We start from the raw sequence: 144,179 nt of genomic DNA, 5'->3' as shown, positions 1-144,179 counted from the left end.
GAAAAGACTCTGATGCTGGGAGGGATTGGGGGCAGGAGGAGAAGGGGACGACAGAGGATAAGATGGCTGGATGGCATCACTGACTTGATGGATGTGAGTCTGAGTGAACTCCGGGAGTTGGTGATGGACAGGGAAGCCTAGTGTGCTGTGATTCATGGGGTCGCAAAGAGTTGGACACGAATGAGCAACTGAACTGAACTGAACTGATTATTGTTTTCTTCAAATTCTAAATCAAGCCATAATATTTTAAATGGCCCAGTGTAAAGAACCTAATACTTATACAGATTTAGTCCTATTTTTTAACATGTTCGGTTTATCATCCCTGGAGGAAGAAATGACAACCTAATTCCAGTATACTTGCCAGGAAATTTTACACGGCCAGAGAATCCTGGCAGACTATAGTCACAAAGAATCAGACATGACTGAGCACACCTGAAGGTTTATTATAAAGCCCATTGCAAACCTATAAAACACAGAACATCGCATAAAGTATGGAATAATTTAGCAGTCCTCATACCTTTTATGCGGAGAAGGCACTGGTAACCCACTCCAGTACTCTTGCCTGGAAACTTCCATGGACGGAGGAGCCTGGTAGGCTGCAGTCCATGGGGTCGCTAAGAGTCGGACATGACTGAGCGACTTCCCTTTCACTTTCCTCTTTCATGCATTGGAGAAGGAAATGGTAACCCACTCCAGTGTTCTTGCCTAGAGAATCCCAGGGACGGGGGAGCCTGGTGGGCTGCTGTCTATGGGATCGCACAGAGTCGGACACGTCTGAAGTGACTTAGCAACAGCAGCAGCATACCTTTTATGAAGTCCCTATCTGAAGAGGGACACATGAAAAATCAAGGAGAAACATATGAGAATGCAGATACAACCCAAAATGAAATAGGCAAGTGAGAAAGTAAAATCACAGGCATGAATGAACACAACACTTCCATAATTAGAAAATGCAGAAATTCTCTAATGATTCATTCATCATTTATTGACATAGAGAAAATTCCAAAATCAAACCTCGTATCCTGTCAAAAAGACAGAAACAAAATATCAGAGATACATATTATCACAAGAAAAAAGCAGAAACATTCAGAGATGCCTGCCCAAGAGCAGACACCGGTGGACACATACCTCTATACTTGAAAGAGCCCAGAGCCCAGAAAGAAAGATAATACAATTCAGTAGATTTCCATTGATGTCTCTATTTTCCCAAAGTCATTCCATTTCATAAGGGCTCATTTTAGAGTGTTGTGTTTGAGGTTGTTTCTAGTGCTATGTGACAACTTCTTTATTCACTCTTTACATCAGTTCCTCTGAGAAAACCTGATAATTTGATCACTGTTTCAGAACTAGCGACTGAGTTCACTCCTTCTGCCTGGTTAAGACAAGAGAAATGTGGGTAGAAGAGAAATTAGAAGGCTTCAGGTCATTATGGATCTGGGGAAGGCATATTAAAACTGTCTGGAATAATAAGGTATTATAGGAATGATAATTTTTTTCTGTAATTATCTAATGGAAATAGAGAAGAGTACTGTTGTAATGCCTTCAAAATGATGGAGAAGCTATCAGGAGAAGCCCCATAAAATTAAATAATGAAACAAAAGAACTTTCTCTGGGACCTCAACTTGAGCCAGAGTGTTTCAAGATCAGGATAAAGTAGCAGACTCCTGTTTTCACCCATAGTATAACTCCATATTTCTATGGCAAATATAACATGTTGAGAAAATAAAATAAGTGTTGTAAACATTATGAATTTAGAGAGGGAGACAGTGTATTGTGACAAAGAGAGAGACAGAGACAGAGGGAGAAGGAAGGAAAAGCTGCATTTTGCAATGCTCCTGTATGTGTGTTTATTGAACAGTGAAATTCCCAGGTAATTGCCATTGACCACTGTCAGGGTGCTGGTCAAGAGCAAGCCCTCTAGATATTGTGATGCTTACTTTGGGTTCATCTCTGGAAATAAACTCTCAGTAATGAGCCACTGCTTACCTCAGACTTTCACTGGGCTTCATATGTGTGTTTCATTCAATCCCTATAACCTCTTGCAGAAGCAGAAATTCTACTCTATCAACCAAGTATATTACTGTTCTTGTAAGCAGATTTTTAAAGTCTTGGATCTTCTAATATTATTAAAGTTACCCAATCTCCATTTAGAATTTACAAGATCCTCATCCCCACCCCCGCCCCATCAAGCATATCATATCAAGATTGTAGTTCTCAGCCACCTTGGATCATACTTCCTTCGTTTGACTTCAGTACACACCCACATGAAGAGAAAATTCATCTGTGATGCTTCATTCTTCCACAGAAATAGAGACACAATAGATATCAAGGAGTAAAACTCTATGTCCATTTTTTATATAGTACAAAGACAGAAGTTTTATGTTATAGCTGCTTATACCTTTGGGGAAGATAAGATAATTCAGCTTACTCTTTTAATCATACCCTGGGATTAAATTCTCTAAGATTACTGACAAAACCATCAGACTATGATTTAGAAAATGAGAAGTCTGAGAGAATGTAAAATGGATAAGAATTTATATCAAGAAAATTATAAATACGGGGCAAAAACATGATATTATTATTTGAATGTGGCATACCGATAATGTTCATGTCCTTCATTTGGCAGTCAAATTCTGTGGATTTCTGTTTTCTAGATAAAATAGTACCTTATTTATATTCTAAATTCAAGCATAATAACCCAGCATAGAAGACCCCATTTTCAGCCCTAGCTCTCTCTGTCCTTCACTGACCAGGTGTTTTGGGTTCATTAAATGCTTAGCTTCAGGGATTCCAATCTGTGGGTCTTTGATCCCACTATCTTCTGTCCATGACTGCTTCCTTTTCACAATGATCCATATGTATATCACAAAGGCCATAGATAAGTGGTAAAAACAGTCAATCCTGGAACTGACCTGACTCACTTCAAATACTGGACTTCCCATGTACCAGCTATATCACCATGAGTGATTTATTAGTTATATCTTAGTTTTCTCAACTGTATAATTAGGGATGATAAAAAATACCAATTGCCTAGAGGTATTTTGAAGAGTAAATTAAATAGTAGATATCAAATATCAGGCATTTAGTATAATACCTAGCTTGTTTTTCTATTAATTAATTTATTTTTGGCTGCACTGGATCTTCCTTGCTGCACTGGCTTTCTCTAGTTGCAGCGAGCAGAGGCTGCTTTCCAACTGAAGCACATGAGCTCAGTACTTGTGGAGTCGAGGCTTTGTTGCCCCGCAGCATGTAGAATCCTCCTGCGTTGTAGTCCCTGCGTTGGCAGGCAGATTTCCAACCAATGAACCACCTGGGAAGTCTGATACCTGGCGTATTTTAAATGATTAATTAAAATAAGAGCTAGCTCACAACACCACCTTCATATATAAACTATATATAAACTTGTATATAAACTATACTGAGAAATTGCTCATGCCACAAAATCTGTTACATTTGATCTGACAGTTTGCATTTATTTTAAACATTTTTTCATTAGTTTTGAATTGAATGTACACATAGTTATTATTCTCACTGGAATATATTTATTTTGAGTGTTATATCTCTTTACATTTAAGGAGACATTTTTGATAATATTTAAGAAAAAACATCAGGCTTAAGATATAAAGCAGGTGATATAAAGGCTGCAAATATAAAGCATGCTGCTGCTGCTGCTGCTAAGTCACTTCAGTCGTGTTCGACTCTGTGTGACCCCATGGACTGCAGCCTACCAGGCTTCTCTGTCCATGGGATTCTCCAGGCAAGAACACTGGAGTGGGTTGCCATTTCCTTCTCCATATAAAGCATGGAATTAAATATTTCTTTTGATTCTTGTCTTCCCAGTTGTATCATTCAAACCTTAAAGTTGACTGTTATGAAATTTAAAATTTCACACATAATATTAAGTATAAATATATTCAGTCAGTTGTGTCCAACTCTTTGCAATCCCATGAACTGTAGCCCATCAAGCTCCTCTCTTCAAGGAATTCTCCAGGCAAGAATACTGGAGTGGGTTGTCATTTCCTTCTCCAGGGCATCTTCTTGACCCAGGGATCAAAACCAGGTCTCCTTCATTGCAAGCAGATTCTTTACCATCTGAGCCACCAGGGAAGTCTATATATGTATATGTGTATGTGTGTATCTATCTCTATAAATATATGTTCTAAAATAGTTTAGTATGTGAATATTCAAACATAGCATTTTCTTTGACATCATAGGCATGTAACTGATAAGTTCAGTCAGAATTACTTTTTGAACTTAAGCTGAGAAATATTAGGGAAGTTCGTATCCTTTTTTCTGCTAGTTTGGAATGAAGAAGCATCTATTTTGAGGAGTTGCTGGTTAGATGTTTTAGAATCATGACAAGAGCAACCTTAGACACAAGTGAGTCACAGAATGTCAGCTCTGAAATACTTTAAAAAATGTATTGCCTAGTTATCAAAAAATATCAGAACAACTTCTTCTTGGTGACAAGGAACTCAGACCAATATTTTTATTGTACTTTGTTTTAAGGTGAGAGAAAATCTCCCTTAATATTTAAGTTAAGTAAGATTGGTGCGGGTTTTTGTTTGTTTGATTTTTTTTTTACTTATAATTCAAAATTATGTAAAGATACATACTTAATTATTTTTTTCAGTACCAATAAGTTTTTATTCATATTATACGTTTCAATGCCATTCTCCCAAATCATCCCACCCTCTCCCTCTCCCACAGAGTCCAAAAGACTGTTCTATACTTCTGTGTCTCTTTTGCTATCTCACATACAGGTTTATCATTACCATGTATATGCATTAGTATACTGTATTGGTGTGTTTTTCTTTCTGGCTTACTCCACTCTGTATAATAGGCTCCAGTTTCATCCACCTCATTAGAACTGATTCAAATGTATTCTTTTTAATGGCTGAGTAATACTCCATTGTATATATGTACCACGGCTTTCTTATCCATTCATCTGCTGATGGACATCGAGGTTGCTTCCATGTCCTGGCTATTGTAAAGAGAACTGCAATGAACATTGGGGTACACAGGTTTCTTTCAATTCTGGTTTCCTTGGTGTGTATGCCCAGTAGTGGGATTGCTGCGTTGTATGGCAGTTCTATTTCCAGTTTTTTAAGGAATCTCCACACTGTTCTCCAAAGTGGCTGTACTAATTTGCATTCCCACCAACAGTGTAAGAGGGTTCCCTTTTCTCCACACCCTCTCCAACATTGATTGCTTGTAGACTTTTGGATCGCAGCCATTCTGACTGGCATGAAATGATACCTCATTGTGGTTTTGATTTGCATTTCTCTGATAATGAGTGATGTTGAGCATCTTTTCATGTGTTTGTTAGCCATCTATATGTCTTCTTTGGAGAAATGTCTGTTTAGGTCTTTGGCCCATTTTTTGACTGGGTCATTGATTTTTCTGGAATTGAGCTGCAGGAGTTGCTTATATATTTTTGAAATTAATTCTTTGTCAGTTGCTTCACTTGCTTTTATTTTCTCTCATTCTGGAGGCTGTCTTTTCACCTTGCTTATAGTTTCCTTTGTTATGCAGAAGCTTTTCATTTTAATTAGGTCCCATTTGTTTATTTTTGCTTTTATTTCCATATTCTGGGAGGTGGGTCATAGAGGATCCTGCTGTGACGTGTGTCAGAGAGTGTTTTGCCTATGTTCTCCTCTAGGAGTTTTATAGTTTCTGGTCTTACATTTAGATCTTAATCCATTTTGAGTTTATTTTTGTGTATGGTGTTAGAAAGTGTTCTAGTTTCCTTCTTTTACAAGCGGTAGACCAGATTTCCCAGCACCACTTGTTAAAGAAATTGTCTTTTTTTCCATTGTATATTCTTGTCTACTTTGTCAAAGATAAGGTGTCCATAGGTGCATGGATTTATCTCTGGGCTTTCTATTTTGTTCCATTGATCATACTTAAGTATTTTTTTTCCCCATGAGACCTTTCTATTTGAAGCCTTTATCACAGTGTTATAGTTAGGACTGATATTACTTAATGTGGTTTTAGGTAAGAGGTATTTTCAAAGTGTATTTTACTTTCTTAATGTCTTTAGTCTTTGAAACAGCCCTACAACATAGATACTATGTTTATTTCCATTATACATATGGAAAACTTGAGCTATAGAAAATTTTAGCAACAACAAAGAATTTGAACCCAAATGTCTTATTCCAAAATCTATATTATTATTCAATGTATTATACTGCCTTATTTCTCTGTATTTAGATCTTGAGCTTATTTCATGTTTCAACAAGCATGTTAAAGTTTACTGAAGTGTATTATAAGGTCCTCACTTATACCTTTGCATGTAACTACATATACAGATTTCCCTGGTGGCTCAGACAGTAAAGCATCTGTCTACAATGCAGGAGACCTGGGTTCAATCCCTGGGTTGGGAAGATCCCCTGGAGAAGGAATTGGCAATTCACTCCAGTACTAACACCTGAAAATACATATATGAGGGGTAGGAAGTGCTTCTTTGGAATGCCTACTAAGACCACACCTCATACCTACCTTTCATTTCAGTGTATGTGTCTCTCTAACCATAAGAATAGTATTGGTTTCTAATTTTCAGATATAGCTGCCAGGCCGAGGAGTTGATATCCACAAAATCAATTTGTTCGCATGGTTCTGCTTTAAGCTGCAATCTGACTCATGATATGTGGGTGTCTCTTTTTCATGTTCTCACTTATTGGATGCAGAAGACAATTCCAGGCTTACTCTGATACTACCTGAAGTCAAGCCACCTTGTTCTGTACTGCCACCACTTCTTATTTAGAATAGGAACTCTGGAACTTGTGGCAAAGTATTATGGAAAAATGAATGAGAATTACTTATATAGTGATAACTAAAGTTTCTCACTTGAAGAAATTGATGGAATGTCCATGTTAAGTGAAGTATTATTTTTTCAACCAGTCAAGCCTTCTGATTCTCACTCTGGCTTTACTACTGAGATCAAATGCTAGACTGAAGACAGTTCTGCTTCAAGGTCAGGAAAGGAGTTCCAAGGGAGTCCAATGCACTATGCTAACCTGCTGGAATGACAATTCCTAAAATCAAACCACAGGAAAAAATCAACGAAGCCTAAAATTTTTGTTTTGTTTAGAGTAGGGTGAATGTGAGAGATGGACTGTGAAGAAAGCTGAGCGCCGAAGAATTGATGCTTTTGAACTGTGGTGTTGGAGAAGACTCTTGAGAGTCCCTTGGACTGCAAGGAGATCCAACCAGTCCATTCTAAAGGAGATCGGTCCTGGGTGTTCTTTGGTAGGAATGATACTAAAGCTGAAACTCCAGTACTTTGGCCACCTCATGCAAAGGGCTGACTCTATGAAAAGACCCTGATGCTGGGAGGGATTGGGGGCAGGAGGAGAAGGGGACGACAGAGGATGAGATGGCTGGATGGCATCACTGACTCGATGGACGTGAGTCTGAGTGAACTCCGGGAGTTGGTGATGGACAGGGAGGCCTGGCCTGCTGCAGTTCATGGAGTCGCAAAGAGTTGGACACGACTGAGTGACTGAACTGAACTGAACTACAAACCAGTGTACTTAGAAAATGAACACTTAATTAACTAATCTTAGGAAAGTTAAATCAGAAAGCATAAAAATGTGAAGAAAAGAAAGTATTGAAAATGTGAAATTTTTAAAAAGTGATCAAAAGCAAAGATCAAGAAAGCAGAATTATGTTGTAATTGATTACAATCCTTTTACCCAGTAATTTTATATTAAATTGTACAGCCTGGATAAATGATCTAAAAATGTACCAAGAAGAAAATGAAAGCATAGGTAGTATATTTCTACTTAAAACTTAGTATCAGTATCTATTCATAGAGGAATATGTAAATAAAATCAATGCTATTAAAAAATACATAGTAAGGTTTCTAACTAAATTAACATGATCTAACTAAAATAGAAAATAGTGTGATTGGTTATAAAGTGAAAAATTGACATACTGTAATGTCAAAAAACATACGATAAAATTTGCCTGTGGAAAAATAGGAGAGATCTATTGGAACAGTGTTAAAGATGGTTTAAACTTTAATTTAACAAGCATTACCTTTGAGATTACTGCAGTGTTAAAATTCATTAATTCATGAGTTGTAGGAAGAAATATATTTATTACATTTTTACTTTAATTCTTTTAAAGTATGAAAAAGAAAATAATTTGTTAAAGATAGAAAATAATATGACAAGTTGGATGCTGCAAAACCCCATTGTATGGTCTAAAGAAATCTTATTGTAGAATCAGTTGAAAATCCTTGGTCATGCAGAAGTTGACTAATCATTGATTGATTGGATAACTTGAAAGTTAATCAGGAAGGCACTAGAAATAGATCATAGGTTTAGAATGAGAAGTCTTGGACTTGAGGATGGAGTATTTTATGATGAAGTGTAGACTGAGAGAACAGCCAGTTAAGTGATAAACAACAGCATGTATCACATAGATAGAAATGCTATATGTAATTTAACTACAATACCACCCTTATATTATGGGTCTGAGTATAGAGAGAAGTTCACTGAAATGACACTGATGGTATTAGTGAGAAAGAGTATTGAAATTTTACGTTTGTTTTGGCTACCAATTCTCTGAATCTTACATATTTGGCTGACCTTTCCACTTCAGCTACAAATTTAGTAATGATTTTATTTTGAACTGGACAGAGCATAGGCGATCAGCAGTCCTGGCCACGTGCAGTATGAGTCAGTCATCCCCTGGTGATCACCTCTCTCCTTCCTTAGTTCATAGGTTGCCAAAGCCCATGAACTTGGCTTTTTTTAAGGGCACAAGAGAATGCAAGCTCCATAAGAACAGACGTTCATTTTATTTTGGTTCATTTATCATCCTTAATGATAAGAATCATGGATTCAGTGGACATGAACTTGGGCAAACTCTGGGAGATGGTGAGGGACAAGGAGGCCTGGCATGCTGCAGTCTATAGGGTCACAAAGAGTCAGACACAACTTGGTGACTGAACAACAACAATGATAAGAATGGTTCAATACATACAATAAACATAAAATGAATGTAAATTAGGAGAATAAAAAAAATGAATGAGTGAGTGAATGGACACAGGCTACTGGGTCAAAGTCCCAGTTCCACATTTCTCTAATTAAAGAGCTAAAAACACACCATTTATACATTCTTTGCCTGGAAGAGAAATAGTTTCATGCTATCAAGAACAAAGTATGATGATATACAAATAGAGACCACAACAGCTTCCTTTCAAGTTAGCCTATTAACCTTTGAACTGAAGCTCCAATAAAGTTTCCACAAGTCCTAGAACCCATTAGTCAGCAGTTAGGAATAAATCAACTTGTGTTGCAATCTGGCAGCAATAGATCAGGACCAGGAGATATTTGTTAAAGCAAGAATACGCATATCTTCCTTGAGAGAACAAAATCCTTAATAAAACAATGTGGTAAGTGTCTTATTTTTTAATAAATGCACGGAGTACAGGCTCCCATATCTGTTTGGTCTTTATACCGTAAATGATGGGGTTGAGTGAGGGTGGGATAATCAAATAGAGGTTGGCAACAAGAATATGAATATAGCGAGGTATTTTGTGTCCAAATCTGTGGGTAAGGAAAGAGAAGACTGAGGGGATATAGAAAACACAGATGACCCCAATATGGGACCCACATGTGCTTAGGGCTTTTAGTCGTGCATCTTGGGATGGGAGACAGAAGACAGCCCAGAGAATATAAACATAGGAGATGCCAATAAGGACTAGGTTTAGGACAAAGAAGGAAACAACAAAAAGTCCATAGATACCATTAATTCGGATATTTCCACAGGACAGTTTTGCAATTCCCATGTGTTCACAGTAGGAATGAGGTATTATATAAGCCTGGCAAAATGGTAGGCGATAGATGAGATAGATCATGGGAAGCGTAAGCAGAACTGGACGAATTACAATGCACATGCTGATGCCCATGAGCACCCGGGATGTCAAAATGGTCATGTAGCGGAGTGGAGCACAGATCGCCACATAGCGGTCAAAGGCCATCGCCAGCAAGACTTCAGCTTCCATGCCAGTAAAAGCATGGATCAGGAACATCTGGGCCACACAAGCTCCAAAACTAATCTCGTGAGCATCAAACCAGAAGATACCCAGCATACGGGGTACTGAGGTTGTTGAAAGGGCCAAATCAATTGTTGAAAGGATGGCCAGGAAGTAGAACATGGGCTCCCGGAGGGTCTTCTCTGTCTTGATGACGAGCAGAATTGTGACATTTCCCAGTAAAGCCACAAGGTAAACTGAGCAGAAAGGCAGGGAGATCCAGGCATGGACCTCTTCCAGACCTGGGATTCCAATGAGGAAAAATGTGGTTGGGTGAAAAATGCTCCTATTGTGATAAAACATCCTTCCAAGTCACAGAGTAGAAGTCGTCGTCACTCCTAGAAGGAAGAAGAAAAAAAGAAATTTCAGTAAGAACTGGTTATGAAAATGATTAGCTTAGAGTTTCAATATATTGTGAAATGAAAAATTTTGCTTTGGAAGATCTATTAATTCTTTTTCATATTCTAAATCAAGCCATACTCATTTGAATGGTCCAGTCTCAAAATATGTAATCCTTATAAACCTTTAACCCTATTTTTTTATCATCTAAGGTTTATCATCAAACCCTGGGCAAAATAGAAAACATAAATCATAGCATGAAGTATGGAATAATTTAATATTCTCTATATCTTTTTTGAAATCCCTACTGAAAGGGGACACATGAAAAGCCAAGGATACACATATGAGAATGCAGACATAACCCCAAAAGAGAGAGGCAGATGAGAAAGTAGTCATAGGCATGAATGCACACAACACTTCCATAATTAGAAAAGGCAGAATTTCTCTAAAGATTTATTTATCATTTTGACATACAGAAAATTCCAAGATCAAACAGTTTTCTGTAAAATGACAGAAGCAAAATATCAGAGATATATATTATCATAAGAAAAAAAATACAGACATTCTGAGATTCCTGCCCAAGAGCAGACTCAAGTGGACACATACCTCTGTACTTGAAAGATCCCTGAAAGAAAGATAATAATAAAAAGATAATAAACTTCTGTAGATTTTCACTGATGTCTCTATTTTCTCAGTCATTTCATTTAATAGTGGTTCATTTTCGATTGTTATGAATATATTGGTTTCTAGTGGTATGTGACAAATTCTGCATTCACTGTTCACTCTACATCAGCTCCTCTGAGAAAACCTGATAATTTTATCACTGCTTCAGAACTGGCATGTACTCTATTCACTCCTTCTGCCTGACTAAAACATTGGAAGTGTGGGTAGAGTACACCCTAAAAGGCTTCAGGTTGTTATGGATCTGCAGAAGGTATTTTTGAGCATCACAAAAAATCTGAAACAACAAAATCTAACAGAAGAGAGACTTGCTTTTCATCATTGTCTGAAGGAAATAGAAGCAATTTTGCAATGCCTTCAAAATGATCAAGAAGCAATCAGGAGAAACCCCATAAACTCAAATAATAAAGATAAGACACTTTCTCTGGGTTCCCAACTTGAGGCAGAGTGCTTCAAGTTCATGATAAAGTAGCATTGCTGTTGCTACTGCTAAGTCGCTGCAATCATGTCCGACTGTGCGACCCCATAGATGGCAGCCCACCAGGCTCCCCCATCCCTGGAATTCTCCAGGCAAGAACACTGGAGTGGGTTGCCATTTCCTTCTCCAATGCACGAAAGTGAAAAGTGAAAGTGAAGTCGCTCAGTTGTGTCTGACTCTTAGCGACCCCATGGACTGCACCCTACCAGGCTCCTCCCTCCATGGGATTCTCCAGGCAAGAGTACTGGAGTGGTTTTAACCTTAGTATAACTCCATATTTCCATGGGAAATATATCAGGTTGAATGAATAAAATAAATGTTGTATACATTCTGAAGTTGGTGTGTGTGTTTGTGAGATAAAGAAAAAAAGAAAGATGGAGAGATAGAGAACAGCTGTATTTTGCAGTGCTCCTTTATGTGTGTGTACGTGTGTGTGTGTGTGTGTTTTAAATGGAAACTTCCAGGTAATTGCCAGTGGCCCCTGTCAGGGTGCAGGTGAAGAGCAAAACTAGAAGACATTGTGATGCCTACTTTGGGTTCATCTCTATAAATAAATGCTCAATAACACGCCACTGTTCACCTCAGACTTTCATCCTGCTTCATAAAGGCATTTCATTCAATCCCTGTAACTTATTCCAGAAGCAGAAATTTTACTTTATCAACCAACTAAATAACCATTCTTGTAAGTAGATTTTAAATGCCTTTGATCTTTTATATATTTTTAAAGATACCCATCTCTATTTAAAAGCTGCAAGATTTCCCACCTGAAACGGATTACTGCATCAAGCATATCATATCAAAGTAGTAGTTCTCAGCCACGTTGGATGGATCGTGCCTCTTTCATTTGAGTTCAGTACACACCTAAATAAAAAGAAAATTCATGTGTGATGCTTCATTTTTCCTTAGAAAGAGAGACACATGATAAATATCAAACAGTAAAACTCTATGTCTGTTTTTTCATACAGTCTGGAGAGAGAAGTTTTATATTAAGGTTGTAGCTGTTTATAGGTTTGGAAAAAAATGAGTTAATTCAGCTTTCTCTTATAAATCGTGCTCTGAGATTAACTCCTCTGAGATTGCTGACAAAACCCTCAGACTATGATTTAGAAAAAGAGAAACCCAAGAGAAAGTAACATGGTTAGGGATTTATAGAAAGTTATGAATGTGGGACAAAAACACAGATATTATCATTTGTATATGCCATAGAGAGAAGTATTCATGTTCCTCTAGGGAAGATTCTGTAGTCAAATTCTATGGGTTGCTGTTTCTAGACAAAATGGCACCTAATTCATATTCTAAGTTCAAACATAATAAGCTAGCATTGGAGACTCCATTTTCAGCCTTAGCTCTCCCTGTCTCCCTTCACTGACCAGGTATCTCAGTTCATTGAAAGCTTAGCTTTAGGGGTCTTTGGACCCACTATCCTCTGTCCATGATTGCTCCCCTTTTACAGTTGTTCATATATATGTCATAGAGGCCATAGAGACAAATGGTCAAAGTGGCCAACCCTGGGATTGATCTGACTCAGTTCAAATACTGGACTCCCATGTATGGCTATATCACCATGAGTGATTTACTAATTATCTCTATGTCTCAGTTTCCTCAACTGGAAAATTAGGGATGATAATTGGACCAAGAGCATAAGGCATTTTGAAGATAAATTAAGTACTATATATCAGGCACTCAGTATAATTCCTGGCATATTTTAAGTGGTTAATTAAAATAAGATTTAGCTCACAGCACCACCTTTGTAAACACTGGACCTATGTAAACTATACTGAGAATCTCTTATGCCACCAGTCTGTAACATTTGGTGAAAGTTCTAATTTATTGTAACACTTATCCTTTAGTGCTGAGTCAAATGTACACATAGTTCTTATTCTGACTGGAATGTATTTGAGTGCAAAAATTGAATCTCTTTAGGTTTAAGCAGATATCTTAGATAATACTTAAAACAGAGCATGATCAGGTTTAAGATATAAAGCATAGACTACAAAGAATGAAGTTAAATGTTTCTTTTGACTCTTGTCTTTCAGTTATATCACACAAATCTTAAAGTTAAATCTCTGGAAATATAAAACTTCATACATGATATGAAGTGCAAACATATATGTGTATCTGCATGTACATACTTAAGTATATATATGTATATATATGTCTCTCTATATATATTCTCAATCACTTTCATATACATATATTCAAATATGGCAATATCTTGGAAATCATGGGCATGTAACCAATAAGTTTAGTAAGAGTTAATTTCAGAACAAAAGCTGAGAAACATTAGGTAAGGTCATACACCTTTTCTCTGAGGTCTTTATCCCATTGTTCCAGTTAGGGTTACTTTTACTTAATGTGTTATTAAGAGATAGTAAGTAAAGATTTACTGAGCATGGCCCTGCCTATCAGAACAAGACCCAGTTTCCCCTACAGTCAGTCTCTCCTATCAGGAAGCTTCCATAAGCCTCTTATCCTTATCCTTCAGAGGGCAGATAGAATGAAAAACACAATCACAGAAAATGAATCAAACTGATCACATGGACCATAGCCTTACCTAACTCAATGAAACTATGATCCAAGATGCATAGGGCCACCCAAGACGAAAGGGCCATAGTGGAGAGTTCTGACACAATGTGATCCACTGGAGAAGGGAATGGCAAATCACTTCAGTATTCTTGCCTTCAGAACCCCATGAACAGTATGAAAAGGCAAAAAGATATGACACTGAAAGATGAACTCCCCAGGTTGGTGGTGCCCAAATGCTACTGGAGAAAAGTGTAGAAATAACTCCAGAAAAAATGAAGAGATGGAACCAAAACGAAAACGACACCCAGGTGTAAATGTGACTGATGGTGGGTGTAAAGTCCAGTGCTATAAATAACAATATTGTATAGTAACCTGGAATGTTAGGTCCATGGATCATGGTAAATAGAAAGTGGTCAAGCAGGAGATGGCAAGAGTGAACATTGACATTTTAGGAATCAGTGAACTAAAATGGATTGGAATGAGCAAACTTAATTCAGATGACCATTATATCTACTACTATGGGCAAGAATCCCTTAGAAGAAATGGAGTAGCCCTCATAATCAACAAAAGAGTATGAAATGCAGTACTTGGGTGCAATCTCAAAAAGGACAGAATGATCTCTGTTCACTTACAAGACAAATCATTAAATATCACAGTAATCCTAGTCTGTTTCCCAACAACTAATGCTTAAGAAACTGAAGTTGAACGTTTCTATGAAGACCTACAAGACCTTCTTGAACTAACACCAAAAGATGATGTCCTTTTCATCATAGGTGACTGGAATGTGAAAGTAGGAAGTCAAGAGATACCTGGATTGACAGGCAAGTTTGGCCTTGGAGTACAAAAAAGCAGGGCAAAGGCTAACAGAGATTTGCCAAGAGAACACACTGGTCATAGCAAACAACCACTTCCAACAACAAAAGAGAAAACTCTACGTATAGACATCACCAGATGGTCAATACCAAAATCAGATTGATTATATTCTTTACAGCAGAAGATGGAGAAGCACTATAAAGTCAACAAAAATAAGACTGGGAGGTGACTGTGCCACAGATCATGAATGCCTTATTCCCAAATTCAGACTTAAAGCAAATAGGGAAAACCACTAGACCATTCAGTTCAGTTCAGTTCAGTCACTCTGTCTTGTCTGACTCTTTGCGACCCCATGAACTACAGTATGCCAGGCCTCCCTGTCCATTACCAACTCCTGGAGTCCACCCAAACCCATGTCCATCGAGTAGATGATGCCATCCAACCATCTCATCCTCTGTCGTCCCCTTCTTCTCCTGCCCTCAATCTTTCCCAGCATGAGGGTCTTCTCCAATGAGTCAGCTATCCAAATCAGGTGGCCGAAGTATTGGAATTTCAGCCTCAACACAGTCCCTCCAATGAACACCCAGGACTGATCTCCTTTAGGATGTACTGGTTGGATCTCCTTGCAGTCCAAGGGACTCGCAAGAGTCTTCTCCAACACCACAGTTTAAAAGCATCAATCCTTCAGTGCTCAGACCATTCAGGTATGACCTAAATAAAAAATCCCTTATGATTATAGAGTGGAAGTGACAAATAGATTCAAGGGATTAGATCTGATAGACAGAGTTCCTGAAGAACTATGGACAAAGGTTTGTGACATTGTAGAGTAGGCAGTGATCAAGACATCAACAAGAGAAAGAAATGCAAAAAGGCAAAATGGTTGTCTGAGGAGGCCTTACAAATAGAAAAGAATGCAGAGATCCAAAGAATAGGAAGGAGAGATAAGAAAGCCTACCTCAATGATCAGTGCAAAGAAATAGAAGAGAACAATAGAACGGGAACAACTAGAGATCTCTTCAAGAAAATTAGAGATACCAAGGGGACATTTCATGCAAAGATGGGCTCAATAAAGGACAGAAATGGTAAGGACCTAACAAGCAGAAGATAATAAGAAGAGATGGCAAGAATACCAAGAAGAACTATACTAAAAAGATCTTCATGACCCAGATAACCACGATGGTGTGATCACCCACCTAAAGCCAGACATCCTTGAATGTGAAGTCAAGTGGACCTTAGGCAGCATCACTACGAACAAAGCTAGTGGAGGTGATGGAATTCCAGCTGAGTTATTACAAATTGTAAAAGACGATGCTGTGAAAGTGCTGCACTCAATATGCCAGCAAATTTGGAAAACTCAGCAGTGGCCACAGTACTGGAAAAGGTCCACTTTCATTCCAATCCCAAAGAAAGGCAATGCCATAGAATGTTCAAACTACCACACAATTGCACTCATCTCACACACTAGCAAAGTAATGCTTAAAATTCTCCAAGCCAGGCTTCAGCAATATGTGAACCATGAACCATGATGTTCAAGCTGGATTTAGAAAAGGCAGAGAAAGCAGAGACCAAATTGCGAACACCTGTTGGAACATGGAAAAAGCAAGAGAATTCCAGAAAAACCATCTACTTATGCTTTATTGACTACGCCAAAGCCTCTGACTGTGTGGATCACAACAAACTGTGGAAAATTCTGAAAGAGATGGGAATACCAGACCACCTGACTTGCCTCCTGAGAAATCTGTATGCAGGTCAAGAAGCAACAGTTAGAACCAGACATGGAACAACAGACTGGTTCCAAATCAGGAAAGGAGTATGTCAAGGCTGTAATTTGTCACCTGATTATTTAACTTATATGCAGAGTACATCATGTGAAATGCTGGGCTGGATGAAGCACAGGCTGAAATCAAGATTGCCAGGAAAATATCAATAACCTCAGATATGCAGATGACACCACCCTTATGGCAGAAAGGAAAGAAGAACTAAAGAGACTCTTGATGAAAGTGAAAGAGGAAAGTGAAAAAGTTGGCTTAAAACTCAGCATTCAGAAAACTAAGTTAATGGCATCCAGTTCCATCACTTCATGGCAGATAGATGGGGAAACAGTGGAAGCAGTGAGAGAGTTTTTTTTCGGGGGCTCCAAAATCACCGCAGATAGTGACAGCCACCATGAAATTAAAGGACACTTGCCCCTTGAAAGAAAAGTTATGACCAACCTACACAGCTTATTAAAAAGCAGAGACATTACTTTGCCAACAAACGTCCGTCTAGTCAAAGCTATGGTTTTTCCAGTATGATTTTTCCAGTCATGTATGGATGTGAGAGTTGAACTATAAAGAAAATTGAGAGCCAAAGAATTGATGTTTTTGAACTGTGGTGTTGGAGAAGACTCTTGAGAGTGCCTTGGACAGCAAGGAGATCCAACCAGTCCATTGTAAAGGAGATCAATACTGAGTATTCTTTGAAAGGACTGATGCCGAAGCTGAAACTCCAATACTTTGGCCACTTTATGTGAAGAACTGACTCATTTGAAAAGACCCTGATACTGGGAAAGATTGAAGGCAGAAAGAGACGGTGATGAAGAGGATGAGATGATTGGATGGTATTACTGCCTTAAGGGACATGAGTTTGTATAGGCTCTGGGAGTTGGTGATGAACAGGGAAGTTCGACATGCTGCAGTCCATGGGGTCGCAAAGAGCTGGACTTGACAGCGACTAAACTGAACTGAACTGGATATTTCCACAGGATAGTTTTGCAGTTCCCATGTGTTCACAGTAGGTTTGAGGTATTATTATTATTGAAACTGGCAAAAGCGTAAGCAATAGATGACACAGATCACGGGAAGTGTAAGCAGGTTTGGACACATTATAATGTACAAACTGATGCCCACAACACCTTGGATGTCAAGATGGTCATGTGCTGGAGTGGAGCACAAATTGTCATACAGCAGTTAAAGGCCATCGCCACCAGGACTTGAGCCTCTATGCCAGTGAAAGCATGGATCAAGAACATCTAGGCCACACAAGCTCCAAACTTGATCTCATGAGCATTAAACCATATGATACCCAGCATATGGGGTCCTGAGGTTGTCAAAAGGGCCAAATCAATTGTTGAAAGGATGACCAGAAAGTAGAACATGGGCTTCTGGATTGTCTGGTCCATCTTGATAACCAGCAGAATTGTGACATTGTTCAGTAAAGCCAAAAGGTATACAGAGCAGATAGGCAGGGAGATCCAGCCATGGACCTCTTCTAGACCTGGGATTTCAATGAGGAAAAATGTGGTTGGGTGAAAAATGCTCCTATTGTGATAAAACATTCTTCCAAATCACAGATTAGGAGAAGTTGCCACTCCTAGAAGCAGGGGGAAAAAAAAGATTTAATAAGAACTGGTAATAAAAATGATCAGCTAAGTGCTTCAGTGCTAAGTGCTTCAATACTAAGTGAAAATGGAAAGGTTTTCTATATGGAAGGACTTATCTGTTTGTTTCTTTTTTAAATTCTAGAGGAAGTCAATCTCATTTGAATGGACCAGGCTTAAAGAATGCACATAATCTTTATACAGATTTAATCCTATTTTTTAACACAAAGGTTTTAGCATCAAACCCATGGCAGAACTATAAAACATAACATGAAGTATGGAATAATGTAGTATTTCCCATACCCTTTATGAAGTCCTTGTCTGAAGAGGGACATGTGAATAATCAAGGATACACTTGTGAAAATGCAGGCATAACCCAAAAGGAGATAGGCAGGTGAGAAAATAAAGTCAAAGGCATGAATGGACACACCTTCCATAATTAGAAAATGTGAAAATTCTCTAAAGATTCATTCATCCTTACTGACACAGAGAAGATTCCAACATCATACCTACTATCCAGTCAAAAAGACAGAAAAAAATTTAAGAAAAATATATTATCACAAACAAAGACAGAGGCATTCTCGCCTGCCCAAGAGCAGATATAGTCTGGTCACACACCTCTGTACTCAAAGGAGCCCAAAAAGAAAGATAATATTAAACCTGCATAGATTTTCATTGATATCTCTGTTTTCCCAAGGCCATTCCATTTCTTAGTGGCTCATTCTAGATTGTTATGATTGGGGTTGTTTATGGTGGTATGTGTCAATTCCTCATTAACTTCTCATTCTACATCAGTTCCACAGAAGAAACCTCCTATCACTGCTTCAGAAATAACATGCACTAGGTTAACTCCTCCTGATTAAGACACTGAAAATATGGGTTGAGAACACCCTAGAAGGCTTCAGGGTGTTAAGAATCTGCTGAAGGCATTTTTGTGCATCACAATACTGTCTGGAATAACAAAATTTAATAGGAAAAAAAGTTGCTTTCTGTCATTGTCTATAGGAAATGGAGAAGGGTATTGTTGCAATGCCTTGGAAATAATGAAGAAGCCATCAAGAGAAGCCCCATAATATAAAATAATAAAACAGATTGAATTTTTTCAGAGTCATCAACTCGAGGCAGTGTTGTTCAAGATTGGGATAAAATAGCACCTACCTCTGTTTTTACCTTTAGTATAACTCCATACTTCCCTATCTCCCAATATTTCCAATATCAGGTTGAAAAAATATACGGAATGTTATATACATTCCCAAGTTGAGGTGTATATGTGTGTGTGTGTGTGTGTGTGAGAGAGAGAGAGAGAGAAAAAAAAAAAAGAAAAGAGAGCTGTATTTTGCACGGCTACTTAAACCACAATGAGGTACCATTTCAAGCCAGTCAGAATGGCTGCTATCCAAAAGTCTACAAGCAATAAATGCTGGAGAGGGTGTGGAGAAAAGGGAACCCTCTTACACTATTGGGAATTAAAACTAGTACAGCCAGTATAGAGAACAGTGGGGAGATTCCTTAAAAATCTGGAAATAGAACTGCCTTATGACCCAGCAATCACTGCTGGGCAAACACACCGAGGAAACCAGAAATGAAAGAGACACATGTACCCCATCACAGCACTGTTTATAATAACCAGGACATGGAAGCAACCTAGATGTCCATCAGCAGATGAATGGATAAGAAAGCTGTGGTACATATACAGAAGGGAGTATTCAGTTCAGTTCAGTCACTCAGTCATGTCCAACTCTTTGCGACCCCATGAATTGCAGCACGCCAGGCCTCCCTGTTCATCACCAACTCCCAGAGTTCACCCAGACTCACATCCATCAAGTCAGTGATGCCATTCAGCCATCTCATCCTCTGTCGTCCCCTTCTCCTCCTGCCCCCAATCCCTCCCAGCATCAGAGTCTTTTCCAATAAGTCAACTCTTTGCATGAGGTGGCCAAAGTACTGGAGTTTCAGCTTTAGCATCATTCCTTCCAAAGAACACCCAGGGCTGATCTCCTTCAGAATGGACTGGTTGGATCTCCTTGCAGTCCAAGGGACTCTCAAGAGTCTTCTCTAACACCACAGTTCAAAGGCATCAATTCTTCGGCGCTCAGCCTTCTTCACAGTCCAACTCTCACATCCATACATGACCACAGGGAAAACCATAGCCTTGACTAGACAGACCTTTGTTGGCAAAGTAGTGTCTCTGCTTTTCAATATGCTATCTAGGTTGGTCATAACTTTCCTTCCAAGGAGTAAGCGTCTTTTAATTTCATGGCTGCAGTCACCATCTGCAGTGATTTTGGAGCCCCCAAAAATTAAGTCTGCCACTGTTTCTACTGTTTCCCCATCTATTTCCCATGAAGTGATGGGACCGGATGCCATGATCTTCATTTTCTGAATGTCGAATTTTAAGCCAACTTTTTCACCTCCTCTTTCACCTTCATCAAGAGGCTTTTTAGTTCCTCTTCATTTTCTGCCGTAAGGGTGGTGTCATCTGCATATCTGAGGTTATTGATATTTCTCCTGGCAATCTTGATTCCAGCTTGTGCTTCTTCCAGTCCAGTGTTTCTCATGATGTACTCTGCATCTAAATTAAATAAGCAGGGTGACAATATACAGCCTTGACGTACTCCTTTTCCTATTTGGAACCAGTTTGTTGTTCCATGTCCAGTTCTAACTGTTGCTTCCTGACCTGCATACAAATTTCTCAAGAGGAAGATCAGGTGGTCTGGTATTCCCATCTTTTTCAGAATTTTCCACAGTTTATTGCGATCCACTCAGCCATTAAAAATAATACATTTGAATCAGTTCTAATGAGGTGGATGAAACTGGAGCCGATTATACAGAGTGCAGTAAACCAGAAAGAAAAACACCAATACAGTATACTAACGCATATATATGGAATTTAGAAAGATGGTAACAATAACCCTGTATGTGAGACAGCAAAAGACACACAGATGTATAGAACAGTCTTTTGGACTCTGTGGGAAAGGGAGAGTGTGGGATGATTTGGGATAATGGCATTGAAACATGTGTAATATCATATAAGAAACAAATCCCCAGTCCAGGTTTGATGCATGATACAGGATGCTTGGGGCTGATGCACCCAGAGCGATGATTCGGGGAGGGAGGTGGGAGGGGGGTTTGGATGGGGAACACGTGTACACCTGTGGCGGATTCATGTTGATGTATGGTAAAACTAATACATATTGTAAAGTAGATAGCCTCCAATTAAAATAAATAAATTTAAATTAAAAAAAAAAAAAAAGAAAACTGAAACTTCCAGGTAATTGCCAGTGGTCACTGTCAGGGTGCTGGCCAAGAGCAAGGCTGCTAGACCTTGTGATGCTTACTTGAGTTTGTCTCCGGAAATAAATGCTCAATATTAACTCAGTGCTTACCTCAGACTTTCATCAAGCTTCCTTAATGCATTTCACTCAATCCCTTTAACCCTTTCCAGAAGCAGAAATTTTACTTTATCAACCAAATACATAACCATTCTTATAAATAGATTTTAAATGCTTTTGATCTAGATATTTTTGAAGATACATAATCTCCATTTAAATGTTGCAAGATTTCCCACCTGAAATGGATTACTGCATATCATATCAAGGTATTAGCTCTCAGCCCCCATGAATAGATCATGCCTCTTTCATTTGAATTCAGTACACACCTAATTCAAAAGAAAAGCCATCCATGATGCTTCATTCTCCACAAGAAGTGAGACACATAATAAATATCAAGCAGTAAAAATCTATGCCTATTTTTTCATACAGTCCAAAGAGAGAAGTTTTATATTAAGATTGTAGCTGCTTATAGGTTTGGGAAAAAATGAGTTAATTCCACTTTCTCTTAGGAGAAGGCAATGGCTACCCACTCCAGTGTTCTTGCCTGGAGAATCCCAGGGATGGGGGAGCCTGGTGGGCTGCCCTCTATGGGGTCACACAGAGTCGGACACTACTGAAGTGACTTAGCAGCAGCAGCAGCAGCCACTTTCTCTTATAAATCGTGTCCTGGGATTAAATCCTCTGAAAGTGAAAGTGAAGTCGCTCAGTTGTGTCTGACTCTTTGCGACCCCATGGACTGTAGCCTACCAGGCTCCTCCGTCCATGGGATTTTCCAGGCAAGAGTACTGGAGTGGGTTGCCATTTCCTTCTCCAGGAGAGCTTCCCAACCCAGGGATTGAGCCCAGGTCTCCCGCATTGTAGGCAGATGCTTTACCATCTGAGCCGCCAGGGAACAAAACCCTCATACTATGATTTAGAAAAAGAGAAACCCACGAGAAAGTAACATGGATAGGAATTTATAGAGAGAAAGTTATGAATGTGGGACAAAAACACAGATATTATCATTTGTATATGCCAAAGAGAGAAATATTCATGTCCTCTAAGGAAGATTTTGTGTTCAGTTCTGTGGGTTTCTGTTTTCTAGATAAAATCCATATTCTAAGTTAGAACATAATAACCTAGCATTGGAGACTCTGTTTTCAGCCTTAGCTCTCCTGTCTCCCTTCACTGACCAGGTATCTCAGTTCATTGAATGCTTAGCTTTAGGAATTCTAATCTGTCAGTCTTTGGACCCACTATCCTCTGTCCAAGATTGTTCCCCTTTTATAGTTATTCATATATACATATGACAGAGGTCATACAGATGAGTGGTAAAAATAGCCAACCCTGGAAATTATCTAACTCAATTCAAATACTAGATTCCCCACGTATGACTATAAAACTATGAATGATTTACTAATTACCTCTATATCTTTGTTTCTTCAACTGGAAAATTAGGGATAACAGTAGTACCAACAGCATAGGGTATTTTGAAGATAAATTAAGTAGTGCATATAAGGCACTCAGTATAATACCTGGCATGTTTTAAGCAGTTAATTAAAGTAGAATTTAGCTCACAACACCACTTTTGTAAACCTTGGACCTATGTAAACTTCACTGAGAAATCTCTCAAGCCATCTAGTCTGTAACATTTGGTCTGAAATTCTCAATTATTGTAACATTTTTTCATGAGTTTTTAGTTTAATATTTACATAGTTCTTATTCTCAGTGAAATAAATTTATTTTGAGTGTGAAAAATTATATCTCATTACATTTAAGCTGACATCTTAGATAATACTTAAGCAAAAGTCTAACAAGGCTTAAGATACAAAGCATAGACTACAAAGTGTGAAGTTAAATGTTTCTTTTGACTCCTCTTTCCAGTTGTATCACACAAACCTTAAAGTTAAATCCCTGTTAACATAAAATTTAATACATCATATGAAGTGGAAATATATATGTATATATACATAAAAATGCATTTGTATGTGTGTATATATATAGTGCATATATACACACACACATATATATTTTCTAAAACAATTGAAGATATATACATTTGAGCATGGCATTTTCTTGGAGATCTTGTGCATATAACTGATAAGTTCAGTTAGAGTGAATTTTAGAACATAAACTGAAAAAGGTTAGGCAAGATCATACCCCTTTTTCTGCTGTTTGGAAATGAGGAAGCATCTATTCCTGAGGAGTTGCTAGTTAGATGTCTTAGGACCAAGCCAAGAGCAAGCCTTAGAACCAAGATGAGTCACAGAATGTCAGCCCTGAAATATTGTAGGAAACTTATTCCCTGGTATCAAAAAATATCAGACCAACGTCTTGTTGACAGGGTACTCAAACCAACATTTGCACTTTGTCCAAGGGTGAGACAAAATTCCTGTTAATGTTTGAGTAAAGTTAAGTAAGATTAGTTTTTGTTTGTTTTATTTTTTATTTATAACCTAAAATGTATACATTTTAGGTTATACACAACCACATTTTCACATTTTTTTTTTTTCCCATGAGACCTTCTTATCAGAGGCCCTTATCCCATTGTCCCAGCTAGGTTTGCTTTTACTTAATGTGTTATTAAGTAAGTGAAAGTGAAAGCCACTCAGTCATGTCCAACTCTTTGAGACCCCATGGACGTAGTCCATGGAATTCTCTAGGCCAGAATACTGGAGAGGGTAGCCTTTCCCTTCTCCAGGGAATCTTCCCAACCCAGGGATTGAACCCAGGTCTCCCACATTGCAGGCAGATTCTTTATCGGCTGAGCCTCAAGGGAAACCCAAGAATTCTGGAGTGGGTAGCCTATCCTTTCTCCAGTGGATCTTCCCGACTCAGGAACTGAACCGGGGTCTCCTGCATCACAGGCAGATTCTTTACCAGCTGGACTATGAGGGAAGCCTAAGAGGTATCTTCAAAGTGCATTTAATTTTGTTCATCTTTTTAGTCTTTGAAATAGCCCTATGATATAGATACTATGCTCATCTGCTTATACAGATGGAAAACTTGAACTGTGGAATATTTTTAGAAACAACAAAGGTAAAATTTGAACCCAAATGTCTGATTCCAAATCTGTGCTATTATTCAATATATTATAGTGGTGGTGGTGTTCAGTCACTAACTCCTGTCCAATTCTTGGTGACCCCATGGACTGTAGCCCACCAGGCTCCTCTGTCCATGGGATTTCCCAGGCAATAATACTGGAATGGGTTGTCTCCTCCAGGGGATCTTTCTGACCCAGGGATCAAATTCACTTATCTAGCTTGGTAGGTAGATTCTTTACCATTGAGCCACCAGGGAAGTCCCTTGATACATTATACTGCCTACATTTTCAGTTTTGAGATATTGAGCCTATCTCATGTTTCAACAAGCCTGTTAAAGTTTCCAGAATCATATGAGCTTATAACTTCATACACACTTAAAAATACATGTATTGTGGTAGGCACTGATTGTTCTGAATGCCTTCCAAGGCACCTCAAGCCTACCTTCCATTTCAGCGAGTGGGTCTCTCTAACCATAAAAATTGGTTTCTAATTTTCAGAAATAGCTGGGAGGTTGAGGAGTTGGTATCCTCAGAATCAGTTAATCTTCATGGTTTTGCTTGAAGCTGCGATCTGACTCATGATGTGTGATAGTATCTCTTTTTCATGTTCTCATTTATTTGGTGCAGCAGACAATCACAGGCTTATTGTGATACTGCATGAATTCAAGCCACTTTGTTCTGTACTGCCACCACTTTTTCCAATTTGGAAGAGGAACAACAGAACCTATGGCAAAGTGTTATGGGAAAATGAATGGAGATTACTTCTGTAGAGAGAATTAAAAATCTCCCATTTGAAGACATTGATGAATATCCATGTTAAGTGCAGTATTATTTTATCAACCAGCCAAGCCTTCTGATTCTCACTCTGGCTTTACTCCTGAGATCAAATGCTAGACTGGAGACAGCACTGCCAGGAGGTCAGAAAAGGAGTTCCAAGGAGTTAGATGCACTTTGTTAAGTCACTGGAATTGCAATTCCTAAAAGTCACACAACAGAAAAAAAGCAAATAAGCCTGAAAATTTTTGTTGTTCAGAGTAGTAAAGTAGTAAAGCTAGAATTTAGTGTGATTAGAAAGCAAACACTTCAGCAGTTAATGTTAGGAAACAAAGTTAAATTAGGGAAGCATGAAAGTTAGAGAAAAGGAATATTTGAAAATGTAAAGCTTAAAAAAGTGATCAAAAACAAAGGTCAGGAAAGCAGAATTATGTTCTAATTATTAACAGTCCTGCTGACCAACAATTCTATATTAAATTGTAAACCCTGGATAAATGATCTAAAAATTGTTCATAGAAATAAAAGAATATGCAACATATTTCTAGTTGGAAATTAATATGAATACCTATTAATCAATGGATAGGTAAATAAAATCAATGCTATAAAACAAAATATTTTAATCTAAATGAATTAATAACTAAAATAGTGTGACTGGTTGTAGAGCTAAAAATTTATGTACTGTGATGTCAGAAAAACACATGATAAATTTTGTCTCTAGAAAAATAGCAGAGAAGCTGTATTGAAACAGTGTTAAAGATGATTTCAAGTTTAATTCTGTATACATATTTGTTAAGCTTTATCTCTGAGATGAGTGCAATGTTTAAAGTCATTAATGTGTGAATTGTAGAAACAAAGATATTTATTATATTTTTACTTTAGTTTTATTTGTTAAGAGACTTTGAAAAAGAAAATGATTCTTTGAAAATAAAGTAATGTAACAAGTTTGATGATGCAAAAGCTTATTGTTTGGTCTTGGAAAATCTTATTGAATCAATCAAAAGTCTTTGGTCATATAAAAAATTGACTATTCTTAGTGTATCTGATAATTTGTACATTAAAGTCAGTGAAGGCATTAGGGATAGATCATGGGTTTAGAAAGAGAGGTCTTGGATTTGAGGATGGAATATTTCAGGGTCAAGTGTAGATTGAGAGAACAAGGCAATAAAACGATAGGAAAAAGTCCAGCATGCATAGTGTAGACAGCAATGCTATACGTAATAAACCTCAAGACCACATTTACATTATGAGCTAGACTGCAAAGAAAAAAAATCACCTAAATGGCACTGATGACATTAGTGAGAAATTGTATTTAAATTTTATATTTGTTTTGGCTTCTCATTACACTGAGTGTTACATGTTTGGCAGACCTTTCCACTTCAGGATACAGAGTTGGTAATAATTTTTATTGAAACTATGAGCCTGGCTTTTTTTAAGGGTACAGCAGGATGCAAGCTTCATAAGAATAGATGTTCCTGTTCGTAGGGGTCATTGATTTATCCTCAGTGATAAGAATCATTGAAGACATACAATAAACACAAATGAGTACAAATTGAGTAAAACATGAATGAATGAATGAATGAGTGGACACAGGAAACAGGGTCAAAGTTCTAGCACCCCATTTCTCTAATTATAGAGCAATAAACACACAATTTAGTAAATCATCTCCAGAAAAGAAGAAATTTCACGTTATCAAGGACAATGTATGATAACATACAAATAGGGGTCACACAACTCACTTTCAGGACAGCCCATTAACCTTTGAACTAAAGTTCCAGTGAGTTTCCACAAGTTCTAAAATTCATTAGTCAGCAGTCAGGAACAAACCAACTTGTGTTGCAATCTGGCAGCAATAGGTCAGAACCAGGAGATACTTGTTAAGACAAGAACACACAAATTTTCCTAAAGAATCAAAATCCTTAGTAAAACAATATGGTAGGTGTTTTATTTTTTAATAACATATAAAAGACTCGCCGCCATATTTGGTCCTCATACCATAAATGATGGGGTTGAGCAATGGTGGGATAACCAAATAGAGGTTGGCAACAAGAATGTGAATATAGTGGGGTATGTTGTGTCCAAATCGGTGGCTGAGGAAAGAGAAGAGTGAGGGGATATAGAAAACACAGAGGACAGCAATATGGGAGGCACATGTGCTTAGGGCTTTTAGCTGTGCATCTTGGGATGGCAGACAGAAAACAACCCGGAGTATATAAACATAGGACATGCCAATAGGGACTGAGTTTAGGAGAAAAACAGAGACCACAAAGAGCCCATAAATACCATTGACACGGGTGTTTCCACAGGACAGTTTTGCAATTCCCATGTGCTCACAGTAGGAATGAGGTATTATTGCATGAGCCTGGCAAAAGGGTAGGTGGTAGATGAGATAGATCATGGGAAGTGTGAGCAAGACTGTAAAAATTACAATGTACAAAGTGATGCTCATGAGTACCTGGGACGTCAGGATGGTTGTGTAGTGGAGTGGAGCACAGATCGCCACATAATAGTCAAAGGCCATTGCTACCAGGACCCCAGCCTCTATGCCAGTGAAAGCATGAATCAGGAATATCTGGGCCATACAAGATCCAAAGTTGATCTCATGAGCATTAAACCAGAAGATACCCAGCATATGGGGTACTGAGGTTGTTGAAAGGGCCAAATCAATTGTTGAAAAAATGGCCAGGAAGTCGAACATGGGCTCCCTGAGGGTCTGGTCCATCTCGATGACCAGCAGAATTGTGACATTGCCCAGTAAAGCCACAAGGTAAACAGAGCAGAAAGGCAGGGAGATCCAGCCATGGACCTCTTCCAGACCTGGGATTCCAATGAGGAAAAATGTGATTGGATGAAAAGTGCTCCCATTGTGATATGTCATCGTGTCACTTGTCGAAGAAAGTGAATCTGGTTCTCTGGCTCCTGTCGACAGAAAAAGTGAAAGATAGGGGGAGAGAGAGAGATCAGAGGGAGAATGATCTGTTTCATCAATTCCTAGCTCAGTGTGTCAGCACAGAGTTTATGTCATGTTTACTAGGTAAGTAGGCCTGTTACTGAATCAAATGTATGGAGTCGTTCCCCCTAGCATTTAATATACCAGGTCAGAGTCATATTCAGTTTTTATTCTGCCTGCTGATTGAGCTCTAATTCCAAATGTGAAGGCTTACAGCAAGCTCAGTGCAGAGTGCCAATAATTAGACCATGCCATTCACTTTGAAAGAGAATTGGATATGATTCTATTTGGGGAAATCCACTCTGGTAAGTGACTCTAGAAAAATCAAGACTACACAAAAGAAGAAGTTAATGCATTACAGAGGCATTCAAAAATGCCTTCAAGGGGTCCATAATGAAAATAAATTATAGATATAGGTGTATAGGAGCTTGTACAATTCAAGCCTGAATTCTTCTGATTCTCCATTATTCACATAGAGACGTACATGGAAAAATTCTGACCCAAGCCCAGTAGCCTCTCACAGACACCAAATCAGATCATAAAAGACACAGCTACATGTTCTCAGACAAATGACTGACTCCTTGAGATGCCTGGCCAGGAGCAGAGGCAACCATTGTTCATGAGTTACAGACTGCACAGAGTATCATTTGGAGAAGGGGAGTGTTTTCTAGTGTCATTTACACTCTTCTCTGTCCATAGCTTATCAGGTACTCTCAGAATAGCTGTTAATTTTACTTGAGTTAATTTTACCATTGCTGTTGAGCCAACACTTGCTTGGTTACTCCTCCTACCAGTTCAATACACTGGAAGTAGATAGAAAAATCTGAAAGCCTAAAAAGATCATTTTTGTACTAGAGGAGGTATTTTTGGTAGCTCTCTGGGATATCTGAGTCTCAATAGAGAAGAATCTACCTCGGCAGTGAACTAAAGATGTGGAGAAAGATACTAGAGAAATGCTTTCAAAATACAGCAGAATGTTGAACATCTTGTGATGTGTTTGTTGGCTATCTGTATGTCTGCCTTAGAGAAATGTCTATTTAGGACTTCTGCCCAATTTTTATTTGGGTTTTTTGTTTTGATATTGAGCTACAAGAATTGTTTACATATTTTGGAGATTAATCCTATGTCAGTTGCTTCATTTACAAATATTTTCTCCCATTCTTCATGCTGTCTTTTTGCTTTGTTTATGGTTTCCTTTGCTGTGCAAAAAGTTTTCAGCTTAATTAGGTACCATTTGTTTTTTTGTTTTTATTGTCATAACTCTAGAAGATAGGTCAAAAAAGATCTTGCTGTGATTTATCACAAAGAGTGTTCTGACTGTTTTCCTCTAAAAGTTTTTTAGCGCCCAGCCTTACATTTAAGTATTGAATCCATTTTGACTTTATTTTTGTATATGGTGTTCAATTCAGTTCAGTCGCTCAGTCGTATCTGACTCTTTGCGACCCCATGAATCGCAGCACCCCAGGCCTCCCTGTCCATCACCAACTCCCAGAGTTTACCCAAACTCATGTCCATCAAGTTGGTGATGCCATCCAGCCATCTCATCCTCTGTTGTCCCCTTCTCCTCCTGCCCCCAATCCCTCCCAGCATCAGAGTCTTTTCCAATGAGTCAACTCTTCACATGAGGTGGCCAAAGTATTGGAGTTAGGGAGTCTCTAATTTCACTCTTTTTACATGTAGCTGCCCAATTTTCTCAACACCACTTATTGAAGAGACTATCTTTTCTCCACTGTGTATTCTTGCCTCCTTTGTTATAGGTTAGGTAACCATAGTTGTGTGGGTTTATCTCTGGGCTTTCTGGCTTGCTCCATCGATCTATATTTCTGTTTTTGTGCCAGTACCATACTATCATGACTGAGAAATGCAAATCAAAACTACAATAAAATATCACCTCACACTGGTCAGAATGGGCCCCTGCCGGGGTCCAGCCCCGGCTGATCCAGGGTATTCGAAGGAGAGACGGCATAGGTGACCTATTTATTTAAATATTTATCAAAAATATAAAGAGTAATAGGATGAGGATAGCTCAGTGAGGAAATTTCAGTGAAGAAAAGAGGCTGAAATAAGGATAGCTCAGTGAGGAAATTTAGTGGAGAAAAGAGGCTGAATAATTCAGCCAGAAGGTGAGAGAAAGAACGACATGGGGAGACCAAGTTTCCGTGAACAAGGCCCGCACTTTATTTTCCAAAGTAGTTTTTATACCTTAAGTTATGCATAGAGGATAATGGTGGAAGGGGTAGAGTCATGCAGCAAGCCAGGCTTTCTTCCTGCAAACTTATCATATGCAAAAGCTTAGGTGATTTGCATCATCTTCTGGCCCGGAGGCCTGTTAACATTTTAAGACCCTTTCTTCAGAAAACTTATTTTTCTCTAAAGGTGATTGGTCAGGAGCCACCCTCCAAAAGCATTAGATAAAGTTGCATTCCTACAGAGCAAAGGTGTGGTGGGCTATAACAAGAAAAAGAATTAACTCAAGGGTCCCAGGTTACAAACATTAAAGCTACTACTTACACCAATTATATTAATCAATACACTGCCAGGGACACAGCAGGTAAGGGATATGGAAACTTAGCAGCAAACATTGGCCCAACAAGTGAAAATCCCTTCACCAATACAATTTCTAATCAATCTTTTAACTAATCAAAAGAATCTGTGTTTAGACAGTTGAGAACATCTCCTTCCTTTTCACAATTGGGAGGCTCTGAACAATCACATGTGGCTGGAAAAACCTATTCAGGCAGGCTAGAGGATTTCCAAAGGAGTTTGTAGGTTAAACACTGTCACACCCAGGAATTATTAACTGGAGCTGTAAGCTAACTCTTTTTTCAGAGAGAGGTAGTGGGGGACAGCCCCCCATAAAGTCAGAGGTGTAGGTGAAAGCACAAAGCAGAAAGTAGGCAGACTCTGGTTTTGGGGGTAGATGGGGGACTCCTGAGGCTTGATCCCGCCTTTGCGTATGCCAAGCCTCCTTCCTCATGACCTTTGTCATGGGTGGAGTTCCTCACGCTGGCTCCCGGCAGTGATAGAATTCCAGTTGAGCTATTCCAGATCCTGAAAGATGATGCTGTGGAAAGTGCTGCACTCAATATGCAATATGCACTATGCACTCAATATGCAATATGCTGGCTCCCGGCAGGCCCCATCAAAAAATTTACAAAAAATAATGCTTAACAGGGTGTGAAAAAAAGAGAACCTTCTTAAACTGTTAAAGTGGGAAGGAAATCCAAAAAAGAGGGGATATGTGTAAACATATGGCTCATTCACTTTGCTGTACAATAGGAACTGACACAGCAGTGTAAAACAACTACACTTTTAAAAAATAAAGCTACAGAATGAATCAAACCACTCAAAATACTCAAAATGAGGTAAAGAAAGTTGCCCCGGGGTTGTGTTACAGCAGTTGTAATTCAAAATAAGGCATAGAGATCTTTCCTTTTTGTCCTTGTCATTGTTTAACTTTATTACATTTTTAATTTATTCTCTTTTGATATAGAAAACATACCATGGTGAAAAAAACAAACTTTCCTTTTTTTGTGAATTCAGTCTAACAGAGAGAGAACTATTGCTGCCGAGTGCACTGACTCTTGTTTGTGATCTGTAAATACATAAGCAAACTGGGCAATTAAAATGCCACTGCCCAGTAGAAAAGTGATGGCCATGGCCAAGTCCAAGGCTATAGAGTCCCTGTTGCTTATTTTGTAGCAACTCTAGGAGTCCACCTTCAACAGTGGATCACCACTAGCTTCAATCCTTCCTACTGCCAGAGAAATATATCTTATATGTAGTGTGATTGACAAGATGATATTTCATGCCTTGGGTCTTTCTGAGCATTTTAAAGAATAAGCTTGAAAGTGAAAGTGAAGTCACTCAGTCATATCCAACTCTTTGTGACCCCATGGACTGTACACCACCAGGCTCCTCCATCCATAGAATTTTCTAAGCAAGAGTACTGGAGTGGGTTGCCATTTCCTTCTCCAAAGAATAAGCTTATCACCATTTAAAAACATATTATTTTTTCCTACCTAGTGCAGTCTGGCAACATGATCCATTCTCAGCCTGTTCTGCCCGTGTGTCTCTCCATTTACTAGAGAGATCTATTCACCAGAAATCAGCAGCTGATTCACCTTTTTCATTTGTGCCGGGGTCTTATGCACAGCATCAAGCGGCACAGTACTTACCCCTCACTCTGAAAAGGGCATGGAGGGCACATTTATATTAGAGGTTGAGTATTCAAGAGACATTTCTAAGAAAAGACCGCAACTTTGCACAGAGCTCTGGGACTGAGTCCCCAGGGACGGCTCACAAACTTCAAGATTCTACTCTAGAGGCCCAAAACTCCAAAGGACACAGAAGCAGACTGAAGTGTATGTAAATAGAAGTTAAAAAGTGGAGATAAAACAGTTAGTTCATCTATACTTGACATATGTGAAAAGATATATATTATTGTATCTTCATGTGAATATATGGCCCAATTCTACGTGTTACCAACATTCTACACAGAGAATAAACTAATTTAATTTAAAATGTTTTAAAAAATATGAAAAAAAATTTTTTTTCTTTTGCTTTAGATTTTACTCTTTCTCTTCACTGATAGTTTGTTTCTTTCCAACCTCATAACTGAGAGAGTCAATTCCTAGGCAGGTTGGTAAGTCTGGGATACCCAAGGAAGAGATAGAGGTCTGGAGTTCTCAAGAAGGAGAAAGGGTAAACTTCTTTTATTTTTTATTTTTTCCTCTCTGTCTCTCTGTAAGCCCAGAGCTAATGATTATACAACAAAACAACTCATCTTGCTCAAGGATATGTTTTTCCCTTAAGTTCAGTTAAGTTCAATTTAGTCGCTCAGTTGTGTCCGACTCTTTGCGACCCCATGAATCACAACACGCCAGGCCTCCCTGTCCATCACCAACTCCCGGAGTTCATTCAGACTCACGCCCATCGAGTCAGTGATGCCATCCAGCCATCTCGTCCTCTGTCATCCCCTTCTTCTCCTGCCCCCAATCCCTCCCAGTATCAGAGTCTTTTCCAATGAGTCAACTCTTCGCATGAGGTGGCCAAAGTACTGGAGTTTCAGATTTAGCACCATTCCTTCCAAAGAAATCCCAGGGCTGATCTCCTTCAGAATGGACTGGTTGGATCTCCTTGCAGTCCAAGGGACTTTCAAGAGTCTTCTCCAACACCACAGTTCAAAAGCATCATGTAATCATTGGTACAGAATTTAAGGGAAAAACATATTCTTGAGCAGGATGAGTTGTTTTGTTATGTAATCATTAACTCTGGGCTTAGAGAAAAAAAAAGTTTGTCCTTTTCTCCTCCTTGAAAGCTCCAGACTCTTACTCCTCCTCTTCCTCCTCCTTACCACCTGAACATAGTCTTATTTAAAAAAAATAAAAATCTTAGTTCACAATACATAAAAATTAACTTTAAGTGAGTCAAATGTATTAGTGAAAGAGATAAAGCTGTAAAATTCTTATAATAAAAAATAGAGTAAAATTTTAATGATCTCAGATTTGGCAGAGTATTATTAGGACACCAGAAGCATGAGCTACAAAAGTAAAAAAAAAAAAAAAATAGACTTCATCAAAATTAACTAATTTATGCTTCAAAGGATATCACCAAGAAATGAAATTATAACACCAAAATTGGGAGGAAATATCTATAATCATCTATATGATAAGAGCCTTATGTCTAAAATATCTAAAATAATAGAAAGACACACACACAAAAAAAAAACAGTTAAAAATAACTGAGAGATCTGAATAGACATTTCTTAATCACACAAATAGCCAATACGAATATGAACAAATGCTTGTCATTAGTGAAATGATAGTCAGAGCCACAATGAAATATCATTTCATACTCACTAAAACAGTTAGAATTAAAAAATGAAACAAGTGTTGTTGAGAAGGTGGAGAAACTAGAATCCTCATACACTACTGTGAGAATATAAAATTTGAAGCTATTTTGGAAAAGTCTGGCAAAATTCTTTAAGCAGTTAAGCTTAGAGTTCCTGTATAATCCAAGAATTCCATTCTAAAATAAATATCCAAACGAAGGGAAAATGTGTCCATACAAAAATGTATACAAGAATATACATACCAGCATTATATGTAATCAGTTATAATTCAGGTCAGTTGTTCAGTCGTGTCCAACTCCCTGTGACCCCATGGACACAATCACCAGTCCCCGGAGCCCACTCAAACTCTTGTCCATCGAGTCAGTGATGCCATCCAACCATCTCACCCTCTGTCATCCCCTTCAAACTTTCCCAGCATCCAGGTCTTTTCAAATGAATCAGCTCTTTGCATCAGGTGGCCAAAGTATTGGAGTTTCAGTTTAACATCAGTCCTTCCAATGAAGATTCAGGACTGATTTCCTTAGGATGGACTGGTTGGATTTCCTTGCAGTCCATGGGACTCTCAAGAGTCTTCAACACAGTTCAAAAGCATCAACTCTTTAGCACTCAGCATTCTTTACAGTCCAACTCTCACATCCATACATGACTACTGGAAAAACCATAGTCTTCACTAGATGGACCTTTGTTGGCAAATTACATTCATCAGTTCAGTTCAGTTCAGTTGCTCAGTCATGTCCGACTCTTTGCAACCCAATGAACTGCAGCACACCAGGCCTCCCTGTCCATCGCCAACTCCTGGAGTTCACCCAAACTCATGTCCATCGAGTGAGTGATGCCATCCAGCCATCTCATCCCCTGTCGTCCCCTTCTCCTCCTGCCCCCAATCCCTCCCAGCATCAGAGTCTTTTCCAATGAGTCAACTCTTTGCATGAAGTGGCCAAAGTATTGGACTTTCAGCTTTAACATCAGTCCTTCCAAAGAACACCCAGCACTGATCTCCTTTAGAAGGGACTGGTTGGATCTCCTTGCAGTCCAAGGGACTCTCAAGAGTCTTTTCCAACAACACAGATCAAAGGCATCAATTCTTTGGTGCTCGTCTTTCTTCACAGTCCAACTTTCACCTCCATACATGACCACAGGAAAAACCATAGCCTTGACTAGACAGACCTTTGTTGGCAAAGTAATGTCTCTGCTTTTGAATATGCTATCTAGGCTGGTCATAACTTTCTTTCCAAGGAGTAAGCATCTTTTAATTTCATGGCTGCAGTCACCATCTGCAGTGATTTTGGAGCCCAAAAAAATAAAGTCTGACACTGTTTCCACTGTTTCCCCATCTATTCCCATGAAGTCATGGGACCAGATGCCATGATCTTAGTTTTCTGAATGTTAAGCTTTAAGCCAACTTTTTCACTCTCCTCTTTCACTTTCATCAAGAGGCTTTTTAGTTCCTCTTCACTTTCTGCCATAAGGGTGGTGTCATCTGCATATCTGAGGTTATTGATATTTCTCCCAGCAGTCTTGATTCCAGCTTGTGCTTCCTCCAGCCCAGCATTTCTCATGATGTACTCTGCATAGAAGTTAAATAAGCAGGGTGACAATATACAGCCTTGACATACTCCTTTTCCTATTTGGAACCAGTCTGTTGTTCCATTTCCAGTTCTAACTGTTGCTTCCTGAACTGCATATAGGTTTCTCAAGAGGCAGGTCAGGTGGTCTGGTATTCCTATCTCTTCCAGAATTTTCCACAGGTTATTGTGATCCACACAGTCAAAGCCTTTGGCATAGTCAATAAAGCAGAAATAGATGTTTTTCTGGAACTCTCTTCCTTTTTCCATGATCCAACGGATGTTGGCAATTTGATCTCTGGTTCCTCTGCCTTTTCTAAAACCAGCTTGAACATCTGGAAGTTCACAGTTTATGTATTGCTGCCTGGGTTGGAGAATTTTGAGCATTACTTTACTAGTGTGTGAGATGAGTGCAATTGTGCCATAGTTTGAGCATTATTTGGTATTGCCTTTCTTTGGGATTGGAATGAAAACTGACCTTTTCCAGCCCTGTGGCCACTGTTGAGTTTTCCACATTTGCTGGCATATTGAGTTGTAGCACTTTCACAGCATCATCTTACAGGATTTGAAATAGCTCTACTGGAATTCCATCACTTTCACTAGCTTTGTTTGTAGGTGTGCTTTCTAAGGCCCACCTGACTTCACATTCCATGATGTCTGACTCTAGGTGAGTGATCACACCATTTTGATTATCTTGGTCATGAAGATCCTTTTTTGTACAGTTCTTCTGTGTATTCTTGCCACCTCCTCTTAATATCTTCAACAGAATGGGAAAGACTAAAGATGGGCTCGATAAAGGACAGAATTACATTCGTAGGAAAATCCAAAATAGGGACATTTGTTAGACCAGAAACTAAATTAGTGGTTCCTTGGGACTTATTCTTTTTCAGATTAATTTTCATTGTAGGTTATTTTAAACTATTAAAAATAGTTCCTGTGCTATACTTTGGGGCTTCCCAGGTACCACTAGTGGTAAAGGCCCTGCCTGCCAATGCAGAAGATTTATAAAAGGCATGGTTTCAATCCCTGAATTGCGAAGATCCCCTGGAGAAGGGCATGGCAATCCATTCAGTATTCTTGCCTGGAGAATCCTGTGGATAGAGGAGCCTATTGGGTTACAGTCCATCGAGTCACATAGAGTTGAACACAACTGAAGCAAGTGGTCCTTACTGGTTATCTGTTTTATATATAGTAGCATTTATCTGTTAATCCCAGATTCCTAATTTATCCCTCCACCTTGCTTTCCCCTTTGGTAACCCTAAGTTTTTTTCTATATCTATGAGTCTATTTCTGTTTTGTAAATAAGTTCCTTTGTATCATTTTTTTTCTAAATTCCATATACAAGTGATATCATATGATGCTTGTCTCTTTCTGTCTGATTTACTTCACTTAGTATTGATAATCACAGTCTCTAGGTCCATCCATGTTGCTACACATGGCATGAATTCATTCTTTTTTATGACTTAGTGTGTGTATATATATATATATATATATATAAAATGTCACACATCTTCTTTATCCATTCTTCTGTCTATGGACATTTAAGTTGCTTTCATGTCATGGCTATTGTAAATAGTGCTGTTATGAACACTGAGATGCATGAATCTTCTTGAATTAGAGTTTTCATCTTTTCCAGATATATGCCCAGGATTGAGATTGCTGGATCATCTGGTAACTCTATTTTTAGTTTCTTAAAAAACCTCCATACTAAAGACATACATTTTTTAAAGTAAAGAAGTGGAGAAAGATATGCAATGCTATCGTTAATCCAAAGAAAATGGGATAAGCTATATTAATTTCAGAAAATGAGAAAAAGTATCAGGGATATTACATTTTGATAAAATAATTTCAAAGATAATAAATCTTAATATCTATGCACCAGACAACAAAGCACTAAATTCTGAGGTAAAACTGATAGAATGACAAGGAGAAATAAAGAAATCCACTATGATATTTGGAGACTTTAAGATATTTTTTTCAATAACTAATAGGTCAAAAACAAGCAGAAAACAGATGAAAATCTGGGTCTCAGAAGTATCTATACCACTCAGTGAAGAAAGGCCTTCCTGGTTCCTACACACAGAACCTATGGTTTCTGGATTATTTGAGAGCTAACCAAATCAGTTCAATTATTTTGGCCCAAGTTTTCTTTCTTTTATGTTTATGAAAGTGTGCTATATTCATTCAGTTATAATTTTCTATTAAAAAGAAGTCTTTTCTGATGGTAATGGTTTTTTTTCTCTCTTGAACAAAGACTTTTAAAATACTTTAAAATATTTTTTCTTTTTTTAAATTATTTATTTTTTACTTTACAGTATTGTATTGGTTTTGCCATACATCAACATGTATCCAACACGGGTTTTTATATTAAGGTCAATTTTGTGGGAAATAGTGTTGATCTAGACTATAGAGTCTATATTATACTTGAATTGAAAGTTGCTCAGTTGTGTCTGATTCTTTGCGACCCCATGGACTTAGTCCATGGAATTATCCAGGCCAGAGTACTAGAGTGGGTAGCCTTTTCCTTCTCCAGAGGATCTTCCCAACCCAGAGATCAAACCCTCGTCTCCCACATTGCAGGCAGATTCTTTACCAGCTGAGCCACAAAGGAAGCCCAAGAATACTAGAGTGGGTAGCCTATCCCTTCTCCAGTGGATCTTCCCAACCCAGGAATCAAACCAGGGTCTCCTGCATTGCAGGTGGATTCTTACTCAACTGAGCTATGAGGCAAGCCCCTATATTATACTTGAAGTCATCTTGAAATCCAAATCCTTTTCATAAATTAAGGACTTCACAAGTTATAACTAATAACTTCACTAGAATGTTGTCTCGATGACCCTTTTAGTCTCATAAACATTTACTGCTAATTATTAAAATCATAGTTCTCTTAAGAATAGTCTAACCTGGATTTAGTGAGCATATTCCCTAGTATGTCAATATGAATATAAATCAAAATCATGTTTTTATTCTGTATAGTGAAAAAACACAGGTTACTATTATTGTATTATCATACTACTATAATACTATTGGACTTCCCAGGTGATGCAGTGGTAAAAAATCCACCTGGCAATGAAAGAGATGCAGGAGATGTGGTTTTGATCCCTGGGTCAAGGAAATACCCTTGATTAGGAAATGGCAAGTTGAAAGTGAAGGTGACAGTTGCTCAGTTGTGTCTGACTCTTTGCAGCCCTGTGGGCTATACAGTTCATGGAATTCTCCAGGCCAGAATACTGGAGTGGGTAGATTTTCCCTTCTCCAGGGCATCTTCCCAACCCAGGGATTGAACCCAGGTCTCCCGCATTGCAGGCAGATTCTTTACCAGCTGAGCCACAAGGGAAGTCCAAGAATACTGGAGTGTGTAGCCTATCTCTTGGAGTGGGTAGCCTATCCCTTCTCCAGCAGACCTTCATGACCCAGGAATTGAACCAAGATCTCCTGCATTGCAGGCTGATTCTTTACCAACTGAGCTATCAGGGAAACCCAGTAAATGGCAATCCACTCTGGTATTCTTTCCTGGATAATATCATTGACAGATGAGCCTGGATGACTACAGTCCATGGGATGGCAGAGTCAGACCCATTTGAGCATGCACTCACATAATACTACTATTATCTTAAAAACAAAATATCAATTTTAATATTTAAAATCAAATATCTACATTAATATGAAATCATTAACATAAAGAGGGGAAAGAGAAAGGTGTGTTTTAGAGTTTCTTTCAAACTTTCTGTTGGTTGAATTTCTTGAGGATTCTGTCACGAATCTGCTTGGTTTTGACACTATAGACAATGGGGTTCATGAGGGGTGGCACCAGCAAATAGACATTGGCCATGAACACATGGACAAATGGGGAAGCATTCTGCCCATAGCGATGGATCATAGATAGTCCAATCATTGGTGTATAGAAAGTGAGTACAGCACAGATATGAGAGATGCAGGTATTAAGAGCTTTCACTCTCTCTGTCCTGGAGGCTATACTCAAAACTGTGCCAAGGATGAGAATATAGGAAAGGAGGAGGAGGACTGAATCAAGTCCCATGGAGCAGATGACCACCATGAGGCCATAGATGCTGCTGACCCGACGGCTGGATACAGTTGTCTTGATGAGGTCTTGGTGCAGGCAGAAGGGGTAGGAGAGAATATTGACAGGACGATATTGAAGCCTTTTTAAGAGGAAGGAAGCTGGAAAGACCAGAGCCAAGGCCCTTCCAGTGATTGCCAAAGCAATCCCAATGATTACATCATCGGTTAAAATGGCTGCATAACGCAGGGGTGCTCGGATTGCTACCAAGCGGTCAAAGGCCATAGCCAAAAGCACAGCTGACTCAATAATTGAGAAAACATGAATGAAGTACATCTGGACCAGACAACCATTGAAAGAGATCTCCCGGGCATGGAACCAGAAAACGCTGAACATGGTAGGCAAAGTTGTAGTGGATAGGCCCAGATCAGTAAACGCCAGCATTGATAGAAAGTAGTACATTGGTTGGTGGAGAGAAGGCTCAGTTCTGATGATAAATAGAATGGTAATGTTCCCTGCAACTGAGGTGGCATAAACCAAAAAAATAGGGAGGGAAATTAAGCCATATCTGCTTTCCAGGCCTGAGAAGCCTGTCAGGAGGAAGCAGGGGTATAGGACAGAGTCATTGAAGACAGACATTGTGCTGATGTAGGCACCTTCAGTCTAGGTGGGGAGACAAAAACACAGAACAATTAGGGTGAAATGCACAAAGAAACAACGCTCTGATGTATTTTGCTCTGTTTACTATTTTCAATCACTCCTATGCTCATTATGTATAATTACCACCTGTATTTCTTATTTTACAACTTATTTAATTTTCTTCATTGTGCGTCTATTGAGAACATATTCTATTAAAGGAAATCTGGGTAAGCTAAAATATAGAGAAATATATTGGTCTGGCGAAATTGTTCATTCAGATTTTTCCCTAACATCTTGCAGAATAACCCAAATGAACCTTTTGACCAACCTAATATGAGAAATGCCTTCAGATACTTACAATCTAGTGGATAGAGAGAGCTAAAATTAAAATAAAGTGTTAGTTTAATGCAAGGCCCTTTAAAATACAGAAAGAGGAAACTAACAATGCAGAGAGGTCAGAGAAGATTTGCTAAAAGTAATTCTTGCATTAGGTCTCAAATGACAAACATGAGTTAGATGGAAACAAAGGACTGTGTTGGGTGGTCTATGCTGATCGACACACATGTAAATGCAGAGAGGTATTAATGTAATTGAAGGTAAGAGAGGTAAGTGACTATAATTGAATAAAGCTATAGGTTAGGGACAGAAGTCCCCTGTGGCTCAGAAGTAAAGAATCTGTCTGCAATGAAGGAACCTCAGGACATGCAGATTCAATCCCTGGTCTGGGAAGATCCTCTGGAGGAGGGCATGCAAACCCACTCCAGTATTGTTACCTGTAGAATCCATGGATAGAGGACTCTGGCAGACTACAGTCCATAGAGTCACAAAGAGCTGGACAGGACTGAAGTGACTTAACACATATGCATAGGGTATGTAGGCTTTTCAGATGGTTATTGGAATTAAGACTGCATATATGGACCAAAATTTCAGAAGGAATTTATGCATAAATATAAAGATCTTGGACATAATCTTAGAAGACATAAGAAAGACATTTTAACAAAAAGTGAAAAATTCAACCATATTTGTACTATATTAATGTCATACGACCCCCGATCTACCCTGTTGCACTAATTCAATTACACTTTATAGTTTCCTCTGACACACTTAAAAAAAAAAAAAAAGTAAGTAAATAATTTCTTATCTCTCTATAGGGATCAAAGGAAATTTTCTCTCTGATACCATTTTCCTTCCTTTGTAGGAACAGATTCAACTAGAATAATTGCTTTATATATTCTTGTCCTGTGGTTTATATACTATGCTAATCATAGCATATTAAGTAATACTGGTCTTTTACATCTCCGTTTATTTCCTAGCTTTTTATATCACAAATTTCTCCTGATATCTTTTATCATCACTGAACGATAATTGTCATCCCTTTGAGTCTTACACACCCTTATTTTCTTTGTCCTTGATACCCTTCCTCAAATCTTTGAATACCTTCAGAAATTCCATCCTGCCTACATATTCCAGGTCTTCCCTCTAAGATCACTTTCTCCTACTTTGTAGAAAAGTCTCTGACTTAGTATATTCCTAGTCCATTTTCCATAGAGGAGTCCGTCTGATACAGATGTAAGCAGTCAGCTCCCAGTGGCTGTTTCTCCAAAGTAACAGAAAGTCTGGAGATAATTGGCATTCACAGGTTCTGTCACTTTGGAAGATTAAGAAAAATTTTGAGCATAAAATTGGGAACTGTATAACTTTATATAATATTTAAAAGATTTAAGAAAATATATCTGAAATTTTGGCACAGTTTCCAAGACCTAGGAGACACTTGGGGCTTAAGTGAAGCAAAATGGTAATGGAAATGCTGAAGTAGCCACAATCTTAAGCATATCAGCCTGTGCACCAGTAACCAAAATCAGGTGTAACCTGGAGTGCCCAAGTTATCACTTATAAAATGTTATTCCTCAGGGCTTTTCTTCAGAATCATTTTGCTTAATTCTCTTTTTGGCTTGTATTTTAAGAGCTTATGGAAAAACCTAAATGATCTTTTTGGCCAACCCAATAATATTGCCAAGTGTGCATGATTTTCGAGAAGGCAATGGCACCCACTCTAGTACTCTTGCCTGGAAAATCCCATGAATGGAGGAGCCTGGTAGGCTGCAGTCCATGGGGTCGCAAAGAGTCGGACATGACTGAGTGACTTCACTTCTACTTTTCACTTTCATGCATTGGAGAAGGAGATGGCAACCCACTCCAGTGTTCTTGCCTGGAGAATCCCAGGGATGGGGGAGCCTGGTAGGTTGCCATCTATGGGGTCGCACAGAGTTAGACATGACTGAAACGACTTAGCAGCAGCAGCAGTGCATGATTTACTTGAGAATGAGATAGAGGGGATACTCAAATCATCATTGTTGTCATTTTTAACATTATAGTTTTTAGTTAATATCAGATAGCAGTGTTTTCAGAAACCAGAGATTTTAGTACATGGGTCCCATCATATGTTCTATCTATGCCTGGACATGAGTTAATAATACCATCCCAGAGCTCTTCTGAGAAGCCTCTGAGGACAATTGCTTGGGACAATTGTCCCTTTCAGGGACATGACAATCTGTACCTCTGACCTATCCCAAAACAGTGATTTCACACAAGCTATGGTCATCCTATCACTTGACTTCTCTTTCTACTTTCTAAATTCTTAAAATATATTAGATATTAATTCATTACTCATGTTTTCACCTTTGAAGACTTCTTTCAGGTGTAGACGGGTTGGCTGGATCTCCAGTCTGCCAAGCCCGGGAATTTCTTACAGGTAGAGAAAGCCACTGAATACCGGCATAAGAGAATAATAAAAATACAGTGGATCTTGATGCAGATAGTTCTTCAGGGAATCATAGGTGTCCTGAGCAGGGCATTTGCAACTCCAGAGCCAAGATAGCATATTTTTGTGTTCAAGGTTCTTGGCTCTGCCCAGCGAGGTGCTTGATCAGCACTACACTTTGGTGCTTTTAAATACACTAAAAGGAATGTCCCCCTTTGACTAGTCCATTCCCTCAGGACTAATTTTTTTTTTTTCCCTTAATGTGAACTCCAGGGAAGGTAAATGATGTCACTGCCACTGAAAGACTGTCTTCTGCTCTGGAAAAGGAGATGATCATGCCAAATTCCCAATCTGGGAGTCCAGGCTCAGAAGCAACTGAGAACAACTGGTGGAGTAGGAAACCTGAGCTGTCACTGATAGAGTGCTAGGGACTCAGAGTGAACGAGTCTGAGAGTTAAAAAAAACCCCACGGGAACCCTGTAATAGGGGTTCTCTAAAATATTGTGATATTTACCTTCAGGAGTTTTTCTAAGTTTCCATAGTAAATGTGAGAAAAATTCCCTTGTGCTCCCTGTAGGGAGAAGGGGAAAGGGACCATTTTGAAATATGCCAGAGCACTTGTTCTTTTCAAGAAGGCCAGTCGTAGGGAGAAACTAGTTAATCAGAGGCTAAACTGCCGGGGCATCATCAGCTCCTAACTGTCCTGGGGGAAGGAATACCCAACTCCAGCCTGCACTAGCCTTCCTATTCCATGTAAGGGAGAGAATTAAAAAATAAGAGAAACACTTGTGAAGTTCTCAGTCCAGGGGCTCTGTGAACTCTTTAGACTCACTAAAAGACTGAGACACAATCACAGGACTACAGGATGCTTTCCCTCCCCCATGCCTTACCACACATTAACAGGTGTCTATTTAAAGCTGTTCCTTTTATCTGGTACATAATGTCCAGCTATCAAGAAAAAAATACAGAGTCCTTTCTCTTCTGGAGTAATGTATGTGAGAGAGGTTTTGTTTTGCCTTTTTTTTAGCTTTTTATTTTGCACTGGAGTATAGCCAGTTAACAGTGCTATAATAGTTTCATATGGACAGCAAAGGGACTCAATCAAACATATACATGTATCCATTCTCCCCCAAACTTCCCTCCCATCCAGACCACCACATAATATTGAGCAGAGCTCCATGTGCTATACAGTAGGTTCTTGTTGATTATCCATTTTAAATATAACAGTGTGTACATGTCCATCCCAAACTCTCTATCACTTTCTTCCATCATTCCCTCCCTCCTGCTCCTGCCTTGGCAACCATAAGTTTGTCCTCTAAATCAGTGAGTTTGCTTCTATTTCAGTTTAATGAACTTAATAAACATATTAAGTTCATTTGTGTCATGTCTTTTTAGATTACCCATATAAGGGATTTCCTTCTCTCTCTGACTTACTTCATTCAGTATGATACTCTCTAGGTCCATCCCACATTGCAGGTGGTCTCCCACATTGCAAGTGGCTTCTTTACCAGCTGAGCCACCGGGAAAGCCCAAGAATACTGAAGTGGGTAGTCTATCCTTTCTCCAGTGAATCTTCCTGACCCAGGAGTTGAACCAGGGTCTCCTGCATTATTGGCAGATTCTTTACCATCTGAGCTACCAGGGAAGCTAAGCTCCATCCATGTTGCTGCAAATGGCATTATTTCATTTATTTCAAATCTGAGTAATATATTCCATTGTATATATGTATATATACCACATCTTCTGGGCTTCCCTCATGGCTCAGATGGTAAAGAATCCACCTGCAATGCAGGAGATCTGGATTCAATCCCTGAGTTGGGAAGATCCCCTGGAGGAAGGCATGGCAACCCACTCCAGTATTCTTGCCTGAAGAATCCCCATGGACAGAGAAGCCTGATGGGCTACAATCTATGGGGTCACAAAGAGCCAGACATGACTGAGCAACTAAGCACATACATACCAAGTCTTCTTAATCCATTCCTCTGTTGATAGACATTTTGGTTGTCTCTATGTCTTAGCTATTGTAAGCAGTGCTGCAATGAACACTGGGGTGCATGTATCCTTTTGGATCATGTTTTTCTCTGGATATATGCCCAGGAGTGGGATTTCAGGGTCAAATGGTAGCTCTATTGTTAGTTTTTGAAGGAACTTCCATACTGTTCTCTGTAGTGGCTGCACCAAGTCTTAAACTTCTCCTGGAAGTTGGAGAATATTATTAACACATGCTCTTTTTTTTCTTCATTCTGCCTCTTCTTGGAATACCTTGTCCAGTGGTGTGCTGGTAAACACTTAATGACTTAACCAGTCATTAAGAGTAAAGTACAAAGTACTTTGTTTTCTAGAATAATGTATGTGAGATCATTTTTTTTTGTTTTTTCCCTTTTTTATCTTTTTAGTTTTCACTGGAATATAGCCAATCAACAGTGCTGTAATAGTTTCAGGCGAACTGCAAAGGGACTGTCATTCTCTAGGAGAGTTTTGAAAAGCCCTGATGTGTAGTGTCTGTCAGTTTCTGTTGTGGAAATACTCCCATCATGACCAACTTCAAACTACCAATGTGACATTACAGAACATGGAGTTGAAATGAGATATGCATGGTTAGCTTTCATAAGGCAAAACCAGCCAGCTTAAGCATACCAATTTCCTTCACACTTTGTTCAGGAGGTAGGACTGAATTTGACCCATGAGGCACTGCTGAGTGTCAACTACCACAATACCTGATTCCTTAACCCCCAAGTAAAATTGGCCACTCTTTAATAACAATGTTTCAATGACTTCTGTTAATTTTTCTAAGCTTTCTACATGTATACTTCTATTAAATATTAATTTCTTAACATTTAGATCACCCATTCCACTTTTTATATATCCACACTATTGAAAGCAGTAATTGCTATGACATGTGTTTCATGTTTCTCAGTATATATTTATTGGGAGCATGAAAAGACAGTAGTGTTTATACTAACAAATATTTTATGAACATTCATCCTGACTGGGGAATACCAGCCCCATGGTGACATGTTATTATACTAGAAATGACCTCATGATAAAAAAAAAAAATTGCAATACAGCTAAAAAGAAACTGAATATATAGGAATAATAAAATATCACTGATGAAACCATATGTATGTCATCTTAATGAAAAAAAAAGTAGCAAATTATTGACAATAAGGGAACTGAGAATGACACTAATATTAGCAATCCACACAGACATGAAGAAGAGGAAAGAATACTATTAAAAAATGAGAGTGATTATCATGCACCAATCCCAATCCACTCACAGATTTAGACATGGAATTCTGAGCTATAGTACTGAACAGGAAACCTACACATTTGCCCAGGTATTTAGACATGTGCTATCAGGATTTCTTGGGCAACTCCATGTGTCTGCCCCAGCATTTGATGGCAAGTTGAAGGAGCAGATAGACCTACAGTGGGGTTGGGAGAAAGAACCCATCTTTCTCCCAGTGCCAGCAACACTGAGGCCTCCAGGAATGTGAATGTGTGGATGAAGAAGAGCTGGACATAGCAAGCACTTGCCTGGATCTCCCAAACATTATCTCCAAACATAGCACAGCAAGCATGATGGGAAGTGTGGATAGGCACATACTTAGGTCAGTTAGTGCCAACCAGTGATGAGGTGAGGACTTATTTCATAGCCAACAGTGACTGTAGCAATTCAAATTCCTTCCAGGAAGACAAGTTCCAAACCTACCCCAAAAGTCAGAAATATTTTTGTTACAATATTGTGACATTTTGTCATGAGAAGCAAAATAAAATGGAGAAAGAGAGATTGATTCCTGAATTTTAGATCGTAAACATGAGAAACTTATGAACTTAGTTATATTACATAGTGAAAGTTATTATAATCATTAATAAAAATTTAATAATATTAACAAATAGTTAACTTTTTCAAAATAATCTCTTTTACATACATTATCATATATCTCATAATTACCTTGGGGATAGAAACGGTCATACTTGCAATTTTGCTATGAAAAATATGAATTTCATAAGGGTTAATGATTATCTGAAATCATGTATATAGGAAGGGAAAGAATTAGGAATTTAACCAGATGACCAGCCTTCAATAATGTACTTCTCATCTACTTGAGAAGCTGCCTTGTGATTTTCAGTGGGAAAACCAAAGGTTAGAGGTACTTAAAACCTCCTCCTTATCCCAAACTTGCAGAGAATTCCTAGACGAATCTGCTTTGTCCTGATGCTGTAGACAACAGGGTTAAGCACTGGGGGAAGAAGCAGGTATATGTCCGCCATAAGGATGTGGATTATGGGAGACAAATGCTTCCCAAAGCGATGGACCATTGATACCCCAATAACTGGCACAAAGAAGATGAGCACCACACACATATGAGACACACATGTGTTGAGTGCCTTTAGCTGCTCCTCATGAGAGGCGATGCCCAGCACAGCCTTCAGAATCAGGACATAAGAAAGAAGTATAAAGACAGAATCCACGCCCAGTGTGGCAATAACTACACTCAGTCCATAAACACTGCTGATCCTGGCACCTGAACAGGATAACTTCAGAACATCCTGGTGCAAACAGAAGGCATGGGAGAGGGCACTGGCATGGCAGCAGTGATAGTGTCTCAGCAGCAAAGGTGTGGGTAGTACAACTCCCATGCTTCTCAGCAAGCAGGCCAAACCAACCTTGCCTATTACACTGTTGGTGAGGATGGTGGTGTAGTGCAGTGGATGGCAAATAGCAACAAAGCGGTCGAAGGCCATGGCCAGCAGCACTGAGGACTCCAGGAATGTGAAAGTGTGGATGAAGAAGAGCTGGGCATAGCAAGCACTTGCCTGGATCTCCCGAACATCCAAACACAATACAGCAAGCATGGTGGGCAGTGTGGACAAGGACATTCCTAGGTCAGTTAGTGCCAACATAGAGAGAAAGTAATACATGGGCTGGTGGAGTGAGGACTCTGTCCAAATAACAGAGAGGACGGTAGCATTACCAATAAATGCTAACAAATATGCGAGGCAGAATGGGATGGAGAGATGTGAATGAACATACTCCAGTCCAGGAAAACCCCTCAGAATAAATATAGGTTCCATAGTATCACTGTTATTCCAGACCACCATGATGACTCTTGACAAACAGGAATATTTTCTGTTTCCCTGCTTTATTACTCAAAGTTATCCCTGATGAACATAAGCAGAACCATCAGTATATGATACACCTCTCCTCTAATCTCATAGAGGAAGGAAGGAGTTATCTCTTACAGTTCTTATGTAAGAAACATTTCCCAGTGGTCAAAAGCATCAAATTCTAGAACAACAGTGTGTACCCCACAAGTCTGGTCATCTCTGACAAAAGCTTTGATGGATTTTCACTGAAGACACTAAAAAATTAAACAGCAAAAGAGCAGAGAAAGAAATATTTACTATATATTATAAAATAAAAATAGAGAAAATTCAGAGTAAATATCTATGGATTTTCGTAAGCTTCCTATCAGTAATGTTCTTGAATTAATCATTTATTGTTTCTAGGCTATCTTTTAATCCCTGACAGCTGATTTGGCCCTAAAGGCTCACCATTAATTTAACTTCATATTTATTTAATAATGTATAATACTTTGAATTGAAAATATGCAATATTTTAATAGTAAAATAAGCATGCATTATATGGAAAGAAGGAATGGAAAAGGGTACATATGTATATTCATTCCCTCTTTTACTCCCTCTTTCCATATATATATGGATGTGTATATATATATATATGTAAGAGGGAATATATATGTATATATACATAAAGTAAAGTGAAAGTGAAGTCGCTCAGTCGTGTCCAACTCTTTGCGACCCCATGGACTGTAGTCCACCAGGCTCCTCCGTCCATGGGATTCTCCAGGCAAGAATACTGGAGTGGGTTGCCATTTCCTTCTCCAGGGGATCTTCCCCACCCAGGGATCGAACCCAGGTCTCCCGCATTGCAGGCAGACGCTTTAACATCTGAGCCACCAGGGAAGCCCCCAGTACGTAAAATAAGGTCTCTGTTATTTTTGAAGCTCTTTCTATATGCCTTCCCACAAAACAATATTAAAATATATTTACTTCAGACATCTAGTACATGTCATGTGTCTTTAATTAGTAATAATTTGCAATATATCCTCTTCATTTCTATGTATCATCTCTTGCTTTTTTTTTTTTTTTCTCTAAATGCGGTTTCTACATAATCACATTTTACAAAATATTCTGTCAAGTATTACTGGATAATGAAGATGTAGTACATATGTACAATGGCATATCACTCAGCCATAAAAAAGAACAAAATAATGCAACATGCATGGACTTAGAGACTATCATACTTGGTGAAGTAAATTAGACACAAAGACAAATATACTACTCTACCTCTTATATGTAGAATCTGAGGGGAAAAAAAAGGTACAAATGAACTTATTTATAAAACAGAAGTAGAGGCAAGGATATAGAAAAAAACATGGTTACCACGGGATAAGTGAGGGGAAGGGATATATTGAGAGATTGGGATTGACATATACACAATACTATATATAAAATAGATAGCTAATAAGAACCTGCTGTATAGCACAGGGAACTTTGCTCAATACCCTGTAATAATCTATATGGCAAAAGAATCTTTAAAAAAGAAAAAAAGAGTGAATATATATATATGTGTGTGTGTAATTGACTCACTTCACTGCACACTAGAAATTAAACAACACTATAACTCAACTATACTTCCAAAAACATTTTTAGAAAATAGTAACTGTTTTCCTAATTTTATGATGCTTGGCACCCACCTCTGAGAAACCATAGCAAACCCATCAATGCAGCCCAAGGCATTTACCATCAGTGGCTTTGGCTTTCAATAACAAACAAGTTCTTTTTCCCTTTTGAAAATGCAATTTTAACGTCTAGTTTTACTTTCCCTGAACAATCATCATTGTGCTTGCCTCTACTAATGCTGTGTATGCGATACCCTTGACTGATGGCATTGGGCACAGAAGCTAGGCCCTATGGGATAAGCAGCCCCTTCAGTTCTCTGTTTTATTTAAGCCCTGTCTAAGCCTATTGACTGTCCTTGAGAAGATTCTTCACTTGCCTCATCCTTTAGAGTCTAGATATTGTCAGCTTCAGACATCTTCGCTACAATGTCTCAGCTTCTCCCTCATGCTTCTTTGTAGACCCTTAGTGTCTGACAGCTTAAAACCTGAAAATTCTCAGGCTCAACAGTCTGTAATTCCAAAGAGAACTTTGTCCTGGCATCTATAATGAGGAACAGAAGGAAATACTAAGCAAACTTTCTCTTCCTGAAATAAGAAAGATTTGTCACTTTCTCCCTTTTCCGCAGATGCAGCCATCTCTGTCCTCTTAGATTTGGACATCTCTCTGCTACTGTTTTCCAGCCCCAAGCAGTTTACACTGAACCTTCGCTATCTCTGTTGTCTAAGATGAAGCAGTCAGCCACTCACCATGTTCTGCATTTACCAGTCAGAGTAATTGTCCAACACATTTATTTTTGTTTACCTTCAAACAACACTTTTTGCTTAATCTGAAAAATCTATTAAAATCTCTCATTGAATTTCTTTATTCTTCTTCCCTATTCAGAAATTTTGCTTTAATTTCTATTTAAATCTCAACTTATCAAAAGGCTCTGGATATTAAAATAGAAGTACAAATATAGAATGCACACATACAAAGATTATATTGTGGTCAAATTAGAAGGTGATTTATTTTTCCCCATGCCAAAAATTATTCTATGCATTTTCCTTTTATTCTTCTAACCCTGATATAAATCACATTTTCTTTAATTCTCAGAGAAGTTACAAAAAGGTGAATCATTGTTCTTTTAAATATTTTTCTCCATGCTCTAGATCCTCTCAGTGCAAACTGCAGCTTTAGAAAACTTCAGTGATTGGCCGGTCCATAGATTTAATTTTGGGACAGGCAAGAATATCCCTATTTACACTCTATTTTTCCTGCCCTTTTCTCTTACTGACTCGCCTATGATGTGTTTCACTTTTTCTCAGTCCCTTCATTATTGCCCTTTCTCTGTATATTTTCTTCTGCCATTCAATACATTTCATTAAACATAATTCTTTGGGTCATTTTGTTTATTTTAATGCAATTTAATCACAGTAAGGTGAAAAATAAATAGTAGGAAGAGACTGGACCAATGACAAGATTGTTTCAAAGGACAGAAAAGACTCATGGAAAACAGTTACCTATTCCAAACAGTTAAGGGAGAACCACGGAGGATAAAACCATTTTATTACAGCCTCTCTAGCATCTTGCCTACAGTCTTCAATTACTTGTTCACTGACCAACCTATCTTAAAATTGTTGATAAATATTGAAGTAGGATTTAAGATATGTCATATACTTCAAAATTGTTTACCTCTAAAGACAATGAAACTCCTGTTTTCATTCTTCATAAATTACACGTTCTTTCAATGATTTTTGGTCTCTTTAATCTTTGTATCTTAAACTGTGCCAAAATCTACCATTTATTTGTAATTAAAAAATTTTAAATTTACAAATAAGCCAATTATATCAATATGAATCCCTAATCATACAACCAGTAACTCATTTCCCAGTGTTTCAGTTCCATACTGCTCTTCTCTGCCTAAACTTTCCTCCACTACAGGTAAAGTCACGTTCTATTTTGGTTGATTTCTCTATTTTTTTTCAGCCTTGCTATTATCTTTATATTTCTTCTCATTTCTCTTTGTATTTCTGTGCTTTTATTTTTTGCCCTCTTTGCTTTATTTCTCACCCAAGAAGACTTTTCATCTCTGTCTGAAGATCAAACTTGAATGGATTCCAGAGGCTATAATTTTGATTCTCCATATAACTGAGGTCTTGAAAACCTTTGATTCTCTAAATAGTGAGGCTTAAATGTTTATACCATCTCTATATATATTCCTGGTTTCACCTGAGATAGAAGCTTAGGGATTGGTTTCAGAGGCAACAGGATCCCTAGAGATGAAATGAATATAAACAGCCCTTAACTGTATTAAAAGCATGTGATCCTGAAATTTGTAAAAATGTGTCACTACGTTTATCCACATACCTCTCCCAGTCCTTTCAAATCTAGTTTTCACTTTTATAACGAGCATATAAGAATAAATTCATGATAATACTCTAACCCCCTTCTGTTTTAAGGTATTTCCGCTTCTCACTGAACAGAGTTTTTCATTAGCTATGTGTTTCATAATCATACATTAAGCCTTAAGAGGATTCAAGTCTCCACATTAAGCTCTGTAAAGGCAAATTCCATTCTCTGGTTCATTACAATTTCCATAGTATTTAGCATGGAGCAGTTTTCCAATCTATTCTTTTTCTTAGCTTATATCTTGGTTATCTACCTCTTTAAATGTATTTATAGATTTTAGAAACAAGATCAATTTACACAAGATATATATGGGGACTTTTACTGAAATGTATTAAATCTATAAACCAATTTTGGAAGAATCGTAATTTGAATCCAAGAAATAGACCTCAATTAATTAAAGCTTTTATTTTTTTTTCAGTGCCATTTTATAGTTTTCTGCTATATAAAAAAATTACTACAGAAAACTCAATTAAATAGAGTTGGGAGACCAGAGTGGGGAGCTCTCCTGCCATAAAATGATAGGAGAGCCCAAGAGGAAGAAGAAAAACTATTCTTCTTTCCTGACAAGGACTTAGCTAATGAAAAGTCATGGACTCTTTGTTTCCAATAGCTTTCCCATTTTCCTTTTTCTCTCTTGTAAAAGCTTTTTTCTTCCCTTGCCATATGGAAACTAGCACATGGCTCACCATTGTTGAAGACCCTGAATCACAATTTTCTGCTGATCCTTAACAAACTCATTTTGGCTGGAAAAATACTTGTCAGATCACTTATTTCAGGTCAACATTAAAAAGATAATATATATCTTATATTGTGCAAGTGTGTGCCCAGTCACTTCAGTCATATCCTACTCTTTGCGGTCTTATGGACTCTAGCCCACCAGGCTCCTCTGTCCATGGGATTCTCCAGGCAAGAATACTGCAGTGGGTTGCATTTCCTCCTTCAAGGGATCTTCCTGACCCAGGGATTGAACCTGCGTCCCTTTTGTCTCCTGCATTGGCAGGCAGGGTTCTTTACCATTAGCACCACCTCTTATATTAGATTTATTATTAAGTGTTTGTACTAATTTATCCTTATCTGAAGAGCACTTAAAATCATCTTTTTCTAAATCTTTGGTACTGATATATAAAAGTAAAATCAATTCATATTTGGTCTTTTTATGAAAAATTATTGTTTATTTTTATTTCTAATGAATAGTTTATATAACACTTAGGCCTTATTTTGTACCAATCACACTTTCATAAGTAATGCTAGCTTTTTTATCCCTTATTTCCAAACATTGTGTCTTTTACTATATTTATTGATGTTTTGTGACAGTCTCAGACTATTGGTAACCAGTGTTGTTTCGGACTGGCCCTTGTGATTCCTAATATAATTGCAAAGCACCCTCGGCAAGAAGCATCAGGAAACCTTGAAAATAGGCGTAGTAATAATTATCAAAATGATAACTGCAATAGTAAGAGCAGCCACATTTACCAGTCTTTAAGTGTCACAAGCCAGTTGCATGAGTTCTTGTATTTTTCTTCATTTTATAGATTAGGGAATTAAAACTCAGAGTTAAATCATTTGTCCAAAGTTGGGAAGCTTTAACTATTAGAGCATGAAGTTTTTACCTGTAATACATATACAGACACAAAAGAACACAAATAAATTTTATAAAAATTGCATGTGCTTAAGAAAACGTGAATCTGACTACAGACCCTAAAGCAGCCACCATGATATAGCTCCAGCTCTGTCTGACCATTCTGCTTCATGGAATAAGGAAGCCTTGTACGGCATTAACCATAAATGGCTCATGCATATGCATAATGGGAATTCAGTTGACCTCTCTGTGAATTAACTCATTTCAAGACTTACCTGTGGACTTTTCAGTCTCTGGTTACTGTTTCCTGATTTATCATTCCCAGAGGCCTCAGTTCTACTAAAAAGGTCACAGCATAGGAGAATTAGAATCATACTGTCATGATCAACCCTTGTGCCTAACAACTGGGACTGAAGTAGCTTCATCCTACATTCATCTCTTGTTTAACCCTGATATGTAAGTATCTGAAAACTGTCATGTTCAAATTATTAATTTTATCAGTGAAGAACATGAAGATGTGTATCTTATTCCTAATAAGCTATTATGCTTTTACTGTTTAATAGCTGCTTCAGTCTCAGGATATACTCAAGACCTGAAACAGTCTGGGTAATACTACCATCCTGACTATACACATATCACTCTACTTTTAATACAAAGATCAAACAGTTTCATTTAATAACTCCTATATAAATAGTGAACTTTATTCTAAATTTAAAGCCATTCTGTATGTGTTACTTAAACTACATTTTTCACATTTTTGAAAACAGGAGAATTGGGTTGTTTAGGCCCTTCTGAAAGAAAAACATACTGGAAAATTTTCTGTGTGGTTTTCTGCTTTCCTCTAAAGTCTCTTAAAAAAATAATAAAATAGCTTTTCTATAGAAATATAGTATTACCTAAAGAGAGTCATACTTTTTTTTTTTTTTTATTCAGGACAAGTAGAGGTTGATAATGATGAATGTATTATGTGCTTTTGGAAATTTTCTTATTATTTTGTTTTCTCTTCATTAATCATTAATCAAGTAGTTTTTAATTATATTAAGAAAACTGATATGAGCAGAGTTATTTATAGGATATGGTATAGAAGGATTTACAACTCAAAATTCAAAGTGTTTAAACTGATTTGCTAGATAACATTTGGAAGAAAATTGAAAGAGGATCAGAGTCTTCATTTAGCCAAAAAGGAACAACTTAACAGTGTGGGGAGAGGCATTAGCAAGGAAGGCTGATGTTAGAGACTGAACCAGGTGAGGTTAACAGACAAACCAGACAAAAGAGGGGCCCCAGGCAGCAAAGAAACATTCTCTTTCAACAGCTCACTTAGCTTTCATAGTGTGACACATCTGTCCTGGAGACAGAACTTCTAATCTCTACTTAACGGCATGATTACACAGACCAAACAAGCTTGCATTCTTGCACAATATCTGTTGGAATAAAACTTTTTTTTTTCCTTGAACATTTATCTCAATCCTTTCAGATTAGTGTCATGAGCAAATTTTGGGAATTGGAAGACCAAGTCTAACAAATAGCTCTCTGCTAGTAGTTCTATGACTTGACACAACTGGATTAGCAGTTTTTAGGCATTTAGGCAGACAAATACCACAACGGTATTAAGTCACTGTAACAAGTTTATTCATCGCCTTACTATGAATGAGTCTTCCAACATCTAAGGTTGAGCAATATTCAAACACCTGCCAGGTTTTTTTCTCTTTCTTTTTAATGGATGTAATTTAAATTATCAAGTCTGGAAACTCCTAAGTGTTTCTTTCTAATTGTCTTTCTCCTTGACATCTAAACCTTAAGGGGAATAAATATCACTAAAATGTTATAGACAGCCTAGAAATAGTAGTTTGGATAGAGGGAAATAATTATAGCAAGTTGGAGGTGGAGTCCAATCCAGATAATCCAGTTCACGGAGCAGCTGCAACAACTCAGAAACAATTGAAGGTGGATTGCAATCATTAGAATTTGAGATTGCCAAAAAGAATAATTACAGAAAAGAAATAGTTAAGAAAGGGAACATGACCTTTTAAGAATTCTCCATCATGACAACAGGATTATAGTAACACAATGGTTGAAGATGTAATTAAAGATAAGAACAGTAGTACCTAAGAACTGCCTGAATATTTCAAATCTGAGGAATTTTATCAAATCCCTCATAACAAGGATTGATGATAAACTTGCAATTAGCTCTATTGTATTTTTGGACAAATTTGTACCTTAATTCATTATTTTCCAAAGAGCACATGAACAAGTAATTCTCAACAAAATTAATTTTTCCCAAACATAAGCATTAACAAATTATATTTCTAAAATTGTATCTAACATTTCATGGTGAATTTTACACAGTGTGGTGAGCTGAATCATATATGTAAATTTCCACTACACACAAAAACATATAGCAAAAATAGATATAATAAAAATACATTGTTTTACTCCTTAGGTCAGACAACAAATATAAAATACATTATAGATAGATAGATAGGTAGATATTTTGAGATGCAATATAAAAACATATAACTGTGTTGAAACTGAATCCACAAACCCACTTGACTCCTGCTATAGAGACACATTGGTGGTTGGCAGCTCAGCACCTATATGAGACTCAGAATGATAGTGCCTCATGTTTGACAAGGAATCAGTTCAAAGTACCAAGTTAGTAACCCACATGGAGGGTGGAAATACCTGTTGTCACAACATGAGTGTGCTCCCAATAACCAGCTAGGTCTTGAGATTGTTGGGGAAAAATGGGCAACACTGCACTTAATTCTCCTTTGAAATAAGATCCCTTACCCATTATAAAAAGACATTACAATTTACAAACTTTAGGAAGTCAGAAGAGCCAACTACTACATCTAATCATGGAAAAGGAACAAAATAAATCAAGAAACAAACAAGGAAATTTCCACTCAAGATGGGATTATAAGTAGAATTGCAAAACAAAGATGAAGACTAATACTGACAAAGATATTCTACAATTTCAATAATAAGAATATTTACCCATGAGAAAAGATGTAAATCAAACTAGAGATGAATTTTGAAATTAGACAACCTTACTATTCTCAAAAAATTAAAGACCATAATAACAATACAAATAAATGAAAAATTATTGGGGGAATTGGTAGCTATAAATTGAAGTTGAGGATTATTAAAATAACTTTTATTTAAAAAGAAAAATAGAATAAATGAAAAAAACTCAATGGTTGTTAGAGACTAGACACATATAAAGACAGAATTAATAAATTAGACGGTAGTACTAAAGAATGCACCAAAATGCAACATAAATAAAGGAAGTCTTTGAAAATATGAAGCAATCTAACTAGTAAGTTAGCTGGAAAATGTTGAACTTTTTCTTTTTTTTTTTTCTTTTTTATTTTTTCAATTTTATTTTATTTTTAAACTTTACATAATTGTATTAGTTTTGCCAAATATCAAAATGAACCCATCACAGGTATACATGTGCTCCCCATCCTGAACCCTCCTCCCTCCTCCCTCTCCATACCATCCCTCTGGGTCGTCCCAGTGCACTAGCCCCAAGCATCCAGTATCGTGCATTGAACCTGGACTGGCATCTCATTTCATACATGATATTTTACATGTTTCAATGCCATTCTCCCAAATCTTCCCACCCTCTCCCTCTCCCACAGAGTCCATAAGACTGTTCCATACATCAGTGTCTCTTTTGCTGTCTCGTACACAGGGTTATTGTTATCATCTTTCTAAATTCCATATATATGCATTAGTATACTGTATTGGTGTTTTTCCTTCTGGCTTACTTCACTCTGTATAATAGGCTCCAGTTTCATCCACCTCATTAGAACTGATTCAAATGAATTCTTTTGGCTGAGTAATACTCCATTGTGTATATGTACCACAGCTTTCTTATCCATTCATCTGCTGATGGACATCTAGGTTGCTTCCATGTCCTGGCTATTATAAACAGTGCTGTGATGAACATTGGGGTACACGTGTCTCTTTCCCTTCTGGTTTCCTCAGTGCGTATGCCCAGCAGTGGGATTGCTGGATCATAAGGCAGTTCTATTTCCAGTTTTTTAAGGGATCTCCACACTGTTCTCCATAGTGGCTGTACTAGTTTGCATTCCCACCAACAGTGTAAGAGGGTTCCCTTTTCTCCACACCCTCTCCAACACTTATTATTTATAGATTTTTGGATCGCAGCCATTCTGACTGCTGTGAAATGGTACCTCATAGTGGTCTTGAATTGCATTTCTCTGATAATGAGTGATGTTGAGCATCTTTTCATGTGTTTGTTAGCCATCTGTATGTCTTCTTTGGAGAAATGTCTATTTAGTTCTTTGGCCCATTTTTTGATTGGGTCATTTATTTTTCTGGAGTTGAGCTGTAGGAGTTGCTTGTATATTTTTGAGATTAGTTGTTTGTCAGTTGCTTCATTTGCTATTATTTTCTCCCATTCTAAAGGCTGTCTTTTCACCTTGCTGATAGTTTCCTTTGATGTGCAGAAGCTTTTAAGGTTAATTAGGTCCCATTTGTTTATTTTTGCTTTTATTTCCGATATTCCGGGAGGTGGGTCATAGAGGATCCTGCTGTGATGTATGTCAGAGAGTGTTTTGCCTATGTTCTCCTCTAGGAGTTTTATAGTTTCTGGTCTTATGTTTAGATCTTTAATCCATCACAGAAGAAATCAAAAAAGAAATCAAAATTTGCATAGAAACGAATGAAAATGAAAGCACAACAACCCAAAACCTGTGGGACACGGTAAAAGCAGTCCAAAGGGGAAAGTTCATAGCAATACAGGCACACCTCAAGAAACAAGAAAAAAGTCAAATAAATAACCTAACTCTACACCTAAAGCAACTAGAAAAGGAAGAAATGAAGAACCCCAGGGTTAGTAGAAGGAAAGAAATCTTAAAAATTAGAGCAGAAATAAATGCAAAAGAAACAAAAGAGACCATAGCAAAAATCAACAAAACCAAAAGCCGGTTCTTTGAAAGGATAAATAAAATTGACAAACCATTAGCCAGACTCATCAAGAAACAAAGGGAGAAAAATCAAATCAATAAAATTAGAAATGAAAATGGAGAGATCACAACAGACAACACAGAAATACAAAGGATCATAAGAGACTACTATCAACAATTATATGCCAATAAAATGGACAACGTGGAAGAAATGGACAAATTCTTAGAAAAGTACAACTTTCCAAAACTCGACCAGGAAGAAATAGAAAATCTTAACAGACCCATCACAAGCACGGAAATTGAATCAAATCAAATCAAATCAAATCAAAAATCTTCCAGCAAACAAAAGCCCAGGTCCAGATGGCTTCACAGCTGAATTCTACCAAAAATTTAGAGAAGAGCTGACACCTATCCTGCTCAAACTCTTCCAGAAAATTGCAGACGAAGGTAAACTTCCAAACTCATTCTATGAGGCCACCATCACCCTAATACCAAAACCTGACAAAGATCCCACAAAAAAAGAAAACTACAGGCCAATATCACTGATGAACATAGATGCAAAAATCCTTAACAAAATTCTAGCAATCAGAATCCAACAACACATTAAAAAGATCATACACCATGACCAAGTGGGCCTTATCCTAGGGATTCAAGGATTCTTCAATACCCGCTAATCAATCAATGTAATACACCACATTAACAAATTGAAAAATAAAAACCATATGATTATCTCAATAGATGCAGAGAAAGCCTTTGACAAAATTCAACACCCATTTATGATAAAAACTCCAAGAAAGCAGGAATAGAAGGAACATACCTCAACATAATAAAAGCTATATATGACAAGCCCACAGCAAACATTATCCTCAATGGTGAAAAATTGAAAGCATTTCGTCTAAAGTCAGGAACAAGACAAGGGTGCCCACTTTCACCATTACTATTCAACATAGTTTTGGAAGTTTTGGCCACAGCAATCAGAGCAGAAAAAGAAATAAAAGGAGTCCAAATTGGAAAAGAAGAAGTAAAACTCTCACTATTTGCAGATGACATGATCCTCTACATAGAAAACCTTAAAGACTCCACCAGAAAATTACTAGAACTAATCAATGATTATAGTAAAGTTGCAGGATATAAAATCAACACACAGAAATCCCTTGCATTCCTATATACTAATAATGAGAAAATAGAAAGAGAAATTAAGGAAACAATTCCATTCACCGTTGCAACAGAAAGAATAAAATACTTAGGAATATATCTACCTAAAGAAACTAAAGACCTATATATAGAAAACTATTAAAAAACTGGTGAAAGAAATCAAAGAGGACACTAATAGATGGAGAAATATACCATGTTCATGGGTTGGAAGAATCAATATAGTGAAAATGAGTATACTACCCAAAGCAATTTATAGATTCAATGCAATCCCTATCAAGCTACCAACAGTATTCTTCACAGAGCTAGAACAAATAATTTCACAATTTGTATGGAAATACAAAAAACCTTGAATAGCCAAAGCGATCTTGAGAAAGAAGAATGGAACTGGAGGAATCAACCTACCTGACTTCAGGCTCTACTACAAAGCCACAGTTATCAAGACAGTATGGTACTGGCACAAAGACAGAAATATAGATCAATGGAACAAAATAGAAAGCCCAGAGATAAATCCACGCACATATGGACACCTTATCTTTGACAAAGGAGGCAAGAATATACAATGGATTAAAGACAATCTCTTTAACAAGTGGTGCTTGGAAAACTGGTCAACCACTTGTAAAATAATGAAACTAGAACACTTTCTAACACCATACACAAAAATAAACTGTTGAACTTTTTCAAAACTGTTCTAAAACTGATGGTAGAGATGACTGTGAGACTCAGTAAATATACTAAAAGCCACTGGATTTTACACTTTAATTGAGCGAAATGTATAGTATGTGAATTATAACTCAATAAAACTGTTATTAAAAAAAAGAAGTTATTACTAGACAATGTTGAAAGTTATAATGGCAGAGGACATTCAAAACTGAAAAATCAGGTTGAAAATATCAATCTCCAAGTAGAAGATATTAATTCTAAACCTCTACCTATGTGTTTCATACTGAACTGCAGAAGATCAATGATAAAAAGAACATTGTAAGGACTAAAAAGAGGAAGAACACTCCAACTAAAAGGAACAAAAGACTATGTGCCAGCAAGAAATAGATGTCCATAAAGAATCGATTCAGGAATGTTTTTTGAAGGATTTCTTTACAGAGGTGTATACAGTGTAGGAGCTTCTTGGGTGGCGCTAGTGGTAAAGAACGCACCTGCCAATGTAGGAGGCTTAGGAGACAGTTGATCCTTGGGTCAGGAAGATCCCCTGGAGGAGGGCATGGCAACCCACTCCGATATTCTTGCTGGGAAACTTCCATGGACAGAGGAGCCTGACAGGCTACGGCCCATAGGGCTGCAAAAAGTCAGACACGGCTGAAGTAACTTAGCCTGCAGACTTGCATAAAGGATTAAGGGGAAGAAAGATGATGAAGGAACATTCAGAACTGTGGTAGGAGGAGAAAATACAAAAATAATCAATATAGTCTGATAACAGGCTTCTATGACAACAATTTATGGTATTTTTCTATATGACTGGTGTGTGTGTTAGTTGCTTAGTCGTGTCCGACTCTTTGCAACCCCATAGACCACAGCCCACCAAGCCTCTCTGTCCATGGAATTCTCCAGGCAAGAACACTGGAGTGGGTTGCCATTTCCTTCTCCAAAAGGAACAACAGAAAGAAAGAAAGTGAAGTTGCTCAATCGTGTCTGACTCTTTGCGACCCCATGGACCATAGCCTACCAGGCTCCCCCATCCATGGAATTTTCCAGGCAAAAATACTGGAGTAATCATTAAGAAAGAGAGAATAGTGATAGACAGTAAATGATTCTATAAATAATAACAACAATGTAAAATCTAAAAATAAATTTTGCAAAAGATATAAAATTCTCTGTGGAGAAAAGGACCAAATTTTTTGAGAGAACTAAAAAAACCCAAGGAAAAGAAAATGAAACCCTTGTTTTATATAAAAATACTTGGGAAAATACATTGTCTCTGAATTTTATGTAAATTCATTGATGTTTTAATGATGTCCTTAACAGTGGCTGCTGCTGCTGCTGCTGCCTCTAAGTCACTTCAGTCGTGTCTGACTCTGTGTGACCCTATAGACCGCAGCCCACCAGGCTCCCCCATCCCTGGGATTCTCTAGGCAAGAACACTGGAGTGGGTTTCCATTTCCTTCTCCAATGAATGAAAGTGAAAAGTGAAAGTGAAGTTGCTCAGTCGTGTCTGACTCTTCGCGACCCCATGAACTGCAGCCTACCAGGCTCCTCTGTCCATGGGATTTCCCAGGCAAGAGTACTGGAGTGGAGTGTCATCACCTTCTCCGCCTAAACAGTGGAGAGTGTTATATTTACATAAGAAAAGCAAAAGTCTCAAATTCTTTATTTGGAAAATAGATAACTATATGTAACTATATTCGTTTGTATAAAATATTGTCTGTATGACTATTTAGTTGAACCATCAGTCCTTGTGTTGAATATATGTCTGTTATAAACTATATCTCTTGTAGGTTTCAATTTGTTTTCTTTTTTCTCAGTTTTCATCTTTAGTTGGATATTGACATCTAACTCTATATGTATCTATTTTTATCCATTTAGGTTTATACTTGAGAACTATATGAATAGCACTTGGATTCACAGGACCTTAAATGATGGCAATAGGCTAGAGTCAGGCATTTGAGCCGATCTGTTTTCATCACTGCAGAAAGTGTTTCCTGGGCCTCTCATCTTGATTTCCTCATATTCTGGTATGTCCATCTTCAACACCTCTGAAACTGATATCGCTACCTTCTTCCTCATTGGAATCCCAGGGCTGGAGTCTGCCAACATTTGGGTCTCCATTCCCATCTGTCTCATGTACATTGTTGCCATTGTGGGGAACTGCACCATCCTCTTTTTCATAAAAATGGAGCCTTCTCTGCATGAACCCATGTATTATTTTCTATCCATGTTGGCTGTCTCTGACCTGGGACTGTCCTTCTCCTCTCTCCCTACCATGCTAAGAATATTCTTGTTCAATGCTCCAGGAATTTCCCCCAATGCCTGTATTGCCCAAGAGTTTTTCATTCATGGATTTTCAGCTATGGAATCATCAGTACTTCTCATCATGTCTTTTGATCGCTTTATTGCCATCTGCAATCCTCTGAGATACACTTCTATCCTAACCAGTACCAGAGTCATAAAAACAGGCCTTGTCTTTTCTCTCAAAAATGTTTTGTTGATCCTTCCTTTCCCTTTTACTCTGAAACATCTAAGATACTGTAAGAAGAACCTCCTTTCCCATTCTTACTGCCTCCATCAGGATGTCATGAAGCTGGCTTGCTCTGACAACAAGATTAATGTCATTTATGGCTTGTTTGTGGCTCTCACAGGCATCCTAGACATAACATGTATTTTCATGTCCTACATGCTGATACTTAAAGCAGTGTGGGGCATAGCATCACAGAATGAAAGGCTCAAAGTCCTCAATACATGTGTTTCCCACATCATTGCTGTGCTCATCTTCTATGTTCCCATTATCTCCCTATCTGTCATCTACCGGTTTGCCAAATACAGTTCCCCAATGGTTAAAATCCTCATGGCTGATGTATTCCTGCTGGTACCTCCATTGATGAACCCCGTTATATACTGTGTGAAGAACCAGCAGATAAGAAATTTGATTTTAATGAAACTGTGTCAAAAATACAGCTGACAGGGGTTCTTAACCACAATGTAAATCCAGTCAGTACAGGACACGGAGCAGCATAGTTAATCAATCACACCATATATTAACCACTTTACAATATATAATATCTTCTCTCAATGTGTTTATTAAGACTGAAGACTCAGCCTTCCTGGTTAAGAATTTAGGATTGAGTTCTTATGTAAACATAAAATGTTCTAAGCTCTCTTTTCACTCAGCTTTCCTTACTAGCCTTTTGAACACAATATACACTTGCCATTTTGATCATGTTTAATGTAATATTCTATATGTATATACAAATGTCTAGTGATTAGAAGTGACAGAGGATTGATTATTCATTTAAAATATCCCTTTTCAATACACAGTTTTTCACTTTTATGATGTATACCTGTGCTCTCAGGAACTGAAATTGAGAAGGGCAATTACAGTGCACACATGGAGCCAATAAGACAAACAAGTATGCATGTATGCAGAGTTTACAAGAATACTTTAATTCATTTATTTTGTTTTACTATTTCTTCCATGAGCATTAAGATATCATTTTCTAAGTTATATAAGGCAGAAAGTTTTCTGTATTCCAGGTTTTACCTAAGGCCATAGCTCATTTTACATTGTATAATTTGTTTTTTCTCTTATGCAAGAATATAAACCTTGAGAAGGATTAATTTTCATAAAATAACAGCTCTCACAAAGAAATAAAATAACATCTATTAAAGATATCATTTAACTCATTTTTAATGAAAGACCAGGCAAATGATACACTCAGTACAAAGGAGACCAAATATAAAAGATACATTTATGAATAAAAAATTTACATTAATTTGCAAATGAGTTGAAATATGAATTATTCCATCATATAGGACACATGACAATTGACTCTCCACCAGATAATTTATGTGAATGTCTACCAACATGAATTATTTTGACTGCTATTAGTATCTATAAGTTGCAGAGTTGAAAAATAGATCAAAGACAATGAAAACTCCATGTCCCCACATGATGAGAAGTAAATAACCTATCAGAGTGGACTGTGAACAATGAAGAATTTTCCATTGAAGAATACCTTTTTTTTCATATAGTCTTTCCCATTTTCATGAAATATTTCAAATAAAAATCATTTTTGATCCAAGAAAAGGCTCTCCTCATTAGATTTGGCTTCATTATTTATGCAGATTAAGAAAGAATGTTAATTTATCAGATAGGACTTCCTAAGTCTGCAGTGCTGGAAATTTTCACATAGAATCTCGGATAGGATGTTTTAAAACTGCTATTGTATTCTATCAAAAGAGGAAAGAGAGGAAGCTATAACCAAAAAAAAAAAAAAAAATCCTTGATCAGATTACTTCTCAGGTATCCAAAAATATGGGTAGTATTTTATTTTATTGCACTCTGAAACACATCCCACCATTCTGACCTGCCATTCTGGTCTCTTTTACCATCTCTACGGCTACCTATAAGTCAAGTAACAGGCTGATTTACTTAGGTGGGCTTTGTCAGAATAAACTTTGCAAAGTCACCCTTTGTTACCTAAAAGTGACTGGTCAGACCTGATTAAATGAGTAACATTTTCAATGTTGCATAATCAACTTTTCAAATTATGTCATGTTTAAAAGGAGGACAGGTTCTTATTATACCTATAAAAGTAATACATTTTACTGAAAACTGCTGCTGCTGCTGCTAAGTCACTTCAGTCGTGTCTGACTTTGTGCGACCCCATAGACGGCAGCCCACCAGGCTCCCCATCCCTGTGATTCTCCAGGCAAGAACACTGGAGTGGGTTGCCATTTCCTTCTCCAATGCATGAAAGTGAAAAGTGAAAGTGAAAGTGAAGTCGTGTCCAACTCTTAGCGACCCCATGGATTGTAGCATACCAGGCTCCTCCATCCATGGGATTTTCCAGGCAAGAGTACTGGAGTGGGGTGCCATTGCCTAAAGACCCTCAATAAGAGTTTCTTGAACTCAGAGGATTCAGTGAGAATCAGCTATGACCTCATAATGTTTCACTCAATTCGTAAAAGCAGAGTCTACTAGATTATTATAACTTAAGAGAATGAGATAAAGCCTCATTATATATTCAGAAAATAGAACATAAATCCCATCAACCGTATCCCAAACAAACACAATAAAATGTTATTCATCAGTTCATCCAGTGCTATGCTATTTATTCTTGTTCCACTCGATCTTGTTTTAGCAGTCTCATGAACTTATTTGTCTATTGACTAAAAAGAGTTATGGAAATCATGATTCAGCCCACTGGAACAGCCTGAAAGTTACCCAGGAGTTGAGTCATAAGAGTTTGAAGTCACTGATTCAGTCCTTTTTCATTGGTTCTGCCAGGTTCCTTTTGTGTTGGAGGCATAACGCCAGCCTTATTGCTGATTGCAGAGCTTTCATGAATGCATATCAGAGTTAAACAAATATTATCTATTACTTTGAAAGAGTTAAGCTAACTTAAGATGGTTAAATTTATCTTTAAGTGGTCATTGTTAATTTATTACTTATGCTTTCAAATGTAAAAAGTCAGATGAGAGTTGAGAACACAAATAATGCAACTGACAAGTAGATCTGGTTGTTTCCATGGCATGCAAAACAAGATAATAAAGCTATTACAAAAAAAGAGATTTCAAGCAAAATGTCTCTAAGGGTAATTATACAAAGTGCAGTAATGTTATAGTGATATACAAAAATAATTAGCCTAGTTTTTACCATGGAAACAACATTGATACATAACATGATAATCATGGGAAATAATATACATAATATACAAAGAAAATACCAAAACTTCCAAGAATACCAAATAAAGAGATTAAGTGAATCTAGAGTAAGCCTAGATAACTGCAATTTTGTAAAACTCCATAAGGAATTCTTATGTACATCCCAGGTTGAAAACTGCCCTTGAAGATGCTGGATAAAAATTAAATTTTCAAGTCCTTCTGAATTTCTAGAAGAAGACATATAACTCCACGAGATTAAACTCTCGTGGAGTAGACAGACACATAAAGACATGCATACACTTATATTTTCTTTTTTAAAATTTTTACTGAAGATAGTTGATAGACAATGTTGTGTTACTTTCTGCTGCACCACAAAGTGGTTCCATTATCAGCATGTATATTCTTTTTCATATTCTCTTCCATTATGGTTTATCACAGGATGTTCAATGTAGTTCCCTGTGCTATACAGTAGGACTGTGTAGTTTATCCATTGGATATACATAATAGTTTGCATCTGCTAACCCCAAACTCGCAATCCTTCCTCCCCCCACCATCTCACCTCTCCCCCTTGGCCATCACAAGTCTGTTCTCTATGTCTGTGAGTCTATTTCAAGTTCATTTGTGCCATATTTTAGATTCTGCATACAAGTGATATGGTATTTGTCTTTCTCTTTCTGACTTACTTCACATAGAAAGCATGGTTATCATACCCTTCGAAACTGCTCTAAGATTATTCACATGATGCTGTCAATCAAAGTAAAGGGGAACATTAATTCTGCCAGAAGGATCCAAAGAGGCTTAAGAGGCGTTTTCCTCAATGAATTAATTCTTCCAGTTTACAGGAGGTTGGATGACTCTCCTCGGTTCCAGTCCCATTGAGTTTCACCTACAGGGAGTTTTCTTTTTCTCTGAGTGTGGCCTGCAGATCTGCAATCCCCAAAGTATTCTGGGTCAGTAAGAAAGCATCAGGGAGGCAGGACTAGATTCTGCAGGTCAGGATAAGTGGTTCTGACTACAAAGCAGTGAAATTCCGGTGATTGCTTGTGCCACCTCCATTTCCTCTTTACTCGGACGTGTGGGTCCAATGACTTAACAACTTACTGTAAGTTTCCTGATGTTCATAGCTACCACATGCCTTTGTACCATCTCAAGCAAAATAATTTGCATAATATTTGACTGATTACAGTCAATAAGTGATTAGAAATGAATGGCATTACCCTGATCTTCTGGGAAGTCCAACAATTCTGTAAATGCACAGTAGAAGGCCAGAGTTAAACAAATCTAGGCCAGAATCACTGAGTGAGCACGGAAAGAAATTTAAAGCCAGGTACTCAGACCTGACTCTTGGGTGACATGTTTTTAAATGGTAGTTATCAAAATACACATTACTATGCATTGTTTCTGGATGCAGATATGTGAAACTAGTGAGTTTGCAGTGAACATCAGTGAGAAAGCAAAAGTGACTACTAGGAGACTTTTTTTTTTTTTGGCCATTGTTATTGTTCAGTCACTAAGTCATGTCAGACTCTTTGCAACTCCATGAACTGCAGCATGCCAGGCTCCTCTGTCCATCACTATCTCCTGGAGTTTGCTAAGTTCATGTCCACTGAGTGCGTGATGCTCTCTAAGCACCTCATCTTCTGCTGCTCCCTTCTCCTTTTGCCTTCAACCTTCCCCAGCATCAAGGTCTTTTCCAGTGAGTCAGCTCTTTACATCAAGTTGCCAAAGAATTGGAGCTTCAGCTTCAGCATCAGTCCTTCCAATGAATATTCAAGGTTGATTTTTAGGATTGACTGATTTGATTTCCTTGCAGTCCAAGGGACTTTCAGGAGTCTTTTCCAGCACCACAATTTGAAAGCATCAATTCTTCAGCACTCAGTCTTCTTTATGGTCCAACTCTCACATCCATACATGACTACTGGAAAAATCATAGCTTTGATTATATGAACCATTTCCTTCAAAGTGATGTCTCTGCCTTTTAATATGCTGTCTAGGTTTGTCATAGCTTTCCTTCCAGGGAGCAAGCATCTTTTAATTTTGTGGCTACAGTCACCATCTGCAGTGTTTTAGGAGCTCAAGAAAATAAAACCTGTCACTGCTTCCAGTTTATTTTGAATGGGAGGTGGACAGAAGTCTCAGAAAAGGATGGCAAAGGACATGATAACTAACCAAGCATTTGAACAAAGAAAAGTCAAGGCAAAGGAGAGCATTTTTACTGTTTGCAAAAGGAAGAGACTTGAAAAAGTATAGTATTGCAGAAATGTCATAGCGTAGCTTCAGGCTTTTCAGGTTTTGTAGATGTTTAAAGCTCCTTATTTCTCTTTAGGGTACCTGTTCAGTCTTCGTTGTCTTCCCTGCTGAGTGTTTTCAGTGCTGCTCTCCTGCGACCTGTGTTTCTCTTTTAGTCCTCCCCTCGTATCCTCATTGCTTTGACAGGATCTCTTTTAAAATGACCCCAAGTTGGCACTCCTATATTTTATTCCACATTTGGTACCTAAATTCATGTGCCTTTTAGCCTAAAGAGGCTAGCTAGCCATTTCAGTTATCCTCAAAATTTCCTGGGTAGCAGTCAGACAAATGTACTTTTTATTCAGTTATACAAAATCTGCATCAAGTGTTCCGAGTAGGTTTTCTTGGTAAGAGAAAAAAAAAGACCATGTCCATATTTTAGTATGTTATATAAGAGAAACAGGAAGGTAAGTATTTGGGATGTAGTTTCATTTTATTATATTAACAGCTCCATTGAGATACTGTTGTTATATCATAATATTCAAAAACTGATAAAATGATTTCCAAAATTGGTGAACCATTTTAAAATCCTTCTAGAAATGTAGGAGAGTTCAACTTTCTGAGGGGAATCACGGCTCAGATAGTGAAGAAACTGCTTGCAATGTGGGAGACCCAGGTTTGATCCCTGGGTCGGGAAGAGCTCTTGGAGAAGAGAATGGCAACCCACACCAGTATTCTTCCTTGGAGAATTCCATGGACAGAAGAGCCTGGCAGGCTATAGTCCACGGGGTTGCAAAGAGTTAGACATGACTGAGCGGCCAACAACACTTTTAACTTTCTCCACATTCTTGCCAGCAGTTAAAATTGTCTTTTTTATTTTAGTTCATCTGTGTAAATGAATTGCTATCTGATTTTGATTTTGACTTGCATTTTCCTAATGACTAATGATCTTAAGGTCAGTTTTCATTCCAACCCCAAAGAAAGGCAATGCCAAAGAATGCTCAAACTACCGCACAATTGCACTCATCTCACACGCTAGTAAAGTAATGCTCAAAATTCTCCAAGCCAGGCTTCAGCAATACGTGAACCATGAAATTCCAGATGTTCAAGCTGGTTTTAGAAAAGGCAGAGGAACAAGAGACCAAATTGCCAACATCTGTTGGATCATTGAAAAAGCAAGAGAGTTCCAGAAGAAACATCTATTTCTGCTTTATTGACTGTGCCAAAGCCTTTGACTGTGTGGATCACAATAAACTGTGGAAATTTCTGAAAGAGATGGGAATACCAGACTACCTGACCTGCCTCTTGAGAAATTTTATTCAGGTCAGGAAGCAACAGTGAGAACTGGACATGGAACAACAGACTGGTTCCAAATAGGACAAGGAGTACATTAAGGTGGTATATTGTCACCCTGCTTATTTAACTTCTATGCAGAGTATATCATGATAAACTTTGGCCTGGAAGAAGCACAAGCTGGAATCAAGATTGCCAGGAGAAATATCAAGAACCTCAGATATGCAGATGACACCACCCTTATGGCAGAAAGTGAAGAGGAAATAAAAACCTCTTGATGAAAGTGAAAGAGGAGAGTGAAAAAGTTGGCTTAAAACTCAACATTCAGAAAACGAAGATCATGGCATCTGGTCCCATCACTTCATGGCAAATAGATGGAGAAACAGTGGAAACAGTGTCAGACTTTATTTTGGGGGGCTCCAAAATCACTGCAGATGGTGATTGCAGCCATGAAATTAAAAGACACTTACTCCTTGGAAGAAAAGTTATGACCAACCTAGATAGCATATTCGAAAGCAAAGACATTACTTTGCCAACAAAGGTCCATCTAGTCAAGGCTATGGTTTTTCCAGTGATCATGTATGGATGTGAGAGTTGGACTGTGAAGAAGGCTGAGTGCCGAAGAGTTGACGCTTTTGAACTGTGGTGTTGGAGAAGACTCTTGAGAGTCCCTTGGACTGCAAGGAGATCCAACCAGTCCATTCTGAAGGAGATCAGCCCTGGGATTTCTTTGGAAGGAATGATGCTAAAGCTGAAGCTCCAGTACTTTGGCCACCTCATGTGAAGAGTTGACTCATTGGAAAAGGCTCTGATGCTGGGAGAGATTGGGAGCAGGAGGAGAAGGAGGAGAAGGGGAAGATAGAGGATGAGATGGCTGGATGGCATCACCGACTCGATGGCTGTGAGGCTGAGTGAACTCTGGGAGTTGGTGATGGACAGGGAGGCCTGGTGTGCTGGGATTCATGGGGTCGCAAAGAGTTGGATATGACTGAGCGACTGAACTGAACTGAACCGAATGATCTTAAGGATCTTCTTATCTTCATTGTAGAGTTGTAATAGTCCTTCATATACTCTGGATACAAGTCCAGATATATTATTTGCAAATATTTTTATTCTGTGGGTTGTTTTTCTCATTTTCCTGTTGATGTCGTTTGAATATTTTTTACTGTTGATGAATTGTTTTTTACATATGTGCATATTTATGTAACAAATTTCATATTTAGCTTTCTGTTTGGGCCTTTGATGTCACATACATTGTTTAATCCCAGGTCACAAAAATTCATTATCTATGTTTCCTTCTAATACCTTTAATGCTTTAGCTCTTGAATTTATGTCTATGGTATATTTTAAGAGAATTTTTGTGTAAGGTGTGAAATAGGGGTCTGTCATTATTTTGGGGTGTGGATATCCAGTTGTCCTAGCCCTATTTTTTTTTTAAGAATACTGTTTCTTAAAGTTAAATATTCTTTAGCAACTACAAATGCAATGCAATTGTGGTAAGTGATGCCCTTCTATGATCCTATATTTATCCATACATTGTTCCAACTAAAGGCTATCACTATCTAAAAAAACAATGGTATAGGAAATAGAACTTGTGAAATTTACTGCTTCTTTTATGTATGCTAAATCTAAGGGGGAAAAAGTTTGTAGCTAACTGTTGGTGGTTACTTGTTTAAGTTTCTGTTGATATCCTACTTATATGCATGGGTCCTGATACTATTTGTATTTATATATTATGAAATATTATCTTCATACTGTGAATTACAGGAAAATAGCTGCAGTCCCAAGATTTGTACCAAGCAGTTGACTAAAGCATGTACATTTGAACTAATCTATTTCTTCCATTGCAGGAAGGTCTTGGCAAGATCCGCACTGTGATTCCTTTATACTCCTGCAATGTCTATCTTTAACATTTCTGAAGGGGAAATCCCTGCCTTCTTCGTGATTGGGATCCCCGGGATGGAGCATGTGCACATTTGGGTCTCTGTCCCCATCTGCCTTATATACCTTTTTGCTATCCTGGGGAACTGCACCATCCTCTTTCTCATAATAACAGAGACCTCTCTGCATGAGCCCATGTATTATTTCCTCTCCTTGTTGGCCTTCTCTGATTTAGGATTATCCATCTCCTCTCCTCCTACCATGCTGAGAATTTTCTTGTTCAATGCCACTGGAATTTCCCCTGATGCCTGTTTTGCCCAAGAGTTTTTCATTCATGGATTCTCAGCTATGGAGTCATCAGTTCTTTTTATCATGTCCATAGATCACCTTATGGCCATCCACAACCCTCTGAGACACTTCTCAATTCTGACCAGTGCCAGAGTCATTAAAGTTGGCCTTGTATTCACAGCATTATGGTTTTGTTTGTCCTTGTTTTCCCCTTTATTGTAAAGAGGCTGAAATTCATAAGAAAAGCCTTCTATCCCACGCCGACTGTGTCCACCAGGGTGTTACGAAGCTGACCTGTACTGACAACAGGGTCAATATCACCTCAGATTGTTTATGGCTCTTACTTCTTTATTATATTTGTTGTGCATTTCTGCACCTTACTTGCTAATCCTAAAAATTGTTCTGAGCATCACCTCACACAAAGGCAGTCTCAAGGTCCTCAACACTTGCATCTCCCACATCTGAGCTGTGCTCGTCTTCTAGGTGCCTACTGTCACCTTGGCTGCCCTTCACCACTTTGCCAAAAATGCTTCTCCAGTTATTAGTGTCACCATAGCTGATATCTTCCTTCTGGTTCCCCCTCTAATGAATCCCATTGTGTACTCTGTGAAAAGTCAGCAGATTAGAAATCAAATCCTGGTGAAATTATGTGAAAAACGAAGTTGATGGGCAATTACAGCTGCAGTGGAAGCTCCCCTACTTGGCAATTCCTGAGCAACTGTCGAAATCTGAAGATGGTGATGAAAGAATAGAAACTGAATACAAGGATGCACGGTACATACTTGGTGGGCCCATCAAATATCACGTTGTTTATCTAAGCATTAACAACAATCTAGATTAGATGTTTTAGGAGTTAGGCTTGGAATTATAATCTTTTTATAACTAAGTTTTCCACCTCTTTGCTGGTTTTTATCTCTACAGGCAGCCAGCTGTATATCAACCTTAACCACAGCAATATAGTCTCCATTAAGACTAAATAGATTTTCAAAGTATTATTCTAAACAAAAAGAGAAAAACAGTAAAATAACACGTTCCTTTGCAGAATAAAAAAGAAGCCAATTGTGGCTCTAATGAACTCAGGCATGGTTAGCAGTATCTGAAGTATGCTATGGGATTAACCATACATATCCCCACACAAACAAAACATCTCTTATTGTATGTGTATGCATGTTAGTCATTAGCAATTCAAATAAACTATTAAAAATTCCCCTCTCCTAAAGTACTATGAAATGTGTTTGGAGATAAAAGGCTCATATACATAAAATAATTTAAATGAAATGCAAAAAATAATAGATAAGCAAATATTCACTTATATTTTCAATTGTTTGCAATAGATTTCATAAATTATCTCCTTTAAATGTACATTGAGTTATCTATTCTTTATCCAAGTATGTGCAATGCTATTTGCTATTTTTAAGCAGTATTATTTTTCAATTGTATCCTAAACCACCTAAATCAATGTGCAAGTGACTTAAGAAGCAGATTTTAATCTTTGTCTTTGTCAGTACCCAGCAAAGTACCCACTATATACCAGTTATTTGTTGGATTTAAAAACCTCATTATTTTAATCAGTTTCAAAGACATGAATAAAATACATAATTGTAAAGCCAAAGAATCAAGTAAACTATGTCTGAGAAATCCCATTAATGTAGAGCTCACTTGTTCTGCAAATCAATTTCTTGGGGCATAAAAGAAAATAAAAGCAAGTGAAAGTAGCACTTGGACATTATTTTAAAATGAAATAATACCATGTATATATAAGATCTAATCAGATCCTCACTGAAAGTTCCTAAATGAATTTAAATCTGCTTGTAATCAGAACTAATATCATTAATTCACACTCTGAAAAATAAAAAAGCCTGCTTTAGTAAATGAGACATATACTCTATTGCAAGTGACAACAAATACAATATTATCTTAATAAAATTTTCTTAGGTAAGATATTACAATGGCTCACAGATGTGAAATTTGTAGGAACCTGGGGAGCCTTAGCATAACTAAGTGCAGCAAAAGGTCATCAGCATCATTAAACTCTTTCTCTTCCTCCTGTCTTCCTACTTCTATCAGTGTTCTGGATGCAGCTAACCCACATGGTGTGCTAAGTAGACAAAAATTGGATAAATAGGCAGGAGGGACACTTTTTACTTCTTGTTTAACTGGGCTTTCCTGATAGCTCAGCTAGTAAAGAATCTGCCTGCAATGCAGGAGACCCTGGTTCGATTCTATGTTGGGAAGATCCCCTGGAGAAGGGAAAGGCTACCCACTCCAGTATTCTGGCCTGGATAATTCCATGGACTGGATAGCCTATGTGGTCACAAAGAGTCAGACGCAACTGAGTGACTTTCACTTCACTTAACAGAGGAAAGAGAACTTTCACTATCAGCTCCATTTAGAGATCTAGGGAAAATATTGAATGTAGCTTTCTTAATATCCTGAAGCAGAACTGATCACTATACCCATATAGTGAATATAAATTTAATGTGATTTGGAAAATTGGCCATGTACAAATCTCTACCCCACTATTTCAATCATTGTGATTTAGCATATAAAGTAAGTTTATATATAAGTAACATATTAAATGAAACAAGTTAGTGAGTCTCTCAGTCATGTCCAACTCAGACTGTATAGTCCATGGAATTCTCCAGGCCAGAATACTGGAGTGGGTAGCCCTTCCCTTCTCCAGGGGATCTTCCCATCCCAGGGATTGAACCCAGGTCTCCCACATTGCAGGCAGATTCTTTACCAGTTGAGCCACCAGGGTGGTTCAGAGGTTAAAGCATCTGCCTACAATGCAGGAGACCTGGGTTCGATCCCTGGTTTGGAAAGATCCCCTGGAGAAGGAAATGGTAACCCACTCCAGTATTCTTGCCTTGAGAATCCCATGGACGGAGAAGCCTGGTAGGCTACAGTCCACGGGGTCACAAAGAGTCGGACACGACTGAGTGACTTCCCCTTCACCTTCAATATATAAAATAAGGAAATTCTATTTCCAGAAAAGCTGGTGAAATGTTGGATAGAAATAAACCAGACAAAAATAAATAAATTAAAATAGACCAAGGAAACCCAATAATTGTCTACTAAAACTGCCAAATATGGCAGACTGACACCAGTGAGAAATAATGTCAAGACCATTACTTAAGGAAAATGATTAGTAAAAGATATATAAGAAATTAACTCATGCAGTAGCCAGTAGGGATTTTATTTTAGATCTTAGAAAATACAGCCATCATTAAACCACTGATTACAAACCAATGTATTAGTAATAATTTTTGAATCATTATGGAAAAATAAAGTCATTTTCAGAAGGCTATGCTTAAGGTATAGAGACAGGCACCCAGGTATATGTCATCTTAACTCATGGCACATATACAGGAGCTACTGAAAGCCCTCTTCTCCATCTTGGCAAGGCACAAGAATCACATGGGAAGCTTTTAAAAGCCTGGATCATAGTATAACATCACAGGCCAATTAAAGCAGAATGCAAAATTGTTTTTAAGCAGTTCTCCCATTGATGAATCATTTCAATATTTGGCAAAACTAATACAATATTGTTAAGTTTAAAAATAAAATAAAATTTAAAAAATAAATAAATAAAGTTATATCCAAATTGTGGCTATAAAGTTTTAATGAAGATCCTTAGAGATATGTGTACTTGAATGAACTAATTTCTTTAGAAATGAGGTTTTTACACCACTGAGTTGGGTATTTATTTAGCTACAGTAGATAATGCCAAACTATTTGTCGTCAAATAATTTGTATCAAATTACACTGTCACCAGTAAAGTATTAGAGTATCAGTTGTTTCATGTTTTTACCAAAATTTGTGATTCTCAATCCTTTTAATGTTAGTTATTCTAGTATGGATATCATAGTATCTCATGTAATATTAATTTGCATTTTTCTAAATGCAAACTGGAAGTGCCAGTTCAAGTGCACTGCCTATTTTTAATGCTCTTTTCCTATTCATCTGTAGGAATTCTTTATATATCCTTGTCAGATATACGTATGAGAGTATTTATACCAGTGGAGGGTGCGCCTTTTCAGTCTCATAAAAATGTCTTTCAGTGAATAGTTCTTTCTTTCAATTAAATGCAAATGATCAATTATTTTTGCTTCAGGATTAATCTTTCTGTGTATTTGGTTTTATCAGGCTTATGAAAATATTATAATTTTTCTTCTATAATCTTTTTCTTTTTGTATTTAATACTTAGGTCTATTATCTAACAAATTAATTTTTGATAAAGTTTAAATTAAGACTTTTTCTCACTATTTGTCTATACTTTATTCGATTTCTTGAAATGAACCTTCCTTTCCCTTTTGAATTATGTCACTGCCACAAGTGATATTAAATGTATGTGTCAGTATCTGAAATGTTTTATTCCATTACTTTATCTAATTCTCATATTAATACCACACTGCTTAATAAATGCAGCTTAAGAGTTAGTCATGAAATGTAATGCTTAATTCATCCAACTTTTTTTTTCTTATTTTACATATCCTGGCTCTTTGCGGTCTTATATAAAATTTACAATCAACTTGTCAGTTTTCCCAATAAAATCTACTAGAATTGGATAAGAATTTTACTAAATCAACATGTCATTTTGGGAAGAACTGTCATCTTAACATCATAGAGTTTTCCAAAAAATAAGATATATCTATTATTTAGATCTTCTAGAAGTTGTTTGCATTATTGTGGCTTTCAGTTTGAAATCTTGGAAGTATTTTATTACATTTATTTTATATATTTGATGTTTTGAAGTCTATTGTACATGACTCTTTAAATTTTAATTTCAGATTTTTTTAATTATGCAGAATTTCAGTTTTGTATATGGTTTTTATATCAGGCCAGCTTTTCTAATTTCACTTATGTTTAATGTTTATATATGTTATATTTACCATTTAACCATTTGCAAACACAGATATTTTTGTTTTACCTTTAAAACTGTTATACTTTCATTTCTTTTTTGGACATTTCATATAATTTTGGACAAAAATACTGAGAAGCATCTTTGACTTTTCCTTACATCAGTGGGTAAATGTTCAATTTTTTTTTCATTAAAATAATGTTAGCTTTTGTATTTTAAATTGTTTACATAATTTTATGTATTTATTTATTGACTGCGCTGGGTCTTCACTACTGTGTGGTCTTTTCTCTAGTTGTGGCGAGCGTGGGCTATCTCTAGTTGCAGTGTGTGGGCTTCTCATTGCAGTGGCTTCTCTTGTTGCTGAGCACAGGCTCCAGGGGACATGGGCTTCAGTAGTTGTGATTCCTGGGCTCTAGATCACAGGTTCAACAGTTGTGGCATGCAGGCTTAGTTGCTCTGTGGCATGTGGGATCTTCTTGGACCAGGGATTGAACTTGTATCTCCTGCATTGGCAGGTGGATTCTTTATCACTGAGCTACCTGGGAAGCCCAGCTTTTCTATTTTTATATATGTCTTTTTCAAATTAAAGTACTACTCTTCTACTTCTAATTTACTCAGAGTTTTGTAATTAAAAATATTGTAATTTTATTTAATGAGATAATCATATGGTTTTTATCCCTTTTGTCTATTAGAATAAGGCACATTCATAATTTCTTTGAAGTATAATTTCTTGGGATAATCTGTATTTCACCATGACATATTATCTTTTTTATAGGTCACTATATACTATTTGCTGTTTGTTAAATGTATGGATCTATGTTCATAGCCATATTAGCCATTAATTACTTTTTCTTATAATTGTATTGTTTAGATGTCACTCATGAAGCCAATTAGAAATTGGTCTATTTTCTGAAAGAGCAGGTACAATATTGATATTATTTCTTTCTTAAATGCATGCAGTGAATTCATATGAAACCTTCTTGACTTTAGGTTTTCTTTGAAACTTTTTTTTTTAAGTATTAAAATTTTTTGACAGGTATGAAACAATCCAGATTTTCTCTTTCTTGTTTGAGTTCTGGACACTAATGTTTTTCAAAGGTATTTTCATGTTACATGGCATCATGTTACATGATGCCATTTAAGTTAACTTATATACAGTAAAAATAGTTGTTTATTATATTTATCATATTTATTTAACTTTATATCTGTAAGATCTGTATATTATGTTCCTATTTTCATTTTTTTTTTTTAGTTTTTAAGTCAGATTTCATTTTATTTCTTACTACCCATGGTAAAATAAACTCTTCTACGATTTTTTAAAATAGTGTAAGTTGGTAGTCATCTGGAAACCATTTATTAACTAATTAAACCCTAAATCCATGCAGAAAAAGTATCAAATGCACTCAAGGTCAAAATGAAACAAGGACATAAGCACCTGTATGCCTTGACAAAGCAACAGCTCCTGGTAAAATTCCTGATACTCAAGAGAGATTTAAAAATAAATGTCCTGTTAATTTCAATGTTGCCTGTAAGCAGATCTCAACTGATCCTTAGATGATGAGGTTAAGGTAAACATAACTGCCTACTGGGGGGGCTGAAATAACCTGGGACTTGGAAGAGGTGGGAAGTAATCCAATTAACAGAAGCATTGAAAATATGTGATCTTACAACAAAATGAGTACCAATTTGAAAAATGTCTATGGGCATTTTCTTCTCCAAATAGAGAGCAGAGTGAATACGGGGAATTAATTTTAAACAATACTCCTAGGATCTAAGGCAACCATATGTCTGGGGCTACTAAACTCTCCAAAGCCTGAATATTAACAAGTTCCTTGCATGGTAATTATTCTAATATTTTCAATTAAAAAAACTAATGTAACAGTCAACAAATTCAAACTCTTATTAAAATCAGCCTCTAGTTCTTCATACTCCATCCACAAAAAGAGCTACGTAATTGTGCCCTCTTTATTTAGGGTTTCTTTTGTTTGGGGGAGGGGGTGGTGCCACAGCTTGCAGCACGTGGGATCTTAGTCCTTACTACGGATGAAACCGACACCCCCTGCAATGAAAGCACTGAATCTTAACCACTGGACCGCCAGAGAACTGCCCTTTCTCAAAGATGCAAACCATTTGCCCCCTGTGCAAATGAGGCTCACCTGGGTGCAACAGGCTGCACCTGTCACAAGGCAGAAAACCGAAGGTGTTCAGAAAGGCAGGAGACAGGCGGTCATTCAGTCTGCTGCTGCTGCTGCTAAGTCGCTTCAGTCGTGTCCGACTCTGTGAGACCCCATAGACAGCAGCCCACCAGGCTCCTCTGTCCCTGGGATTCTCCAGGCAAGAATACTGGAGTGCCTCTTTTCAACTGCAGTGAGCTGGTGTCCTAACATTGAAGACTAACTAGGGAAACTGCTAAACAAAGCCCATGCCAGTAGAGGAAAGGGGCCTTTAGACCTGATGAAGAGTTGTCCAGCCTGTTCTTTTATTTAGTTATTTTTAAAATATTTATTTGGACACGGTATCTTCGATCTTCATTGTAGCATGCAGGAATCTTTTTTTTTTTTTTTTTTTCTTTTTTTCTGAGTTGCAGCATGTGGGATCTAGTTCCCTGACCAGGGATGGCATCTGGGTCCCATACATTGAGAATGTGGAGTCGTAAGCCACTGGACCGCCAAGTTCCTAGGCCAGTCTTTTCTTATGTCTATTGTTCTTAAGGAAAAGATTCCTCTAAAGTGAGCCAAGCTCAGTGGCTCACTTTAACTTAGAGCAACTATTTGCTGCTTCATGAGTTTCCAGCCATCTAACAGGATTCTCCTAAGTCAGCTTTCACTCCAGCAGTGCTCTGCATCCCTGCTTGGGAAGCTCCGAGGGAAGCAGATGAAATTATTTAGGATACAGCCCATCAAAGCCAAGGCAAGTATTTTACCAGCTGTGTACAGAGACCTTCCCACAACCGTGGCAAAGGCCACAGAAGAAATATTTTTACCACTGAGAGTTCCACAGTCACTGTCCTTTTTGACTCACTCCTCCTCTCTTCAGCTCTTGCCCTGACAATCTCAGCCAGTCCACCATGTTTGTTCTCACAGAGGCACAAGGATTTCTTTTAAGATTATTTTTGTGGTTTACCCAACTAACCGGGAAATCAGGCCTGTTGGGATAGACGGTAAAATCAAATAAACAATCCTCTGAATGTCTGGGAAACGGCTGCTGGGCCTTCAACTTCAGGAGACACTCGGGCCAGCTGTGCTCTTCTACGCAGGGTCCTCCTCGTCCATCGCCACGTCGTTGCTGGCATTCTGCTGCTGCTCGGCCTCTGGCCCCGCGGGGAGGATGCTTGTGACGGTGTGGAGCAGAGCTTCGATCTGCTCCTCTGTCAGCCATTCCTCACTCTCCTCCACCATCAGCTGGATCTCAACAGCAGTCACAGGCCTGTGATTCAGCAGCTGAAGCTTTTCAGCTTTGGTCAACTTGTGGCTTTTCACTGCGGTCAGAAATTCTCTCACAATCTCAGGACTCTGGTGCTTGCATGGTGTTTTTGATATGTATTTTAATGTTTCATATATGATAGTATTCAAGTTCTGTTGCCCAGAACTGTGTTTATTCTTTCCACTTTCTTTACGCTGCTCTTTCAAATCAGTTAGTAACTGGAACACCTCATAGGTACTGAGCAGTGCAGCATTGGCATCCTTCACTTCCATGTCGCCTCCGCCTCTTCTCCTCGGGTCACCAGCACACGCCGAGCTCCAGGCCGAGAAGCTGCGGCTCTCGGCTCCGCGCCGCATGCCCCGGAGCCGGCTCCGCGCTCCTATTTTCATTATTAATATGCACTTTGTTTTCTCTCTTGATCAGTTTTCCTAAGTTTTTAAATGGATTTTCTTTATTAAACTTTTCAAATTACCAAATTTCTGCTTTGTTGACTTTTTCTATTTTATGATAGATTTCCATTTCATTGACTTTTGATCTTACCTTCCTTTCTCCATTGGATTTAACATATCATTCTCTTATTATCTTCTTGAAATGGATGTTATATTTTTGTTTTCAACCTATTATTCTTTCCTAATAAATGAATTTCACCTGTATTTTACCATAGAGGTACTGCTTAAGCTGCATCCCATCTATTTGATATGCATATCTTTATTAACATTTAGTACATAGGACCAAGAAAAACTTCAAAAAGACTGTAATGTTTTGTTTTATCACAAGAAAATCACATCAAAGTTGTATCACAAAATATTTGATATACTGCATAATTCATGTTTATTATAATATAGTTATGTTTTAAATATACTTTATATACAAGTAAAACTTTGTAATAGTATGTAAATTAAACATGCAAAAATAGGTGTCAGTTTACAAAATAAAAATCCATATGAATAGATGTTACATTTACCAAAATCTGTGCTTTTACTCTATGACAGACATAGCTATTAATAAATGGAAACCATACTACAGATAAAAAAAATAAAAATGGTATGTGTTACAGGATGCCAGTTTAAAAAATGCAATCCCCTCATTCATTCAAGAAATACTTACAAGCTACCACAAGCCATTCAATGTGCTATTGACTGGACATATCAAAATAAAAAGGACAAACGCCCTAAAGTGCCCTATTGTACGTTAACTGCATCGTCAAGGGACAAATGGGATCAGTCTCCAAAGTTGGACAATAAGCAAGTAAATGCATACAACCATCATCACAATTGTTATACACACACACACACACATGCACGCACTAATAACAAGGAACCAAGATTAATCCTTCTATCTCTTTTATAACAAGGACCCAGAGAACATTCAGAGATAAAGAAAGTGGAAGTTAGAAAATTCTTGACTATCTAGCCAAGAGGATTTCTTTTGAGGGGATGTAAACAATAGGACATTGGTAAAATAAAATTATTATGACAAAATTCAGAAAACTTATTCCAGAAAATTACGGTAAAATTTTGTTGTGCTTCCTCTTTTTGGTCAATTCTATATTTGTGCTTATCCAAAAGCTATGTATTAATGGAAGCGAGTATAGATATAATGTCAAGAGCATTACCCTAGGATCCTCAAACTACCATTTTGTTTCCTTGCAAAAGTACAACAAAGATAAGGTCACATGTTCTGTATCAGTCCCCAAAATTAACTAGCAGGCAACTAAGGATGCTGAAAATAGTATGGAATTCCAGACAACCAACCAATCCCTAACTCCTTAAATATTGACAATTCCAATTGCTTAATATATGTTTTAGTTCTGTTCAGTCGTTCAGTAGTGTTTGACTCTTTGCGACCCCATGAATCACAGCACACCAGGCCTCCCTGTCCATCACCAACTCCCGGAGTTTACTCAAACTCATGTCCATCGAGTCGGTGATGCCATCCAGCCATCTCATTCTCTGTCGGCCCCTTCTCCTCCTGCCCCCAATCTCTCCCAGCATCAGGGTCTTTTCCAATGAGTCAACTCTTCCCATCAGGTGGCCAAAGTATTGGAGTTTCAGCTTTAGCATCAGTCCTTCCAATGAACACCCAGGACTGATCTCCTTTAGAATGGACTGGTTGGATCTCCTTGCAGTCCAAGGGACTCTCAAGAGTCTTATCCAACACCACAGTTCAAAAGCATCAATTCTTCAGCGCTCAGCTTTCTTCACAGCCCAACTCTCCCATCCATACATGATCACTGGAAAAACCATAGCCTTGACTAGACAGACCTTTGTTGGCAAAGTAATGTCTCTGCTTTTGAATATGCTATCTAGGTTGGTCATAACTTTCCTTCCAAGGAGTAAGCATCTTTTAATTTCATGGCTGCACTCACCATCTGCAGTGATTTTGGAGCCCAAAAAAATAGTCTGACACTGTTTCCACTGTTTCCCTATCTATTTCCCATAAAGTGATGGGACTGGATGCCATGATCTTCGTTTTCTGAATGCTGAGCTTTAAGCCAACTTTTTTACTCTCCACTTTCACTTTCATCAAGAGGCTTTTTAGTTCCTCTTCACTTTCTGCCATAAGGGTGGTGTCATCTGCATATCTGAGGTTATTGATATTTCTCCCAGCAATCTTGGTTCAAGCTTGTGCTTCTTCCAGCCCAGTTTAGTTATCAGGAATCAGACCTCTGCTCCTACCTTATCTCTAATGTACAACCCTGATATGACCTTGGACAGATTATGTGAACTCCTTGAGAAACATTTTCTTGATCAATAAAATGAAGATAATAATTACAGTTACCATTGTTCAAAAGAGTCAAGGATTCAAAATCATTATCCAGCAATGAATGAAAATAAATGGAACAATTTAGATTCTTAATTTAAATTTTGGCTAATACTGTGTGTAAAATGTGAGAGAGAAGAGTTTAAAGGGCTCGGATTTTGAACTTTTGACATATTAAGTATAAAGGATTAACATGCCCTACATAAAGGACAGATTTGGAAAGGCAGAAGATTACATCTAATGTTAAACAAGTTGATTTTAAGGGATATTTAGTTAACAGTGTTCAGGAACATTTAGAAGGATGGATCTAGGGTTCAAAAGTAAAGGCTAGGCTAAAATACATGTCATAGGATCTTTGTCTTACATCACTTCCCTGAATGCCAATGTTCAACTCATAGCATCTCTGCTTTGGCATTGTCCATGGCAGAGAAGTAGTATCTGAGTCAAACACTCAACAGAAATATCAGGAGACTTTATTTAAGATATACCATGTCTCTATCATGCTAGGTTATTAAGGACCTCTCTCCAACTGAAATAAACCCTAGCTCAAAGTCTAGATGGAGAAGGCAATGGCAACCCACTCCAGTACTCTTGCCTGGAAAATCCCATGCATGCAGGAGCCTGGTAGACTGCAGGCCATGGGGTCGCTAAGAGTCAGACACGACTGAGTGACTTCACTTTCACTTTTCACTTTCATGCATTGGAGAAGGAAATGGCAACCTACTCCAGTGTTCTTGCCTGGAGAATCCCAGGGACGGGGGAGCCTAGTGGGCTGCCATCTATGGGGTCAGAGTCGGACATGACTGAAGCAACTTAGCAGCAGCAGCAGCAGCAGCAGCAAAATCTAGATCCTCATTTACTTCCTTTACTGTTAACCATCTCTGTGGACTTACTATGTCTGCACATGTTTATTTTTAGTCTCAGAATAGATCCAGCTTAGCTGAAATCCCAAGAGAACTCAGTGCCCCTAGAGGAGGTGTCTTGGAAAGAAGAGCCAAACCCTCATATATAAGAAGGAGACTTTGGTAAGAGACAAATGGCTTCTGGGATTTTATGCTAGAATCCTTCAGCTGCTCTCAAAAGTCCTCTGCAAAATATCCCATTGTCTGGTAAGCTCTCAGATTATGTTTATCTACCCTGTGTTCATTTTACTTCTCTTCTTTGGAAATAAACCATTTAGAACTTTATATAGAGCAGGATACATCTCCAAATGTCATATACCTAGGAAAATTGTTCATTTCAGAAACTATGTAAATGATCTATTCACTTTTTAAGGTATCAGTCTTCAACAGAGTTCAAATTCTCCTAAATCATGATACCAAGCTCTTCAGATTATTTTTCTCCTGTGAACATGACACAATTCATCACACATTCCAGGCCAGGAGAAAATGAGATGTAATTTGTCAGTATTCAGTAGTAACTGCCCTTTCAAATATATAAATGATTTGAAAACCATGGGGTTTTTTAAAAAGGGTATTTAACCAACAATCTTTAGATAGTAAGGGATGGAACTAAGGGTAGTTTGGTTTTTAGAAGACCATATTTCTTTGGGAGTTCCAAGAAGTACATAGAAATTAAGTTGTGAGACTCCTTTGCCTTCATGTAGTGTCATTCCAGAAATCACATATTCTGCCCAACATCTCATCTAGAATGTGAAAGAAAGAAATTATAGGGGCTTCTAGATTAATTGATTAAGGTTTACTAATATTTCACAAGGAAAAAGAAACCAAGTTTTCATCTGAATGCAAAATATATTTCTAATTTCTCTATTTAGGAAAAACTTGCCCAGAAGTAATTTTGTTAATCTGTGATACAGGCAGATTCTATTCTAAAGTGGAAATCGCTTCTCACAATATCATAGTCATATAAATGTTTTGGTCTGTCAAAAGACAACTAAACAGTCAGAACTTAAGAGTTGCATTTTTTCAACTAAATTTCCAGGTATTCATATTTTTTTTTGACTCAAAGTTCTATGTATCATTGCAGAGCCCTCTAAATTCATCATGTCCATTATCAACATATCACATGCTGAAATCACCACCTTCATCTTGGTTGGGATGCCGGGGCTGGAATATGCACACATCTGGATCTCTATTCCAATATGCAACATGTATCTTATTGCTCTTCTGGGAAACTGCACCATCCTTTTCATCATTAAGACAGAACCATCCCTGCATGAGCCCATGTACTATTTCCTTTCCATGTTGACTTTGTCTGACATGGGCCTATCCTTTTCCTCTCTTCCCACTATGTTGAGGATCTTCTTATTTAAAGCTTCTGAAATCTCTGCAAATGCCTGCTTTGCTCAGCAATTCTTCATCCATGGATTCACAGCACTGGAATCCTCAGTGCTCCTGATCATGTCATTCGATCGCTTCCTAGCCATCCACAACCCTCTGAGATACAGCTCCCTTCTTACAACTCTCAGAGTTGCCCAAATTGGAATTGTATGCTTTTTCAAGAGCTTCCTCCTGGTTCTTCCCTTTCCCTTCACTTTGAGAATGTTGAAATATTGTGAGAAACGCCAACTATCACATTCCTACTGTCTCCACCAGGATGTCATGAAGCTGGCCTGCTCTGACAACCAGATTGATGTCATTTATGGCTTTTTTGGAGCACTCTGCCTTATGGTAGACTTTATGCTCATTGCTGTGTCTTACATCCTAATCCTCAAGACTGTGCTTGGAATTGCATCCCAAAAGGAACAGCTCAAGGCCCTCAATACTTGTGTTTCACACATCTGTGCAGTGATCATCTTCTATCTGCCCATCATCAACCTTGCCATTGTTCATCGTTTTGTCCAGCATGTCTCTCCCCTCTTCAATGTTCTTATGGCAAATGTTCTTTTACTTGTGCCTCCACTGATGAATCCCATTGTGTACTGTGTCAAAACCAGGCAGATTAGAGTAAAAGTTGTAGCAAAATTATGTCAGAAACAAATATATTAATAATAGTCATAGATAATAGGCAATATATGGTGGAATGTCTTGCATAAAAGGTTAAATGTGTGTTTGAGAAAACCTAATATTTGTCACAAATAATCATCAATATATTTTTGTTATTATCATCAAATTTATTTCATTCAAATTGATTACTGTCCACGGGCATAAAATAGGAAATGCTGTGTATTTTGAGGGGGTCTCCATCCAAATTAACAAAAAAGAAAATGATGCCTGATGATGTCATCTTTTTTTTTTTTTTAGATTTTTTTTAATTTAATTTTATTTTTAAACTTTACATAATTGTATTAGTTTTGCTGTCATCTTTTATAAAAGAACCAAATTGCAATCAAGACAGACAAATGGAAGCTCCTATACTTGTAACAAAACTGAATTCCTCATCTTCACATTCAGTTTATCCATAATATGTTCTTTCGATTCTAAACACAACCTTTATCTTAATTACATCTCCTCACTATCTCTTTTAATCATCCTAGTATGTCACCAGCACTTCTTTAGTGAAATACCCCAGTAACATTTTTAGTTTTAAAATGTCTACTTTTTGCTACTTACTGATTCTCTATGCAAGATAACAGTGAACTTTTAAAAAAGACTAATTTAATGATGTAATTTTTATTTTAAATATAAACTATTACTTCTTTGGGAATAGATTTAAGAAATAAAGCACCTACTGTAAGTTGATACATGTTCTTTATCCTCTCTCAGTTGAGTTCAGTTCACTCACTCAGTCGTGTCCAACTCTTTGCGACCCCATGAATCGCAGCACGCCAGGCCTCCCTGTCCATCACCAACTCCCGGCGTTCACTGAGACTCATGCCCATCGAGTCAGTGATGCCATCCAGCCATCTCATCCTCTGTCATCCCCTTCTCCTCTTGCCCCCAATCCCTCCCAGCATCAAAGTCTTTTCCAGTGAGTCAACTCTTCGCATGAGGTCGCCAAAGTACTGGAGTTTCAGCTTTAGCATCATTCCTTCCAAAGAACACCCAGGGCTGATCTCCTTTAGAATGGACTGGTTGGATCTTCTTGCAGTCCAAGGGACTCTCAAGAGTCTTCTCCAACACCACAGTTCAAAAGCATCAATTCTTCGGCATCCAACTCTCACATCCATACATGACCTCTGGAAAAACCATAGTCTTGACTAGACAGACCTTTGTTGGCAAAGTAATGTCTCTGCTTTTCAATATGCTATCTAGGTTGGTCATAACTTTTCTTCCAAGGAGTAAGCATCTTTTAATTTCATGGCTGCAGTCACCATCTGCTGTGATTTTTGAGCCCAAAAAAAAGGTCTGCCACTGTTTCCACTGTTTCCCCATCTATTTCCCATGAAGTGATGGGACCAGATGCCATGATCTTCGTTTTCTGAATGTTGAGCTTTAAGCCAACTTTTTCACTCTCCTCTTTCACTTTCATCAAAGGCTTTTTAGTTCCTCTTCACTTTCTGCCATAAGGGTGGTATCATCTGCACATCTGAGGTTATTGATATTTCTCCCAGCAATCGTGATTCCAGCTTGTGCTTCTTCCAGGCCAGCATTTCTCATGATGTACTCTGCATATAAGTTAAATAAGCAGGGTGGGTACCCATTTAAAGCATGAGTATTTAATGCCACATATTTAATTTTGTGGCATTAGTTTCTTTAGATGCTCTTTGTTAAATGCCTACTTTAGCCACTTTACTACATGTTTATGAAAAAATGATTGACCCCATGAGAAGGTCTTGTGAAACACATTTTAACTGAGTACAATCAACCCAGTTAATTCAACTGTAGTGTAAGCTCTGACAGTTCGTTTTCTTTATGTAATGCCAGTGTCTGACTTTGACCTTTGATTGCCAAGAGACATTTTCAAAGAAGGATGCCCCTTCTTTGAAGGGCACATTTGCCACATAACTAGAAAAAGAGCCAAGCCAAACCCCTACCATCTCTCTACCCCCATCTGGCTCCTCTGTTTTAGAGATCTTGGTTAATTTCCATAACTGTCAATCTTGAGTCCTTTTTTTGTTTTTTCTTTTCCAGCAATTTAATTTCTGCTCTCTCTGTTTAAATTCACCATTAAAAACTTGTTGTCCAATCCCCAATCCCAATAAAAGCAGAACTCCAGATATGTTTCTGTCTCTCCTCCCCCCTCCCCAGTGCCCTCACTGTGTGGCCCCAGGTATACTATATAATTCCTAGGGCTTGTAAATAGTAAAACTTTTATTTTTTTCCAAAGTTTCCTATTGCTGAGGACATCTTGCAATCATAATAAGAACCACAAGAGCCAGTCCAGCCACAAACGTTGGATATAGGTAAGCTGAGACAATCAAAACATAATAATTGAATGCATTACTATTTCTTAGTAATTTGAAATCCTACACATACCATATATCAAACACGTGTAATGTGTAATGTATCTGTATACATGCTTCTGTGTGTCTGTGCATGAGCTTTCCCAGTGTGAGAGCTTCTGAAACATACAGGCCTGAATTCTTTCTCCTTTCAATTTTCTTAGATAATTATCAGAATTTTAAAAAATATACATGTAAATATTTTACAATACGAATAAACTAAAAGGATATTGTTGCAACAAAAGTTTTTTAAAATCAATAAAGTGCAATAGCATGATTTTAGAAGATTCTTAAAAGGTAAGGAGTAGAAGATAGCTGATTCACTGTTAAAATGAATCACTCAAAATAAATAGTAAAACTAAAAATCAGTGACAAAATATTTAAGCATCCCTTCAAAACTGATTAATAGGACAAGATATCCCATATCATCATCTATATTCAATTTGGATTCAGGTCTTAGAACACTAAGATTAATGAGAAAATAATCAAAATGGAAGGTAGAACAGACATACAAGAATTCCTGAAAATAATCCAGGATTAAAAAAAAAGGATAGATAAATAGAAGAATGAATAAATGTAGCATAATTCAAGAGGAAAAGAATAATACATTTTAAAATGTAAGACTGGCCTATTGATTTTGATACAATAGAAATGCTAGTCAACCTAATTGAAGATAGACAATTTTCATCAATCACATTTACTTGATTATTATCTTTAGACAAAATTAACCACTCAGAAGCAAATCCAACATGATGGACAGAGTTTCTTCCATCTACCAAAATCATATGTTAGGAGAATAAAGTTGCATTTCTAAAAGTGTGGTCCTTGGACCACCAATGAAAGCATCACCTAGGAGTTTATTAAATGTACAGGAACTTATGATCCACTCAAAATATATTGAATCAAAATATTCATTTTAACAAAATCTTCAGGTGATTGATCTTCACATTAAAGTTTAAGAAGCACTTTAGTAAAGCACTTCTTTATTGACAAAAGTGTGAGAATTTAGTGTGATTGTGTATTAGTGGGGTTTGAAGGCTTGCAAGGATTTTAAACAAGAAGTGTAAAGCCACTGAGAATTCATTTCTCTCTAATTTCCACATTTCTAATTATGTCATAAGATTGTGATATTTGAGAAAGTAGATATGATTTATACAGCAAAGACAGGCTGGCTACATTTGATTGCTGACCTATATTTTACTCATATTTGTTCCAAAGAGTATCCCCTGTATCTGCCTACAAGTAAGTATACTATAAATCTACACAGCATAACATGACTAACTCCACCCACTGAATAAAAAGGATTGAGTAAGAAACTAAAGAGGCAAGCAGTAAAGTGGGAGAAGATATATGCTATACATCACCAACAAAGGGCTTAGCCTATATTTATTTAAATACTTTGGCAAATCAATTAGAGAAATACAGGTAATCCAATAGAAAATGGACAAAAGGATTCAATAGATGCTTCAAAAGAGGAATTACAAATGAGCAGTAAACATATTAATAGAGAAGTATACTTTCATGTTAGAAGAAAATTAATATACAAAATTGATAGTATGATCTTTTTCAGAACTTGATATTCTAAATACCTAGTTAATTTATCCTGAAACGTCTTGGCAGATGAGTCAAGAGCAAGAGTTGATGAATGGCTATTGGGTTTTAATATGGTCTCCAAGATCTAATCATACTTAATTTCCTTAGTCTGAGCCTGTGTTATAAGGTGTTAGATTCATCTCCCTTGAGCCAACCCCTAAGATTTCCCATGAAGTATGGTGTTATTCATCAGGCAGAGCTTGCTTGTAGTCAACTCCAAGGGTCCTCTAGGCTTTATAAGACAGGGCTTACAAAGCAAAAAAGGGGAGTCTAAGGATGCTTCCCAGATTCTAATATCATATTGGTAAAAAATAATCTCAAAGAAGGTAAGATATAATTCTATTCATTCAGGATATTTGACATAATTTTCATTCCATTTTCTATTTGTATTCTCAATAGATATGCTAGATGTTAAAAGCAAATCAGCAGATGCCCATGGAGATAGAAAATCTTATAGAACAACCAAGGAGAAATGGACTGTATGTGTTGATAAGGGTATGTGTTCAGAGATGTCTTAGAAATGCCCTGTCTGGATGATATATGTGAGAAGGGTGAAAGAGAAAATATAGTCTCTCAATCATGTCCAACTCTTTGCAGCTCCATGAACTGTAACCTACCAGGCTCCTCTGTCCTTGGAATTTTCCAGGCAAGAATACTGAAATGGGTAGCCATTTCCTCCTCCAGAGGATCTTTCCTACCCAGGGATCGAACCCAGGTCTGCTACATTGTAGGCAGACTGTTTACTGTCTGAGTCACTGGGGAAGCCTGTATGTCTCAAAAACCACATGATTCATTCTCTCTGTCTCATAGGTATATTCATGGCCTTAGACAAATCATTGTACCTCTCTAAGACCTGTTTTAATGTTTTTGAACTGTGGTGCTGGAGAAGACTCTTGAGAGTCCCTTGGACTGCCAGGAGATCCAACCAGTCCATTCTGAAGGAGATCAGCCCAGGGATTTCTTTGTAAGGAATGATGCTAAAGCTGAAACTCCAGTACTTTGGCCACCTCATGTGAAGAGTTGACTCATTGGAAAAGACTCTGATGCTGGGAGGGATTGGGGAACAGGAGGAGAAGGGGACGACAGAGGATGAGATGGCTGGATGGCATCACTGAGTCGATGGACATGAGTCTCAGTGAACTCCGGGAGTTGGTGATGGACAGGGAGGCCTGGCATGCTGCGATTCATGGGGTCGCAAAGAGTCGGAAACGACGAGCGACTGATCTGATCTGATCTGAAGACCTGTTTTATTAATTATAAGGTGAATAAAATAATTGTATATAACATAAATGAGGAAAAATATATAAACCATTTAGCAGGGTGTCATATTACTATATAGGGGCTTCCCAGTGGCTCAGTGGTAAAGTATCCACCTTCGATGCAGGAGTCACAGGAGACATGAGTTCAATCCAGAGTCAGGAAGATTCCCTGGAGAAGGAAATAGCAACCCACTCCAGTATTCTTGCCAGGAAAACTGAATGGATAGAGGAACCTGGCAGGCTAAAGTCCATGGGATCTTAAAGAGCTAGACATGACTGAGCATGCACATAGGCATGCATATTATTGTATAAAATTTAAAATAAGAATAAATACATAATAAAATAATTAAATCTATGTGTGTTTATTCTATAATTTAAATTAAATCTAATAGTGACTATCTCTAAAAATAATGCAGTCTTCAAGCAGTAGTGATAAAAAAGCCAGAATGCAAATGGCCACAGTCTATTGACATAAGATAATTTTAGCCATATCTAGCATAGTTGACAGAAAACAATGGCACCCCACTCCAGTACTCTTGCCTAGAAAATCCCATGGATGGCGGAGCCTAGTAAGTTGCAGTCCATGGGGTCGCTAAGAGTCAGACACGACTGAGCGACTTCCCTTTCACTTTTCACTTTTCACTTTCATTCATTGGAGAAGGAAATGGCAACCCACTCCAGTGTTTTTGCCTGGAGAATCCCAGGGATGGGGGAGCCCGGTGGGCTTCCATCTATGGGGTCGCACAGAGTTAGACACAACTGAAGTGACTTAGCAGCAGCAGCAGCAGCAGCAGCATAGTTGGGCTTCCCTTGTGGATCAGCAGGTAAAGAATCCGCCTGCAATGCAGGAGACCTGGGTTTGACCCCTGGGTTGGGAAGATCCCCTGGAGAAGAGAACAGCTACCTACTCTAGTCTTCTGGCCTGGAGAATTCCATGGACTGTATAGTACATGGGGTCACAGACAGTCAGATAGGACTGAGCAACTTTGACTTTCAATTTTCACTTTCGTAAAGAACCTATTTTGTGTAAATGGGACTATATTCTGTACCTACAGAGAAAAGCAATAGAAATTTTTAGAAAAATTTATCAGTTTGATTCAAGGAAGGAAAACTGAGTATTTAACTATATGAAGCAAAAAGCTTTAGGCAGTAGTTAATATACTAATACTGGGAATAAGCTAGGACATGTTCATTGATGGTGACCTGTGGTACGGACCTAACAGAAGCAGAAGATATTAAGAAGAGGTGGCAAAAATACACAGAACTATAGCAAAAAGATCTTCATGACTCAGACAACCACAATGGTGTGATCACTCACCTAGAGCCAAAAATCCTGGAATGTGAAGTCAAGTGGGCCTTAGAAAGCATCACTATGAACAAAGCTAGTGGAGGTGATGGAATTCCAGTGGAACTATTTCAAATCCTGAAAGATGATGCTGTGAAAGTGCTGCACACAATATACCACCAAATTTAGAAGACTCAGCAGTGGCCACAGGACTGGAAAAGTTCCACTTTCATTCCAATCCCAAAGAAAGGCAATGCCAAAGAGTGCTCAAACTACTGCACAATTGCACTCATCTCACACGCTAGTAAAGTAATGCTCAAAATTCTCCAAGCCAGGCTTCAGCAATATGTGAAACATGAACTTCCAGATGTTCAAGCTGGTTTTAGAAAAGGCAGAAGAACTAGAGATCAAATTGCCAACATCCGCTGGATGATCAAAAAAGCAAGAGAATGCCAGAAAAGCATCTATTTCTGCTTTATTGAATATGCCAAAGCCTTTGACTGTGTGGATCACAATAAACTGTGGAAAATTCTGCAAGAGATGGGAATACAAGAGCACCTGACCTGCCTCGTGAGAAACCTGTATGCAGGTCAGGAAGCAACAGTTAGAACTGGACATGGAACAACAGACTGGTTCCAAGTAGGAAAATGAATATGTCAAGGCTGTATATTGTCACCCTGCTTATTTAGCTTATATGCACAGTACATCATGAGAAAGGCTGGGCTGGAAGAAGCACAAGCTGAAATCAAGATTGCTGGGAGAAATATCAATAACCTCAGATGTGCAGATGATGTCACCCTTATGGCAGAAAATGAAGAGGAACTAAAAAGCCTTTGATGAAAGTGAAAGAGGAGAGTGAAAAAGTTGGCTTAAAGCTCAACATTCAGAAAACGAAGATCATGGCATCTGGTCCCATCACTTCATGGGAAATAGATGGGGAAACAGTGAAATAGCGTCAGACTTTATTTTTGGGGGCTCCAAAATCACTGCAGATAGCGATGGCAGCCATGAAATTAAAAGACGTTTGCTCCTTGGAAGGAAAGTTATGACCAACCTAGATAGCATATTCAAAAGCAGAGACATTACTTTGCCAACAAAGGTCCGTCTAGTCAAGACTATGGTTTTTCCTGTGGTCATGTATGGATGTGAGAGTTGGACTGTGAAGAAAGCTGAGTACCAAAGAGAGGATGCTTTTGAACTGTGGTGTTGGAGAAGACCCTTGAAAGTCCCTTGGACTGCAAGGAGATCCAACCAGTCCACCCTAAAGGACATCAGCCCTGGGTGTTCATTGGAAGGACTGATACTAAAGCTGAAACTCCAATACTTTGGCCACCTCATGCGAAGAGTTGACTCATTGGAAAAGACTCTGATTCTGGGAGGGATTAGGGGCAGGAGGAGAAGGGGCCGACAGAGGATGAGATGGCTGGATGGCATCACCAACTCAGTGAACATGAGTTTGAGTGAACTCCAGGAGCTGGTGATAGACAGGGAGGCCTGGCCTGCTGCGATTCATGGGGTAGCAAAGAGTTGGACACAAGTGAGCGACTGAACTGAAATGACTGAATGTATCCTGTGGAAAACAGTTTCTGGAAAACACCTTCTGGCTAAGCCTGTTATCTTAAAATGTAAATTATGGGAGTGAATCTAATAAGGTCTTTACAATCTCCAGACATTCTTTTGATTCATTGTAATAACATTAAAAAGCATATATCTCCATTGCTAACACTAGCGAGGGTGCATTCTTTCTGCCCCCTTCTGATGTCCCTGTCAGAAGCTTTCTTATTTCTCTTATATTTTAGTAAAACTTTAATACACAAAAACTCTGAGCAATCAAGCCTCATCTCTGGCCCCCTGGATTGAATTCTTCTCTTTAGGAGGCCAAGAATCCTGGCATTTTTGTGGTTCAGCAACAACCTTTCAAAAAGCAATGCCAAAGAATGCTCAAATTACTGCACAATTGCACTCATCTCACATGCTAGCAAAGTAATGCTCACAATTCTCCAAACCAGGCTCAACAATACATGAACTGTGAACTTCCAGATGTTCAAGATGGATTTAAAAAAGGCAGAGAAACCAGAGATCAAATTGCCAACATCCATTGGATCATCGAAAAAGCAAGAGAGTTCCGGAAAAATCTCTACTTCTGCTTTATTGACTCAAAGCCTTTGACTGTGTAGATCACAACAAACTGTGGAAAATTCTTCAAGAAATAGGAATACCAGTCCATCTGACCTCTCTCCTGAGAAATCTGTATGCAAGTCAAGAAGCAACAGTTAGAACTTGACATGGAACAACAGACTCATTCCAAATAAGGAAAGGACTATGTCAAGACTGTAATTTTTTCACCCTGCTTATTTAACTTATATGCAAAGTACATCATGCAAAATGCCAGGCTGGATGAAGCACAGGCTGGAATCAAGATTGCTGTGAGAAACATCAGTAACCTCAGATATGCAGATGACACCACCCTTATGGCAGAAAGCAAAGAACTAAAGATCCTCTTGATGAAAGTGAAAGAGATTGAAAAAGTTGGCTTAAACTTAACATTCAGAAAAGTAAATCATGGCACCAGGTCCCATTACTTCATGACAAATAGATGGAGAAATAATGGAAAGTGAGAGACTTTATTTTGTGGGGGCTCCAAAATCACTTCAGATGGTGACTGCAGCCATGAAATTAAAAGACGCTTGTTCCTTGGAAGAAAAGCTATGATCAACCTAGACAGCATATTAAAAAGCAGAGACATTACTTTACTAACAAAGGTCCATCTAGTCAAAGCTGTTTTTTCCAGTAGTCATGTACAGATTTGAGAGTTGAGCTATAAAGAAAGCTGACTGCCAAAGACTTGATGCCTCTGAACTGTGGTGTTGGAGAAGACTCTTGGGAGTCCCTTGGACAGCAAGGAGATCCAACCAATACATCCTAAAGGAAATCAGTCCTGAATATTCATTGGAAGGACTGATGTTGAAGCTGAAACCTCAATACTTTGGCCACCTGATGCGAAGAACTGACTCATTTGAAAAGACCTTGATACTTGGAAAGACTGAAGGCAGGAGGAGAAGGGGATGACAGAGGATGAGATGGATGGATGGCATCACTGACTCAATGGACATGAGTTTGATTATATTCCGGGAGTTGGTGATGAATAGGGAAGCCTAGCATGCTGCAGTCCATGGGGTCGCAGAGTCAGACACAACTGAGTGACTGTACTGAACTGAACTGATGGTTAAAGTGGTTCTGTATAGTCAGGAAAATATGACTATATATTTTCTAAAGGAACTTTTTAACTTTAAAACTATATAATTATGAATTTTCAGTTCTGCCATTAATTCAAATCTATACCCTATCAGAGATATACAGATTTGATTATAGATATGAGTTAATTTATGAATCCCCTCACCCATAGTAAAGTTTGCTTTTCCTTTCAAGATTTTGTTTTTATAAAACTAAGTTAAGAGAACCATAAAATTGGAGATCTGATTTTATGAAATTCAGCCATGAGTAGCTTCATGTGGTCAAAGGGTTGTTTGGAATTTTTAGTTATATAAAGTCCAAATTGACTGAGATTTTCACAAAATGAAACAAATAGCTGGATGAAGAAGCAAGTCAGATACGTCTTGTTTTTTGTTTGTTTGTTTGACTTTTCTTACAGCCTGAACTGACAGTTTAAATAGACTATTTACCTTAAGAAGTTTCTGAGTTGTCTTAGTTCTATGACCTACATTTTACAAAAAAAGGAATATCTTCTTTATTTAGGAAATTTCCATCTCCATTGAGGCAAGAACCTGGTTAAGTATCTTTTTTACATGTCATGGCTCCTCTTAATGACACCAACATTGAAGTTCTCAGATTCTTCCTTATTGGGATCCCTGGACTGGAGAAGAGTCACTTCTGGATATCCATCCCTTTCTCATCTGTGTACTTTCTTTCTCTCCTGGGTAACTTCACCATCCTTTTCTTTATTAAGACAGAGCCAAGCCTCCATGAACCCACGCACTATTTCCTTTCCATGCTATCCATCTCTGACCTAGGGTTGTCCCTGTCTTTCTCACCCATCACTTTGGGACTGTTCCTGTTTGGTGTCCATGGAATTCATGCAGCTACATGCTTTGCCCAGGAATTCTTTATCCATCTATTCACAGTCATTGAAGCCTCTGTGCTATTGGTAATGGCATTTGACCAGTATGTGGCTATGCACCACCCTCTTAGATACAGCACAATCTTAACCAGCTCCCAAGTCATCAAAACAGGGGTCTTGCTGACTTCCAAGAATATTATGCTGATTCTTCCACTGCCCTTTTTGTTGCAAAGGCTGACATACTGTCATCAAAACCTGCTCTTACACTCCTACTGTCTCCACCAGGGTGTCATGAAGGTGGCCTGCTCTGACAACAGAGTCAATGTTGTCTATGGACTCTGTGCTACCCTTTCTAGTATTTTGGATTTGCTGTTTATTACTTTCTCCTACATGATGATCTTAAAGACAGTACTGGGCATTGCAACCCCCAGAGAGCAGCCTAAGGCCCTCAACACCCACATATCTCATATCTGTGCTGTGCTTATCTTCTGCGTGCCCGTGCTGAGTGCGGCCATGCTCCACCAATTTGCCAGTGGTGTGTCTCCTATGATCCACATTCTCATGGCTGATGTTTTCCTACTGGTGCCTCTCCTGATGAATCCCATTGTGTCCTGTGTGAAAACTCATCAAATCCGCAAAAAGGTTATGGGGAAATTTTGTTCAAAAAGAAGTTTATCAATGCAATAATAAAAGGAATAAACTTATAAGTGGTAAATAAATAAACTGAATGTATAGCCAGGGGAAATCATGATCTAGAGGAATGGTCTTGTGTTTTATGGTTAGAACTCATAGAGTAAATGGCTTTAATACTGAGTATGCTTAGTACCCTCAGTGTCCCTGAGATCTTGAGAAAATTACTTCCATTCTTTTTCTCAGATTGAACATCTAAAAATTCAAGACTTCAGTGATGACTGAAAGCCTCTACTTCTTGAATTTTAAAATGCATGCCAATAAAATAAGAGAACTTACCTATATCAATGCCTATGTTAAAAGAAAAAGATATAGTTTCCATACTTTCACTTTCCTAGCTAATAAAAGTATACTAGAGGAAAGACTGAGTGTTTCTTCCTTTTTTAGTTCATGATAATGCAGTTGATATATCTAATTCCTGAACTCCAAAGCTCTGTATACATGTTCTCTGATTTAAGAATCTGTGTGCATGTATATTTAAATGCATGCAACTTTTTTTTTCTTTCTTAGCTCTTCTTTTCCTCTTCTCTTCTATCTGTCAGACATGTGTAAATCACTCTAGCCCTTCAGGCAACTAGTATTAGCAGATAAACATTATTTCTGAAAAGACTGTACTACCTACATTTGAGTCAGGAAAATGCCAGATGGGAATGCTGTGCTTACTGAAGGATGTTTAACAACTCAGGAACTAACTGCCAATAGTTCACTCAGACCTTTAGCAATGGTTGTGAATCCTTTCTTTCATACAATCATAGAATGACATGTATGTTGATGGGATTACCACTATTGAACATGATTTGCATTTCTCAAATAACTATTTGCAATAGTCTCTTTTTTTGGCATTTATGTAATATGTATGCATTTACCTTTTTAGTGCATATTTTTCTAAATAATATTAATCACCTTGAACTTTATCAGATAATTACCTCTAATTTTGTCTGCACATATTTTCTGTTAGTTTTTTAAAATTTCTTGAAACATATTTTGTTTAATAACTAAAACATTTAGAGTTAATAATCAGACACTTTTGAGAATAAACAAACATGGGATTGTATGTAGAAGGTCATATATACATATTTTGTATTGTTTATAATTTTATATACATATTTCATATGAAATCTCATACATAATACACATCAAAATATATTCATTAGCAAATATTTTTAGAATATTGGTTTGCCAATCAAACCATTTTAAACAAAAACGATTTCAAACATGAAATTTTCTCTGAAAGTAAATAAATGTCTATCCTTGTACAAGCTCTGTTTGCAAGCTTTGAATTAGACAATGGTTTATGCTGGCTAAAAGAAACCAAAAATAAAATTTTGATACTCTAATTTTTCAATGCTTTGGTTAAAGATGTCTAACCTACTTTGAACAAAAATATAAAAATTGTTTAAAGGATGAGTTCTCTGGGAAGACCAACCTAGACAGCATATTAAAAAGCAGAGACATTATTTTGTCAACAAAGTTCTGTCTAGTTAAAGCTATGGTTTCTCCAGTAGTCATGTATGGATGTGACAGCTGATCTATAAAGAAAGCTGAGTGTTGACAAATTTAGGCTTTTGAACTGTGGTGTTGGAGAAGACTCTTGAGAACTGCTTGGACTACAAGATCAAACCAGTACATCCTAAAGGAAATCGGTCCTAAATATTCATTAGAAGGACTGATGTTGAAGCCGAAATTCCAGTACTTTGGCCACCTGATGCGAACTGACTCATTTGAAAAGACCCTGATGCTGGGAAAGATTGAAGGCAGGAGGAGAAGGGGATGACAGAGGATGAGATGGTTGGATGGCATCACCGATGCAATGGGCATGAGTTTAAGTAGGCTCTGGGAGTTGATGATGGACAGGGAAGCCTGGTGTTCTGCAGTCCATGGGATCACAAAGAGTCGGATACGACTGAGCAACTGAACTGAACTGAACACCAAATTAGTCTGATTTACCAAACACTCCTTCAGAGGCTCACCTAGCTTTAAAATCTGATTGAAAGTGATTAGCCAGTAAAAGAGAATGCTGATTATTTTTTCACTATAATGCTAAAGATTTCCTTTCTTTTTCTATTGAATATCAGATTTGTCTTAAAATTTTCTTAATTCAGCTATTCTAAATGTATATGTAAAAAGAAACTAGGCTGAAAGAATTGCCTGGATGTAGTCATGAATTATGTCTGGACCACAACTATCCCAAGAACATTGTGAACAAAGTTTCCTAATTTCACAAGAGCATTGTTTTTACTACACTATTGTCCTGACAAATATGAACTTATATCTAAATTTTAAAAAATGTATATCTAATGTTGAGCTCCTTAATTGAATTCAAAATAGCATTTTCAATAGGACCACATGTTTTATAGAACAAAATCTGAACCCAAAACATGTTCAAAATCTTTGAATCATGACTTGGAATAATATTTTAAACAATTTATATAACTGATTGATTTTTAGAGTGACTTTAGCACCAACTTATATAACTGATTGATTTTTAGAGTGACTTTAAAATCATGGTGGAATAAGGCATCTCTTATTTGTCCTCCCTCCAGCAAAAAAAAAAAAAAAAAATTAACCACCCATCCATGAACAGCAAAGTGCTTCTGTGGAATCCAGTACCACATTTCAAGGAACCTAGAAGGGTCACACACAGCCATGCATTCGTAACAGGCAGACAGACCTTGCTCTATGGTGTGGTCTCCAAGAGAGCTATGAACTAGTTCCAGTCTGTCTGGGCCTTGGTCCTTTAGCACTTGGAAAACACTGATTGGGGTAGACACCCCATGAATGAGAGAGCTTTGTGGAAGTCCAGATTTCCAGAAAAGTTCCAGCATGCCATTGGAACAAAAAATATATGAGTTTCAATGTCCTGGAGTATATGAGAACAGTTAGACTTTGTACGAATCACCCCTTCCTAAGACAGCTAAGTTTAGAGCAAAGTGAGACCTTCTCAGTCCTTTGATTTCCCCTGCAGGGGAAAGGGAGCATAGTTGACTTGACACCCAGCTTCCCCAGATGCACAGGAAACTACAAAAGTGACTTATTTCTCATGTAGCATCCAAAGTACCAAATCATAAGCTCCATGACTGAAAAGAGGAAAGATATCAGGAGAAGGACAGATAAAATTCTCAGAGGTTATTAAAGGGCTGTGGTCCCTGATGACTATGTAGCGAACTCCATTAGGAAGTCTGTCCATGAGCCAGTGGGAAAGTATCACCTGAAGATCTTCCCAACTGGCAAAAAAAAAAGAAGAAAAATCAAGAGGTGGAAGGACAGGTTAAAACAATTTTGTACAGCAAAATAATCAACAAAATGAAAAGGCAGCCTACATAGTGGGAGAATATATTTGCAAAACATATATCTAATAAGTGATAATCTCCAAAATATATAAGGAACACACAACTCAATAATAATAATAAAACAATCAACCTGATTAAAAAATGAGCAGAGGAACTAAATATATATTTCTCCAAGAAAATATGCAAATGGCCAGAGGGTACAGGAAAAAATGTTCAACATCACTAATTATCAGGGAAATGCAAATCCAAATTGGTTGAGAAACAAAAATAACTATACATTAGGCCCATTTTGGGCAAACTAGAATCACTCTACCAGTTGTTTTAATAATGATTCTTACTGAGAATCCATTCTGTAAGCCATCCTGTTGAGGTCTTTCCTCCAATTGTTTAAATCATTCTAAAAGAAGCTGGTCAATCATAATTAAGAAATCTATAGTTTAAGAGTGAAGACTGGGGACTTCCCTGGTGGCTCAGTGGTAAAGAATCCACCGGCCAATGTAAGGGACACAGACTCAATCCCTGATCTGGGAAGATCCCACGTGCCCTGGAGCCACTAAGCCTGTGGGCCGCAACTGCTGAGCCTGTGCTTCACAGCCCCGGAGCCACAACTACGGAGACTACAGGCTGCAAATACTCAAGCATGAGTGCCTAGAGCTCATGCTCCACAAAAAAGAAGCCCCTGCAATTAGAAGCCCCGCCCACCACAACTAGAACGTAGCCTCCACTTGCTGCAGCTAGTGAAAAGCCCGTGAAGCAACAAAGACCCAGAACAGCTAAAACTAAATAAGTAGATATTTTTTAAAAAGAAGTGGATGTGGGCAGATCTTTAAAAAAAACTGAAGAAAAAAAAAAAAAGACTGAAAGCTGTTATTTAATATACAACAACCTAAATGGGAAAAGATTTCGAAAAAGACTAGATACATGTGTGTGTGTGTGTCTTAGTCGCAGTCGTGTCTGACTCTTTGTGACCCCCATGGACTGTAGCCTGCCAGGTTCCTCTGTCCATGGGATTCACCAGGCAAGAACACTGGAGTGGGTTGCCATGCCCTTCTCCAGGGGATTTTCCCAACCCAGGGATTGAACCTAGTCTCCTGCTTTGCAGGTGGATTCCTTACCATCTGAGTCACCAGGGAAGCCCAGATACATATATACGTATAACTAAATCACTTTGCTATACACCTAAAACTAACACAACATTGTTAAATCAACTGTACTTCAATATAAAATTTAAAAAATAATGTTATACTGAAGGCTGATAAGGACTAATCCTTTTCCGTAAATGCAAACCAAATTACACTAGCAGTTGACTCTAAAACATGTGAGAATGCCTAATAGTATCAGGGTCTGTGTGTTAAAAAAAAAAAAAAAAAGAGAGAGAGAAGAGGTTCCTTTTTTTAGATATAAGGAGGTAATATCTGTAGACATTAAGTCATATATCCTAGGTTGCTGGATATAAGGTATCAGAGATAAGGTTAGGATCAACTGTATGTTTTATCTGAATCTGAATCAAAACATTATCTTGTGTAATACTGCTCTTCAATCTGAGCTGGTGCTTTCTTACACAATTTCAGAAAATGAAATCTGTTAGTACAAACATCCTTTTGAATATATCCCTTGCCTACATGCAAGATTGGGGTTTCTCAGCTTCTCACAGCCTCCTACTTTAGCCAAGTGCTTTGAGAATTCTTCAGGGAATTTTCAACCTCAGCTGAGGCCCCAAGGGAGAAGCTGCTGGGCTCTTCAAAAGAACCCTGAGTTTCAAGCAGGAAATCTTCTTGTAGTTGGGTACCATTTTTCCTGAGTTCTGGCTGGAAGTAATGCACCCAACTCACTTTTCTCTCCAGCTGTTGCTTCTCAGGTATGTAATGCAAAAAAAGAAAAAAAGATTACTGGGCCACATAGAATCAGACACTGAACTCTCAATCTTGGTTACTTCTGAATCCCCACATCAAATTAGTCAAAGAAATTTTAAGAAGCAGATGGCCTGGGAATAGTCAGTCCTCACTTTGTCATTGTCTATGACCCTGTAAACGGAGAAGGCAATGGCACCCCACTCCAGTACTCTTGCCTGGAAAATCCCATGGACGGAGGAGCCTGGTAGGCTGCAGTCCATGGGGTCCAAAAGAGTCAGACAAGACTGAGCGACTTTTCACTTTCATGCATTGGAGAAGGAAATGGCAACCCACTCCAGTGTTCTTGCCTGGAGAATCCCGGGGACGGGGGAGCCTGGTGGGCTGCCGTCTCTGGGGTCGCACAGAGTCGGACACGACTGAAGCGACTTAGCAGCAGCAGCATGACCCTGTAAAAGTCATCTTCATCGTCCATTTTACTCCTTGCTGCCTTTCATCTCTTTCCTCCTCATTAGGAATATTATTAATAGTTCCTCTACCTTTGAAATTAAAATTGCGATCTCTACTTTGCTTACCTTAAAACTGTATTATGATAATTAAATATTAAAATGAATTTGATCATGCTCTGTAACACCAATATTTAGTGTAACACTTTACAGTAATATGAGGTCATAATTGTCCTTTGGAGTAATTTTGCAGACTGTCACCAACACAGATGTTGATCATTGTAAATACCATTGTGTGCAATTATATGAAGAATAAGAGACAGAGGGAGTCAGATGTCATTGAAATCTGTTTAGCCCCTCTCTTCTCTATTTCTGCTGCAGATTTCTAGGATGACATCCCTTTACACCAATAAATTAGAGCTGAAGGGTGGTTCAAGGGTGTATGATGTTGTCTAGTGGCAGCTGACACTTCTCTGATCCATTAATCTGGAGGAAGTGGAGATAATAATTGGTGTGGGACACTATGGATGCAACTTTTCATTAAGCAGGCAGAATGAAACTTCTCTGTCTGAAGATACAGGATGAAATAGATGGTTTCTACCTCTTCTATTTCTCAAACTCTCTGAAATCTCTCAATGTGAAATGGATGGAAACCAGCTTGACTGAGTCTGCTGGCTGAAAAGTCATATATATGTTTAAACTCTTATTTGTGTCTCCACTTAACATATGGAAAAATTTCCCTTCTTTATTATCATTCATTTTTAAGGTTTTGTTGAAACTTTTTTTTCTTCCATCACTGTTCTCAGTGTTGGAGTCAGACTGCATTGTTGTCTGTGCCACCAACAGCACGCTATTCAAATCTTATGATATTCCCTTCTTCCTTCACAGCCCATCTTCTCTCCAAGTCTCCACTTTTCTCCTGCATTTCTCTTGTTTGCTAGAAGTGCCTCTTTATATCTTTTTTTGTTTGTTTGTTTCTCCTTTGGGATCATAAAGCAACATTAATTTCAGTATTATATTAATTATTACATTAGTATCTGTTTTACTACTTGTTTTGATTTGTAGTTTGAATGGCAAAATCTTGGCCATTCAAAAATCTTGGCCAAGAAAGACATGTTGTCTTTCTTTATTCTTAGCCGTTCAATGCTTCTTCATTTTATTGATTAATAAAAGAAGCTTTTTTGAAAGAGTACCCTCAACTTTCCATCTCTCTTCCTTAAAATATCCCACCTTCACCTATCACGTAGATTTTTTTTCCTGGAGGAAAATTACAGGTAACATATACTTATTACATATTCCTCCCCATTCACTGATAGTGTAAGCCTGTATAGTCTTTCTCCAATCTATGGAAATATTCTCTGAAAAATCAATAATGAACTCACCATCATAAGTGCAATGCCTTTTAAAGAACCCACATCTTACACCATCTCTTTTCTTAGTCAACAGTAATGATTTGACTTCAGTAACATTATACACTACTATTTTTATCCTATTTCTTTTCTCCAATCTCTGTCTCTTTTCTAGTTCTGATTTTATGTTCTACTCTCATGTAAAATAATTTCCAGTATTATGAACAGAGCCTTGTCTTTTCTTCCACACTGCATCTCCTAGCAATTGCTGCGTATTCTTGGAAGATGTCTTATAACTTAAGCCTCCACTCAACCCAAAGGTCACTACCTATAATACCCTCTAGGAAATATCCCCCAAAATTTCTTTTTAAGTTAACATTCAGTATGTCCCAACTGAACTTAGTCCCCAGAACACATTTCCTCTCATCTGTCATGTACATAGTTGAAATGGTTGTCAATACATATATCTTGGTATAGTTTTGTTTTGTTTTTTGATTTTTTTTTAATTATCTGACTTTTGTAAGACCTAAAGTGCTATGTAGTAGGAGGACTACTAGTAGTAGTCCCCCTACAGTACTAGTAGTAGTCCCACTACAGTAGTAGGAAATACGATGTAAGACAATAATGTAGACTCTGGAGTACCCTATCAGAGTTTGAATTCCATACTCAACCCTTACTTGCTCCGTAAATTTACCCAGGTCACTTCATCTTTCTGGGCCATGGTTTTCTCACCTGTAATATGATGCTTAGAATAGAATCTATCTATTGATAATGTGATCATTGTGAGAGTTGAATGGCATAATAAACACTAAGCACTTAGGAAGGTGACAGAAAGATAACATATTAAACATTAGCTATTTTAAGCTTTTTATGCATGTGATAAATAATACACTAGTCACACTACATTAATATACATAGAACCCATTAGAGTTAGCTTACAATAAACATAACTGTATAAAAGTTCAGAAGGCAGAGGTAAAGGAGAGCCTGGTTTCAGGTATTATAGGACAGACCTATACCTCTGTGCCATATTATCCAAACCCCAGAGGCACAGCTCACTCTGAGAGCCTTAAGATATACTTTCCTTAGGCTAGAGATTAGAGGCTTTTCCTGACTATTTCAGGTTTTTCTTTGTTATCACTGTTTTAGAGCTGATGTTTCCCACCTCCGTATCTCCATTTCTACATCTGCTGCTGCTGCTGCTAAGTCGCTTCAGTCGTGTCTGACTCTGTGCGACCCCATAGACGGCAGCCCACCAGGCTTCCCCGTCCCTGGGATTCTCCAGGCAAGAACACTGGAGTGGGTTGCCATTTCCTTCTCCAATGCATGAAAGTGAAAAGTGAAAGTGAAGTCGCTCAGTCGTCTCGACTCTAGCGACCCCATGGACTGCAGCCTACCAGGCTCCTCCGTCCATGGGATTTTCCAGGCAAGAGTACTGGAGTGGGGTGCCATTAGCTTAACCACCGTGATGACAGAAACACATATCTCTCCTAATATCTCTCAGAACTAAACCCTGAAGCACCCTGTCCTACAAGTTTGTTTTTTTTTTTTTTTTTTTGAAGACTGCCTTTTTAGACATTTCTCAGTTCCAGACTTCAAATTTGCACATCAACATTTGCCTCCTCAGCCATCAAAGGCTTTTATGTAAATTCAGGAAAGGGATCACTCTGGTCACAAATTACAAGCTTAAGTAGTCCAACAAATATTTACTCAATGCTTCCCCTGCATTCCCCTGCAGGCCAGGTATTGTGGAATGAAAGACAATCCCCAGCCAGGTTACAAATACGTTTGAAGGCTCTTGACATGCAGCTGGTTCTAGAAGACAATTATGCAGAATGGTGTGTATAGTACTAGTTCCACATATAGATGGCGCAGCTTTAAATATTTTGCTGATTGAATTGGAGATTTATTTTTTTCAGGGAGGAACATATGGAAAAGGTGCCATCTGAGGTGACATCATTAAACTACTGAGAGTCCAATACAGACAGACATATCACCATAAGCCTAAATCACACAGCATCCATGAGCTATAGAAATCACCTATGACAATCACCTTCCTAGACCTTCCAGAAAAGGCTAATAGATCAGGTGCCCCAATTCTTTGCCAATTCATCTGCAGATCCTTCCTGGATCACTGACCCCAAGACAGGTAAGTGAGTATTCAGCCCTGTCATTCTCCAGAAATCCCATTCTATATTGCAGGTTGGTGAATTCAAGGTTATAAAGTCATGAGGATCCTATATAATAGCAGCCTCCAGAAAGCCACTTTCTTCCTGACGGGCTTCCAAGGTCTGGAAGATCTCCACGGCTGGATCTCTATTCCCTTCTGCTTCATCTATCTGACAGTTATCATAGGCAACCTTAGCATCATCCATGTCATCCGTACTGATGTCACCCTCCACGAACCCATGTACTATTTCTTGGCCATGCTTGCCCTCACAGACCTGGGCCTTTGCCTTTCTACACTGCCCACTGTGATGGGCATCTTCTGGTTTGATGCCAGAGAAATTGGTATCCCTGCCTGCTTCACTCAGCTCTTCTTCATCCATACTTTGTCCCTAGTGGAGTCTTCAGTCCTGTTATCCATGTCCATTGACCGCTATGTGGCCATCTGCAACCCACTGCGTTATTCCACAGTCTTGACACCTGCACGTATCATCAGGATGGGGCTGAGCTCAGTGTTCAGAAGCGCGCTGCTCATCCTTCCCCTGCCATTCCTCCTTAAGCACTTCCAGCACTGCCACTCCCACGTGCTGGCCCACGCCTACTGTCTACACCTAGAGATCATGAAGCTGGCCTGCTCTAGCATTATCGTCAATCACATCTATGGGCTCTTTGTCGTGGCCTGCACTGTTGGTGTGGACTCACTGCTCATCTTCCTCTCTTATGCCCTTATCCTCCGCACTGTGTTAAGCATTGCCTCCCACCACGAGCGACTTCGGGCCCTTAACACCTGTGTCTCCCATATCTGTGCTGTGCTCCTCTTCTACATCCCCATGATTGGCTTGTCTCTTGTGCACCGCTTCGGGGAACATCTGCCCCGCACTGTACACCTCCTCATGTCATATGTGTATCTGCTGGCCCCACCGCTCATGAACCCCATTGTCTACAGCATCAAGACCAAGCAAATCCGCCAACGCATTGTTAAGAAGTTTGAGTTAATAAAATCACTCAGGGGTTTTCAGCAGGATTAGTTTAGAGAAAGAGAAGTTTGGGGCATAAAACCCATAGATATTTTCTATTTCAGCTGTCCCTATTGCTCAGACAGTAAAGGATCTGCCTGCAATGCAGGAGACCTGAGTTTGATACCTGAGTCAGGAAGATCCCCTGGAGAAGGGAATGACAATCCACTCTAGTATTCTTGCCTGGAGAATCCCATGGACTGAGGATCCTGGCAGGCTACAGTCCATAGGGTGGCAAAGAGTTGGACATGACTGAGTGGCTAACACTACTACTACTAGGGAAAAGTGACAACTCCCAATTATCAGTAAAAAGGAAATAAATTATGCAATATACTGCATGTGTGACCTTGGGAAAATTACTCAATTGCTCTGTTCTTTAGTTTCCTCAATTGCAGAATGAAAATGTAAATAATTATATTACCTTCCTTATAGGAATACTGTGAAGATTAAATGAGATCATTCATGTAACTCTGTAACACAGTGCCTGAAGTGTTACCACGTCTCAACAAATATTGCCTATTATTACTTGGAAAAAAATCCAAAAGAGAACACAAATTTCATCTTTTATTCCTCTAGTCAGTGGAATTTGATCAGAGGTTTATACATTTAAATTTGCATTTTGGTTAATTTATGTTGCTTTGTCATAATATCACATTTATTCACTTGCAACAGACTTGCAGATACCCATACCTATGCCTCAGTTAATACATTTTCATGAGGCTTCTTCCTAAGCACATGCCCACAAAGTTAAGAGAAAGAAGACACTCTAGGAGCTTGAGGTAAGTTCTCCAGTTAGAACAATGGCAAAACAATAATCATAGTTGAGCCTTTTAGAAGGTAGTTAAGGTTTAGGGTAGTCATTCATCATCTGAATAACTAGTCAAGGGATTTCATTTCTTTCTTTAGTTATCCTATTATTACAGGGGTGAAAAGTGAGAGAAACACATGCATATTTTATATTTTTTGCAAGATGTTTTTCTCATGTCGATGTCTAGCCTTAACAAACAACATACACACACATACACACAATACACACACAGAACTGCAAAAAAAAGGTTTAATATATATGGATTGAATAAATCAACACATGAAGGAACCAATGAGTGAATTAATCAAAACAGCTTTCTAGATAAGACTATTTCTTAAAGAGATTGTTTTGCTTCATTTTGTATGCTTCAGTTCGATTTTTATCTTTCCTATAATATTGGGAAAGATGTAAGACAACCAACTGCCAGAAAACAGAAGAAAATTCATGTTGATGTATGGCAGAAACCAACACAATATTGTAAAAAAATTATCCTCCAATTAAAAGAAAATAATTCAAAAAAAGTCTGTGCTGTGAACTTAATATTGTGCTCCCATGTGTGCATGCTAAGTCATGTTCTTTGCAACCCATGGACTGTAGCCCTCCAGGCTCCTCTGTCCATGGGATTCTTTAGACAAGAATACTGGAATAGATTGCCATGCCCTCCTTCAGATGATCTTCCCAACTCAGGAACTGAACCCGTGACTCTTATGTCTCCTGCATTGGCAAGCAGGTTCTTTACCACTAGTACTACCTTGGAGGCCCCTTTTGTGATCCCACCCCTCTACCATCAAAATTCATATTTTGAAGGCTAATCTCCAATGTGATGATATTTTGAGATGGGGTCTTTGGAAGGAAGTTTGCTCATGAGAGTGGAGCTCTCATGAATAAGATTAGTGTGCTTACAAGAAGAGACATAAGAGAGACGATCTCTCTTCACCATGTGAGGACACAGAGAAGAAAGCTGTCTGCACACCCAGAACAAGAACCCTTAGCAAGAACCTAGTCAGCCCACACCTTGGTATTGGACTTCTCAGCCTCCTGAATTTTGAAAAATAAATGTTTGTTTTTTAAACCCAGTCTGTTACAACAGCCCGAATAGCCTGAGTCCAAATTCTAGGACTATAAAGGATATAATAATCACGTAGTAACACACACCAAGAAATGATGAGAAAAACAAACAGCAGAGTAATTAGGGTGGTCAGAATTGAGCAGAAAATGTGTTTTGAAGGAGTATCTAATAATGTTCATGATAGTAATGACAGAATATTGCTTATGTAAATGAGCTAATGGATCTGAGATTTCTCTCCAGAGCCAAAACCATGGAGTCTTCCAAGACTGGCAGCACATAACCCATAGCCTCTATTTTAATGGTCATTCCAGAGAAATTATATGCCTGGACATGAACTTGAGCAAACTCCAGGAGATAGTGAAGGACAGAGGAACCCAGTATGCTGCAGTCCATGTCAGAGTGTCAAAGTCAGATTTGACTTAGTAACTGAATAACACCAGCAACTTGTCATCCCCATCTTTTCTTCTCCCTAAGCAACTCAATGATGTTATACATTTTTAAGTATGCCTATCACTTTTGTGAACCCATGTATAAATTATTGACTCTGTTGGCATTCCTGGAATTTGGTTTGGCCTTTTCTACCCTTCTTAGTGCCCTGGCTATTATGGTTTGATCTCTGTTATGTTGTTATAGATGCCCACTTCACTCAGCAATTGTTCATGTATTGTTTCTCTTTCTGGGAGTCTTCGGTTCTTACCATAACCTTATCTACTGGATATCATTTCTCTTTCACTGAGATGTACCTCTTTGTTTATTATTTCCAGAGTCCAATAGGTAGACTCTGGGGCCAGGAACCTGATTCTCATCCTCTCCCTGCCCTTCTTCCTAAGATGCTGTATGCACCAGGATAACATAAACCTGACCTGTTCAGATATAACTGTCACCTACATTTATGGCCTAAAGGCACTGGATTCAGGTTTAAGCGTGGATACTGTCCACTTCTCACCTCCTACACCCTCATCTTGTGTATGGTGGTCAGCATGACAGTACCTCAGTGATCACTCTTGTTGTTGAACATTCTGTGCTTTAGATAAATGTATAATGACATGTATCCATTATTATTGTATCATACAAAGTATTTTCACTGTTTGAAAATTCCCCTGTACTCTGCCTATTCATCCCTCTCCCCAAACCCATTCTCTGGAAACCACTGAGCTTTTTACTGTCTCCATAGCTTTGCCTTATCCAGAATATTATATATTTGGAATCATATAGCATGTAGCCTTTCCAGATTGACTTCTTTCACATAATAATGTGCATTTAAATATTCTACATATTTTCATGATTTGACAGCTCTTTTCCTGTTTGTTTGTTTGTTTTGGAGTTGTACTTTATTTTTTTAATTGGAGTATAGGTACTTTACAATACTGTTAGTTTCTGCTGTATAATAAAGTGAATCAGCTGTATGTATACATTTTATCCCCTCCTTCTTGGACCTCCCTCCTCCCCCACCCCCTCCATCTTGGTCACCACAGAGCCCAGAGCTGAGTCCCCTGTGTTATGCTCAGGTTCCCGCTAGCTGTCTATTTTACACACAGCAGTGTATATATGCCAGTCTCCCAATTCACCTCACTCCCCTGCCCCACCCCCGCTGTATTCGCATGTCTATTCTCTGTATCTGCATAACTTCCTACATTTTCTGCAGGTACCACAGTTTATCCATTTACCTCCTCAGCAACATTCTGATTGCTTTCAAGTTTGGGATCTTATGCTAAGAGTAGGTTTAGTCAAACTATATTCTGAAGTCGTTGTACCATTTTTGCATTCCCACCTTTGCATTCTCACCTTTGCATTCTCATCTTTGCATTGATATATGAAAGTTCTTGTTGCTCTGCATCCTTACCAGCATTTAGTGTTGTCACTGTTTCTGATTTGGCTGTTGAAATAGGTACCCAGTGGTGTATCATTGTTTTAATTTGAATTTCCCTGAGAACATATGATATGGAGAAACTTATCATATGCTAATTTGCTTTCTAAATGTTTTCTTTGGTGAAGTGCGTGTTAAGATCTTTGACCCATTTTTTAACCTTATTGTTTATTTTCTCATTGTTCAATAACAACAACTAAAAAAATTATTAAAAAAAAAACAACACTCATTTAGCATGAGTTTGTCTCAGTCCAATAATATTCCCTTTAGGTACCCTGCAATCTTTCTAAGTTCTGTCTCTCATCAAGGTAGCATCTTTGGATACAAAATGCTCACCAGACTCTTCTCTTTTCTCTCTACCTCCCCCAAATCCACACTCTTTTCTGGGCTAGAAAATATGAGCTTTTGTTTTGTCTCTCAACACATCATGTCCTGTGTCTCCTTTGCAGAAGCTGAATAACTGAGATTTTACAGCAGACAGTATTGTCTTCCCTATACTACAATCAAACTCTATGTTCCTTCTAATCAAAGCTATTGAAAGATTAATCTAGTCCTTCAGTCTCCCTATCTCTCTCCTGTTATCTGCCTTTCTTTCTCTCCATAACACCTGAGATGGAGACCTATTTTCTGCCAATATGCATCCATTAATAATACTATCTCTCTCTTCTCAGTGCTTGGACTCAGAGGTTATAAACAAATATTACTTGTGTATAGGGGGGCATTATTTCTGTTCTAAAATATTTATTAACTAGATGAAAAAAATGAGTGGTAGGATATATGCCCAAACAAGTACTTTGGAATGAATTGTATCCTCTGTCCCTAACTTCTCCCAATCCCCAGTACCTCAAAATGTAATTGTATTCAAGGGAAAGGTCTTTAAAGAAGTAATTAAGTTAGAATGAGACCTTCAGGGTGGTCCTTAACCCAATATGCCTGGTGCCCTTAAAGAAAAGGAAGAGACACAAAGGATTTTCATATCCCCAGGAGAAGTCAAGTGAGGACACAGAGAGAAAGTGGTCACTTGCAAATGGAGAGAAGAAGAAGAATCCAGACCTGCTGCCACTTTGATCTTGGATTTTTAACCTTCAGATTGTGACAATGTGAATTTTTTATTTTAAAACCACTCACTCTGGTCTTTTCATAGGGCAGTTTAGGAAACTAAAACAAGAGGTATAACTCTGTTTTGGAATAAATCCATGTTAAAAGTGAAGATGGATTTTGAATTACAGAAAGAATAGAAAAATTTGGAATCAGTGTTGAAAACAAATCATAAAGACAAGGATATATGAAATCCCTAAACTTCTTTGGTTGTCATAAATGTCCATTTCTAACTCTGTACAATAGAGGGGAGGCCCAGAAATCTGCATTTTAGCAAACATCAAAAACAATTCAGATCCTGATTATCTGGAGACTATAATTTGGAAAACACTGCTTCATGACACTCAAAATGTGTCAACAATGTAGTTGATGAAAAATCAATGGAATGTGGCTGCAAGAAAAATCATATTCCAAAAGGACCTGACAGGCCAGTGACTTGGTTTGGGGATTCTGGAGCAGTCCTTAATATTTATACCTTTGTACTCCCCAAAGAGATCCAATGTGGTGGATGCTAATTAGGTGGGTAATAAAAACACTGAAAGGACCCTCCATTCTTCTCTCTAAATGTCCTCTCTATCAGCCTTTAAGAGTCCCAAAATAGATGATTAACTCTTCACAACCCTATGCTAACACATAAAATTCCTCTTCAAGTTTAACCACCCTTTGCAGGAACTCATCCTCCCACAAAGGTACCAGAATAGACTAGTTTCTCCAATTAGCTCCTTGATATATAGGAACAGGAACTTAGAACAGCTCAGAGGCAGGAAGAGGAGATGGAGTCCCTGAGCATGCACAGGAGTCAGGAGCATATGGGGTTACATGGGACCCCAAGAATGAGCATTAACACAATTGCAATATTTCCAAGAACTTGCCCAGACTTCTTTCTTCCTATTTGGTGATAGGAAAAGCATTCAATTGAAAGAAATATGCACCCAAATATTCATTGTGGCACTATTTACAATAGCACATGGAAGCAACCTAAATGTCCATCAACAGTAGATAAAAAGATGTGATACATATATACAATGGAATATTAGTGAACAATAAAAGGAATGAAATAGTGTCATTTCATAGACATGGATGACCTAGAGACTGACACAGAGTAAAGTAAGTCAGAAAGAGAAAAACAGATATTGTATATTATCACTTATATGTGGAATCTAGAAAAGTGATACAGATGAACTTACTTGGAAAGAAGAAATAGAGACACAGACATATAAAACAAACATGGATACCAATGAGGGAAAGGAAAAGGTGGGATGAAATGGGAAATTGGGATTGATAGCTACATACTACAATGTATGAAATAGATAACTAGTGAGAAACTACTGTATAGCACAGGGAACTCTACTCAATTCTCTGTGGTGACTTAAATAGGAACAAAATTTTAAAAATAGTAGGATATATAGGTATGTATCTGTGTGTGTGTGTGTGGCTGATTGACTATGCTGTACAGCAGAAACTAACACATTGTAAAGCAACTATACTCTAATAAAAATTAACCCAAAAATAGAATAAATGAAAAAAACCATTTAATGTTACATATGGTTTTATATATACCAACATGCACACCCATATACAAAAAAGATCTTCATGACCCATATAAAACACGATGGTTTGAACACTCACCTAGAGCCAGACATCCTGTGGGCCTTAGGAAACATAACTGTGAACTAAGCTAGTGGAGGTGATGTAATTCCATTTGAGCTATTTCAAATCCTAAAAGATGATGCTGTGAAAGTGCTGCATTAAATATGCCAGCAAATTTGGAAAACTCAGCAGTGGCCACAGGACTGGAAAAGGTCAGTTTTCATTCCAATCTCAAAGAAAGGCAATGCCAAAGAATGCTAAAACTACTGCACAATTGCACTCCTCTCACATACTAGCAAAGTAATGCTCAAAATTCTCCAAGCCAGGCTTCAACAGCATGTGAACCATAAACTTCCAGATGTTGAAACTGGTTTTAGAAAAGGCAGAGGAACCAGAGATCAAATTGCCAACATTTGTTGGGTCATTGAAAAAGCAAGAGAGTTCCAGAAAACCATCTACTTCTGCTTTGTTGACTATGCCAAAGCCTTTGATTACATGGATCACAACAAACTGTGGAAAATTCTTCAAGAGATGGGAATACCAGACCACCTTACCTGCCTCTTGAGAAATCTGTATGCAGGTCAAGTAGCAACAGTTAGAGAACTGGACATGGAACAACAGACTGGTTCCAAATAGGGAAAGGAGTACATCAAGGCTGTATATTGTCACCTTTCTTATTTAACTTGTATGCAGAATACATCATGAGAAATGCTGGGCTGGATGAAGCACAAGCTGGAATAAAGATTGCCAGGGGAAATATCAATAACCTCAGATATGCAGATGACACCACCCTTATGGCAGAAAGCAAAGAACTAAAGAGCCTCTTGATGAAAGTGAAAGAGGAGAGTGAAAAAAATTGGCTTAAAACTCAACATTCAGAAAACTAAGTTCATGGCATCTGGTCCCATAACTTCATGGCTGTAGCTGGGGAAATGGAGGAAACAGTGGCTGATTTTATTTTGGGGGGGCTCCAAAATCACTGCAGATGGTGAATACAGCCATGAAACTAAAAGACTCTTGTTCCTTGCAAGAAAAGCTATGACCAACCTAGACAGCATATTAACATGCAGAGACATTACTTTGCCAACAAAGGTCTGTCTATTCAAAGCTATGGTTTTTCCAGTAGTTATGTATGGATGTGAAAGTTGGACTATAAAGAAAGCTGAGTGCTGAAGAATTGATGCTTTTGAACTGTGGTGTTGGAGAAGACTGTTGAGAGTCCCTTGGACAGCAAGGAGATCTAACTAGTCCATCCTAAAGGAAATCAGTCCTGGATATTCATTGGAAGGACTGATGCTGAAGCTGAAACTCCAACACTTTGGCCACCTGATACAAAGAACTGACTCATTTGAAAAGACCTAGATCTGGGAAGATTGAAGGCAGGAAGAGAAGGGGATGACAGAGGATGAGATGGTTGGATGGCATCACCGACTTGATGGATATGAGTTTGAGTAAGCTCTGAGAATTGGTAATGGACAGGGAGGTCTGGTGTGCTGCAGCCCATGGGGTCACAAAGAGTCGGACATGACTGAGTGACTGGAATAAACTAAAGGTGTACACTAAAGATGCACACGTGATGTGCATAAACTATAGAGTTAGGATATGTTATTAACAAGACACTGTCATCTACACCCACGGTGCTTCTGTGAAGTTGTGAAGGTTGTTCAAAATTTTCACCAGATCTTTAAAATTAGTTGCAGTGCATAATATCCTCTAGGCTTCCCATCTAGATAGCTCACAGGGACACTCTCTCCTCTCTTTCTCTATCCCCAGGGTATGTGATAATGAGGGCTGGGGAGCCAATCCTAGCAGGAAATAGATTAAATATCCTTAAAAGTTTTGCAATGGGAGCCCCAAGCGGTTTCATAAAAATCAGGGAGTTAAACATCCACCCTCCAGTTTCACCATGTCCCCAGAGCCTTGTGCCAGGGGCACATGTTATAAGGCCTGGAACTTCTGGATCCAGCCTTGGTATGTAAGGAGTCAATATAATGAGCAGGTGTTTGGTGCTGAACTTTAGAACCAAGAAGAGGGCCCCAAAGTCTCAGCCTGAGCTTTGGAGACAGAGAGGAGAGAAGGGGCTGCAAGTGACAGGAAAGGCTGTCGAGGGTGCCTGCCCAAGGAGGTGACTGCTGCCGTCAGATCTTGCTGACTTTGTAGGCAACCTCAGGTCTGGGTTTAGCCCTACAACACCTCTCTCATATCTGCTTAGTTCCTTAGTTTCCTGCTCAGAGAGTTGGGTCACATGTGGTAACAGTAGGAATATTGCTGAGATCTGGGGAGACAGGCCAGTTAAGTAGGCAAAACTGAGGTGTAGGAATAAGATGAGTTAAGTTACTATAGGTTCCGTATCTACCTCTTAGCCTCAACACAAGGTTACAAGAGTCAGAGATTATTTCCAAGAAGCAAAGAGTGGTAGGAAATAATGTGATCCTCTGGAGAAAAGCTAGGCTGTGGTACAAAAGGACATTTCCTGGAATGACCACAGTGTATGACTAATGGAATTAGAAGCGATCGCTGCAATTGTTTAAGTCCCTCTAGGAATGATCTCCAAGCAGAGCAACTGGGGCAGAAAGGCCATCTGTTAAATCTGCCACCCATCTCTACCCTGGACAACTGATTTTTGTCCAGTCAAGAATAAAATTCTCGGCAATCCTGAGGATGAATACTCTAAAGATACTTTAACTAAGAAGAGCTTAGCATAGTCATCTTACTGAAGTCTCTTCAACCAATCTTTTCCAAGCAGAGATCTCCTAGCTTCACTATTCTGAATTTTCTTTTATGTTCAAGTTCCCTACTTCCTTTTTTCCTCAAAAATCCTCTTTCTGATTCCTTTTCTGCTCTGCTCCCTTAAATTCTGAAGTACAAGCATTGATTCCAAAGAGTCCGTCTTGACTAAATGGAGGTAGGCACCCAGACCTTTGATATTTCTCTTTATCATTTTTCATTTAATCTCTACCCATTTCAGGCTGTCTCAGGCTGCATTTGTTAACCTAAACACTTCTGAATTTCCAGACTGTGTCTTGGAGTTCCAGAGATTTAAGCTTGAATCCCATTTCTGCTGCTGATTGGCTGTAAGACTTGAGGCACATTACAAATTCTCTAAGCTTCTCTTGCCTTATTTGCCAATAGAGGCAATAATATTAACTTGCAAAGCTTTTCTAAGGTCTAAATTCTATTTCACTTGCCATGTTCTTTGTGCAGTGGCCGGCATATAGCTGATGTCCAAAATATGTGTTCTTTCTTCTTCACCATCCTACCTCATTTTCATGTCAAAATATTTTCTGCCTTAGCTTTTATGAATTTCATTGTTAACCACCAGGTAACTTGCCTGTCACCACATAGCTTACTTGACGTGTAAGTTTACTGCAGCTCTTCTGAATTCTTTGATAAATAATGTGCTGAGCACTGATCACGACCAAAGAAGAAACTGAGGAACACTGAGAGTCAACCTGACCTTCAAGCGAACAGTGAGTTCATGACCCTTACTGTTCATTTCACTGGTATTTGTAGCAAGAAAGAAAATGTCTGTGTATACAATTGTGTGTATTTCTCCAGGAAGTTTATTAATTCAACTAAAGAGTCAGTACCTTCTTTTTGAAGGTCCATTAAGCCTTGATTTCATGCTAGTTGCTGATAGTTGACAGTGTTGTATGTAGCCATCATTTAGAGCTTGAAATCTAGAGAAAAATTAGATCTTGATGCAAATCCCATTTTGGCCATTTTACTTTGAGTTTGATCATAGAAATGTAAAATTTTTCTAAGCCTCTGTTTCTTCACCCATAACATGGTACGGTTAACAGAACTTTATTCACAGATTTTTTAAGGAGATAAAACACACATGAAGTTAGTAACAGCTAGCTAAATAAAATTGAACTCTCTTTCGTAAAAAAAAAAAAAAATTGCTGGGCACTTTCTGTGTCCTAAGGCACCTTCTAAGCACTGTCTTGACAGAAGTCAACAAAGCAAAACCCTCACCCATTTTGAGTTCACATTGTAGTGGGATTAGTAGTGGAAAGATCAATGCCCTGGAAGTCAGGAAGCTAAAATTAACACATGGTTTCCACCCTGTAACTATCCTCTTCTAAGTCTTCATCTTCTCATCAACAGAATCAGCCCTAGCATTGTTGCCTTTTGTTCTCTGGATGCACTTGGACTCTGCCTTGTGATTGGGGTCATGGCCATGGTTGATGCTGCATCAGGGTCTCCTCCCACCTAGGTTCACAGTAGTTGAATTCATAGACTTATCAGGAATGGCAGTTTCTGACTATTTTGAGCATCAGAGCTTTGATTTCTTATCCCAGCAGCCAAGAGTAACTTTACAGACAGCCATTCCTATACCCTCCAGTTCTCTCTGGAGTTCTGTGAGCTGAGTATCATTTATGTGTTTTCTGGATCAAGCTAAGCTTCCAAAGTAGGAAGTTCAAGGGAGAAAGTGAGAAGGTATTTAAGTTTACCAATTATACACAACTGGAAATTAAACAGAAAGAAGGAAGGAAAAAAGAGGGAAGGAAGGGAAAAGAAAAGGAAGGAAGGAGGAAGGAAGGGAAGGAAGGAAGAAAAAGAGATAATGCAATAGGAAAGGAACTAAGAAGGCAAAGAAGAGAAGCTGGAAGAAAGGTTGAAACATTAGTGAGAGCCCCAGCAGAAAAGAGGCATATGAGGAAGTGTTTCTTTAAATACCTACGCATAAGAGGTAAATGAAATTAAGTATAACCAACTCAGATATCTGCTACAGTGAACTATACGTGCTGTCATGATGTTTCACAACTCTTAACCTGAAGAAGCAAGGCAAAAAAAATTCAAAGAAAAGATTTTCTCTTTAAAAAAAAAACGTTGAGAGGAAACCAGGGACCAGAAGGAAATAACCTCTGGAGGAGTTAAATCTATTTGATTCTAACCTTTGTCTTTAAAAAAAAAATATCTTCCTAGGTGCAGTCACTAGCTTTTCCTCAATTCATTTCAGGAATTTGAAGGAACCCCAACTTTCCCCTTCCCTCCACACACGATGCCACTGAGGTCCCTGGAGAACAGCAGCAGTATGTCCTCCACCTTCCTGCTGAGTGGCATTCCTGGCCTGGAGCACATGCACACCTGGATCTCCATCCCACTGTGCTTTATATACATAGTCTCCATCCTGGGCAACTGCACTATCATCCTTATCATTAAAACAGAGCCCTCACTCCATGAGCCAATGTACCTCTTCCTGTCCATGCTGGCTCTGACTGACCTGGGTCTGTCTCTTTGCACCCTCCCTACAGTGCTAGGCATCTTTTGGGTTGGGGCACGAGACATTGGCCATGATGCCTGTTTTGCCCAGCTCTTTTTCATTCACTGCTTGTCCTTCCTGGAGTCCTCTGTACTACTGTCTATGGCCTTTGACCGCTTTGTGGCCATTTGTCGCCCCTTGCACTATGCTTCCATTCTCACCAACACAGTCATTGGCAGGATCGGCCTGGCTTCTCTGGGTCGCAGTGTAGCACTCATTATTCCTTTACCTTTTATGCTCAAAAGATTCCCATATTGTGGCTCCCCAGTCCTCTCACATTCCTACTGCCTCCACCAGGAAGTGATGAAGTTGGCCTGTGCAGACATCAGAGCTAACAGCATTTACGGCATGTTTGTCATCGTTTCTACAGTGGGTATAGACTCACTGCTCATTCTCTTCTCCTATGCCCTGATCCTGCGCACCGTACTGTCCATCGCATCCAGGGCCGAAAGGCTCAAAGCTCTTAACACCTGTGTTTCCCACATCTGTGCTGTGCTCCTTTTCTATACTCCCATGATTGGTCTGTCTGTCATCCACCGCTTTGGGAAGCAGACACCTCATCTGTTCCAGGTGATTCTGGGCTTTGTGTATCTTCTCTTCCCTCCTCTGATGAATCCCATCATCTACAGTGTGAAGACCAAGCAGATCCGCGATCGTGTGACCCACGCCTTTTGTTCCTAGCTGGGTTTAATCTTGGAGGCACTGTTTTTTTAAATGTACCCTTACTCTTCTATTCTTTATAATATCTAATATGCATGAAGTGGAAGAGATTGTTATTTATTTACTGAACAAATAAGAAGTCACAGCTGTCATGGAACCCTCACTGTGGTATCAAGGAAATACATGGCAATAGGACGTGGTGGCTTGTATTTTCCAAAGAAGGCCACAGGGTTACGTCTCATCCCCAGTTCTCTTCCAGAAATGCCCAAGTCCTCCAAAAGGGATTGGAATATGTTGCTTCTCCCCCTGTAACTGGGTCAGACTCAGCAGCTTAATGGATTGGCTGTTGAGGTAGCAATGCTATAAGACTTCTGAGGCTGGGTCATAAGAGGTGATATGTTACTCATTGATATTCACTCTCTTTCTCTCTCCCTCCTTTTCTGTCTCTCTTTCGATATGTATCTATAGCTCTCACTCAGTGCTTGCTTTTGAAACCTGGCCATCATACCGAGCAGAAGCTCAAACCCCATGGAGAGGTCACATTTAGGTGTTTTAGCCAATAGACTCAGCTGAGGCCTCAGACTTGGTTGGATCATTATCAGCTACTAGTATCAATAAATCTTCAAATTATTCTAACACCCAACCTTCCTGTCTTTCCCACTTGCGCCTGGTGAAACAACCAATGTACTCTGAGTCCAGCCCAAATTGCAGATTTGTAAGTTAAATGAATATCTGTTTTTTTTTTGTTTGTTTGTTTTTTGTTTGTTTGTATGTATGTATGTTTTTAAGACACTACCTTTTGGGATTCTTTGTTAACCATATGTTAACTGTGTTCCATATGTTAACTGTGTTAAAGTGAAAAATGTTTATATAGAAGCTAAAAGAAAGATTTCTTCCTCCAGCTAGGGAAAGAAATGGAATGAAAGATTTCCTTGAGTTGGCATAGAAGGCAGCCTTCAGGGATGTATTGAAGTTAGACAGGCAAACTGGAAAGTGATGGTCCAGCCTGAGAGAACAGCATTTGCTAACCTGACACAGAGGTGAGAGAGAGGACCCTGTCTTCAGGAAAATATCTGAAGTTGTTCTTATTGCCATTGTTCTTCCCTAGCAAGTCAGAGAAGAGTAGATAATGTGGGGGTGGGTGGTGGTAAGTGGACTGAGATGGAGGCACTGACCCTATTGTTATAAGCCAATGAACTAAAAAGAGAGAATTCCTTACACCCTCCTATTTGTGCACTGCAGCTCTACTACATTGCTCCAGATTTTTTTAAATGGATTTTTTGAATAATACTTGTCAGAACAGTATTTGTAATTTTGACTTGGAGATATTTGCAAGGAAAGCAGGCCTGGATAAGATACTACCAAGGGTAGTTTTGAACATCTAGGGGGAAGCATGAGGATGTTGTGTTCCTGCATAGTTTTAGTTCAGGGTCTAGAAAGAGAGTGACAGAGGGCCAAGGATAGAATTCTCTACTAGGACCTTTATGTGGAGGCTGTTCTCTCTCACTGGAAGTTAGTCTCATTCAAGGCTACCTATCACATTTGGCATTTAACATTTCATGTGTCATGCCCCACTGCCAACCAGTGCTTCATCCAGTCTGGCATAAGAAAACTGTTTCCAATGACAGCTATGTGGGAACCTTTGATGATACCACTTGAAAGATCCAAGATTACTTATAGACAGCAAAAAGAATATGTCCTTGAGTATCATGAGTGGTTTATGGATTGAACCCACTGCTCATGTGTTTCCCTCATTGTCAGGCAGGTTCTTTAGCACTAGTTTCACTTGGGAAGCCCCCACAAAACTTCAAAACAATCACAAAGCCACTACAAATACTGAAGCATACATTACAACTCCACATCTGGAAACAATACGTATGCCATCTACAGGCAATTTCAATCCTTCAGTGGGAGTCATGTTCTCTTATATCTTATAATGAATTAAAGAGTTATTGTGACATACCAGTAAGTAGAGTAAACTTGGAGTCAGTTTTGAGAAAGTTCTGCATTCTAACTGTGAACTTAGGAACTTTTTCTATTAAAATGGATCAATAATGTCTATCCCACAAGGCTTTTTACGTAGTCCAAGTATTTTATACATATGTGTATATATATATACACACATATATATATGAAAGTTTCAAAACAATTCTTAGCATGTTTTTTAGCTTCAAATAATTTTTAGTTACTTTCATTCCTAAAACAAAGCCTAATGACACAGAATAAAACATACCATGGAGACTGTGTAATCAGTCAGAGAAGAACCTCTGAAACAGCCCTGAGATGAAGGAGAACCACTTCCTTCGGAAAAAAAAAATGGAAAATTTTCCAAGGGGAATGTCCTAGCTGATTCTTAAAGAACAAGCAGAATTTAAATAGACAAAACTCTGTGTTGTTCTATGCTATGCTTAGTCATTCAGTGGTGTCCAACTCTTCACGACCGCATGGTCTGTACCCCACCTGGCTCCTCTGTCCATGGGATTTCCCAGGCAAGAATACTGGAGTGGGTTTCCATTTCCTTCTCCAGTGGCTCTTCCTGACCGGGGAATTGAACTGGGGTCTCCTGCATTGCAGGCGGATTCTTTACCAGCTGAGCTACCAGGGAAGCCCAAACTGTGTGAGTGAAGGAATGTTCCCTCAGGCCACAAGTATTTGTTGAGTGTGTGTGTGTGTGTGTGTGTGTGTGTTTCCCTAGGCAGAGTCTGCATCCTAGAAACACAGTGGGCAAAATATTAAAGAAAGACTTTTTTTCTTGGTTTATATTTTTGTTTTTTTTGTTTGTTTGTTTTATTTTTAATTGGAGGATAGTTGCTTTACAGCATTGTGTTGGTTTCTGCCAAATATCATCATGAATCAGCCACAGGTATACCTATGTCCCCTCCCTCTTGACTATCCCTCCGCCTCCTTCCCCATCCCTCCCCTCTAGGTTGTTACAGAGCTGAGAGACACAGACAATAGAAAAATCAGTGAGTAACCATTTCAGATAGCACCAAGTGCTCTGAAGGAAACCAAATGGGGGGGTTCAATAAAATTCTAAATTATGTAAGATATGAAATATTGAAAGGAAAAGCATTCCAAAAATGCAGAATAAATGTCAATGGTCTGAGGTGGGGAAAAAAAACAAAGACAAAGAAAAAAAACCCAAAACTGAAAGGTTGTAGGAAAAACAAAAAGACCAGTGCCAGTATGGCTAGAGCTAAGTGAGTAAACATTAACCAGTGGAAAATTAGAAAGCAATAATTTGATATTAGATACAGGGGACAGGAATGCTAGGCAAAGCTGATGTTTTAAGGTCACTGTCAGAAAAGATTCCTTGATTTAGGCGACTGTGAGAGTTTAAAATGCTCTGAGGGACCTAGGATGAAGTCCTTTGTATCTAATATTGTAATTGTTAAACTTTGCAACGTATGCAACCCAGAAATGATGGGAAAAGGGAAGAAATGAACTGCACCTTCCTGTGAGAATTCTGAGGCTCAGACTCCTCTGAAGACATTTAAAAGTACCAAAATCTGGTTCACTCATACTACTTATAAATATTCCATCACTATTTGTCAAATTAAATGCTCTATCCATAATGCATTCTTGACTTTATAATAAATTCCATACTGCACAGCTTTTCACTCTCCCCCCAGTCTTCCATTAAATGGTAAATGCTGTGGCACTGAATACACTGTGTGTGCTTAGCTGCTCATCCATGTCCAACTCTTTGTGACACCATAGACACTACCCTGCCAGGCTCCTCTGTCTGTGGGATTTTTCAGGCAAGAATACTGGAGTGGATTGCCATTTCCTTCTACAGGGGATCTTCCTGACCCAGGGATTGAACTTGCATCTCCCGTGTCTCCTGCATTGCAGGTGAATTCTTTTACCTGTTGAGCCATCGGGGAAAGTCCTGAATATATTGTAGATGCCAATACATACTGGTCAACAGTTTATTGCCTAAATATTCAGTGCTTGTCTCTTGTTGTTGTCAGTCAGTCGCTAAATTGTGTCCGACTCTTTGCAACCACGCAGACTGCAGTGCGCCAGGCCTCCCTGTCCCTCACTATCTTCCGGAGTTTGCCTAAGTTCATGTCCATTGAATTGGTGATGCCATCCAATATCTCATCCTCATCTTATCTCCTACATACGTTAGATAGCTTCTCCAAGACTTTCTCCCGGATTTGTTAAGTCTTTACACAATACACAATGGGGTTCATTAGGGGTGGCAACAACAAGAATATGTGTGCAATAAGGATTATAGCAAGGGGGCTTTTGTACTTGGCAAAGCGGTGCATGGCAGCCAGTGTAATGATGGGCACATAGAAAATGAGTACAGCACAGAAATGGGAGACACAGGTATTCAGGGTCTTAAGTCTCTCTGCCAAAGATGCAATGCTGAGTACAGTCTTCAGGATCAGTGTATAAGAAAGAACAATGAAAGCCAAGTCCAGCATAGTACAGAGAGCAACAAAGAACCATAGATAACATTGATCTTGTTGTCAGAGCAGGCCAGCTTCATGGTATCCTGATGAAGACAGTATGAGTGAGAAAGAACATTCTTCTGACAATATTTCAATCTCCTTAGCATGAAAGGAAATGGAAGCACTAAGAGAAGGCTCCTGGTGGCTAAAATCGGTCCCATTTTAACAACTCTGTTGCTAGTGAGGAGAGAATTATATCTCAGGGGATTGTGAATGGCAAGAAAGCGATCCAAAGACATAACCAGCAGTACTGAGGACTCCATGACTGTGAACCCATGGATGAAAAATTCTTGAGCAAAGCAGGCATTGGGTGAAATTTCCATGGCATTGAACAAGAAGATTCTCAGCATGGTGGGGAGAGAGGAGAAGGACAGGCCCAGGTCAGAGATAGCCAACATGGCAAGAAAATAATACATGGGTTCATGAAGTGAGGGCTCTGTCTTTATGATAAAGAGAATGGTACTGTTGCCCATGATGGCAACCAGATATAGGAGGCAAATGGGAATGGAGATCCACTCGTGGGCATGTTCCAATCCTGGAATTCCAATCAGAAGGAAAAGTTGGACCTCAGAGTTATTGAGAACAGCCATGAGAAGTGGGAATATGAACTCTTTAGCCAGATCTGAAATCACATAAACAAAAAGCGGTAACACTTTTGGATAAAGCTCAGTGTGGGACAGGAGTGGGGAGGAGCAGAGGGAGATGAGCAGTTTTTATTACACTATATGCAGAAGCATATATTTGACAAAATATTAATAAAAAGAAACTGCCAACATTTGTCAAAAAGCCTTAAACATGTTCATGTCCTCTAACATAGGAATTTTACTTACAGTAATTTATCCTAAGGAGGTGGTTTTCCAACATTTCTAGCCAAATATGAAACTCATGTCAAAGCAGAGCTGCTTTGATTGAGTTACTGACAGATACTCAGAATCTTTTCTACAGCTTTTCCACATGATCTTCAGTAGTTCTCCTGTACAGAGATCCCTGTAGATATCTACACTATGGTGAATAGCAAATGCTAGAAAGCAAATTTATAAGGTAATTTAATTCTTAAATTTATGATCTTGGTATTTATTACTCTATTTTATACATGAGCATAAACACCACTCTAGGCTCAAAAAATCATGAACAAGTATCTGTAATATATTAATATTGATGATATAGTGGTTTTCAAATGAAAAGCTAGGAGAAATGGAACATGGATACACCCTTGGGAGTTATGTATCTGTAATGCCTTCATTTTCCTACACAAAATATGATAGTTTCCAGCTCAAACACCTTTGGCCCACACTTCAAGTTATTATTTATTATTTCAAGAGAAAATGTTGAAGCCATACATTAGTATCATATTCATCTTGTTTCTCTTGATCAATTATCTTATATTTTTATCTCTATGACTGAATTAGTCAAAGAAATTCAAAATGAAAAATATCCCAATCATTCCATTTACCTTTGTAAGGTAAAAATATTAACTCCACCTATGCATTAAACTAAATTTTGGTTTTATTGTTAAAGTCTCTTACATGAATCTGAACAAACTGAGAGACAGTGAATGACAGGGGAGCCTGAGTGCAAAGAATTGGACACAACTTATCAACTGATTAATGTCATTAAAGAGTTCAAAGATTATGTTTTCAAAGGTAAAATATACAGTCTTGCAGCTTATGAAATTTTTGAGCTTTAAGATATCCCAGTGTTAGATAATTGATATAAATTACCAGAGAAATACACATATTTAAGCTAACCATTATAAATCCCATTTGTATTTGGTAAGCATAATGAATACATGCATATGTAAATACAACTTATTAAAGTAATAATTTCAATTGTACAAAAATAATGGCAAAACACAAAAATAAAGGGAGAAACAAAGGAAGTCAAGAGTTCACGTGAGGCATTAACCTCATTAGAGAATTTATTTTAAAGTTCAAATTGCAACAGATGAAAAATCATCAGTGTCCAAGGGAAAATTTAGGGGACATTGGAAATCATTTGGCTAAACTGAAGTTTGATTGTGAATTGATATTTTATTTTGTAATTCTTTAGAAGATAACCAAGAAAATGTAATAAATAGTCAGCAGCCCTTTGTTCATATTATATATGAACATTTTGGGGTATTTTCTATGCAGTTCTGTTTTGTCAGCTTGTAAAAGAGCCTCACCCACCGACTTGGAGCTGCTAAGCTGTTGGACAGATCTTATTTATCTCCCACGATGGCAGCAAGCCTCCTGTCAAGTCCCAAGAAAGTGCATTTTGGAGATGGTAGTAGATTTTCAAATGCTGTAAATCTCATTCTGTATGTAATCTGTCAAACTTTGCCTATTTAGCAAATTTTATGCTGACCCTTCCACCCTAGGAGGAAATCCTCATTTCCCAAAAGCATATAACCCTTTCCTTTTTTGCTTTTTTTGACTAGGGGTATTGCTTTTGGTCTTCTGGGGAATATTTCAGCTGTGCAGTTTTTACTATAGTCTCTTCTATACTTTTATAATGTACTATTTTCATGTATACCTACCCAACCAAACCCCCATTATATACACGGACTGCTAAATACTGTAAAACATAGATGGGATTTTATTTGTCTTCACATATCTGCCATCAACATAGTTTCTATAATATGAAAGTTTCTTGGGAGGCATGCAAAGAGTGAATGCGAGTGGAACAAATATAAGACATAGAATCATTTCTTTGTGCCATCTCCCTTTCTTTTGTAGTGGTAAACAAGGGATATTTATGCTCAGTCCATTCACGTGCATTTTCAGTGGTAAACTTGTTCTTACACACTATGCTTTTGAATACAGAGTCTGAACTTCAGGAAAAACAGCTCAAGAGAAATATTGGTCATCAAATCAGAAATATTGAACTGGTAGTTGATATCTATGGTCATTGGAATAGATGAGATCTGTTAGGAAACTGTGCAAAATACAAAATTGAAATCTCAGATTGAACCCTGAAGAATAGCAAGATTGTTGAGAGCATCTTGCTCAAGAACATCTGACATCAGGAAGAAAAATTAAGAGAGTGGGATAGAGTATACTCTCATGGAATATTTCAAGGACATGGTCATCAGTTCAAACATTGCCTAGATTTCTTAGAATTTCCATTCTTTAAGGAAAAAAAATAAACCCTCAAGTATGATACAGAAACATTTGGGTATATGTCTCATCTTTGCAGATTACCAGCTGTGTGAACTTGGGTAAGCTTCTGGTGTTTACTCTTCTGTTAAATATTGTAAACAATAATATCTATCTAACATAGTTATCTTAGAAAGTCTGATATAGTTTTTGCATACTGAATATATTACTAAGTATCAGCTACTATTAAATATTTCAACAAAAATTTCCTAACCATTTCTTCTTCACATCAAGTCCTAGACTGGCCAAAGAAGGTTTTTTATTTTTTCAGTTGACATTAAGGCTTGTTATTACTTTTCATATTATCCAATAAATGGGATCCTGCTAATATCAGATTTAATAAAATTATTTTTAACCTTCAGACCACACAACCCCATCCATACTCCCTTTATACACACACACACACACACACACACACACACACACACACACACACACAAAGTCTCTCCCTCTCTCTCAAGCTACTTCTTCCTCCCCATAGTCATTTCTTCAGATATGAAGTGTTTCACAAAGCCTTAGCTTTGGGTTTTCAAGAGGAGTTTTAACTACTTGCACATACCAATACTGGATGCTCAGTATATTCCTGAATGACAAGAGCAAGAAATTTAAACTTTAACATTTAATTTATCTAGATGAACCTACTTCTATTTCCCTCTGGGATGCAGCCCCTTGGGTTGAATAAAAAAGTAGCCAGCTCTCTGTAATCTCCCAGGAAACTTAAGTAGAAAGGGTTTGACGTAGTACATTAACTCTTTGGTACCCAAGAACCCCAATAGGAGCTAGAGACCAATTGAGGCAAAATGCAATTAGAAAACTACTCAAGTTAAAAGTATGCTGGAAATCATATTGATGAAGGATGCTCGATATGTGTCAGTCAGAGACTAAGCAATATAGGCAAAAGAATAGGCTATTTGTTATCAAAATATTTGAGTTCTAATTTGAGATTATACCACCTACCTTTTACTTCAGTTTAATCATCGACAAAATGGAAAAATAATACACAAAATATCAAATGTTTATGAAGGCACTTTATAAACTATAAGATAGTTTATCAGTGATTTCACTAATTTGACCCATTTTTGGCAAATGTGATTAGATGAGCCTTGAAATAGACATGTTCTGCCACTTCCTGTTAGATTTCTAACCAAGTATTCCAAAATTATATGCACTCCAGGCTGATGTAAAATAGTACAAGATGGAAACTTAGATTAAACAGAAAAGAATGACATTTATTAAAAGGGGTGAATATGTGAGTAAACATAAAATATTTTTATCCTTTCTCATTTGCTAGGAAAGAGGATTTACTTTTTAAGGTTAAAAAAAATACAGTACATTGAGAGATTTGTAACAAAGGTAGAAATATGTACTCAGCAATAATTGCATACAGGTCAAAATGAGATAAACAAATGTATACTGTTAAAAGATTCTTACATTATCTATGGGGTAGTATAATATTTTATTTTGTTTTTTCAAATTTATGTTTTGATTGGTGAAAAATTGCTTTCCAATTTTGTGTTGGTTTCTGCTGTGCAACAATGCGAATCAGCCATAATCATACATATACCCCGTCTCTATTGAGCCTTCCTCCCCTCCCCTCCCCCACCATTTTAGGTCATCACAGAGCTCCAGGCTGCAGGCCGCCTTGTGTTACACAGCGACTTCTCACTGGAGATCTGTTTTACATACGTAGTGTATATATGTCAGTGCTTCCCTCCATTTGTCCCACTCTCTTCTTCCCCTACTGTATCCACAAGCCCATTTTCTACATGTGTGTCTCCATTTCTTCCCTGTAAATAGGTTCATCAGTATCATTTTTCTAGATTCCATATATATGCATTAATATATGACATTTGCTTTTCTCTTCCTGACTTGCTTTACTCTATGCAACAAATTCTAGGTCACCCACCTCACTAGAACTAACTCAAATGTGTTCTTTTTCTAAATAAGTAATATTCCATGGTATATATGTACCATAGCTTCTTTATACATTCATCCATAGACGCACATCTAGGTTGCTTCCACAACATGGCTATTGTAAATAATGCTGCAATGAACATTGTGATACATTGTGTCTTTTAGAATCGTGGCTTTCTCAGGGTATATGCCCAGTAGTAGGATTTTTGGGTGGGGTAGAATATATTAATTCATGGGTGTACTCTGATAAGTTAAGATTGCATTCCATAACCCAAGGAGCAACTACAAAAAACAGAAACAAAAAAGAATAGCCAAACAGTCAACTGAATAAATAAAATGGAATACCAAAACTTACTTGAACTGATTTGATTTAAAGACTCAAAAAAAGTGAGTAAGTAAGTAAAGTTGTGACAGAGAAAACAGATGACATAATGAGGAAACATAAAATAATGACAAACATAAAATTAAAGTATTAATCATTGTATTAACTATATTGGGCTAAAGATTGCAAAGAACTTGTGTCACACAAGATTAAAAAACATTCTGACTACATACATTGCATGGGAAATAAAAAGACATGGATAAGTTTAGTGTAAAAGGATGGGGAAAATGTCATGCATTCCAATACAAATGGTGAATGTGACCATAAATTCCAGGGCACATGGGATTTAAAGTAAGAAAAGGCAGAGGAACAAGAGATCAAATTGCCAACATCCATTGGATCATTTAAAAAGAAAGAGTTCCAAAAAAATATCTACTTCTACTTTATTGACTATGCCAAAGCCTTTGATTGTGTGGACCACAACAAACTTGGGAAACTTCTTAAAGAAATGGGAATACCAGACCACCTTACCTGCCTCTTGAGAAATCCGTATGCAGGTCAGGAAGCAATAGTTAGAACTGGACATGGAACAACAGACTGGTTCCAAATTGGGAAAGGAGCACATCAAGGCTAGATATTGTTACCCTGCTTATTTAACTTATATGCAGAGTACATCATGAGAAATGCTGGACTGGATAAAGCTGGAATCAAGATTACCAGGAGAAATACCAATAACCTCAGATATGCAGATGACACCACCCTTATGGCAGAAAGTGAAGAGGAACTAAAAAGCCTCTTGATGAAAGTGAAAGAGGAGAGTGAAAAAGTTGGTTTAAGACTCAACATTCAGAAAACTAAAATCATCACATCTGATCCCATCACTTCATGGGAAATAGATGGGCAAACAGTAGAAACAGTGACAGACTTTATTTTACGGGGCTCCAAAATCTCTGCAGATGGTGAATGCAGCTATGAAATTAAAAGACACTTGTTCCTTGGAAGAAAAATTATGACCATGCTAGACAGCATATTAAAAAGCAGAGACATTACTTTGCCAACAAAGGTCCGTCTAGTCAAGGCTATAGTTTTTCCAGTAGTTATGTATGGATGTGAGAGCTAAGTGCTGGAGAATTGATGCTTCTGAACTGTGGTGTTGGAGAAGACTCTTGAGAGTCCCTTGGACTGCAAGGAGATCCAACAAGTCTGTCCTAAAGGAAATCAGTCTTGAATATTCTTTGGAAGGACTGATGCTGAAGCTGAAACTCCAATACTTTGGCCACCTGATGTGAAGAACTGACTCATTTGAGAAGACCCTGATGCTGGTAAAGATTGAAGGTGGGAAGAGAAGGGGCCAACAGAGGATGAGATGGTTCCATGGCATCACCAATTCAATGGTCATGAGTTGGAGTAAACTTCGAGAGTTGGTGATGGACAGAGAGGCCTGGCGTGCTGCAGTCCAGTTCAGTTCAGTTCAATTCAGTCACTCAGTCATGTCCGACTCTTTACAACCCCATGAACTGCAGCACACCATGCCTGCCTGTCTATCACCATCTCCTGGAGTTCACTCAAACTCACGTCCATCGAGTCGGTGATGCCATCCAGCCATCTCATCCTCTGTGGTCCCCTTTTCCTCCTGCCCCCAATCCCTCCCAGCATCAGGGTCTTTTCCAATGAGTCAACTCTTCGCATGAGGTGGCCAAAGTACTGGAATTTCGGCTTCAGCATCATTCCTTCCAAAGAACACCCAGGACTGATCTCCTTTAGAATGGACTGGTTGGATCTCCTTGCCGTCCAAGGGACTCACAAGAGTCTTCTCCAACACCACAGTTCAAAAGCATCAATTCTTCGGCACTCAGCTGTCTTCATAGTCCAACTCTCACATCCATACATGACCATTGGAAAAACGAAAGCCTTGACTAGATGGACCTTTGTTGGCAAAGTAATGTCTCTGCTTTTGAATATGCTATCTAGGTTGGTCATAACTTTCCTTTCAAGGAGTAAGCGTCTTTTAATTTCATGACTGCAATCACCATCTACAGTGATTTTGGAGCCCAAAAAAATAAGGTTTGACACTGTTTCCACTGTTTCCCCCATCTATTTCCCATGAAGTGATGGGACCAGATGCCATGATTCATGCGGTCGCAAAGAATTGTACAAGACTGAGCGACTGAACTGAACTGAAGTGAACTGCATCACCAAGTTAAAAGGAAACATTTTGCAATGATAAAAGCATCAGTTCATTAAGATGTCATAGCAATCTTAATATTATACATATGTGCTCAGTCATGTCCAACTCTTTGGGACCCATTGGACTAGCCTGTCAGGCTCCTCTTCCTTAGGCTTTCCCAGACAAGTATACTGGAGTGGGTTGTCATTTCCTTCTCCAGTGGATCTCCTGACCCAGGGATCAAACCCACATCACTTGTGTCTCCTGCTTTGGCAGGTCGATTCTTTACCACTAGGGCCACCTGGGAAGCCCTTTTATTTTAATTAATTTTTATGACTATACAGTTGATTTGCAGTGTTGTTCTAGTTTCTGCTATACAGCAAAATGAATCAGTTATACATACACATTCATCCACTCTTTCCTACATTCTTTCCCATGTAGGTCATTACAGAGTATTGAGTAGAGTTCCCTGTAGATATAGTAGGTCCTTAGTAGTTATGTATTTTTTGTATAGTAGCGTGTATAGGACACATGCTTTCTCATTCAGTGGGTTCATTACCATCATTTATTTTGATGCTCAAATTTCCTGAGGTTTGATCTGCAGGAGTCCCATCCAGACAGCTCCTATATCCTTTTGACCTGCCTCCCATAATTTTATTGAGCAGTTCCTTCTTTTCTGGTACAACAAGATGTTCTAAATTCATCTTTTACCTTCTTTTCTCCAGACTGGAAACCAGCCATGTCTTCAAGGAACTCTTTTATTTGTTTGTTTTCAGTGAGAACTGGTATTTCAAAATCAAGATCTGAGTGCTGGTTGCATGCATTCATTGCTACCAGTGTGTCACTGTTCATTGATCCTTTCAGGTGTCATATAAGAGGTTCAAAAACATGTATTTTAGAAATTATAAATTCATAATTATGCCTCCAGTTCTAATCCCGCCTCGCAGTATTCTTCCTTGGCTTCCCAACTGAAATATTTACTTTCAAAATTATTGAAATATTTACTCATTTCCTTAGTTCTGTAATATACACAAAATAGTTTCAGAATTGCTATATATTTGTACTCTGAAAAATAAACCTATTAAGAGTTCAAGATTTGTAGGGACTTCCCTGGTGGTCCAGTGGTTAAGACTCTGCACGAATTCAATCCTTGGTTGGAGAACTAAGATCCCATATGCCATGTGGTGTGGCCAAAAGATTAAAAAGATTTCAAGGTTTGTATGTCCTTTTTGTCTTTAAATGCATATATACGATCAAAGTATTCTCTTCAGGAGTTATGTGGAATAGGTTCTCACTTGCTCCTCCTCCCTTCACCCCATAATTTTTATTCATTTGAAATGCTTCTCTTTGAATTGAGTTTTTCCTCTTATGTTGATTTAATTTTCTGAATACATAAAATGATTTCACAAGTCAAAACTATAATAAAAGTTGTATTCATAGATGTCATTCCTTCCCTGACTCCCATTACTTATTTCCCCCACTCCTTAAAGTAATCAATTTCATTAATTTCTGGCTCACTTTTCCAGTGTGATTTGCCAAGATAAGCAGAAAAAGTGGAATGTTCCAAAATTTAAATTAAAAAAAAAGAATGTATGTGAAGGTAATATGAAACAATTAAAATATCTGTTGCTTACAATGAAAAAAAAAAAGTTACTTTAATTCAAAGCCAATTAGATTTTCATGTCTTAATTGCATGGTGAAGCCCTTATCTTTATTTTGAATCTAAAAATATTTTATTCACTTAAACTAGGAATCAGCAAACAATGGTTCTCAGGTCGAGTATGGTCTACAACTTGCTTTTATACAACCGATGAGTTACAAATGGCTTTACCTTTTTTAGTGGTCAGGAAAAAAAAATAATATCTATAACATGTGAAAATTATACAAAATTTGATTTATAGTGTCCATAAATGAGGTTTTACTGGAAGACATCTATGTTTATTGTTTAAGTATTGTATATAACTTTTTGTGCTACAATGTCAAGTTGAGTAGTTGCAACAAAGACTGTAAGACCCTAAATTTTAAAGAAGCCTAAAATATTCACTATTTGACCCTTTATAGAAAATGTACCCCAACTCTAGTATTAAACTATTTTAGGAATTTGCAAAGTTAGTTGTAAATATACTCTGACTTTTCTGATTAAGTTATTTATACACTTTTTCCTGGGAAATGTTAACACTTGGGTACAAAAGTTACAAATATGTAAGTCTGCTGTCTCTCCACCTGAAGAGGCTCATCTATGAGAACCATGCACCATGCAGTACTATTTTTTTCAATTTGTTTTTAATTGGAGGACAATTGCTTTACAATGTTGTGTCGATTTCTGCCATACAACAACATGAATCAGCCATCAGTATACATATATCCCTCCCTCTTAGACCTCCCTCCCACCTCTCTCATCCAACACCTCTAGTGTGAGCACCACACAGTACTATCAAATACATCTCTCTGCCATCAGTCTCATCTCCTAATTATGTGACAATTTGCTGTTATTAAGATATTAGCTATCAATTATAGGTACTCTCAAACACTGCAGGTGTGTCATTAGTTTATACCCAAATAATCATATAAAGTAGGTGTTAATATTCCTATCTGAAAGAAGGCATACAATGATTTGTCTAAGGTGTCACCCAGCATGTAAATAAATGGTGGAAACAAGAGTGAAAACAGACTTGATTCTAAAGCCCATGGTCCTGTGGGCCACACTGCACTGCCTTCTTAATCAGGGACTCCTGCCTCCTTACCCTTGTCTGAATCCCCTTGCATCCTCTTACATCAACCTACTCTGACTTCCAACCACTGCTAAAAGCATGTAAGTACTCATTTCAGCAGCACATACACTAAAATTGGAACCATACAGAGAAGATTAGAACAGCCCCTGAACAAGGATGACATGCAAGCTCTTGGAACAAGCCCTTTGTTTATACATGTAATAGGAAAGGTTCAAAATACACAAAGAAAAAGTAACAGTACTAAAAAGAAAAAGACAGGTTTTTTTAATTTTTAATTTTGTATTGGGGTATAGCCTATTAACAATATTGTGATAGTCACAGATGAACAGTGAAGGGACTCAGCCATTATATACATGTATCCATTCACCTGAAATACCCTTCCCATCCAGGCTGCCACATAACATTGAGCACAGTTCCCTGTGCTGTACAGTATGTCCTTGTTGGTTATCCATTTCAAATGTACTAATCTGTATATGTGCATCCCAAACTAACTATCCCTTCCCCCCATCCTTCCCCCTGGCAACCATAAATTCTTTCTCCTAGTCTGTGAGTCTCCTTCTTTGTAAGTTATGTTATTTGTTTTTAGAATCCACATATAAGGGATGTCATATGATATTTCTCCTTCTCTGGAAAAAGACAAATTCTTAATCAGATTTGGAGATTTTAGCACTTTCCTGTTTCTGTGCTACTTTGTTGCATGTGTAGATAAAAATGAAATTGAGCTGTACGCTCCAGATGCATCCATCTTACTCTATGTAATTTACATTTTAAAAATTAAAAAGGGAAAACATCTTCATTGACTGTAAGAAAATAAAAAGAAACTAAGAAGTGATGAGCCTAAAATCATGTATCAGTTAATTTGGAATTAAATAATGTATTGGTAGCTTCAACTGCTTTCTCTAATCTCTCAGGAAGGCTCTCCTTGATATGTTCAAGTCTCTAAAACCTGTGGAATATTGCAGTCTGACCTTTTCATGTTCTTATGGGAACCAGTGAGTTAAAACTACAATCCTGTATCAGGCTCTCTTCTGGGAATTTCTAGGAAGTTTCTTGGGGAAATCATTTGTTTACAGAGGATAGCAGAGCTATAGGAATTGGTGTTCCATAAGTACAAAACTCAAAAGACAGCTCAAAGAGTGATCTGTAGATGAAGGTTGGTCAACAGATGTGGTACACTGAGGCTGAGAAGCCTCTAGCCTAAAATCATTTGTTTCACTGTGTGGTTACGTGGTAAGCGCAGTAGGGCCCTAACATAACATTGTCTTATAATATGGCTTTGTATCATGAGTGTGTCTGAAACATGGAAACTGAACTGGGCTTAGAGAGGATGATGAATAAGTGTCAGTAATGCCTAACGCGGCTCAATAAGGATGACTTTTTGACATAGGAAGGGCTCAAAGGTAAAAAACAAAAACAAAAAGATTGCAATGGGGGAAGGGGGTAGGGGAGCTTCTCTTGATGATATGTTTACCGGATAAGAAGATACTTTTAACTTAAATTTGGAGAAGAAGCTATGAAGATGTAAAAACGAACTAAAATGCTTTTAGCCATCCATTGCCACTGTTCAATTCACCTTTCTATGGTTCATCTGAGAAAGCATCCAGTTGTTCATGCACAGTCAGAGAAAATGCTGGATAGAGTTAGAACTCTATGTGAGATAGGAACTGGGAAATACGCAGACTCATCAGCTGTAAGAGTAAAGTGTATTCATCTAAGCAAGACTAGGAAGGTAGACATGGGTACAGAAGTCAGGCCATGGATGACAGGATCTTAGTCACTAGACTCAAATCAGAGAGGACTTTGTTTAGTCTTGGAAGAAAGGGCAGGTGAGAGGATATTAAGGCCTCATGTTAATTGGAAGAGGGGCCTGGAAACAATCTAGCTACTCCAGGTAAGTCGTATGTGACTGCAAGGAAAGTACTGTAAGGTGCAGTCTAAGACAGTCCGTAGTATTCTGTCAGAGAATAAGACACACCTGGGTTTGAATTCTAGTTCCATCCATGACTGGGGCTTCCCAGATGGTGCAGTGGTAAAGAATCCACCTGCCAACACAGGAAACACAAGAGATGCAAGTTCGATCCCTGGGTCAGGAAGACCTCCTGGAGCAGGGAATGGCAACCCACTCCAGTATTCTTGCCTGTAAAATTCCATGGACAAAGGAGCCTGTTGGGTAATAGTACATGGGGTCACAAAGAGTTAGAGACAACTGAGTATGCAGCACATATATGCATATCTATCCATGATTAGCTATTTATTACTTTTTTAAATTTATAAAACAGAGATAATAGCAGTACCTGCTTCACAAGGTTTCTCTGAGAATTAAATGAAGTGTATATAAAGAGTCTGAGATATCATTCATCTTAGAGATAGTATCCCTGAATTTTAATTTTTTTTAGTAATAACATGTAAGACTGTCTCCTCTCAAGGCAATAAATTTACTTGAAATTCTTGAGTAATTTCTCCACATGAGTCACTGCACTTGAGAAACAAATGCACTGGGCCCTTTATACACTAATAGGGTAATGCTCATGTTCTAAGCCAGGCTTCAGCAATACGTGAACCGTGAACTTCCAAATGTTCAAGCTGGTTTTAGAAAAGGCAGAGGGACCAGAGATCAAATTTCCAACATCTACTAGATCATCAAAAAAGCAAGAGAGTTCCAGAAAAACATCTATTTCTGCTTTATTGACTATGCCAAAGCCTTTGACTGTGTGGATCACAATAAACTGTGGAAAATTCTGAAAGAGATGGGAATACCAGACCACCTGACCTGCCTCTTGAGAAAGCTATATGCAGGTCAGGAAGCAACAGTTAGAACTGGATATGGAACAACAGACTGGTTCCAAATAGGAAAAGGAGTACGCCAAGGCTGTATATTGTCAGCCGGCTTAGTTAACTTATATGCAGTGTACATCATGAGAAATGCTGGGCTGGAAGAAGCACAAGCTGAAATCAAGATTGCCAGAAGAAATATCAATAACCTCAGATATGTAGATGACACCACCCTTATGGCAGAAACTGAAGAGGAACTAAAAAGCCTATTGATGAAAGTGAAAGAGGAGAGTGAAAAAGTTGGCTTAAAGCTTAACATTCAGAAAAGTAAGATCATGGCATCTGGTCCCATGACTTCATGGGAAATAGATGGGGAAACAGTGGAAACAGTGTCAGACTTTATTTTTCTGGGCTCCAAAATCACTGCAGATGGTGATGGAAGCCATGAAATTAAAAGACACTTACTCCTTGGAAGGAAAGTTATGACCAACCTAGATAGCATATTCAAAAGCAGAGACATTACTTTGCCAACAAAGGTTCGTCTAGTCAAGGCTATTGTTTTTCCAGTGGTCATGTATGGATGTGAGAGTTGGACTGTGAAGAAGGCTGAGTGCCAAAGAATTGATGCTTTTGAACTGTGGTGTTGGAGAAGACTCTTGCGAGTCTCTTGGACTGCAAGGAGATACAACTAGTCCATCCTAAAGGAGACCAGTCCTAGGTGTTCATTGGAAGGACTAATGCTGAGGCTGAAACTCCAATAATTTGCCACCTCATGCGAAGAGTTGACTCATTGGAAAAGACCCCGATGCTGGGAGTGATTGGGGGCAGGAGGAGAAGGGGATGACAAAGGATGAGATGACTGGATGGCATCACCAACTCGATGGACATGAGTTTGGGTAAACTCCGGGAGTTGGTGATGGACAGGGAGGCCTGGCATGCCGTGATTCATGGGGTCGCAAAGAGTCGGACATGACTGAGAGACTGAAATGAACTGAACTGATTGTTAGTAGATTTATTATGTTTCAGACTGATCAGGACTTTGCCCACTATCTCTTATCCTCAAAGTAATTCTGCTATTTTACTATCTCCTGTTCATCAGTAAGTGTATGAAATTTCACAGATAAACATTTATTTTTAAGTTCACGTAAAAATGGAACAAATATTTTGAAAGTGAAACTATGTGTAAAAATTGTCTAAAGAATGTCTAGGACAGAGTAATAGTTTCTGATGTTTTCTCTTTTTAATCTCTCTAACATATTTATTCCTTTTTTTCCCTCTTTCAGCTTGTTAAGAGCCATCTCTCATTTTCATCTCTTGATCTGACTGAGCAAGTGTTGAGTTTATACCTTTACAATGTCACAGCTGTTTCTACTTGGTGGATGGTGTTACCAACAATGGTAGCAAGCTCTACAGAGAGTTTGCAAGTGAAATCAGCTTTAGAAGCCTGGCCTGAAAAGTGTTTGGAGCAAACATCTCTAGAAATTGGAGAAACCACTTCCTAACTGCTTTACTAAAATCTATTTCTTGCAGTTTTTTTCTTTTCTTCTTAATTCCACCTTCATTTTGGATCAAGCAGAAAGAGGTACCCTATAGTTCAGCCTGACTGTATAAATTGTTTAATTAGATTATAGGTGGAGAGGGGCAAAACCTAATAGTAAAAGGGGAATTTATTTGCAGGACATATCTTTATGTGGGTACTTTTTTTCTCCGGACCTGATGGGGAAGTGTGACATCCATGGTTCTCCTTGTCAGTTAACATTATTTGACTATATTATCAATAGTCTATTTGTAAGAAATACCTCATTCTTTTATTCTATTATGAGAAGTCTTTCAAAACTTCTTTATTCCTTGTTCTTTTATTCCTTTATTCTTTTATGAGAAGTCTTTCAAAACTGTGTTTTCTCTGTTTATGTCTCAGACAAAAGTGCTGAAAGAAGGGAGAAGTACATAACAGACCTACGCTGAAAGTGCCATTTCAGATCTGGTAATAAATACTTCCCAATCAATTTATCATGTGCACTCTCAATTCCTCTGAGGTAGAGATCACCACCTTCTTCCTGATTGGAATCCCAGGACTGGAGCATGTTCACCTATGGATCTCTGTCCCCATCTGCCTCATGTACCTGGTGGCCATTCTTGGCAATTGCACCACCCTCTTCATGATCAGGACAGAGCCCTCACGCCATGCACCCATGTACTATTTCCTTTCCAAGTTGGCTGTCTGTGACCTGAGACTGTCCCTCTCATCTCTCCATACTATGCTGCTGATCTTTGCTCTCAATGCTACAGGAATTTCCCCCAGTGCCTGCTTTGCTCAAGAATTCTTTATCCATGGATTCACAAATCTGGAGTCCTCAGTGCTCCTGGTCATGTCTTTTGTTCACTTTTTGGCCAGCCACAACCCCCTGAGATACAGCTCCATCCTCCCCAATGCCAGAGTGGCCAAAATGGGTCTGGTGTTCCTCATTAAAAGCATGCTCTTAGTGCTCCCATTTCCTTTCACTCTTAAAAGTTTGACCTATTGTAGGAAGAGCCTACTTTCTCACTCTCACTGTCTCCATCAAGATGTCATGAAGCTTGCCTGCTCTGACAACACAGTCAACTTTTTCTATGGCTTCTTTGTTGCTCTCTTTATGATGACAGACAGTATGTTCATTGCTGTGTTCTATGTATTCATCCTGAAGACTGTGATGGGAATTTGATCCCACAAGGAGCAGCTCAAGGCCCTCAACACCTGTGTCTCCCACATCTGTGCTGTGCTCATCTTCTACATGCCCATCATTGCTTTGGCTTCCATGCACTGCTTTGGCAAGCTCAAGTGCCAAGTGGCCATGATCCTCATTGCTGACATTTTCTTGCTAGTGCCACCTTTGATGAATCCCATTGTCTACTGTGTGAAGACACAGCAAATTCCTGAGAAGGTTCTGGGGAAATTTGGTCTAAAATAAAGGTATGCAGAAAAGTGAGGCAGGGTCAGCCAGGTTCAGGGAATAAAACAATACCTTTCTAAGCAAAGTATTATGGATGGGTCATTCTTATCTTTCCTAATCGTGATTGTAATCAGTACAACAACATGTGGTCTGGGCATTGAGGTCTGTGAGCTTAGGACTTACACGGGCATTTATAGGTATGTATGGGATAATTTTGTAATATAATTAAAATCATGAACCAATACATGGATGTGGAATTTTAGTTACAGTGTTTACAACACAAGGATGTAAAAATGGAAGTAGAGATTGTTTTCCCTTATAAAGAATGAATATCAGAGGAGCTGGAGTCTAAAGACATTACTCCAAACCAGTTACTGATTTTCTTTCGTGCAGCCTTCAGACATGTATTTACTGTGGGGACTCAATTTAAATTCTTGATTTCCCATTTAAATTTAAAAAGTCTGTTTTCAAATATGAGTTGCTTGTATATTTGCTCCCTTTGCTCTTGTTTTTTTTTTTTTTTTTTTTTTAATTTCACCTTGGGTTATAGTTGATTTGGGCTTCCCTTGTGGCTCAGCTGGTAAAGAATCTGCCTGCAAAGTGGGAGACCTGGGTTTGACCCCTGGGTTGGGAAGATCCTCTGGAGAAGGGAAAGGCTACCCACTCCAGTATTCTGGCCTGGAGAATCCCATGGACTATAGTCCATGGGGTCGCAAAATGTCGGATACGACTGGGTAGCTTTCACTTTTCATAGTTGATTCACAATGTGGTGTTAGTTTCAGGTATACAGCCAAGTGATTCAGTTACATATTCTTTTTCAGATACTTTTCCCATTTATGTTAATACAGAATATTGAGTAGTGTTTTTCATGTTATATAGTAGGTCTTTATTAATTATCTCTCTTATATACAGTAGTGTGTATTTTAATCTCAAATTTCTAATTTATTTATCCTCACCACCTTTCCCCTTTGATAACCTAACTCTGTCTTCTAAGTCTGTGAGTCTGTTTTTGTTTTGTAAATAAGTTCATTTGTATCTTTTTATAGATTACACTTGTAAGTGGTATCACATGATACTTGCCTTTCTCTATCTGGCTTACTTCACTTAGTATGATAATCTCCAGGTCCCTCCATGTTGCTGCAAACTGCATTATTTCACTCTTTCTAACGGCTGAGTAATATCTCACTGTATAAATATACCATATCTTCTTTATGCATTCATCTGTCTGTGGACATTTAGGTTGCTCCCATGTCTTGGCTATTGTAAATAGTGCTGTTATGAACATTGGGGTGCATGAATCTCTTTGAGTTGGTGTTTTCTCTGGATATATGCCAAGGAGTGGGATTGCTGGAACATATGGTAACTATCAATTCCTGGGTTGGGAAGATCCCCCGGAGGAGGGCATGGCAATCCACTCCAGTATTCTTGCCTGGAGAATCCCATGGACATAGGAGCCTGCTGGGCTACATTACATAGGGTCTCACAGAGTCAGACACAACTGAAGCAACATAGCAGGCATGCAAGCATGGTAACTATATTTTAGTTTTTTAAGAAACTTCCATACTGTCTTCATAGTGACTGCACCAATTTACATTCCCACTAACAGTATAAGAGGATTCCATTTTCTCTATACCCTTTTGTTATCTGTAGATTTTTTGATGATGGCTATTCTGACCAGTGTGAGGTGATACCTCATTGTAGTTTAGTTTTGATATACATTTCTCTAATAATCAGTGATGTTGTCTTTGCTCTATTCTTAACCATCAAATAGAGACAAAGTGGCTCAGTGGTAAAGAATCTGCCTGCCAATGCAGGTGACGCAGGAGACATGGGTTTGATTCCTGGATCAGGAAGATCCCCTGGAGGAGGAACTGTCAACTCATCCCAGTATTCTTGCCTGGAAAATCCCACTGACAGAGGAACCTGGTATACTATAATCTATGGGGTCACAGAGAGTCAGACACAGTTGAGCATGCATGCAGCCTTGAACTGACAATAAACTCATAATATTCTTTAAGATAGAGTAGGTATGCTTTTCTTTTCCTCTAACTTACAACAGGATTCCAAAAAGCCATATTTACTAAAAGAACAGAGAGGCAGTTCTGCTATTAGTAAGAAATAGGAAAGCTATTAATAGTAGCATGGTAATTTTTAAAGCACTGATAATTCTTAGATGCCTTAAAATATATGTTCTAAAATAATGATTTCAATGCTTTTAGATACTTGGTATTTTGGTATTTGGTATTTGGCATGTTCAATTACACTAAGAATGCTAGAAATAATTTTGAGCTAATAGAGAAAATGACATATTAGACATACATTAAGGAATATAAAATAATATTCATGCATATATAATTGCACTTTTAAAAAGGTAAATTATTTCCTATAAATTATGTCATTTGGTTTTTGTTCATGTTTTACTCACGAGTATTTAGTTGGGGACAAAAATAGAAAGCATAAAATTTAGAATAAGCTAACCAACAATTCAGAGAAGGCAATGGCAACCCACTTCAGTACTCTTGCCTGGAAAATCCCATGGACAGAGGAGCCTGGTAGGCTGCAGTCTATAGCGTCGCATAGAGTCGGACACGACTGAGAGACTTCACTTTCACTTTTCATTTTTCATGCATTGGAGAAGGAAATGGCAACCCACTCCAGTGTTCTTGCCTGGAGAATCCCAGGGAGGGCGGAGCCTGTTGGGCTGCAGTCTATGGGGTCTCACAGATTCAGACATGACTGAAGCACCCTAGCAGCAACCAACAATTTGTACTGTGCAGTGAGAGAAAATTACTGTTAATAAATTTCAATGTTTTACTTTGTGAGTCAAAATCATAAATAATTAATAGTATTGATGTTCCCAAAAAGCATTTGAAGAAGTTGTTCTCAGATGGCTAAATATTACTATAGATTTGATGTCCCCAGGTGAATTTCACTGAGTTCTTGTTCAAAAACTGATGTCTCAATGTCTATAGCTTCTTTAGGAAAATGAAGGACAACCTTTTGTACATCCTCCCAGTTTGTACTATTAATTCTCTGAGGACCCTAACAGTTTCCAATTATGTTATGTTTATTAGTTCACATGTCTGCCTCTCTTTCCTGTAATTCATTTCTTTAAAACAACTGCACACATCACACTGATTGGCATATCTCCAGCACTTGTATGGAAATGACATCTGAATAGTAGTCTGACACATTTCTCAACTCTCAACACATTTTATTGCTGAACAACAGCAGTAAAAACTCTTAACAATTCAGAATATGATGATAAATTTCAGGCATACAGAATATCTGGAATGATAGAAAACCTATTGCCAAAATCATTAAGGAGTAACTATACATTTTAGGTTAAAGAAGCTTCCTAAAAAACAGTTAATGTTCTGTTTAACCACAAGAAAGAGCAAATACATTGTCGTGAAAAACATGAGAAAGAATACTTATTCTCTTTTTAGTGTTTACCCTCAACTCAGAAATTCAAATCCTTACAATAACTCAAGTCATAAGATGTCAGTAAACGTTTCTTGATCAGAAGAGTAAATACGTTTCAGTTTGTCACTTTTCCTCAATTACCATACAGGTTTAACGGATTTTCAATCAAGCTCCCAGTAGCATATTTAGAAATTCACCCAATAACTCCAAAAATAGATGTATAAGATTAAACTGAAGAGTATGATAATAATAAATAAAAATTGTAACAAGGCTCTTTATAATAAGAACAACTATTACTCAGCTATAAATTCTATGTAGTTTGGTCAATGAATCAATGGGAAAAACAAGGAAATATAAAAAACACACTTCAGTATACCATACATGATATGAAAACTTAATATATAATTAAAGAATATCAAAACAATATTGAAATAGGTTGACTATTCAAACAATTATGGTAGAAAAAATCAGCACCTATTTAAACTACACATGTGTTTGTGATCTTTAATCACACACAAAAATAAGATAAATGAATAAGTATGTTCAAAGCTAAATTTTAAATCTACTTTAAGTAAATAAATTAACCTCTGGATGGGAACAATTTTCTAAAGAAATAAGAAAAATGTAAAAGCTGAAAGGAAAAGTGA

At 38.1% G+C, this 144,179-nt stretch overlaps 11 protein-coding genes, 1 non-coding gene and 2 pseudogenes across 12 annotated transcripts; 8 read left to right on the top strand and 6 right to left on the bottom strand.

The window, feature by feature from the left end:
• Nucleotides 1-9,415: 9,415 nt before the first annotated feature.
• On the bottom strand, nt 9,416-10,351 carry LOC113904764 (olfactory receptor 52J3). Its single transcript, XM_027561856.1, has one exon. The coding sequence runs from the start codon at nt 10,349-10,351 to the stop codon at nt 9,416-9,418; it is 936 nt and encodes a 311-aa protein (XP_027417657.1).
• Nucleotides 10,352-27,319: 16,968 nt separating this feature from the next.
• LOC113904917 (olfactory receptor 52J3-like) lies at nt 27,320-28,246 on the bottom strand. The gene has a single exon (XM_027561986.1). It carries the CDS (start codon nt 28,244-28,246, stop codon nt 27,320-27,322), a length of 927 nt encoding a protein of 308 aa, XP_027417787.1.
• An 11,209-nt stretch (nt 28,247-39,455) lies between these two features.
• On the bottom strand, nt 39,456-40,397 carry LOC113905183 (olfactory receptor 51G2-like). Its single transcript, XM_027562159.1, has one exon. The coding sequence runs from the start codon at nt 40,395-40,397 to the stop codon at nt 39,456-39,458; it is 942 nt and encodes a 313-aa protein (XP_027417960.1).
• Nucleotides 40,398-47,316: 6,919 nt separating this feature from the next.
• LOC113904763 (olfactory receptor 51L1) lies at nt 47,317-48,264 on the bottom strand. The gene has a single exon (XM_027561854.1). It carries the CDS (start codon nt 48,262-48,264, stop codon nt 47,317-47,319), a length of 948 nt encoding a protein of 315 aa, XP_027417655.1.
• Nucleotides 48,265-62,596: 14,332 nt separating this feature from the next.
• On the top strand, nt 62,597-63,556 carry LOC113904762 (olfactory receptor 51A4-like). The gene has a single exon (XM_027561853.1). It carries the CDS (start codon nt 62,615-62,617, stop codon nt 63,554-63,556), a length of 942 nt encoding a protein of 313 aa, XP_027417654.1. The 5' UTR covers nt 62,597-62,614.
• Nucleotides 63,557-71,670: 8,114 nt separating this feature from the next.
• On the top strand, nt 71,671-72,618 carry LOC113904761 (annotated as a pseudogene).
• Nucleotides 72,619-79,830: 7,212 nt separating this feature from the next.
• On the bottom strand, nt 79,831-80,608 carry LOC113904760 (DNA-directed RNA polymerase III subunit RPC9-like). Its single transcript, XM_027561852.1, has one exon. It carries the CDS (start codon nt 80,593-80,595, stop codon nt 80,065-80,067), a length of 531 nt encoding a protein of 176 aa, XP_027417653.1. The 5' UTR covers nt 80,596-80,608; the 3' UTR covers nt 79,831-80,064.
• Nucleotides 80,609-85,005: 4,397 nt separating this feature from the next.
• On the top strand, nt 85,006-88,746 carry LOC113904916 (olfactory receptor 51A4). Its single transcript, XM_027561985.1, has 2 exons — nt 85,006-85,908; nt 88,696-88,746. Exons 1-2 carry the CDS (start codon nt 85,006-85,008, stop codon nt 88,744-88,746), a joined length of 954 nt encoding a protein of 317 aa, XP_027417786.1.
• A 7,488-nt stretch (nt 88,747-96,234) lies between these two features.
• LOC113904915 (olfactory receptor 51A4-like) lies at nt 96,235-97,188 on the top strand. The gene has a single exon (XM_027561983.1). The coding sequence runs from the start codon at nt 96,235-96,237 to the stop codon at nt 97,186-97,188; it is 954 nt and encodes a 317-aa protein (XP_027417784.1).
• Nucleotides 97,189-106,354: 9,166 nt separating this feature from the next.
• Nucleotides 106,355-107,320, top strand: LOC113904759 (olfactory receptor 51G1). The gene has a single exon (XM_027561851.1). It carries the CDS (start codon nt 106,355-106,357, stop codon nt 107,318-107,320), a length of 966 nt encoding a protein of 321 aa, XP_027417652.1.
• Nucleotides 107,321-118,748: 11,428 nt separating this feature from the next.
• Nucleotides 118,749-119,690, top strand: LOC113904758 (olfactory receptor 51G2). Its single transcript, XM_027561850.1, has one exon. It carries the CDS (start codon nt 118,749-118,751, stop codon nt 119,688-119,690), a length of 942 nt encoding a protein of 313 aa, XP_027417651.1.
• Nucleotides 119,691-123,835: 4,145 nt separating this feature from the next.
• LOC113904914 (olfactory receptor 51A7-like) lies at nt 123,836-124,722 on the bottom strand. The gene is given in 2 exon segments (XM_027561982.1): nt 123,836-124,128; nt 124,131-124,722. Coding segments are annotated over 2 exon segments (885 nt in total).
• A 9,766-nt stretch (nt 124,723-134,488) lies between these two features.
• On the top strand, nt 134,489-134,595 carry LOC113906103. The gene has a single exon (XR_003514792.1). It is a non-coding gene; the product is annotated as a U6 spliceosomal RNA (small nuclear RNA).
• Nucleotides 134,596-139,188: 4,593 nt separating this feature from the next.
• LOC113904757 lies at nt 139,189-140,124 on the top strand (annotated as a pseudogene).
• Nucleotides 140,125-144,179: the final 4,055 nt, after the last annotated feature.

This window comes from Bos indicus x Bos taurus, chromosome 15, assembly GCF_003369695.1.
Source record: "Bos indicus x Bos taurus breed Angus x Brahman F1 hybrid chromosome 15, Bos_hybrid_MaternalHap_v2.0, whole genome shotgun sequence".
In the NCBI taxonomy this organism is placed as follows: Eukaryota; Metazoa; Chordata; class Mammalia; order Artiodactyla; family Bovidae; genus Bos; species Bos indicus x Bos taurus.
Note: the sequence above shows the minus strand (reverse complement) of the source record. Positions and strands in the feature narration are given on the sequence as shown.

Bases quoted from the DNA above. Each gene is read 5' to 3' on its own strand.
- LOC113904763 (XM_027561854.1), bottom strand. From the start codon at position 48,264: ATGGTGGTCTGGAATAACAGTGATACTATGGAACCTATATTTATTCTG.
- LOC113904759 (XM_027561851.1), top strand. From the start codon at position 106,355: ATGAGGATCCTATATAATAGCAGCCTCCAGAAAGCCACTTTCTTCCTG.
- LOC113904764 (XM_027561856.1), bottom strand. From the start codon at position 10,351: ATGTTTTATCACAATAGGAGCATTTTTCACCCAACCACATTTTTCCTC.
- LOC113904915 (XM_027561983.1), top strand. From the start codon at position 96,235: ATGGCTCCTCTTAATGACACCAACATTGAAGTTCTCAGATTCTTCCTT.
- LOC113905183 (XM_027562159.1), bottom strand. From the start codon at position 40,397: ATGTCTGTCTTCAATGACTCTGTCCTATACCCCTGCTTCCTCCTGACA.
- LOC113904762 (XM_027561853.1), top strand. From the start codon at position 62,615: ATGTCCATCTTCAACACCTCTGAAACTGATATCGCTACCTTCTTCCTC.
- LOC113904916 (XM_027561985.1), top strand. From the start codon at position 85,006: ATGTCCATTATCAACATATCACATGCTGAAATCACCACCTTCATCTTG. The intron at 85,909-88,695 runs GTAAAAGTTGTA...ACTGATTAATAG, and splicing joins TCAAAACCAGGCAGATTAGA to GACAAGATATCCCATATCAT.
- LOC113904758 (XM_027561850.1), top strand. From the start codon at position 118,749: ATGCCACTGAGGTCCCTGGAGAACAGCAGCAGTATGTCCTCCACCTTC.
- LOC113904760 (XM_027561852.1), bottom strand. From the start codon at position 80,595: ATGCGGCGCGGAGCCGAGAGCCGCAGCTTCTCGGCCTGGAGCTCGGCG.
- LOC113904917 (XM_027561986.1), bottom strand. From the start codon at position 28,246: ATGACATATCACAATGGGAGCACTTTTCATCCAATCACATTTTTCCTC.